The 120,560-nt window shown below is 43.6% G+C and overlaps 3 protein-coding genes across 9 annotated transcripts; 1 reads left to right on the forward strand and 2 right to left on the reverse strand.

The window, feature by feature from the left end:
* Positions 1 to 18,718: 18,718 nt before the first annotated feature.
* Positions 18,719 to 20,950, reverse strand: LOC106566893 (E3 ubiquitin/ISG15 ligase TRIM25). Its single transcript, XM_014135448.2, has one exon. It carries the CDS (start codon positions 20,848 to 20,850, stop codon positions 19,225 to 19,227), a length of 1,626 nt encoding a protein of 541 aa, XP_013990923.1. The 5' UTR covers positions 20,851 to 20,950; the 3' UTR covers positions 18,719 to 19,224.
* Positions 20,951 to 26,280: 5,330 nt separating this feature from the next.
* On the forward strand, positions 26,281 to 30,085 carry LOC106566894 (twist-related protein 2). Its single transcript, XM_014135449.2, has 2 exons — positions 26,281 to 27,310; positions 29,694 to 30,085. The coding sequence occupies exon 1, from the start codon at positions 26,613 to 26,615 to the stop codon at positions 27,192 to 27,194; it is 582 nt and encodes a 193-aa protein (XP_013990924.1). The 5' UTR covers positions 26,281 to 26,612; the 3' UTR covers positions 27,195 to 27,310; positions 29,694 to 30,085.
* Positions 30,086 to 30,614: 529 nt separating this feature from the next.
* LOC106566895 (histone deacetylase 7) lies at positions 30,615 to 97,514 on the reverse strand. 7 transcript variants are annotated; one of them, XM_014135453.2, is made up of 27 exons: positions 97,403 to 97,514; positions 97,156 to 97,256; positions 83,606 to 83,674; positions 56,691 to 56,872; positions 56,322 to 56,409; positions 53,467 to 53,587; positions 52,305 to 52,405; positions 51,641 to 51,763; positions 51,353 to 51,462; positions 49,518 to 49,619; positions 49,175 to 49,319; positions 48,632 to 48,831; positions 48,224 to 48,424; positions 46,713 to 46,923; positions 46,316 to 46,449; positions 45,927 to 46,047; positions 45,283 to 45,332; positions 44,176 to 44,283; positions 44,003 to 44,058; positions 43,397 to 43,484; positions 42,961 to 43,080; positions 42,630 to 42,727; positions 41,196 to 41,314; positions 39,046 to 39,179; positions 37,567 to 37,648; positions 35,690 to 35,828; positions 30,615 to 35,385 (listed from the first exon to the last, which is right to left on the reverse strand). In XM_014135453.2, exons 2-27 carry the CDS (start codon positions 97,172 to 97,174, stop codon positions 35,343 to 35,345), a joined length of 2,964 nt encoding a protein of 987 aa, XP_013990928.1. In that variant the 5' UTR covers positions 97,175 to 97,256; positions 97,403 to 97,514; the 3' UTR covers positions 30,615 to 35,342. The 7 variants fall into 7 exon arrangements, with proteins under 7 accessions (XP_013990928.1, XP_013990926.1, XP_013990927.1 ...); XM_014135451.2 differs by having other exon boundaries at positions 49,175 to 49,346; XM_014135452.2 differs by having other exon boundaries at positions 51,338 to 51,462.
* Between the last annotated feature and the right edge of the window lie 23,046 nt (positions 97,515 to 120,560).

The following is a 120,560-nucleotide window of genomic DNA, read 5'->3' on the forward strand; positions in this document are numbered from 1 at the left end:
GGGAGGAAAAGACAGGGATATTAACAGAACATCAAGCTGTGATTACCCAGGCATCCACATCTTCAACACGCTAGTAAGGTCAGAGATTGAGAGAGTGAGGGAAGGGAAGAGAGAGAGAGAGAGAGAGGCAGATGGAGAGACTGAGTGAGAGGATGGGGGGCGGGTGGTGAGCGAAAAAGGAAGCAAAGAAAAGGAAAAGAGAGCAGCTCTGTTGATCATTGAGAGGCAGAGCGGGTAAAGGAGGGGGTTATTGAGAGGCAGAGCCGGTAAAGGAGGGGGTTATTGAGAGGCAGAGCGGGTAAAGGAGGGGGTTATTGAGAGGCAGAGCGGGTAAAGGAGGGGGTTATTGAGAGGCAGAGCGGGTAAAGGAGGGGGTTATTGAGAGGCAGAGCCGGTAAAGGAGGGGGTTATTGAGAGGCAGAGCCGGTAAAGGAGGGGGTTATTGAGAGGCAGAGCGGGTAAAGGAGGGGGTTATTGAGAGGTAGAGCAGGTAAAGGAGGGGGTTATTGAGAGGCAGAGCCGGTAAAGGAGGGGGTTATTGAGAGGCAGAGCCGGTAAAGGAGGGGGTTATTGAGAGGCAGAGCGGGTAAAGGAGGGTGTTATTGAGAGGCAGAGCGGGTAAAGGAGGGGTTATTGAGAGGCAGAGCGGGTAAAGGAGGGGGGCTATTGAGAGGCAGAGCCGATTAAGGAGATGGTTATTGAGAGGCAGAGCCGGTAAAAGAGGGGGTTATTGAGAGGCAGAGCAGGTAAAGGAGGAATTATTGAGAGGCAGAGTGGGTAAAGGAGGGGGTTATTGAGAGACAGAGCGGGCAAAGGAGGGGGTTATTGAGAGGCAGAGTGGGTAAAGGAGGGGGTTATTGAGAGGCAGAGCGGGTAAAGGAGGGGGTTATTGAGAGGCAGAGCCGGTAAATGAGGGGGTTATTGAGAGGCAGAGCCGGTAAAGGTTGGGGGTTATTGAGAGGCAGAGTGGGTAAAGGAGGGTGTTATTGAGAGGCAGAGCAGGTAAAGGAGGGGATATTGAGAGGCAGAGTGGGTAAAGGAGGGGGTCATTGAGAGGCAGAGCGCGTAAAGGAGGGGGTTATTGATAGGCAGAGTGGGTAAAGGAGGGGGATATTGAGAGGTAGAGCGGGTAAAGGAGGGGGTCATTGAGAGGCAGAGTGGGTAATGGAGGAGGCATTGAGAGGCAGAGCAGGTAATGGAGGGGGTCATTGAGAGGCAGGGCCGATAAAGGAGGGGGTCAAGCGAGAAGCAGAGAGATGATTCGTCATCATTATAAAGGTCGCTTATTGGTCAATTTAAAAAACACAGAACTGGTGTGTAAAATAGGCTGCAGGATGGGAGGGGTGGTAATTTGATTTCATAAAGAGTGCTGCTGGTGTGAAAAAGCTAAAGTTTGGCTGAGAATGCCTCAGAGCTGCATGGAAGCTAGACAGTACAGAGAGCCAAGGAGAGGATGGTTTCCACTGTCTGAGATAGAGGCTGTGGGCTAGGGTCACAGAAGTCAACCAGGGGCCAAAGTTTATAGAGCTTTCAGTGTACTGTTCTTCAAACAGGGTTCCTAATCAAGCCAGCACGTGCTTAGAAACACAATGCATTTACCTAGCTTGTGTCATTGCTAAGTGCTTAACCTGCCCTTTCCTGTGTGTGACGGTCTGTGACACGATTTAAAGACCCCTCAAGTCTCCAGTCGGCAGTAGGTGTGTCTGTTTCATTATAGCTTCTCCTCTCCCCTCCAGACTCACAGCCAATCAGCCAGCCAGCCCAGCAGTAAAGATGACCGCAGCTCCAGTCTAAATTACAGGCATTACAATCACAGTAGAATCGCCTTCAGGACTGGGCGACAGCAGAGCTGAGGAACGCACTGCTCCACCAGAGGAGAGGGGCATTAGCTCTGAAACACTGCTGCTGTGTTACACTCTTACTGTCTGCAAGTCTTATTCACGCCTTAGTCATGTTGTCGAGTAAGATCTACTCCTAGCCTACATATCTAGCCATGCACATGTCACACTATATAATATATTATACAGTAATTAGTCACAATGTGATGGGTTTTAGTGCACAATCTCAATGGGTAGTTACAGCAAGTTGCTAAGGAACAGCATCTTCTCTATAGCTTACTCACAAACATACAATCTGACAGCCTTACACCTGGACACGCAGACACACCATCACTAATATTAATGAGTGAAACCCTGAACGAGCCAATGGACCAGCAGCACTGTGGTAGTGCTATAACGCTGGACTTACAGTGGGGGAAAAAAGTATTTGATCCCCTGCTGATTTTGTACGTTTGCCCACTGACAAAGAAAGGATCAGTCTATAATTTTAATGGTAGGTTTATTTGAACAGTGAGAGACAGAATAACAACAAAAATATCCAGAAAAACGAATGTCAAAAATGTTATGAAATTATTTGCATTTTAATGAGGGAAATAAGTATTTGACCCCCTCTCAATCAGAAAGATTTCTGGCTCCCAGGTGTCTTTTATACAGGTAATGAGCTGAGATTAGGAGCACACCCTTAATAAAGGGAGTGCTCCTAACCGCAGCTTGTTACCTGTAAAAAAGACACCTGTCCACAGAAGCAATCAATCAATCAGATTCCAAACTCTCCACCATGGCCAAGACCAAAGAGCTCTCCAAGGATGTCAGGGACAAGGTTGTAGGCTACAAGACCATCGCCAAGCAGCTTGATGAGAAGGTGACAACATTTGGTGCGATTATTCGCAAATGGAAGAAACACAAAAGAACTGTCAATATCCCTCGGCCTGGGGCTCCATGCAAGATCTCACCTCGTGGAGTTGCAATGATCATGAGAATGGTGAGGAATCAGCCCAGAACTACACGGGAGGATCTTGTCAATGATCTCAAGGCAGCTGGGACCATAGTCACCAAGAAAACAATTGGTAACACACTACGCCGGGAAGGACTGAAATCCTGCAGTGCCCGCAAGGTCCCCCTGCTCAAGAATACATATACATGCCCGTCTGAAGTTTGCCAATGAACATCTGAATGACTCAGAGGACAACTGGTGAAAGTGTTGTGGTCAGATGAGACCAAAATGGAGCTCTTTGACATCAACTCAACTCGCCGTGTTTGGAGGAGGAGGAATGCTGCCTATGACACCAAGAACACCATCTCCACCGTCAAACATGGAGGTGGAAACATTATGCTTTGGGGGTGTTTTTCTGCTAAGGGGACAGGACAACTTCACCGCATCAAAGGGACGATGGACAGGGCCATGTACCGTCAAATCTTGGATGAGAACCTCCTTCCCTCAGCCAGGGCATTGAAAATGGGTCGTGGATGGGTCTTCCAGCATGACAATGACCCAAAACACACGGCCAAGGCAACAAAGGAGTGGCTCAAGAAGAAGCACATTAAGGTCCTGGAGTGGCCTAGCCAGTCTCCAGACCTTAATCCCATAGAAAATCTGTGGAGGGAGCTGAAGGTTTGAGTTGCCAAACGTCAGCCTCGAAACCTTAATGACTTGGAGAAGATCTGCAAAGAGGAGTGGGACAAAATCCCTCCTGAGATGTGTGCAAACCTGGTGGCCAACTACAAGAAACGTCTGACCTCTGTGATTGCCAACAAAGGTTTTCCCACCAAGTACTAAGTCATGCTTTGCAGAGGGGTCAAATACTTATTTCCCTCATTAAAATGCAAATCATTTTATAAGATTTTTGACATGCGTTTTTATGGATTTTTTTGTTGTTATTCTGTCTCTCACTGTTCAAATAAACCTACTATTAAAATTATAGACTGATTATTTCTTTGTCAGTGGGCAAACGTACAAAATCAGCAGGGGATCAAATACTTTTTCCTCACTGTAATCCCCTTTTCTCCCTGACCACACACAGACCTTGTCATTTTTTTTCTTCATCCTCTTTAATTCGCCGCAGAGACAAAGGCAATCTGATGGGTTCTCTCCTTCACTGCAGAGCCTCCTCTGGGGATCTGGAGCCGGCAGATAATACTCAGCCAAGCATGAATTACAGAGATAAGTCTTGAAATGAGGCTTGCTGGGCGTTGGTTTTCTCATAAATAAGGCCGTCCACGCCTCGTTATCTGTTGGGCTGCAACTCAGTAAACAGGCCGGATGGGATGGATGCAGGGAAACAGGCCGGCCCAGGCACGCTGAGAGACAGACTGATTCTAGAACCATGTGGTGGTACTGAAACTGAAGACCAGACCTAATGAATGAGAGGAAAATGATGAGGAACACAAAGCAGAACTAGGCTTACACAGAACCTAAAGAACCAGACAGACAACCTGTTATCAATGGTGAGATGAGAGATATAGGCTAGCTTTACTCAAATCAATTATGCACAATGCAAATACAATACTATGTATATGAATCATGTGGCTATTGAACACAGACCGAGCTAGAATAGAGACACTTGTTGTTGTAACAGACTACTGAATCAGAGCATTGTGACAGCTGAATTCCTCATTGCCCTCATCTAGTTTACATGCAGTATCTCAGCATCACAGTGCAGTACAGTTATTATAACACATGAAAATAGCGCCACTCACTCTAACTCATAAACACACACAACCCCCTGCGCTGTCTTCCCGTGCTGAGTTTCCATCCGATAGCAGCAGTCTCAGCCCTGCTTGGGTTCCCTCCCTCTGCTCCTCTGTTTATTTACTCTGATGTATTTATTTAATACATAGCTCCCAGCTATGCAATAAATTAGCAGTTAATAATCAAACTGATTACCCAGAGTGGGAACTGTCTGGGGAGAAGGAGAATATGGGCCACTGGCTTTCCTCTCCTCTCATCTCTTCTACCATTAATAACTCTACAGCACTGATCCTTGGTGGAAAACCCCTCCAGTTCTTCTTATTCAAGGGGAGCCCAGCTGTCCTGGCAGCAAGGATGTGAAATAACAAGGAGCAAAGGAGAGGGGCACTCATACACACATATTTCAAACTCATATTAACACGCACACATACAAAATATAGGCCTAGACTCATATACTGTATGTAAACAAATCAAAAACACCCACAAATGATTTCAAATACCTTTCACATCCTCCAATAAGATGATGTCTCATTATGCATCTTTCAGACCACGGTTATCAGTCAAATCCATTATTACTGACTGAACAAAACACAGACAGTATGGCCAATAGCGTTGGGCGGTATCCATATGTTCATACTGTCATACCGTTTCTGTACCATACCTGGGTATACGGTATTACCGGAAATACACACAAGTGGCTCTATGTAACTGTTTTTACAAAAATTGACGCACAAAACAATTTAAGCAACAGGGATCTTGATGTCTCTGCTGTAACCAAGAAGCTTGATCTTGACATTTACCCACTTAGCTAGCAAGTTAGCAAACCAAATGTATAGCTGGAGCCCAGAGCTGGATATCAGTTATTTGACACATCTTTGATGTCTTAAAGTTATACTTAACTTATAGTTAGTTATAAGCAGTGGCGTAGCACACACCCCCGGAAGGCGGGGGTGCCCCCAACCCAAAACATTTTTCTCCCGAACCACCCCAGTATACAGTATTAACTGTATATCGCCAAGGCTACTGGCCACAGTCTGGTCACATGTTAAACTAAACAGACACACAGATACATAATCACACACAGTGATCTGTCTGTACTCTTTGTTTTAGATCACCTGATGCAGCTTTATCCAACTGACTAATTCTCTTTCACTCCACGAGTTCCTCCTGCACATCTCTGAGGGGAGAGCACTGAGCAGCGGATGGGTTGCTTGCCGTGGTGCGCCTGTTCAGAGTGTGAGGGATAAAATCTCTCTCTTCCCTCCACCTGCTGTTACGTCTGCAATTACTGGCATTCTGGTCTGCTTGTGAGAGGCAGCTAGCGGAGCCTTAATAGCTTTACATGCAGAAAGATGTCAGCTCTGAGATTACAATTACCGATAGAGCTGGGTTATCTGTGCAAGCCCTGTTTACTCTACTGTTCACTCTCTCCGCACAGCCCCGATTACTGCTGCTACTACTATCTCTCTGATAAACCAGAGAGAGAAAGAGAGAGATGGAGAGGGGGAGAGAGGGAGAGGGAGAGAGAGAGAGATGGAGAGGGGGAGAGAGAGGGAGAGAGAGCGGGAGAGAGAAAATTAGATAGAGAAAGAGTACAGTACCAGACAAGAGTGCAAAGGGTAGGTATTAATTGAATCACCCTACAACACAAAGCAAAAAAATACAAATATACTATCTAACTTTGAAGTTCTGTAGCATCCATACTGAGCAGTCCATCAGAAAGTAGTTTGTGAATGAACAGAATTGTAGTGATTGTGCTTCAGAGGGCTGCATGGGATAGCCCTCAATACAGAGCATCTGAAGACATGATAACGTGGCTCTGTCTGACATCTCAGAGAAGAACCCAGGGCTACCCAATATTTCACACGTGACTGGTCAGGACAACGAAAGGACAGCCAAAAGTGTCACCTGGGACTTTTTCCAGTGGACGTCCCCTCATTCTGGTCTGATCAATTTCATATTAACCCTCAAGCTGCACATTGTTAAACTATTGCATCACAGAAGACAGCTAACTCTTCACTGCTCTGCTCCTCTCAGCCGTTTGCTTCAATCATTAACAAGGGTTTTATATGAAAGCGAGCAAAAAAGCGTAAACACTAACAATATAGCTGGATTTGTATGCATCTGAGCCACAGTAATGAAGCATGCTGCCATATGCCTAAGTAGAGTGGATCTTTCTAGAAGGGCTGAGCACACAGCTGTTGCAATTTCGAGGAAACCCAATAAAGGGATGTAGTCTGAGTGTGTAAGACGCTAGTTTTAGAGACAATTGGCTCCACATTGAGGAAATGTGAGTAATGTAAACGGAAACGTAAGAATTTCCAATCAAACTAAACATCTGTTGGATCACACAGCAGCTTGCCACTTTAAATCCCCTATCCATCTTCACTAGAGGAGAGCTTACTATGATCACAGTAGTGCAGTGTACCACTCTACCATTCATATTCTAATGGAGGTAAATGGCTTAGGCTGCTGCGGACTGAAATCCTTATGAAAATGTGAGCGATTAGGGCCTATTAGATTATCTGGGGTGATATCATAACATTTGTCTCTAGCTTTCCTAGGAGAGGGAAATTACACACTTACAGTACAGTAGGGTAGGTAGAGGAGTAGCCTACTGTAGGTCTTCATGCAGCACAAAGATGGACCCAGAGCTGGGATACAGAAGACTTCTACTGCCATCCAGTGTTGAGATGAGGAAGTGTCTTAAGGACATCTTGGCTGGCTGGGATAAGGAGCACTGCCTGAAGTTAACCTTGTCATACATTGACAAAATCAGCAGGTTAACTAGATGCTAATGTCGTGGTAACAAAGTTCACAGCCACTAAAATGACATTAATCTGAAAACATAAAAGAAATGCATCTGATACACTGAACCTGAATCTAGCCAAAAATGATTTGCTGTAAGAGAGGGGTAAGATATAGAGCCATACAAATACAGAGTGTTTACATGTGTTTTCATGTTGTATTTACTGAGGCTTCACTGTGATTAATGGAGTGAGTCACAATGTGCAAACAGCCCTGAGAAACCATAGATGACATTTGGTGTGAAACAGTATCAGAGGTGAAGCTGGGCGGCTGCTAATGAAATGAGCTTTTTAATTGTACAGAGCAGGGAGGGGGTATGCTAATGTGACTTATCACCTATTTCTGCCGACATACTGCAAAAGGGCATTAATACATTTTAAAATACAAAATCCCTTCAGCCCTTTTTCTTCCCTCTTTCTCTCTGAAATTAATCTTCTGAAGAATTAACAAGGACTATTCATAGGGCACAGAGCAGCAAGGGCCTTGGCAGGAGGAGAGAGGGATGAGGAGATGAAGAGGAGGAGGAGGTGGCGTCCAGCGGTTTAGTTGGATGAAGACAAAAGGCTGGAGCAAGGGGATGAAATAAAAGGAGGGACCTGACGCGCCGCTTCACATCCTCTAGTGATTTGGCTTTAAGTGACCCCGGCTGTCGCACGGCGCCAACCCCGAGAAAGACAAGAGAAACGCTTTTATCACCTTCCCTCTGCTAATAACATTGCTATTCTCTTACCCCGTTTGACAAAGGTCACAGGAGGGGCTGGACAATGAGCGTAATAGTGCGCTAATGAATTGACTTGATGCAGAGAGAGACCTTTGGAGAAATACCAGGGTTTGTCAGAGATAGTGAATCACTGAGACACAGGAGGGAAGGTATTGGTTAGACCAGCTGGTCCATGGTCAAATACTGAATCATCACTAACACCAACAATAGTCAACCCAGGAAATTAGCCTAGTAGTCAAATGATGCTTCATTACTTCCTTATCCTAATCATTGATTTTATGTGTACAGGCCCTTTAATCAGTAGCAGTTAGGGATGCAGAGTGGTGTGGTTATGGGTTGCCAGAACTCCAGTTTATGCTGCTCACTGACTGGATCTCTATGGAGCTGAGGCCATTCACAGTGACACTCAAGCCCATGCAGGGCCTAGGAAAGCAGGGCAGGGCTCCAGTTAATCCTGGATGAATACCCAACCACAGCATAGTGTCAAACCATAAAACCGGAATCTGAAGCTTAGCTTCCATCCCCTCAGTGACGTCTAGGGCGAGCCTACATCAACATCTCTACGGTAAAGCAAACTAAAAAGACCATTGGTACCGTATTCAATTAGGACACTCCATGCAAATAATGGCCCCTTTCACATTTGAGAAGGGTGATGGAGGATGGTCTACTAATACAGCTGCAGATCAACCAAGGTTAAGGGTCGACATGGTTACAATCACTGACATTAGTGTCCTGACTAATCAGGAGGCAGGGAGGGGAAGGCCTTGAGGGAGATGGGGGGGGGACTGCAATTACCAGTTACCCCTCCTCTCACATCAGAGGCCCGGGCTCCGGCGGCTCATTGAGCATTCCCCACACGCTTCCTCTCCACAGAATTTCTATTAGTGTCCGGCGTGTGTCTGAGCGAAGATAAGAGCCTCCACAACACGTCTCTTTGCAGGCTTACTGAAAGGGGCTACGTGTAAAACACACGCTCCCCTCCTATCTAAAGCCCCAAGAAACTCTCTGGGTTCAATTTACCGCTCACACACAAGATAACGCAGCCCTGTGGGTGATGAGTGAGGGAGGGGAGGGGTTAGGGGAGAAATACAATCCATCAAGAATTGGCAGAGAGGTGTGTGTGTGGGGGGGGGGGGGTTATTATTATGATGAAAATTATTAGTCCAATCAAAAACTAGCAATTTGAGCTCTGGGTCGTTCCACGAAAAGAGTGCCTCTTACATCCTTTTGATATTTTAAGTAGAAATTGTGCACCAATATTGCATTTTAAAAGCCAGTTATATTAAATGAAGTGCCCTTAAGAGAGAATTCAATAAATCTGGCTTGCTAAAGTGCCAAAATGCACTCTGTGACATCAAGGAAGATCTAAAGCCACTTTATTATTTATGTGATTTGTGAATCAATAACGCCTGTCCCTCATTTTAAGGACAACCCTGCAGTGTTGAGGAAGCTACTCTGAAAATATAGTTTACCAAGCTAACAATTACTTCACACTGGAAAAAGTTAAGCTGCAAGATTCATAAAGGATAGTGCTTGTGTCACTGCTAAAATGATAACGCATATTGTAAACTTTTCTATTAGTAGTATTTCCCAAGGATCTCAAAAAAGCCCGGGTGGTTCCACTCCACAAGAAGAGCAGTAAAACAAATGTAGGAAACTACAGGCCTGTGTCAATCCTAAGCACCTTATCCAAAGTTGTTGAGATATTGGTTTTTAATCAACTTGAGGGATGCCTTCTTGAGCACAAACTTCTTTATGAACTACAATCTGGCTTTAGAGCAGCTCATTCCACTGATACTTGCCTTATCCACATTTTTGACCACAGTAAGCAGGGAAGTGAGAAGGGGAACTATACAGGTATGGTCATGTTAGACTTGCAGAACGCTTTTGACACTGTGGACCATGATATTCTCCTGATGAAACTGAAATGCACGGGTCTAAATGATGTAGCAGGGAATTGGTTTAGGTCTTATCTGACCAACAGAACACAAGTATGTAATGTTGGTGATGTTCTGTCAGAGGCAAAATAAATATCCCGTGGAGTACCGCAGGGATCCATTTTAGGGCCTCTCTTATTTCTTATATATGTTAATGATATGCCAGATACAGTAAAGTGCTAACTCTTGCTTTATGCTGAGGATTCAGCCATACTGGTATCAGGGAAGGATAAAGTTTACATAGAGGAGACCCTGAGTAAAGAATTGAATTTTGTTGGAGATTGGTTGTCTGACAACAAATTGTCACTACATTTGGGAAAAACTTAATTGATTTTGTTTGGAACAAAATGTAGATTGCTTAGTGCTGTCAAGATAACGGTAAACTGTGCAGGCAAGGAGATTGAATCTAAAATAAGTCTATCTTATCTTGGTGTGTCCCTAGATCAATCCGTTTCTGGAGACCTGATTGCTGCTAAAATTCTTTCTAAAATGGCAAACAAATAGAATTTTTGTAACACTAGATATTTTAACATTAAAGTTAAGAAACTGCTTGTCTCAACATTTATTCAGTGTCATTTTGATTATGCCTGCTCTGCTTAGTATAGTGGGCTATCAAAAAAGCTGAAAAAGAGAATGCAGGTCATGCAAAATAATGTTATCAGGTATGTACTGAATGTCCCCCCTAGGACCCACATAGGGGTACAGGAGTTCTGGGAGGTGGGCTTGTTGCCTTTGGAGTCCAGAGTGGACCAACTTAAACAATCATATGTTTCACATCTTAAATGATTCTGTCCCAGGTTACATGAAAAACCACATTGATATGGTCTATAACCAACACAGTCACAATACCAGAGCTAGTGCTGTCTTGTAAAATCCCAAGTAGGTAACAGTACTGCGAGGAGTACGTTTTTCCATATAGGCATTTGCCTATGGAATAGCCTTCCATTGGAGATCAAGCAAATAAAAATGTAAAATAGCTTTAAAAAGCAGGCAAAGTTTTTCATTTGGACAAGGTTGTCTAAGTAAGAGAAACCACTCCACTGCCCCTTGTGCCCCCTACTGCTGGTCAGGTGTATTTATTTGAAGGATCAGTATGATGTGCAATTACTAGGTTGTTTTAATGTGAAATGAATATGGTTGATATTTAAGGTTAGGGCAAAGTGCAGTGAATAGTGCCACTTTTTAGGATGTCAATAAAAATGAATGTATTTATGCTTGTTTGTAATTTTGTCTTGTCTTTTAATCATTATGTGTTATTGTTTTTACCATCGAGGACCACTTTGGAAATAAGAGTTTTAATTAATACTTTCAAGTGATATCCTCTGGGTCCACATTGTGCATTTTGTTGTATATGTCTGTTGCCCAAAATAAATTCAATAAAAAAAGCTATACAAATATAGTTTATTTAGCTAAAGTTACTTTGAAAAAGTAGTTCACTACATCCAAACTACTTTGTGAAAAATGTGCAGTAGTGGAAAAAGTACCCAATTGTCATACTTGAGTAAAAGTAAAGATCCCTTCATAGAAAATGAATCAAGTAAAAGTGAAAGTCACCCAGTAAAATACTACTTGAGTAAAAGTCAAAGTTTTTGGTTTAAAATATACTTTAGTATCAAAAGTAAATGTAATTGCTCAAATATACTTAAGTACAAAAGTAAAAATAAAAGTATAAATTAAAATTCTTAATATTAAGCAAACCAGACCGCACCATTTTCTTGTTTTTTTTATTTACTGTACGTATAACCAGGGGCACACTCCAACACTCAGACGTCATTTACAAATAAAGCATGTTTGTTTTGTGAGTCTGCCAGATCATAGGCAGTAGGGATGACCAGGGAAGTTCTCTTGATAAGTGCGTGAATTTGACAATTGTCCTGCTCAGTATTCAAAATGTAACGACTAATTTTGGGTGTCAGGGAAAATGAATGGAGTAAAAAGTACATAATTTTCTTTAGGAATGTAGTGAAGTAAAAGTTGTCAAAAATATAAATAGTAAAGTAAAACTACATAAGTAGAACTTTAAAGTATTTTTACCTAAGTACTTTACACCACTGAAAATGTGCATACGTAAATCTGAAATGTCATAGACCACAAATTGCTAGACAGATCACTTTATGGGTCAAATGGTAACAGCAGTGCTTGACTTGGGCAGGAGCTCACCAGAGCTGAGTACCGGCACCTCAAATGTTCTACTGCTTGAGCTCCTGTTCCTCTTTTAGAATACTATCTAAAAAATATTGTGGAGCTCCTACCCCTAAATACTGTATAAACAGTACTGGCACCCAAAAAGAGTACCGGCAACTATTTTAGTCCAAGTCAAACACTGGTTAACCGAATGTGTAATTTAGCCTATTAAACACAAAAAATATGTTTAAAGTGAAAATTAAGCGGGTCTGATGCTGAAAAATAACGAACATGATTGCCTACTTCAATTATATTTTATATTTTATAAAAAGTAGTGTGTAGTTCCAGTAGTTAGCTAGACCACTACATGGCAAGAAAGTAATTAACTACTGAAAACTCTACCTAGATTTGACTTTTGTTCAACTGCCATCATGGGGTGGATATCATCCTGATAACATGGTCTTTAACCCATTAGATATTAATAAAGCAAACTATAAATATAACGATTGTGTTGATCCAGATATACATTTCCTGAAATTTACCAGCAATAAGTATATTACTTGTGATGACTATAATGTTAAGCAATTTAACAACCTGTATAGTAGTTTAACTCATTTCAAGACAAGCTTATTTTCTACCTTCCACTTAAACGGTCGCAGTCTTCCTAAAAATCATGACCAACTTGTTCATTATCTGTCTTCTCTCAGTCATGAATTTTCCATTGTTGCCCTTTCAGAAACATGGTTGACTGAAGAGACAACCATGCTTTATGACATGTCTCCTTACAATACTGTTCACCACTGTAGAACATCCAGAGTGGGAGGAGGAGTATCCATTTTTGTTCATAAACATTTTTGATTATTTGTAATAGAGGACCTCACAGTTACACCTGATAACATTGATGTTGAATCTCTTTTCATAGAAATTCCATCCTGTAAAATTTTTGGGTGGTAAAAAAAGGGGTAATTGTATGCATCTATCGGCCACCCAATTCTGACATTGGTAGTTTCATTGATATCCTTGCATCAACCTTGGATTTAATGAATAATGAAGATAAAATGAGTTTTCTATTGTGTGATTACAACATCAATTTATTTAAAAGTGAGAACCACTCAATGACATCTGACTTTTTGAATACTTTATCCTCCAGCTATCTGTATCCCCTCATCTATAAGTAGACAAGAGTGACCAGTTCATCTGACACCCTTATTGATCATATTTCTACCAATTCTTTGAATAATGTGGCTAACACAGGTTTGCGTTATATTGACATTTCTGATCACTTTCCAATTTTCCAGTTCTCTTTGGCAGCTGGAAATGAACAGATGGGAATGATTAGTAGCATTAAACATAGAATATTTAACAAAAGTAATTGTGAGAGCTTGTTTATAATCAGGCCGATGCGGATTCTGCTTACCAGACTTTTCTCACATCTTTCAACTGTGTATTTCACCACTGCTTTCCCTTAGTTAAACCACAGCAGAAGGGTTCTGGAAATCTTGGTTTACAACCGGACTCAAAAAATCCTCAGTTTTAAAAAAAAGTTGTATAAAAAGTGTATCACAAATCCCTTTCCCTTGATTTCTGCAAAATACAAATTGTATAACAAGACATTTACTCACCTACTTTGGATATCTAAAAATGTATATTTTAACAACAAATTCCAAGGATCCTTAAATAATATAAAGTCAACTTGGAAAATCATCAATCAACTGTTGAATAAGAAAAAGGCATCTACAGCTATTCCATCTCAATATATTGTTGGAAATAAGACCTACTGTAAAGTGATCCTGATGTTATTTCATGTGAATTTAATAACTTTTTTGTGAGTGTGGGTTCCACTTTGTCAAAGAAAACTTAGAACACTGATGGAAATCCCTTTGATTACATTAAGGGACATTTCCCTTCTCTGCTTCAGTTTGATCCTCCTGATGTAATGGATGTGATGGAGGTAATCGGTAATTTAAAGATATCAGCAGCAGGTCATGATGAGAAAGGTGCCTCTTTGGTGAAATCAGTGTCTTCCTCGATTACTGAGCCTCTAACGTATATATATCTTCACCAAATCTATGCAAACTAGTATTGTTCCTAAAGATTAGAACATTTCCAAAGTTATCCCCCTCTATAAATCTGGGAATCCAAGATCTTTTACAAATTATTGCCCAATATCTGTACCATGTTTTTCTAAAATCCTAGAAAAGTTAGTGTATAAGAGAATGTTGAAACATTTAAATCAACACTGTATTCTTTATGAGCACCAATATGGTTTTCGTAAAAACTACTCCATAGATATGTCTCTTTTGGAACTTGTGGATAAAATCCTTAAAGCCCTTAACAACAATGAATACGCTCTTGGCATCTTTTTAGATTTATCCAAAGCTTTTGACACGGTTGATCATGGAATAGTACTTTCTAAATTGCATTATTACGGTTTTCATGATTATACATATAATTGGTTATTTAGTTATGTTTATGATAGAGAACAATGTGTTTATGCAAATGGCTATGCATCTACCAGGACGAAGATATCCTGTGGTGTGTCAGGGTTGTATGATTGGACCTGTGTTATTCCAAATCTATATCAATGACCTTGCTGCTGTGTCTCCTACCGTACTTCCCATTCTCTTTACTGATGATACCAATTAGATTTTATCACACAAGAATTTTGATTCACTAATTAATGAAGCCAACTCAGTTATGGCTAAATTCTCTGAATGGTTCCAGATAAACAAATTATCTTAAAATGTTAAAAAAATCTAACTTTATTGTATTCATTCATCCCACTAAGATCATATTCATTTTGTCTGCAGCAAAGTTATGAAATCTGTTGGTATCATCAGAAAGATTAGTGGTTTGGTTCATCAGGCTTGAGTCCTAACTCTATACTATAGCATAATTTACCCAAATCTCATTTACTGAAATATTCTCTGGGCCAGTACATAGGCCTCCTACCTACATAAATTACTCATCATACAAAATACATTTGAAAGGCTAGCCACCTCCTCTAATTACCTGGCTCCATCTGCACCTTTGTTTAAGAAACTCAATATCTTGTCTATTCACTACATTAATGTACGCCAATTATGCACTGTCATCTACAAATACTCATACCTCCCAGACAGTTTACCTAAACCCTTCAATGGATTGTTCATTCTGAACTCCATCTATATAACACAAGACTGCAATAACCTTCACCCTCCCCACTGCCGCACCTCACATAGTCAATTCTCAGATACAGAGGTACCATGCTCTGGAATTCTTATCTTCGCCTCATCATCCTTCAATAACTTCAAGCGAAGACTGGGGTTCAAATTGATGAACCAAACTACCCAATAATCTCCTCCATAATCAAACATGTTTTTTCTTGTTTACTGAGTATATATTATGTACAATTAATAAATTATAATTAATGTGCTTTTTTAAAATTGATTGAACAACCTTTTTTTTGTACTTATATTTGTGGTGTGGTTTTCATAAGCCCTTATGGGCTTCTAACCTCACCTGCACACTGTTTTTACCAGGTTTTTTAGCTGTACTGTTTTGTCTTTCACTTATATTCTTTGGCGCGAATAAATAAAAAATATAACCAATAAAACCAATCTACTGCAAAATGTAGTTAAATGACTTGTTGAAATACATGTAGTTCACTACTCCCCAACACCGCAACCCTGTTACATGAACTGAACTCTTGTTTAATATGGTGAAACTATTCCTTTTTATTTATTTATTTTTATTATTTTTTTACATTGAACATCTAATAGTCAAATCACAGTGCAAAAGCAGGTGAGCTGGTTCTAGTCTTTCTAGTATTTTAGTCAAAAGAATGCATTCCAGCCACAATCTAGTATTTCAAGATTGGAATATGGATCAACCTATAGTATGTACTGGAACAATATCCACTGTCACACCCCACAGCAATGCATTTGGGTGTAAACTGTGCTAGTCCAAACATTCCTCAAGGGGGCAGCAAATACAAATTTTTGTCACTAGAGGGTACTGTGTACAACGTTTTGGCCATGAGGTTGATCAGTAGGAAAGAAAGTCAAAGAAATGAAAGCTTATCAGCGATGCTGAGGTTTGATAAAGTTTTCCCTGGAAAAATACAGATAAGGATTCCTTAGTTTCAATGTTAGAGAATTTGTCCCATATGCATTACAGTGTTTTAAATGCCAAAGAATGGGACAGGTAGCTGCTCAGTGTAAAGGAAAGAAAATATGTGTCAAATGTGGAGGGGAACATGATTATTGTGAATGTGTAAGCAATGTGAAGGTTAAGTGCTGTAATTGTGGGGGAAAGCACAGTACCGCATTTGGTGGATGCCAGGTGCAGACAGAGGTTCAGAGAGAGAAGAGAAAGACAGAAAAATAAGTAGAGAGGTGGAGAGACAGAGAGATAGAGAAAGACGTAGAGAGAAAAAGGATCAGTCATGATGTATCATATGCAGAGACTGTAAAACAGATTGGTAGAACTACAGTGTGGACTGATGGAGCCTACATGGATGTTACTGTAGTAAGTGGATCTACTGTACTTTTGGGGGTCATACATGTGGGCTGTCAAAGGACACTTTGATCATGAATAAAGTTGACTTCATAGCTTTTATTGGTAAGGTTATCAATCCGATTGGAGTTGTGGAAAGCAGAAATGCCAGTTTGAAGTTTATTGTGGAGACGGCAAAATAGACATTGGAGGTAACAGATGTTACTGTTGAAATGGTTGTTGACATGGGGTGGCGTGTTTCAGCATGGTATAAACAAAGTTGAATGGTTTATGGGTGGTTGGGGAGTATTTTTAGGGGAGGGTGAGGTATAAGTTAATAGGGATTTATTTGTTTATTTTAATTTTTAATGGTAGTACAGAATTGGACAGATCATAATTGATTGTACATGCCAGCACAGTAGGTGCGGCGTGCACCTGAAACTTTTGTGTGCAGACCGCCATGATATCAAAGAAGAAGAAGAAGAACGGCTGGAAAAGCAGGTTGGTCGGGAAGAGAGAAGCAATGTCATAATCGCGTGTCATCAACTGCTCCATCATAAGGAAAAATGTCTGCTTTGCTTTTCGGGAAATCATTAGTGAGGATGTGGAAATTTAGTCAACCATAGAATAAAAACAATCATATTTTATTGTGGTAGGTTCTCTACATTGTAGCCGCATTAGCACAATCAATCAACTGTCCCTTTACTAAGAGATTATTTTTTGCTTGCATTAAGTCATGTATTAAAGTTAGTGTGAGAAATGTTTTTTAAAACCAGTTTGTCAAGGTCCATCTATTGTTCTTGAAGAGGCACCAGTCTGCTAAGCTATCTTTCCCCTCCTTGCCACTCCTTGTCATGTTAAAGAACCTTCCCATATGACACAGAGTACAAGGACTGGAATGTTATCTAAATAGACAGTAGCTAGGCGGCAGGTAGCCTAGTGGTTAGAGCGTTGGGCCAGTAGATCGAATCCCCGAGTAAAAATCTGTCATTCTGCCCCTGAACAAGGCAGTTAACCCACTGTTATAGGCCGTCATTGTAAATAAGAATTTGTTCTTAACTGACTTGCCTTGTTAAATGAAAAAAAATAGGCTACTATGGGAGCACAGCTTTTGAAACAACTGTCAAACTATTTAGACAATCCTATCAGCCAATCAGGGCTGTGTATGTAAATATCTTCAAATGTGTTTCCTAACACCCACATGATGAGACTGACCATTTCAAAAGCCAAAGGAGGCTCAGAGACACACATTATTTTCATTAAATAAGCACACACTGGGATTTATTTGACATACAGTGATGATTTGAAAAAATAATGGGGGCTTTAAAAAACAGGTACACAAATATAATCTGCTTAAATAGAAAGTGCATCAACAATAATTCAAACACAATACCACTACATCAATAAACATGTATTTAGTGATGGAGAATACCATTTGCATAGTTTTAGAGCTTTTGCCAAAAATGATCTTTGGTGTCTGGTTACAACAGAACATTGCCTTAAACTAAAATGAACTGTGGACCTGTCACGACTTCCGCCGAGGTCGGTTCCTCTCCTTGTTCGGGCGGCGTTCGGCGGTCGACGTCACCGGTCTTCTAGCCATCGCCGATCCACCTTTCATTTTCCATTTGTTTTGTCTTTATTTTCTACACACCTGGTTTTCATTCTCCAATTCCATGTTCATGTATTTAACCCTCTGTTTCCCCCATGTTTGTTGTGTGTGATTATTTCTATGTTCAGTTCGGTTCATGATGGCTGGTTTTTCCACGGGTGCTGTGTTCACTCGTGCGTTATGTTTACCGTTTATTGTTGGTCAAGTGTATTGTTACCTTGTGCCTTTATTTTGAGTAAAGTATGTTGCTCACTCATTCTGCTCTCCTGCGCCTGACTTCCTGCACCAGCTACACCCACCTTCTGACAGAACCTACATCCTGTTGCTCATTTTTATTTATACAGGTTAAATCTTTCGTAGCATTAGCTCCTGATAGTAGGTTGTTGGACCAATGCACAAGTTTGTGTGCATGTAGGATGCAAAGACATGGAATTTTGACAACAGACAAATGACTGCATATCAGATTTAGCAATACAAGCCTTGAATCAAAGACAAAAATTCAGCAAAGCACAATAGCAGTATAACTGTTTATTCTGTACATTATGATTCCAAAGTGGACTGATTTTCTAATAAAATTACAACGCACACATTTCTTGTCATGTTGTCAACAACTGTCAAATTTGAAAATAAAGTAGCTGATATTCACATGTACTATGGCACATTATTTTTGCACTATATCAGCTCTAAAAAAACTCAATAACATAACACCACATAGATCTGGCTATTTACTAAATTTACCCATGCAACAAATTCAATCAGAACATTCCTTTCATTGTGAATAACAAGATACATCTATACTGACGATGTCTAATGATGTACTGTGGAGCAACTAAAGGACTAGCATGGACAACATTTTTGAATATTCATAGATATATTCAAACAGAGATTTAGATTGACCTATTTTACCCATATATTTATCCGTAATAATCATAATAACAAATAAGGTATTTCTTTGGTTAGTCAGTAGCAAAGGCATTTCAAGCCCAGGTGGACATACTAAGGGGGAGGCTGAGGGAGGGTTACACTCCACTCTGTAGCGTGATCCAGGACTGTGCTCTGGTGGAGTGGATGCTGAACGCAGGGTACACAGGCTCTCTGAACACAGCTCTGAACGTGTGCAGATGTTCCCGACAGTCCTTGGTGCTGTGGAAGATCAGTGTTCCCCCCTCATAGTCCAGAGCCACCTCCACCCTCAGCGGCTGATTGGCCATCTCCGCCAGCGCCACGTTTGAGGAGGCATGGCATGCCGTCAGCTTCTTGTTCTTCCACTGCAAACGCCAGGAGACCTGGTTATGCCCCAGCCGGCTGTGGTCACCCCTCCTGGGCATGCTCTTGTAGCACAAGCCCACTGACCACATGCTCTGGTCGCCCATCTCCACCACCCAGATGTGCTCCCCGCTGGTGATGCTCTGGGAGCACAGGACCTGGGGCGCAGTACTGAACCTCTCTGGGTTATCAGCGTAGGCCTGCTTGGTACCGCTGTACTTGACTGTCCGCAGGTCGTTGGAGAGCAGCAGGCTGGTGTGGGCCGTGCTGAGGTTAAAGGTCAGCTCCAGAGGGTTTAACAGGACGTGGAGAGACTGGAGGAGCCGAGCCATCTCTGCCCTGAAGTCCTCCATCCTCAGGCTGGCCTGGAGCCGCTTGGGGTTCAGAGGGACCTTGCTGGGCACTCTGGCCACGGTGCCCGTCACGACCTCCCTGAGCTGGGGCTCAATTAGCAGGAACCTGTTGATGAACAGACACTTCTCTGTCTCTGTGAGGACCTCAGTGGTGCGCTGGTGGGCCTCCATCAGCTGCTGCTGCTGTTCTTCTAGAAGCCCGAGGCCATTCTGCCAGCTCTCCCTACGATGGCTTCTCTCCTTTTCCAGCAGCAGGCTCATCCTGTCCTTGTACCTGCTCACCAGGCCGGCCATGCTGTCCATCAAAGCCACAGACTTGGACAGCAGCTTGTCTCCCACAGCCTCAGAGGTGCTCTGGTCCTCAGCAGCCCTCTGTAGCAGGGTCTCGGTCAGCTGCAGCCTGGTGGCCACCGCCTTGCTCTGAATCTCCAGGACCCGCCTCATTTCCTCCTCGGCTGCCTCGAACGCCAGGACATCATGATTCTGGTGGGTGCCCTCAATGAAGCAGTTGGCGCAGAGAGAGGTCATGTCGCTGGCGCAGTAGTACTCCAGCAGGCGTCCGTGGATGGCACAACCTCTCTGGCCCAGCTGAGTCTGGGGCTCTACCAAGTCATGGCTCCTGAAGGACTCCCTCTCAGAGTGGTGCTGCAGGTGCCTGGCACACAGGGACGCCTCACACTTTAGGCAGGTCTTAATGGCCAGTGTCTCTATGTCCAGGCAGTGGTCACAGCGCACCTTCAGCGGCTCTCTCTTCAGGTGGTCCGCTGGCGCAACGGCCCTGTAGCCTTCTATGATGCCGCAGAGCTTGAAGTTCCTTTGCAGGGTCTCTGTACCGCCGTACTCTTCTCTGCACTCAGGGCATTGAGGCGAGCTCTTCTCTCCACCGCTGACATCTGTAGCCTTCTGAATGCAGGCCAAGCAGTAGTTATGGCCACAGGGCAGATACACGGGATCCGTGTAGAGCTGCAGGCAGATAGGGCAGCTGAGCTCATGTTCTAACAGCTCCTTTGGTTTAGACAGAGACATGGTCCTTCCTTATTCAGTTTAATTCTCCACACTGGACTCACAACACACTGAAGAGACAGAGGGAATGAGAGCAAGTCAAGGAAGTAACATTTGACATTTGCTGGCAAAGCAAAGTTGAAATGTGTGCTGAGCAACATTCCGAGAGGTGATTGTCCCCAAGATTTCTGCCATAGGGGCAGTCCTTGACAGTAAGCTGCCTGTACACATCGTTATTAAAATATGTTAACCAAAAGTCTTAAAAAAAATATAACTCAGTCACAATGATTGAAACCGCTCTGTCACATTGAGGAAACTGCAAGGTGAGATGGGGCAAGTCAGTATTGTACATACTGTGTAAACACGTGTCCCATCATACTGTGTTTACTGTAAACACCTCACTCTAAATGTCTCCCAGCTCTTGGAAAAATGGGTGTTTTGTTTTATGTTTGTACAGAAGTTACAAGGTTTAATTGAGGTCGATAAGAAGAGGTCTCTATTTTTTGTTTATTTATTTAGCACGCTAAAAATAAGCTAACAGAAAATTCAGTGCAGGGTTTAAGACTAAACAGGGGAAGGAAAAAAAGGTCAAAAAGCCCAGCAAGTTCAAGTTTGTTTATTTGTCATATACACATGACATACAGGGGCTTGTCAGTTGGCCCTCCTGGTGGCCCTCCTGGTGGTCATGAAAAATGACATACATCATTACAAAAAACATATGGCCTAGATAACAAACAACAAACAGACTGATGAAACAAATTAAACATTAGGCCTATCTTTTTTAGTATATTCATATCATGGAATTGTGCATGTTTCTGCACAAAATAACAAAAGTAAACAATAAACAGACTAGTTTTCATGCATTGAATCTTGAATGTTGACAGTATGTCAGGGAGAGAATAAAAAATACATTCCAGGCCACTATCCATCCACCCATCCACTACTTATCCACTGTTAGAGGGACTTTGGCGTCCTCTGCTGGATGTCTGGACCAAACTCCTGGTAATAAGCTGGGCTTTGAAGTGGCACCACAGGTACCAAACTCCTGGTAATAAGCCAGGCTTTGAAGTGGCACCACAGGTACCAAACTCCTGGTAATAAGCTGGGCTTTGAAGTGGCACCACAGGTACCAAACTCCTGGTAATAAGCCGGGCTTTGAAGTGGCACCACAGGTACCAAACTCCTGGTAATAACCTGGGATTTGAAGTGGCACCACAGGTACCAAACTCCTGGTAATAAGCCGGGCTTTGAAGTGGCACCACAGGTACCAAACTCCTGGTAATAAGCCGGGCTTTGAAGTGGCACCACAGGTACCAAACTCCTGGTAATAAGCCGGGCTTTGAAGTGGCACCACAGGTACCAAACTCCTGGTAATAAGCCGGGCTTTGAAGTGGCACCACAGGTACCAAACTCCTGGTAATAAGCCGGGCTTTGAAGTGGCACCACAGGTACCAAACTCCTGGTAATAAGCCGGGCTTTGAAGTGGCACCACAGGTACCAAACTCCTGGTAATAAGCCGGGCTTTGAAGTGGCACCACAGGTACCAAACTCCTGGTAATAAGCTGGGCTTTGAAGTGGCACCACTTTCTTTATTCATTTCATTGCACCCTTTTCTCCAAAATGAGAGAAAGAGAGAGAGAGAGAGAGAGAGAGAGAGAGAGAGAGAGAGAGAGAGAGAGAAATTTGTCGGAAATCCTTGGAAAGAATCAGTAATGCCTGCATATTTTTGGGGTTTATAAACTTTATCCCTAAAAGTGGATTCTAAAGCCCCCATCTTGGAACAGTAAAGTAACAGATGTTATTTCTAACATTAAAAGGGATTTTACAAAAGCCAACTTCAAGTTCCTCAAATGTGGAACATATCCCACAGCTATTCAAGCAACGTCAATTATAAAGAACACACCACTTTTATTCCTACTACCTGTACATACTGATACTGTACATACTGTTTTCTATACAGTAGTTTACTTAACACAGTACTACCTTTTAGGCCTATTTCTATCAAACATCTATCTACATTTCCTAAGGTATCACGAGAAAGCAGCCAAACTTTTAGATATGTTAAGGAGACAATGAGATTTCAGTAGTTCAGAAACACAGACAATATAGCTTATTTACTGCAACTGTCTGTTATCCAAGCCATGCCCATTCCTGCTCTAACCATAACATTAGTGGATACCCCTCTGACCCTGACCTGTGTCCAAATCTATATCACCTCTACCCCTGCTGCACCCGCTCAGCATACCCAAACTTTAGACGTGCAGCCCCCTTCCCCCTCAAAGCCTGCCCACAGGAAGTGTCTCTTTACTGGAGGAAATGGAGGCCAGATGTGGGGGTGTCCCACAGCTTTGGGCAGTGGGGTGAACAGTGCCTGTGTGACAGGAGGGAGGGCATAGTGTCCCTGTTGGAATTTGTGCAATTCATCACTTTGTTAGCTTCTATTGTTTGGGATTGGTTCGAGTGTTATTTAAAAGTATCTGGCATGTGGAAAACAAACAATAATTGAACGTGCAATAGAGTTTTGCTTCAAGGCTGCCAACGTTTCACACGCAAAATATTGCAAGAATAATTGAAATCTCCCTATGTTGAGTCATATCTTACTCACCACCTTCCACAATATATATTAAATAGGGAATCTGACTGCAAAATGAGTTCTCAGGAATTGAGATATCAAAGCAGTGTGTTTGCAGTCATCATTACATCTTAGTGGGTTACACTTTGGAGATCTCTGCTTTATGACAGCTCATTTCTTTTGTTGAATTAGATGTAGACTGAGGTCACAGCTAAAGTATTAGACATTCCTGTGGATGTCAGCCATGCTATGATATAGACATGTTCCCTCACACACAACAGTTTCACGGTGTCCTACTCTGATACGCTAGCTGTGAGCCGCTTCAGTCCATTTCTAAGTAGATTTAGCACAACTGGTGGGTTCAGAACTATTTCCAGTCAAGTTGTCTTTTCCAGCATTTTTGGTTTTGATGGTCACAGTTTTGATGTCTTTTCATTGTTTGGTGTGTTGACCACTGCAAAGAAAAGAGAGAGAGAGAGTAAAAAAGAGAAAATAGTGGCCGAAACATTATGTCACATCCCTGACGAGGAAATGAAATGTGCAACATCAATCAGGCAGAGTAGAGATCAAAGAGCGCCCCACACTCCATCTGGTTCTGTTTGGAGAGACTTTTCTCTCCCTGCCTCTCTCCTTCATTCGTTCCCTTTTTCCTTCTCTGAGCGTGGGTCCTTCTTGTTTTTCCTGTCAGGCATTCCTCCATGTTACAGAGACAATGACATAGTGACACGCGAGAGGACGATATCTGCCTGTTCTTAAACACCTCTCCTTTTATATCTGAACTGAAGATGATTCACTGTTGCTCTGATTGAATAAAGGTATCAGGTATAGTCATGCCCTGTCATCACATCTATATATCAAATGATGAAGTAATGTTTGTGTTACTGGGATGTTGGTGTATATATGCATGTCTGTCTATGCATGTGGTGCATGTGTGTGTGTGTGTGTGTGTCGTGTGTGCGTGTGTGTGTGTAAGGGCATATATGTGTGCGTGTGCATATGTGCGAGGGTGTGTATATAACCTCATCATGGGATAATATATTTTGCCGTCTCTCTCAGTGGAAATATTTAGGCTAAGTCCTCGTTTGAGCGTGCAGTTCAAACAGAAGAAGGCAGAGATTTCTTCCCTTTTCCAGACGTCGGCTATCTCCGGGGGGAGGGGGGGGGGGGGGGGGCTTCCATACAACACAGGCCATTGTGAGCATGCTTGGCCCCTCTCTAGAAATGTGCTGTGTATATGTGTGTTTATATCAACCCTGATATCAATTTTCCATTATTCCATTAGCTCTGAGATATTTATTTTTACGGTGAGGGTGTTCAATGGGATTGTAATTTATAAATAGTTTGATCATTCACAGGCGTCGTGATGACTCCGGAAAGGACACACAAGCTGATTTGTTTAAAGAGCTATATTTAAAATTGACCTTTACATTCCTGAATGTTATACACAACATAATGAATGCATTCTGCCTCCTAACAACGCACCCAATTGTCCAGATGCTGTGCATCTACACCCTTTGAAGGTAATGTTGTTTGTTATACTAGGCTTATACATTGACCAGTGTTGGGTATACATTCAGGAGGTCAATTTCCTGACGACACCAATGGAATTATTTAAAATCCACAGCCTTTACCGCCCATCTGGGCTGGACAGTGGAAGTCTGACATGTTAATGATATATTTATAGGTAAGACAGTAGTAAGTGACTTTTGTTTGTTTATTGTAAGTACCTTGACAAGAAGTCTCTTTCTGCAGAATTCCACATTTCTTCAGAGAACAACCCAAACCTCATACTAAATGCATTCAATTGATTTAATGTCCAAACATTGCATCTGTAGTGCGACACAATTCAATATTCCTGATGTATATTAAGTGCACTTTTAAGTTGGAGGGCGTTCATTGAACTGTTTTGGACTGATGCATGTTCGAATCTAATCTCTGAAAGTCAAACAATAGATTTTGTTCTTTGTTGTGGATGTCTGCCATATTTGAGAACCTACTGATGGTGGTAGAACTGAAGGCTGTGTTCTTGTTCTGGCACAGTGGATGAAACAAAGGTTCCCAGAGGCACGCCTTGGATTCAGAACCTCTCATTCTATCCTTTGCTTGAGCTAATTTTGCTATTAGACTTCACTGCTACTCTGGTATGCCAGTTTCCCCTTTAGCCTACTGCTCAGAACACTGCGCCAAGACTCCAGTAAAATAAAACCAATCTGAAAACACTGTCTCTGATGCTTGTTCTGATTTACGAAACGAATGAAACTGTGGAACTGAATCCAGTGAAACTGTGCATTTGTTGTATATTTCATCCAGGGTATGGGCAGATGATTTGGTTATGTAGGCTACAGATGAAAGATAACAATAACCTAGTACCATAGTATCTATCCACCTAAAACTACTGAAACTGCAGAGTCTTTAATTATTCGAAGAAAACTGGGCACACTGATGAGGAGTTATAGTATATCATGTAAGCAGAATATTGTCTTGATTTCAAACGGTAAAGGGAAGCACTTTTGAAGCCTCTCTCTTTTGACTTTCAAGTATTTCCTACGTTCCAAAATCCAAAAGAATTGATGATGGTGTTGAGTTGTGGAGACTTTAGAAGGGAAAACGGTGTGGGGGAGGGGAACGACTTGTTTTGAAAGAAATCTGGAACCTATAAACTTGGACAACTTCTACGAGGAAAAAAAACGCCAGAATATCCCCATCTGATTGGTCAACCCACGTGCCTTTGTCTCCGCCTCATCCCTTTACCCTTACCAATCACCAAACGCATTCTCTTCCTGTTATGCTTGGCCTGGCTGTGCCTTAGAACCCAGCTGAGCCAATCTGTGGAACAGATGGGTGGGAACTTACAAGTTCCATCCTCTTTCTTCTTTAAAAAGCCAGATGCAGGTTGGCTGCTGTCTTACATTGATCTAGGATACTAGATGCAACTGCTGTTCTGAATGTAGCGAGCAGATTGTAGTGTTAGATTGTTGTAATGTCTAGGTGTAGGCAACATATGGATTTCCAATACTGAGAATTTATTAATTTTCCATTCGCTTTCTCTACCTAGCAGCCCTGCAAGATCACTTCGGGTATTTCTATATACAGGCTTGCCAGAAAAGAAAGAAACTAAAGGGGGCATAGCACATTAGAGGGCCTTAAGGAGAGAACAGAGGAGTGGGATAGAAACAGTGTAGCTGTAGAAACAGGGTTAGGTAGATAGACTGCCATGAGAGAGGATCCGTCAAGCTGTGGTGAATACCCTGAGGGAGGGGTGGTGTCCAGTGAGGAGGAGCCAGACTGTGCTCCAATCAAATACCCTGTGGTGGTGGTAACACCAGGGGCCGGCGGGCGCAAGAGTGTCACCAGGAAAGACAACATTTTATCGCCAACAGAGGACAACAAGTCAACAACAGGAGGGCCTCCCAGTTTGATCCCATCAGGACCCAAGAGGCCTAAGAAGAGTCCCCAGCCCTCCCTGTCTCCTCTCCCCATCCCAGGCCAGCCCCTGGAGGACCCTCAGCACCAACGGGTGATCGCCAATGTACGGGAGCGCCAACGGACGCAGTCCCTGAACGACGCTTTTGCCTCGCTGCGTAAGATCATCCCCACGCTCCCCTCGGACAAGCTGAGCAAGATCCAGATCCTAAAGCTGGCCTCGCGTTACATTGACTTCCTCTACCAGGTCCTGCAGAGCGACGAGATGGATGCCAAGCTGGCCAGCTGTAACTACCTAGCCCACGAGAGACTCAGCTATGCATTCTCAGTGTGGAGGATGGAGGGGGCCTGGTCCATGTCTGCTACCCACTAGCCCTGTCACCTACCTCTCTAACATCCCCTCCCCCAGCCAATCTCCCATGACCTCTGACCCCTGCTCTCTGACCCTCATCCTCACATCATCTAACTCCTCTTATCATTCTACACCAGGTATGCACTCCGACTGCCGAGATACAAACCATACAGTACATACTCAATATTATCTTTCCAAAGCAAAATCTCACTGTTTTATACTGCATGCAAGGAAGTAATAATTGAACAGATCTGCTGAAGGTGATTCAGATATAAACATAGGGCAACACCTGGTGTTTTATTAGAGTATTGAATGCCATGCTGGACATTTGTCAGAATGAAACCCAGTAACTATTACCAAGTAAGTGAATCACAAGGGAGGATCATAGGACAGCGCATCTTAGGTTACCACAATTCTCTTTTTACATTCAAGGTATACAGTAACTATTCTACAAGATCAGTTTATATTGAACATGTATATAAAATAGTAGCTTGTTGTATCCCATGATTATCAGCTGGACTATGGACCTAATAGGAGGAAGTAGAGCTGTTATTTCATACATTTTGTAACAAATAACGTTGAACTCTGACAAATCGCTCCATACAGTAGGTATCTTCTTTTTATTATCTATACACATACAAATTGAATTTAGATCAGAAATCATGAACATAATCATATGCAACTTCTTCATAGACTTGATGTTGTTATTATCCCATAGTCTCATACATAACTCATTGTGTCCCATAGTCTCATACATAACTCATTGTGTCCCATAGTCTCATACATAACTCATTGTATCCCATAGTCTCATACATAACTCATTGTGTACCATAGTCTCATACATAACTCATTGTATCCCATAGTCTCATACATAACACATTGTATCCCATAGTCTCATACATAACTCATTGTATCCCATAGTCTCATACATAACTCATTGTATCCCATTGTCTCATACATAACTCATTGTATCCCATAGTCTCATACATTTCTTAGACACTGACCTATTCATAATAATCAACCTTAGAAGCCAAATGATTGTGGAAAAAGTAACACAAGTTTCACTTTCCAATAAAAGAACAATTCCATTTATTTATTTAGGTGCAAAAACTTTCCTTTGAAATACTTTCCTTTCATTTTGGCTTAAACTTGCTACGTTGCACAAAAATGAGATAGTTCTTGACAAGGCTGAACAAAAACAAACTGGTTGAGAGAAACCATGCAGCAGTTAGCTTTCAAAGGAGAAGTGATGGCTGCCTACTGCACTCCCACAAACCACGGAGTTTGATGAAAGTGGTGTCATTGATTGGTTCAGTTCCAGCGATCCATGTTAAAGACGGCTGTCAGACGCCTCATCAGTGGCTGTGCCTCCCTCCACCAGTAGCCACACATTTGGCCTTTGCCATGTGAAACCACTGCTTTACCCACTTCATTCCCAATGCAGGAAAACCCTCAGAACGTATCATTAAACTGTCCACAAGATGTACCACTACCATGCTTCTGAGGGAAGTATTTTTCATAGTACATTCAGCACAGTGTGTTCATACAACCTAGTCCACGTTGACAAGTTATTTTCTGTGACATTCACAAATAATACTGTCCTCTAGAAATTGTGTTTGAGGTGAATGAAAGCTACATACCCTTTAATCTCTTACTTAATACCATGTGAAATGAAAGTGGCCTGTATAGGCAGCTAGATGTGAGAAATGCATTCTCAGACAGTGTTTGTTGGGATGGCCTTTGTTATGGTTCAGTCTTCAAGCGGACTCTGAAGACATTCTTTGCTCCTTTCTCGTTAGGGTCCTGTAGTATTCTCCAGTTCGTCTGCTTAGCCTTTTCTGTTCATTTTTGTATTCATATACATGTGAATACAGTATGCACATGTTCTCCCTGCTATTCCGTATGGTTGCCTTGGTATGTGTGTGTGTATATGCCACATAAATACAATTTTTTTTAGGCATCGATGTTTATCCGTGTCTTTCAAGATGGCCGCTACAGCTCACCAGTTGTTGCACCGCTGTCAGATTGCTTCCTTATTAATTAAGGAGATCAAATACACATTGGTGTTTTAGCCTGCGTTGGTCTCATCGCTAAACTTATTGCCACACACTTTGGCTTTAGATTGACCAACTGTTCTAAGTTTATACTTATATTTGAGGTTACTTTTGTCTTTTATGTGCATGTTTATTGATATTATCCAGTTACATTTAATAGAAATACCACATTTTACTAGGACATGGTCAACAAAACACCCAGCCCTAACCTCCAAACAAAACAGGGGCAGGGAAAATGGACATAAACAGCTCAATACTAAAGGGAGTTTTTATTCCCATTACTTTTTCCCCTGGGAGTTGAACCAGTTTAACTGTTAGAGAGTGCAGAGGGATTTTGTTAGGCGTCATGGACTAATCATTTGTGCTTTCTTCAACACAAAAGGAAATGGCATATTTTTCATTACGTAACACTTACAGAATGTTTGAAGCACGTAGCACTTACAGAATCTTGTGTCTGTCTCCCCAGCACCGTACCAAGGCGTCTGAGAAGCCTCCACCTGTTGGTCTGCAATCCCTTTGTTTACTGATTTGGACCTACATCTCTGGACCAACTAAATCAAAGATATGAGCCTGCCCTCACTCTGGAGAGGTACTGTAGAGAGACTCAGCTTCCTCGAGCCCACACAGAATCTATGGGACAATGATTCAGAGCTACTAGCAGGTCTAGAAGAGGGACAACTATAGCTTTTTAGGACCTGGAAATTGCAACTTGTGACTTGGAAACAATTTGGTAAACAAATGTAAGTTGCAGATATTAATGGGAATATTCCTATTGTAGTGTAACTACATGTAGTACAGAACTGTTTGTAAACCAAAACACAATTCCTCATTAAAAGGGAATCAGTTGGTGTAAGATAATAGAATGAGTACTTGAGCATCTTTGAAGCACCTTTCTCAGCCCCATCTTATTGCCAATCTCACCTTAAAGCATACACCCTGTACTGCGACTACACCAAAATGGACAAGTCCACCATCAGCATCCAAAATGTATGACCAAACATTTGGAGATGGATGATGACACAATAACATTTCTAAACGCCAAATACATAGGAAATACAGCGATTATCCTTCTTTGAGTTTGTGTGTGAAAGAACCTGGGTTACCAGGTTATCTACGTGTTACCCTGTCAGCATAAATTAGTATAGCACAGACTTCCTTAATGAGGCCCAAGTGTCTGCTCAGGCAGACCAGGGTATAATTGCCCATAAAGCTGTTGTTCTTTTGGGGAAAATAAGGCCTCTAAAATATTTATTGGTTGTCTGGTTGGAAAGAAATCCTATGATATGCCCAACCACAGAAGCACATGTGGATACATGTATTAGTGGACCAGGAAAGTACACCGTATATCCAACATGTTGTCACACCTACAATTCTGTACACACAAAAATGACAATAAAAAAAATTTAATGAAGAGAAAAACAGTACAAAATAGACATTCTTTCTATACATACATAGGAAATATGTAGGAAAAAAATTAACACAAGGTAAATAAAAAGTATGAAAAAAAGACTCTGTTATTCTTAACTCCAGTTAGTGAAGGCTACCAATACTTGACTCAAGGCACATGCGTGATGTATTTTGGTATTGAGTATCTATTTACAGTGACTTTAAGAAATAGAGCATAAAAAGGACAATTTTAAAGGAAATCAAGAGGAGCGGCCCACTTGTCACTAAGACAATAAGAGTGTTGCCCATAGGCCCCTGGAAGTCTTTACAGGAAAGGTAATGTACAGTATTCAACACACTTTCTCTAACATTACTTCATAGACAACAGATACCCACCGGTGTACTACGAGACAAAGAACACAGGCACTGTTCTACGAGAATATGAATAATGGTGGTTACTTATATTTCGTTTTATACAAGTCTTTGAGGGGATCTTATGGGCAAACATTGCCCAGAGTCTTGAAAACAACCACCCCAAAACAAATAGTTAGTACAAACAATAATGAATATTGAAAACTGCCAATGGCCTCCTACACACATATACAGATTTTTATTTTTATTTGAACCAGTTTGCTACAGCACAAAAGTAGTCCTGCAGCAACAGGAAATGTGAATTATGTGAATTATAATTAATGGACAGTATTGTAGAGATTGATACATTTTTTTAAAGTGGACTTTTTATTTTATTTTACCCCAAATACACTACAAGGTTTACATTTCCTGCATTTCAGGAAAGTTCTCCGGCAACAGGGTGATCAAATTTCAATCCTACATCTGTAGCCATCCACAGTGGTTGGTAGAGTATAGTAAGAAAAGACTATAAGACTTGTTAGCATGGTTATCGTTATCTCTCTCTCTCAACGACAACTAGGGGAGAGGATGAAGCTAAGGTTAGAGAAGAATGTTTAGTTAAGACAAGATTGACGTGTATCACCAGCGTACATGCCACTGTATTGGCGCACCAGCAGAGAGAATGTTCCTGAAAAAATATGCCTTGTAAATGCTTTCTTTCTGCAGTGGTTAGTCAGAATTGGATGCTCTCTCTCACTCTCCTCTTCGATTTCCAACAGAGAAAACACAGTAATACACATTACTAGAGAGCTTATGATACATTTAGACATTTAGCCACATTCCATAGAAGTATGGGGTCATATACAAAATAATATTGTGAATCTGAAAACAAATGTCAATTTCTCAATTTGATGGTGGGCAGTTTTTTTTTCATCCACTGAAGAACCTCTAAAAATGAGTGCAATCTAGATGAAATGTTCATTAAGACAAACTACATAAGCCCAGAATGAATATAGAAAACGAACCATGGAATGTGCTACACATTTCAATTCACAACAAAAACGATCTACACTGGACGTCATGAACACACAAAAAAGGCCTCAGGACATGTTAACAAACTAGTTTCAGTTTGGATGTGTGCAGATACAGTATATCTGAAAATCTATAATCAGCATGATGTCAAGTACTGTATCATACATACAACTGGAGTACAAGAGACACTTCCTACACAAGGCCTAAGGGAGAAGTATGCACCATCATAGTAAAGCCACATCTCCATCAGTGGAGGCTCCTCAGAGGAGGAAGGGGAGGACCATCCTCAGTGAATTTCATAAAATTGAATGAATTAGATAAAACTATACTATTCACGTCACCAAATAATGAATTAAAACACAGTTTTGCAATGAAAGTCTACAGTAGCCTCAACAGCACTCTGTAGGGTAGCACCATGGTGTAGCACCATGGTCCATCCTCCTCTGGGTACATTGACTTGTCCTCCAACCTATCTGAGCTCTTGCAGCATGAATGACATGTTGTCCACCCAGTCAAAGGATCAGAGACAGAGAATGAATTTAGTACTGAACGCATAAGCTAGAGCTAGCTAGCACTGCAGTGCATAACATGTGGTGAGTAGTTGACTCAAAGAGAGAAAGACAATAGTTGAACAATTTTGAACAAAGTAATTTCTTCCAAAATATAGAAGCAAGAAAGAGTCATTTTCACTTTCACTTACTTAGATAGCCTATGCAGCTAGCTAGTTTAGCCTGCTTAAATACTCTTCTCGAACAGAGGGATGCTATGTTAGCTAGCTGGCTATGACTATCCAACAAAACACTGGAACTCTTCCAAGTCAAGGTAAGATTTTGGTTTTACAAATGTATTGCCTCCGGGGCCCGCTGGTGCAGGTGCTAAACTGCTTACTGGCTGTACACTGTAACGTTACTGCATGATCATAGCGGGTTTACTAACGCATTAGTTATATTAGCTATGTTGACTATGACGTTACTTTAGCTAATATGGTGACAACGATGTAGACTGTGTGTAGCGGTTATGATATGGTTTGGCATGGAAAGTTTATTTTTGCCTGGTCACATTCAGCTGATGTGTTGTGCATTGAAGTCCACAAGCGAAAGGTGAGAGGAGGAGAAAAAAAACATGTAAAAATGAGAGCGCATAGATGCGAGAAGGAATACAACGTGGCTGCTATGAAAGTGAACTGTATTTACGCGTGATTAGGGGTGTATTCATTCTGCCGATTCTGTTGTAAAACATTTCTTAAATGGAAGCAAACAGAACGAAATGGAGATAAACATACCTGAATTTGTCCAATAGAAACTTGTTTGCAACTGTTGGACTAATGATTACACCCTAGATCAGCGAGATGCAGACAAGAGTGTACAAGGTGATATTGAATGTGTCACGGTCTGTCACCTCAAATGTTTCTCTTGACCTGTGTGCATCTACGTTGTAAACTTTCATTCATAGGCTAGGTTGTAGCAACATGATGGGTTTAGGTAATATTTGAGTATCATGAAGTAGCCTAAACCTATCACTGTTACAGTGAACTGGGTGAATGGAATATGAATGACAGCCATCTAATATGCTGTAATAGAATAAGGCCAAGCTCATAAAAAAAAGAAATCGTCCTCCCTCATCTTAAATGGCACCGACCACCACTGACCTCCATAGTGCTAACAGTAATAGTATTTTGGTTGGTCCACGAAACAAACAGAGCAACACTATAAAGAAGGTTTTCACATAAAATAATACACTCAGTTTAACTGTATTCAACTCCGCTTGATATTACTGTCCTTGGATAATATCAAGGGAACTGAACTGTCAAATGAATGTACACAATAAATGTCTATCCACAGGTCAAAATTCTGGTCCTGCAAAAACAAACATTAACGTACAGTAACACCGTAACCACACTGGTCCATCTGCAGTAATACAGTCCCACTGCAGCCATATTGAAGACCGGTTTCTTTGGGAGATCTCCATGAAGTGCATTAGAGCCTTTGACTAGCATCATAAACAATACAATGGCATAGGAATGAACATAGAACTAGTATTTCCTTCCAAACAGTGGTAGGTCTTCAGCTCTTCGTAAGATTCATTGGTTTAATTGTTTCAGTTCATCCAGTTTGTATACTATATATCCTCGAGACAGGAGGTATAATTTTGGTCCTCATCATGTCAGTGGTGAGACATAAAGGGAAATAGCGTGCATGTCTACAATGCCTTTCTGAGTGTGTGTGTTTGTGTGTGTCCCTGCCAACAATATATAAAGACACTTGTCTATGAACAGCAGTGGAAAGTATTTGTAATACAATCTGGCCAAACAGGATTTTTTCGTAAATGCACTTTCTATAAATACTCATTGTGTATACATGCCGGTAGAAATGTAGAATGCATAAGTCTTCTTTTTAGAATGTGAGTGGATTTTAGAGGACAACAATATCTTCCAATCTTCAAAGTTGAACAGATCATTAAATAATCTCGAACTTTAGTTTCCCCGAGGTTTGGAATTTTCAACGGTTCACATTACGGAATGCACAGTGCAAAAACAAAAACAACAGATAAGACCACAGTCATCCAAATCTTCATTTTCTTCTTATTTTTTTGTATTTTTTTAGTGGTTAAACTATTAATGACATCATCGAGGACCGACTGAGCCATTCAACAGTTGCCAGGTGCTGGCCGGTCCCCTCCAGGCTCTCTCTCTCTCTCTCCCTCTGTCTGTCCAGGGCCTTCCTCAGACAGACTGGGGTCTGCTCTGCTCACTGACACAACAACAGACACCCACAGACCTGGTGCTAAGTAATCCCTCCTTCAAGGGCACATCTTCTTTTAGTCTCTATGGCCTGTATTATTCACAGACACTGGGGAAACAAGACAATGGCTGGGAAGTATTTCCTTACTGTAAGTGCCTCCACAAGTCCTTTATGTCTGTACTTGTTTTAAAGGCCAAAGAGTGGTCAATATGACGGCACAGGGCTGGTATGGACGTATCCTTCTGGATACACACAATATAAATGACTCTGTCTTGCTAGGGCTAGACCACGGACAGAGTAAAATAATCAGTTGTTTGAGAGAACATCTTTTATCTCACATATACACTGACAGGGCTTTGGTGTGGCTTAGCAGGCTACATTAGTTCCCCTGTGTTGAGTTCACTCTTCGCTGTGTTAAGTTGCGCTGCATACAGTCTGAGGAGAATGGACAGTGGTCTTTGAGGCACTGTGTGGCTTTAAGGTCTCATTGGTTAAGGCAGAGTTCCATAATCTACACTCCTCCCCTTCGTCGTGTGACAGCGCAGGATCTCCAAGGCTATTGGGACGTCCTGGAGGAGGTCTCTGAGGTCAAAAGTCAGCATCTTTTACATGGAATCGTCGTCGTGCTCCATAGGCTCGTCGGGGAGGCTGGGGGGCAAACACATAGAGAAGATGGTTAGGAAAAGCATCATGCATCATATTTGTACAGTACTGTACAGGGGAGCCTGCCCTTTACTGTGAGAGTGTTTAGAAGTGTTTGAGAGTGTTTAGGAGTGTTTGAGAGTGTTTGAGAGTGTTTGAGAGTGTTTAGGAGTGTTTAGGAGTGTTTAGGAGTGTTTAGGAGTGTTTGAGAGTGTTTGAGAGTGTTTGAGAGTGTTTGAGAGTGTTTAGGAGTGTTTAGGAGTGTTTGAGAGTGTTTAGGAGTGTTTGTGTACATGTGCCCCTGTCGTACCTCTTGCTGGTCAGGACCCCCACAGAGAGAGAGGCCAGAGCATTGACAGCATCAGTCTCCTCACAGTCTCTTCTCTGAGCACCCACGAAGGACAGGCCCACGGAGCTACTGAACGTCTTTAGGGACTGCCAATACTGACCTGAAAAACAGACAGAGAATCTTTTGGGCTATACAGTAGGAGAGAGTGGGGTAATTGAGCCAATTGCCATTGGAGTAAGTTGAGCAAATTACAGTGGGGTTTTTTTATTTCTTTTTTTACATATATTCCGATTATTTCCGTGTACAGTGCCTTGCAAAAGTATTCATCCCCCTTGGCGTTTCTCCTATTTTGTTGCATTACAACATGACATTTAAATGGATTTTTACTTGGATTTCATGTAATGGACATACACAAAATAGTCCAAATTGGTGAAGAGAAACGAAAAAAAATTACTTGTTTAAAAAAAAGTTAAATAAAAGAAAACAGGAAAAGTGGTGCGTGCATATGTATTCACCCCCTATGAAGCCCCTAAATAAGATATGGTGCAACCAATTACCTTCAGAAGTCACATAATTAGTTAAATAAAGTCAACCTGTGTGCAATCTAAGTGTCACATGATCTGTCACATGATCTCAGTATATATAGACCTGGTCTGAAAGGCCCCAGAGTCTGCAACACCACTAAGCAAGGGGCACCACCAAGGAAGCAGCACCATGAAGACCAAGGAGCTCTCCAAACAGGTCAGGAACAAAGTTGTGGAGAAGTACAGATCAGGGTTGGGTTATAAAAAAATATCCGAACTTTGAACATCCAACGGAGCACCATTAAATCCATTATTAAAAAATGGAAAGAATATGGCACCACAACAAACCTGCCAAGAGAGGGCTGCCCACCAAAACCCACGGACCAGGCAAGGAGGGCATTAATCAGAGAGGCAACAAAGAGACAAAAGATAACCCTGAAGGAGCTGCAAAGCTCCACAGCGGAGATTGGAGTATCTGTCCATAGGACCACTTTAAGCAGTACACTCCACAGAGCTGGACTTTACGGAAGCGTGGCCAGAAAAAATCCATTGCTTAAAGAAAAGAATAAGCAAACATATTTGGTGTTCGCCAAAAGGCATGTGGGAGACTCCCCAAACATATGGAAGAAGGTACTCTGGTCAGATGAGACTAAAATTGAGCTTTTTGGCCATCAAGGAAAACGCTATGTCTGGCGCAAACCCAAGATTTCGCATCACCCCGAGAACACCATCCCCACAGTGAAGCATGGTGGTTTTGCATTTTGCATTTTCTAAGTGGTATGCATGTTGTGTAAATCAAATGATTCAACCCCCCCAAAATCTATTTTAATTCCAGGTTAAAAGGCAACACAAAATAGGAAAAATGCCAAGGGGGGCGAATATTTTCGCAAGCAACTGTATACACAACATCCTGAAATATATGTAGATATCTTTGTTAAAAGAATACTATATTTCCCTTGACGGAGTGAAGCTGAATGTAAAACATGAATGTAAAACAAACACCCCACTCTGCCCTACATTATGTGTGTTTATTCTGTGTGTTTTTTTGCCTAAACCAGAGCCAGTAAGCACACACACTTGAATGAGCAGTGAGCACTTTGGCTGCAGTCAGAAGGTCTAATCGTCCAAATGGTATAAAAGCTAGTCCCTCATACTGTATGGGCCCATATGGTGAAAGATGAATATTATTAATAGCCTTGTAGCCTAATGTATTAAATCATTGTGTGTACTCAGGAAGTCTGCATTTCACAATAATTAGGATCAGACCAGAATAAAGGGATAGACAAAAATAGAATAGAGAGACAGAGGGAAAAGAGGGACAGTGCTGTACTGTATGAAAAAGAGACATAAGGAGTAGAATGACTGTTTACCCACCATGTATCTGTATGACTCTCTGTAGCGAGCAAACACTGTTAGCATTGGGCTTCTGCAGCAGCACCTCCTCTGACAAAGGCTCCTGTATGGACAACACAGTGGGAGAGGAAACCATCAGGCCACTAATCAACATCATCCTCCTTTCCAGCCCTCAACATCTTTCCTCTTATTTACAGTGCATTTGGAAAGTATTCAGACCCCTTGACTTTTTCCACATTATGTTATGTTACAGCCTAATTCGAAAATGTACTAAAGTGTTTTTCGTCCTCATAAATCTACACACAATACCCCATAATGACAAAGCAAAAAAATATAATTTTTTTTGCACAAAAATAAATAATGGAAACGTATATATTTACATAAGTATTCAGACTCTTTACTCAGTACTTTGTTGAAGCACCCTTGGCAGCGATTACAGCCTCAAGTCTTCTTGGGTATGACGCTACAAGCTTGGCACACCTGTATTTGGGGAGATTCTCCCATTCTTCTCTGCAGATCCTTTCAAGCTCTGTCAGGTTGGATGGGGAGCGTCGCTGCACAGCTATTTTCAGGTCTCTCCAGAGATATTTGATCGGGTTCACGTCTGGGCTCTGGCTGGCCCAGTCAAGGACATTCACAGACTTTGCCCGTCTGAGGTCCTGAGCGCTCTGGAGCAGGTTTTCATTAAGGATCTCTCTATGCTTTGCTCTGTTCATCTTTCCCTCGATCCTGACTAGTCTCCCAGTCCCTGCGCTGAAAAACATCACCACAGCATGATGCTGAAACCACCATGCTTCACCATAGGGATGGTGCCAGGTTTCCTCCAGACGTGACGCTTGGCATTCAGGCCAAAGAGTTCAATCTAGGTATCATCAGACCAGAAAATCTTGTTTCTCATGGTCAGAGTCCTTTAGGTGCCTTTTGGCAAACTTCAAGCGGGCTGTCATGTGCCAATTAATTGATTTTACCACAGGTGGACTCCAATCAAGTTGTAGAAACATCTCAAGGATGATCAATGGAAACAGGATGCACCTGAGCTCATTTTTGAGTCTCATTTTTACATTTGAATATTTTTTACATTTTAGTCATTTAGCAGACGCTCTTATCCAGAGCGACTTACAGTAGTGAATGCATACATTTCATAAAAAAATTTTTTGTACTGGCCCCCCGTGGGAATCGAACCCACAACCCTGGCGTTGCAAACACCGTGCTCTACCAAAGGGTCTGAATACTTATTTAAATAAGGTGTTTCTAATAATCTGTTTTCGCTTTGTCATTATGGGGTATTGTGTGTAGATAGATAAGGAAAAAGGCTGTAATGTAACAAAATGTGGAAAAAGTCAAGGGGTCTGATTACTTTCCGAATGCACTATATATGATTGAATATTCCTTATGAGGCTATAGACTTCACATTCCTTTGTGGTATACTTAACATGATTTATGAAGGGGTTTAAAAGTAGTTCATAAACTGCTTTAATGCACCTTAAACCAGTCTCTCACCTCAATGCCCAGGAGAGCGCTGACGCAGGCCTCGGAGGCGTCGCAGATGGCCGTGAGGTCGTGACCTCCCTCCAGGGCCATGATCACCCGGCCTCCAGCCAGACCCATCAGCTGCCGGGTCAGGAACCCAAAACCTGATGGACACATCAAAAACAACACAGTCGATATGGGATGTTGTGGACAATTAAGCACATAAACTTTGCATGTTAAACTAGCCTAAATCATGTTCAATGAGGCATGTGTGCCAACTCCTTTTCTAGACTGACAACATGGCCATATACAGTGCCTTCAGAATGTATTCACACCCCTTGACTTTTTTCACATTTTGTTGTGTTACAGCCTGAATTTAAAATTGATTAATTTGAGATTTTGTGTCACTGGCCTACACACAATACCCAATAATGTCAAAGTGGAATTTTTTACAAATTAATTTAAAATGAAAACCTGAAATGTCTTGAGTCAATAAGTATTCAACCCCTTTGTTATGGCAAGCCTAAATAAGTTCAGGGGTAGATATTTGCTTAACAAGCCACATAATAAATTGAATGGACTCACTGTGTGCAATAATAGTGTTTAACATGATTTTTGAATGACTGCCTCATCTCTGTACCCCACACATACAATTATCTGTAAGGTCCCTCAGAAGAGCGGTGAATTTCAAACACAGATTCAACCACAAATACCAGGGAGGTTTTCCAATGCCTCGCAAAGATGGGTAGATGGGTAAAAATACAATAAGCAGACATTGAATATCTCTTTGAGCATGGTGAAGTTATTAATTACACGTTGGATGGTGTATCAATACACCCATTTACAACAAAGATACAAATAAAAAAATAGAATCAAATCAAATGTATTTGCCTCATGCGCCAAAAACAACAGAAAATATTTACTAAATAAACTAAAGTAAAACATTTAAAAAGTAACACAATAAAATAACAATAACGAGGCATCCTTCCTAACTCAATTTCAAGAGGGGAAGGAAACCGCTCAGGGATTTCACCATGATGTCAATGGTGACTTTAAAACAATTACAGAGTTTAATGGCTGTGATAGAAGAAAACTGATGATCAACAACATTTCAGTTACTCTACAATACTAACCTAAATGACAGAGTGAAAATAAGGAAGCCTGTACAGAATACAAATATTCCAAAACATGCATCCTGTTTGCAATAAGGCACTAAAGTAAAACTGCACAAATTGTGGCAAAGAAATTAACATTATATCCTGAATACAAAGCGTTATGTTTGGGGAAAATACAACACAACACATCACTGAGTACCACTCTTCATATTTTCAAGAATGGTGGTGGCTGCATCATGTTATAGGTATGTTTGTCATCGGCAAGGTCTAGGGAGTTTTTCAGGATAAAAAGAAACGAAATAGAGCTAAGCACAGGCACAATCCTAAAGGAAAACCTGGTTCAATCTGTTTCCAACAGACACCGGGAGACAAATTCACCTTTCAGCAGGACAATAACCTAAAACACAAGGAGTTGCTTACCAAGAGGATATGTTATGTTCCTGAGTGGCCTAGTTAAATTTTAGACTAAAATCGCCTTGAAAATCTATGGCAAGACATGAAAAAACAACCAACTTGACAGAGCTTGAAGATAAAAACATTTTACTGTACAATCCAGGTGTACAAAGCTCTTAGAAACTTAACCAGAAAGACTCACAGCTGTAATCGCTGCCAAAGGTGATTCTAACATTGTATTGACTCAGGGGTGTGAATACTTATGCAAATTAGATATTTCTGTATTTCATTTTGAATTCATTTGCAAAAATGTCTAAAAACATGTTTTCACTTTGTCATTATGGGGTATGCTGTGTAGATAGGTGAGATAAAAAATCTATGTAATCCATTTTGAATTCAGGCTGTAACACAACTAAATGTGGAATAAGCCAAGGAGTATTAATACTTTCTGAAGGCACTGTACCAATCTTAATGACATTTACAGCACAGATTCATATAAATCAATAAAGACACACATTTACAACAGTGATGCAACCAGGTCAGCGTGTACCAGGTCAAGGCTTATAAATGTCTTACCTTCTATTTATCAAGAACTAACTAGCAAAGCTCTGAAACCACTGTACAAGCTAGCTCATGGTCTAACGTGTACTGTTTGAGGAAAGCCTTGCTTACATTTGGCGGTGACCTTGTACCCCCCTAGAGGTGCAGGGTGTCCCTCTGCTGCATCGAACCCTGAGGAGACCAGGACCACATCAGGGGAGAACTCCTGAGCTATGGGCATCACCACCGTCCTGCAGGGAGAAACAACAGCATTTCAACAACACCTCGACAATATTTACTCCACAAACAGCCCTGTCTGGCTGTTAATGACAGTGAAGAGAGCAGGGTTGAGGTCGAGCTGCAGGGGCCTCCTGTTGTTTTCTGGACTGGCGTCAGCCACTTCTCTCTGTTAGAGAGTCAACCAGCACAGCACAGAACAGAGCAGGACCACTAGCTAGCGAGGGAGCTAACGCAGGCATCTCTGCTGCCGCCCGAGTTCAAAGCCTCCATAAGCACGTCTGGTTCCCATTTGGAGCTTGTCACTCTCCTCACGTCACTGACAGCCTGCCATCTGGGATCCATTTGGGTTCATTATCCTGCGTTTGGATTCCTCCAGCCCAGACCCCCCCCACTCCCCACCACACTAACCAACCCTGCCTCCCCTGCAGACCAATAAAACCTCCCCTACTCCCCTGTGAGCCCAGCTATAGGCAGACTACAGGGAGAACAAGAGAAAGAGGGAGAGGGCTCATTAAAGATCAATCAAAGCAAGGGAAGGAGAGAGGTAGGGAGAAGAGGAGAAGAGGAATGAGACAGAGGAGACAAGGAGGTGGTGGGGGTGCATTCCTTACCCCTGGAGTTTAGAGAAACTGACTGAGAACGTTTCACCAACAAACTTGTTAGACATTTTAAATCTGTGTGGGACAGACATGTGTGGCAACAAAATGGTGGTGTCTTTTCAGATTCAAAAACAGAGGTTTTATTATTATTTCCAAGGGTGGTGTACTACTGTGTGGAAAAGAGAGGTGTAATAGGAATATTAAACCCTGGTTTCTTATTACGTTGAAGTTAAAAACGTATGTTGAAACTTTTCCAGGACTATGTTGTCATTCTCATTTTGTTACACTGGCTTAGAGGTGGGGCCCACCCACCACTGTCTGTGGTCGCCACAGTTTCCTACGGTTGCCACCAGACAGACGACCTAACCAAAATACAGAAACTTCATTAGAACCTGAACCACCCACCGGTGGCAATTAAGTGCTATGGAGGAAGTGGCAGTGAAATGTCTGTTTAATACAACAACCACCAAACCTGGAGACAATTTAATCTCACACATAAAACATAGAACATTGGGACCGTACACATGCACTTCAAATGACTCCGATTCAGAAATGCGTCAAGAGGTTTTGCACTTCAATCAAATTACAGTCAATACCGTATGAGGGGAGAAGGGGGTCTTTCTAGAAAGTGACAAGGTAAGACCTTTGTTTTTTCATAGTTACAGAAATGGGGACGGGTGGACATTGATGTTTAAACCAGAAAGGATCATGGTCAGAGCTGTCGTACCTAAAAGCAGCGATGTACTCAGCATCACTCATAGGGGGGTCCAGACCTCCAGTCCAGGCCACGTTGACGTTGAAGCCTTCTCCAGCACCAGATCCCACCTACAACACAGGCACACAGAGAGACCTACTGAGACGATGCATTCTCCATGGAGATGTGGTCAATAACATAGAGGTGCTAGAGGAACAACACGTGTAATAGAACGTCTCCTAAACACACTAAGACCCTTGAGCAGACATCTGTCCGCTGTTACTTTGGAACCTAGCTAGATGTCATGCCCATTGTCCTACTGGCAGAATGCCCGGTGTAGAGCTGACCCAACGATGTCACTTACCTCAGCTGGCCCCCCGCTGCCAGGGAAGAAGTTGCCGTCATCATAGCGATGCAGTGAGATATACAGCACACTGGGATCATTGTAAAACACTTCCTGGGTCCCATTACCATGGTGAACATCCTAGCAACAGGACAGAGATGGAAGAGAAGATTTGGTTACATTAAATCACATAACTGCTAGCTTATTTTATGTCATATCCTAGACCTGGCCAATAGTAACAAATAAAGCAATGTGAGACAGAACTCACATGTGTATACATACATGTTTACTTGTGTATACATACATGTTTTCATGTGTATACAGTATAGCATAAGGGTCATACTAAATACTGTAGTTATTGTCAAAACAGTAGTCGGTCAACTGAGACGAGGATACGACCAAGAAAAATAGTGTCGCTACTGTTATTGCTACAATCACTGCAACTGTAGTCCCTTACCCAGTCAACGATGAGGATCTTGTTGGCACTCAGTTTCTGTTGGAGCTGCTTGGCTGCGATGGCCACCGAGTTGAAATAGCAGAAACCCCTGGAGGAGGGAGGGAGGGAGGGAGGGAAGGGAGGGGGAGGGGGAGGGAGGTTAGGGAGGGAGGGAGGGGAGGGGAGGGAGGGAGGGAGGGAGGGAGGGAGGGAGGGAGGAGGGAGGGAGGGAGGTTAGGGAGGGAGGGAGGGAGGGGGAGGGAGGGAGGGAGGGAGGGAGGGAGGGAGGGAGGGAGGGAGGGAAAGAAAGGTAGAGAAACAGACATTAGCAATACAAGATGATAGTGGTTAGGATACGAAGAAAAATTGTGGAATTCCTAAAAGCCGACTCAGCACACCAATAGGAGATGCATAAATCTTCTCTCTGTTCTTTTCCTTCCCAGCTTCACTATCAGCCCATAAATATCTTTCATCAGACAGCGTGCTGACACTGCAACGCTCAGCAGAGGCCGCTGTGGTTAGCCTGGGCACGCACTACCACAAGGAGTATAGTACACATGAAAAACTACACACAAACAAAAACACACACACACACACATTCGATGTGAGAATATGAGACAGACTTACATTGGGTTGGATGGGTCAGCATGGTGGCCTGGGGGCCTCACCACTGCAAAGCCATTCTGGAGAGAAACAAAACAAAACATGATCATTCACTATTCTTTGTCAAGTTGCCTGAGGCAGTTGTAGAGATAGTCTGGAGTGTGATTTGATGGGGATTACAGATCTCTGTGTCTTACCTTGAGCTCTCCCTTGGCCACTCTGAAGGCCAGCTCTGTGACACTGCCTGCAGCCATGCGCGATGCCGTGGACGTATGAGACTCGTTCCAGATTGTGTCATTGTCCACCTGCCAATCAAAAACAACACAAGTGTGAGTGACAGGACAGCACGACGGCCAAGCGTGAAGGAACCAGTCATTAGTATGTGTTTAGAATCCGCTAACATGCTGTATGGATCAGGTGTAGTGTTTTTCTTCCATGGTTTCAATGGCACTAAGTATTAGTACAGGTACACCAGTTTGGAGGCACACAGACCTCACCTCAATCATTTATGGGACTAGAAAACAGCTGTCTGATATATTACCATACTTACAGTACACAGACACACCCGGTGCCATAGAGATTTGCTACTCAAGCAACAGAGAAATACAAGAGGGAAAACAGGACTTGTTTCCAGGGAGAGGAAAATGCATAAATGTTGAAAATGCATACGTGGTGAATATGCATACATGGTGCATACATGGTGCATACATGGAAGAGGAAAAAGCAGACATTTCCAGGGAGAGGAAAACGCATGCATGCACACGAGGGAATTCCCTCAGGGACTTAAACATGCTGCTGTCCACTCCATTCTACATATCCTTTCTTCCTTTCAGAATTTTTTCCCGTTTGTTCACAAACTTGTATTTCTAGCCGTCTGGCTCAGACAATGAAATTGGAGGCATTTCTTTTCCCCCGTCATGAGCATCATGTTTTTATTAGATTGAAATCTCATGGTCCGACAGAGATCGTCAGGCAATTTATTGTCTCAACCCACTCATATGCTTTCTTTTTTCATATCCCCTCCTCATCTTCTCATGGCTCTCTCTGTGAAACAACAACTCATCGCTAATCACTCTGAATGGACCATATCATATACGTGTTGTTAAGGACTTGGAGGGAAGAATTTCCAACTGAAATCAAGAGATGTGTGTGTTGTGAGCAAGAGAGAGAGAGCTGGGGGAAAATGTGTGTATGTGGATGTGTGCGTGTATGTGGATGTGTGCGTGCATGCATATGTGTGTGTGTGTGTGTGTGTGTGTGTGTGTGTGTGTGTGTGTGTGTGTGTCGTTGGGTCTCTCACTTACCCCCACTCCTCCACATGGGAGCATCACAAACATCCTTTGAGAGAGAATGCCTGTGGGAGAACAATGAGTGGTATTATTCATCACAAATAATCAGTGGTAACAGCTTATTTTCAGATCATTTTATTAGCATATGACATTACTGTTTGTCTGTGTACCATCAGTGAAATTACATCTTACACTTTTTCTCAATCGCATAGAAGCAATTTTTGGATCTATATTGAAATGTATCTATAGCAGAGTAGCAATGATCACATTCTGAAATACAGAACTTCTGATCGTTTTATTGCCGTCGTACCTGCCTTGCATATCTTAGAACCGCTTTCGCAAAACTTTAAATACAAATGTCATCAGTGAATACAACATTTGTATTCACAGAATATTAACACATTATTTTCATCAGAAGAGAAATGTGTGAAACTGTGTTCATTGTAATGAGTTAACTGCTAAACGTAAGGGATTCCAAAGTGCTATCAATACCGTACCGTTCGAATCATTAACCAGGCAAATCTCTATTCAGTAGAGACACCAGAGAGTAGCTTTACTTTACTATTGCCAAACTGTTGCCAGTTATGCAAGGGGTCCTGGCATAAGATTGGCATGACAGATTATATGAAAACATCATCAAATCGTTAATGAGGACGTACCAGCCAGCTTGCGGTTGTCCAGTTTGAGGCGGTTGAGTGGGTTGGTGCCGTACAGCAGGACATGACGCTCTGAATGGACCGACTGCAGCTCCTCCAGAGTGGCCTTTCGACCCCGGATAGTCTGTATGGGGGAACATGGACCAAACTTAGAGCAGACACTGGACCATTTAGTAAGATACAACTACCCCTAGCAATATTGAATATGGCTACGAATGAAAAGGTCATGTTTGTCCCTTGAGTCTACCCACAGGGCACAGACGTCAATTAAACGTCTATTCCACGTTGGTCCAACGTGATTTCATTGAAATGACGTGGAAATAACGTTGATTCAACCAGTGTGCCGAGTGGGTAGGTAAAGAAAAAGGAGGTAAAAACGGTGGTCTATGTACCTCACACTGGCCCCTGAGACCTCTCTCCTGGAGACGTGACCAGATACTCTGGATCCTCCCAGCATGCTCTGGGTGGCTGCTGTTGTCACCACATGTGCACTGGTGCTTCAGCATCTGAGAGTCATAAACCAGGCCTGCAACCAAACAGAGACACACATTAACGTTAGTATTTCCGGTGAATCAACAGCTGTAAGACAGATCTACCCACAACAAGAGAGATATGGAAACAAATGCAATATAAGCATATAAACTGCTTAATACCCATATCTTATCAGAGATTCCTTGACCAGGCCTCAGATTGGAGCAATTGAATTACAGCCACAGTAGGGATAATAACCTATACCTAAACAGGTTCCCTTGTGGCAGTGTGCCTGGGTGTGTGTGGTTCATTTCTTACCGGTGGTGAAGCGTGGTTTGCTATGTGGTTCTGGGGCGGGTACTGGCAGGGGCTTGTCTGGCAGCGTGAGGGAGGTGGAGGCTGGTGAGGACTGGGTACGGAAGAGGGGCCGGTGGGCACTGCCAAGCATCATGGGTACCGCCAGCGTCTCCATGTGGGCTGTCTGCCGACGCAACTGCTGCAGCTGTTTCTGTTTCTCCCATAACAACGACTAGAGAGAGAGAGAGGGAGAGAGAGAGAGAGAGAGAGAGAGAGACAGAGATAGAGAGCCAGAGAGAGAGAGAGAGAGAGAGAGAGAGACAGAGATAGAGAGCCAGAGAGAGAGAGAGAGAGCCAGAGAGAGAGAGAGAGAGAGAGAGAGAGCCAGAGAGAGAGAGAGAGCCAGAGAGAGAGAGAGAGAGAGAGAGAGAGAGAGAGAGCCAGAGAGAGAGAGAGAGCCAGAGAGAGAGAGCCAGAGCCAGAGAGAGAGAGCCAGAGAGAGAGAGCCAGAGAGAGAGAGAGCCAGAGAGAGAGAGAGAGCCAGAGAGAGAGAGAGAGCCAGAGAGAGAGAGCCAGAGCCAGAGAGAGAGAGAGAGAGAGAGAGAGAGAGAGAGAGAGCCAGAGCCAGAGAGAGAGAGAGAGAGAGAGAGAGAGAGAGAGAGAGAGAGAGAGAGCCAGAGAGAGAGAGAGAGAGCCAGAGAGAGAGAGCCAGAGCCAGAGAGAGAGAGAGAGAGAGAGAGAGACCCAGAGAGAGAGAGCCAGAGAGAGAGAGAGACAGAGCCAGAGAGAGAGAGAGAGAGAGAGAGAGAGCCAGAGAGAGAGAGCCAGAGAGAGAGAGAGAGCCAGAGAGAGAGAGAGCCAGAGAGAGAGAGCCAGAGAGAGAGAGAGAGACAGAGAGAGAGAGAGCCAGAGAGAGAGAGCCAGAGCCAGAGAGAGAGAGAGAGAGAGAGAGAGCCAGAGAGAGAGAGCCAGAGAGAGAGAGCCAGAGAGAGAGAGAGAGAGAAAGAGCGATAGAGAGCCAGAGAGAGAGAGAGAGCCAGAGAGAGAGAGAGAGCCAGAGAGAGAGAGAGAGCCAGAGAGAGAGAGAGAGCCAGAGAGAGAGAGAGAGAGAGAGCCAGAGAGAGAGAGCGAGAGAAAGAGCGATAGAGAGCCAGAGAGAGAGAGAGCCAGAGAGAGAGAGCCAGAGAGAGAGATAGAGAGAGCCAGAGAGAGAGAGAAAGAGACAGAGAGAGCACCAGAGAGAGAGAGCCAGAGAGAGACAGAGAGAGCCAGAGAGAGAGAGAGAGAGACAGAGAGAGCACCAGAGAGAGAGAGCCAGAGAGAGACAGAGAGAGCCAGAGAGAGAGAGAGAGAGATATGTTTAGAGCTGCTGTGATTTTCAACCCACAGGAATCTATACACGCAGAAAGTAAAGTAAAGTCAACCCTGCATGAAGCACGAACAAAAAAACTAAAACGTTGCTGCCCTCTGCTGGAAGTTGAAGGAAGGCATATTCTATTAGTGGTCCTCTATCATCTGTGTCTTTATCTTACCTGGTTGAGTATGAGTGTGTGTTGCAGATTGATCTGTTCTCCCTGGCTGTCCAAATCAGACACAGGCTCCGCTTCCCTCAGTGACTCCACCCGTACTCGGCCGTGATAGGTGTCGCTGGGCGTTGGCCCCACCTCCTCAGAGTCCATGTCTTCTGAGGGGATCTGCCTGAGCCGAGGCTTCTCACTGGATTTAGACATCAGCTGGAACACACACACAAAATTACTGATCAATTTAGATTCATCCACGTCCATTCAAATCAATTAATTATTTTCGAAAAAGACAGCTGCTGCCGGGGAAACCATTCTTGGATTGTACAAAAATCAATAATCCATTACAACATAATATGAGTGAGTATGAGAGTATGTCTGAGAAAATGTGTGATTTGTGAAGGTGTCTAAGTCACTCACCTTGCCCAGGTGTGTCTGCTGTTTAAGTCTCTCCAGTAGTTGGCTGTTGTGGTGCTGTTGCAGCAGGGGGTGTAGGGATCTGAGGCTTTGGGGCAGCGGCTCTGAGCGGGTTCGGCTCAGGGGCTTGTGAGGGCCCCCACCCGGGGCCAGACGATCCATCTGGGGGGCAAACTGTAGTGGCAAGGTGCCCAGGCCTGGAACTGAAACAGGAGGAGACAGGGAGAGTACGGCTGTAAATCTGACTATTTGTCAAGGCCACTAGGTGGCGGTACCACATTTCCTCTGGTGTCAGAATAAACCTTTTCTTAGCTCTTTCACAGGAGGCAAGAGAAAAGCGATAATGCCTACAGAATCTAGCTTAGCAATTGTGTATTGTGTAATACTTTTATAAGGAACACATTCCTGGCAAGAACTTCTCCTGTTCTATGTCAAATTACATGCAAAATGAATTTTAACTGCTGTATACAAAGGCAAATGTTTATTGGAAGTCAAACGTATTGCAAGCCAGCCAGCATTGTATGTGAATGCGATTGTGTGTCTCACCAGCGAGCATGGGGGTATGGACCAGTCTGGAGGGCTCCAGGATGAGGACAGGCTGGAGGTGGGGTGACAGCGACCCACTCTGCTCCTCCATCCCCAGGGGAAGGTAGACAGACTGGCCTCCCGCCACCATAGGCGCCCGGCCCACCTTCAGAGGGGACAAGTCTCCATCACTCTGCACACATACACACATATAAAGTGGCGATAAATGATCTTGTTGCTATCAAAGACGAGTCTTAGTGTTGTTGTTTTTTACCATGTCTCTGTCGCAATATAATAATAATAACAATACCTTGAATTCATAACATCTAACAGTCATTTTCATAAAGTTGTGTGATATGCTTACCCTGGCGTTGGCTGGCAGGCCCAGGGTGATGGTGGGTAGGGCAGAGGAACTCTGGACGGTGAAGTGGGCTAGAGACCCATCCTGGAGCAGTAGTCTCTGGGCCTGAGGACACACACAACATGAATTCAACTACATTGACTAGACTGTTTACTCTCAAAGCTGATAGGTACCTCAGCAGGCACAGGCCTTGTGTGGATTGTATATATATGTACACTATATATACTAAAGTATGTGGACAATCCTTTACATTTGGGGATTCGGCTAGTTCAGCCACACCCGTTGCTGACAGGTGTATAAAATCGAGCACACCGCCATGCAATCTCCATAAACAAACATTGGCAATAGAATGGCCTTACTGAAGGAAGAGCTCAGTGACTTTCAATGTAGCACCGTCATGTGAACCTTTCCAACAAGTCAGGTTGTCACTGTAAGTGCCATTATTGTAAAGTGGAAATGTCTAAGAGGCACAACGGCTCAGCTAGGAAGTGATAGGCCACACAAGCTCACAGAACGGGATCGCTGAGTGCTGAAGCACGTAGCGCGTAAAAATCATCTGTCCTCGGTTGCAACACTCACTACCGAGTTCCAAACTGCCTCTGGAAGTAACGTCAACACAATAACTGTTCATCAGGAGCTTCATGAACTGGGTTTCCATGGCCGAGCAGTCACACACAAGCCTAAGATCACCATGTGCAATGCCAAGCGTCGGCTGGAGTGGTGTAAAGCTCACCCCCATTGGACTCTGGAGCAGTGGAAATGAGTTCTCTGGGGTGATGAATCATGCTTCACCATCTGGCAGTCCGACGGATGAATCTGGGATTGGCGGATGCCAGGAGAACGCTACCTGCCCGAATGCATATTGCCAACTGTAAAGTTTGGTGGAGGAGAAATAATGGTGTGGGGCTGTTTTTCATGGTTCAGGCTAGGCCCCTTAGTTCTAGTGAAGGGAAATCTTTACTCTACAGCATACAATGACATTCTAGACGATTCTGTGCTTCCAGCTTTGTGGCAACAGTTTGGAGAAGGCGCTTTCCTGTTTCAGCATGTTAATGCCCCCGTGCACAAAGTGAGGTCCATACAGAAATGGTTCGTGTGGAAGAACTTGACTGGCCTGCACAGAGCCCCTTACCTTAACCCCATTGAACACCTTTGGGATGAACTGAAACGCTGACATCGAGCCAGGCCTAACCGCCCAACATCAGTGACCAACCTCACTATGCTCTTGTGGCTGAATGGAAGTATGTCCCCACAGCAATGTTCCAACATCTAGTGGAAAGCCTTATCAGAAGAGTAGAGGCTGTTATAGCAGCAACGTGGGGACCAACTCCATATTAATGCCCATGATTTTGGAATGAGATGTTCGACAAGCAGGTGTCCACATACTTTTGGTCATGTAGTGTATGTGTTTAAGTGATTTTTTGTAAGTACATAAATAAATAGTGAGTGTGCGTGTCTGCATGTTTGTGTAGTGTTTGAGTCTTTCAAAATGCATGTGGGACAGCCTTTTTATTCTGCTGATTAGCCAAGACAAGACGACGAGGTGGAGAGAGTTTAATTTGATGATCAGATCTGGTGCTGCGCTCGGCTACAGGGCTATAGCCAGATGTCCTTCTCCAATATCACTGCTTTAAACATTTCATTACCCAGACAGGAACAACTGAGAGAAACACACCAAATGAACTGTCTAGAAACTAGGGCTTTACGGCTCCCATTTCCACACAAACCCACCAGAGAGGACAAAGAAACCTCTGTCTTTATCTCATGCATTTGTAATGTATAAGTGTATGCGTGTGGAGGGGTAAGGGAGGGTGGGTAAATACCAATCGGATAATAACCTCATGGGACAGCCCGTCAACAGAGGGCAGGACTCCATTCTCATTGGGTAGACTGTCATTGGGGGAGCTGCAGCCAGACACTGGGGTGCTACTGCTGCTGGGAGATGAGTCTGCAGAGAGAGAGAGGATGGGGAGAGAGAGAGAGAGAGAGAGAGAGAGAGAGAGAGAGAGAGAGAGAGAGAGAGAGAGAGAGAGAGAGACCATAACAACATTTGTATTTTCTATTAGCCCTGGCACCACAGAGCCTAGTGGGCAGCAGTGTTCTGTTCAGGGAAGTGAGGGACTTACCCAGAGTGTCGGGCACCCGGTGTTTGATGGGGGACGGGGCACTCTCCTTGCGGGTCAGAGGACTCTTGCGAGTGTTCAGGTGTTTCTTCAACTTGTGTTTCACCTTCAGGTTGGGCTCTGAGGCTGATCAGCGACAGAGATAGTATCATCAGTATAAATTCACAGTCTAAGAAAACTATCCAAACCAAAATAAAGTTTGTAGCCGAGTACAATGTTGAATCCAGGCAAGTGAAATCAGGATCAGCACCTTGATAAGAAACAACTTCCTCTCCAGTCATACATTTCCAGCAGGTGTATATTCTGCTGAAGTACATAATGTACTAGGACACGTTTGGATTTACTGTTCGCCTCTTTAAAACAGATTCTACAGGCACTGTGAAGCCAAGATCCGATTTTAAACAGGTATAATGGAGAAGATGACAGGGATGAAGTAGTGTGCTGCCACATGGCTAATTACAGTAACAGTTTGTCAAAACGGTGTTATAAGCAGTACTCTGTCAGTCACCTCTCTTTGCTGGGAACCGCGCCACAGCTGACAGCTCTACCCCTCTGAAACAAGGATCTTATGTAATGGGCTAATTGTAGAGGGTATCCTCATAGCTTCAGGCACAGAGGCACAAGGTCTGTCTGTCTATCTGTGTCTTTGTGCGTTTGTGTGTCTCACCTGCCCTGCGTAGAGGGGTGTCATCTGAGCCCTCTCTGGAACCCTGTGGGGGGGGGGACACCAAAGGCTGGGGCGTCCCACTTGGGTCTGGAGCCAGCTCCCTACAGAAACCAAACACACAGACACACAACACAGTCAGAGTTGGAAAATCAAATCTATACAGATATGAAGGTGAAATGACTGAGCACAGCACACATACTGAAACCTGATGTAATGCAACAAAAGGTGTAAAGAGTTCTCACCTGCAGCCCACATGCTACTGAAGGTGTAAAGAGTTCTCACCTGCAGCCCACATGCTACTGAAGGTGTAAAGAGTTCTCACCTGCAGCCCACATGCTACTGAAGGTTTAAAGAGTTCTCACCTGTAGCCCACATGCTACTGAAGGTGTAAAGAGTTCTCACCTGCAGCCCACATGCTACTGAAGGTGTAAAGAGTTCTCACCTGCAGCCCACATGCTACTGAAGGTTTAAAGAGTTCTCACCTGTAGCCCACATGCTACTGAAGGTGTAAAGAGTTCTCACCTTCAGCCCACATGCTACTGAAGGTGTAAAGAGTTCTCACCTGCAGCCCACATGCTACTGAAGGTTTAAAGAGTTCTCACCTGTAGCCCACATGCTACTGAAGGTTTAAAGAGTTCTCACCTGTAGCCCACATGCTACTGAAGGTTTAAAGAGTTCTCACCTGTAGCCCACATGCTACTGAAGGTGTAAATAGTTCTCACCTGCAGCCCACATGCTACTGAAGGTGTAAAGAGTTCTCACCTGTAGCCCACATGCTACTGAAGGTGTAAAGAGTTCTCACCTGTAGCCCACATGCTACTGAAGGTGTAAAGAGTTCTCACCTGCAGCCCACATCCTACTGAAGGTGTAAAGAGTTCTCACCTGTAGCCCACATGCTACTGAAGGTGTAAATAGTTCTCACCTGCAGCCCACATCCTACTGAAGTTGTAAAGAGTTCTCACCTGTAGCCCACATGCTACTGAAGGTGTAAATAGTTCTCACCTGCAGCCCACATGCTACTGAAGGTGTAAAGAGTTCTCACCTGCAGCCCACATGCTACTGAAGGTTTAAAGAGTTCTCACCTGTAGCCCACATCCTACTGAAGGTGTAAAGAGTTCTCACCTGTAGCCCACATCCTACTGAAGGTGTAAAGAGTTCTCACCTGTAGCCCACAGGTGGACCACTGAGAGGGTTGGAGCTGGTTCTTCCCAGGGCTTGTTGTTTCTGTTTCTTCAGAATCACCTCCTGGAGCTTCTGCTTCACCAGGGAACTGGCCACAGCACCTGTCAATCAACATAGATATAGAGACCATCAGACCAATCCCTACAACTACTCAGTAGTGTTCCTCCTATCAACTGTATCATTGTAACTGAAGTGAAAGAAAGACTCCTTATATGCCCAGATCATGACATTGCAGCCAGATCATCAAGATGAGATGGCAACATTTGGGAAAATCCCTTTCTATTTCAGTCTCCCTCTGTGCTCCCATGCTAGGAAGCTGTGACCATGCCGTCCCAGTGTGTGTGTGTGTGTGTGTGTGTGTGTGTGTGTGTGTGTGTGTGTGTGTGTGTGTGTGTGTGTGTGTGTGTGTGTGTGTGTGAGGGGACTAGGGAGGGCGTGGGGGACAGGGGGAGGTGACAGGAGGTGTCACTATTGATACGGTCAATATTGACACCTGTGCTGTTTGCACAGCTCGGCTATTTTCTAACCACTGTTTTAGAGGAACTTCTTTCTCTCTCTCCAAAATGAGCGGCTCAGCTCTGTCTGTTCTGCTCTAAAAGTCCATACCGGCCCAGAAACTCCCTCCTACAGTAGCATGATAGTATTCAGTAGTTTCCAGTGTTCATGACTGACAGTGAAACCCCATATTGTCTTGAATGGTAGTAGGGTGAGGATCTATATATAATCTGGTGGTGTGTGTGTGTGTGTGTGTGTTTGTGTGTGTGTGTGTGTGTGTGTGTGTGTGTGTGTGTGTGTGTGTGTGTGTGTGTGTGTGTGTGTGTGTGTGTGTGTGTGTGTGTGTGTGTGTGTGTGTGTGTGTGTGTGAAAGGCAACAGGAACAGTGGGCTCTGTGTGAGGAGGAAGCAACACGGGATGTCTACTACCACGGCCCTCCCAGCATGCCTCAGCCCACAACACACAGAGATGAGCTGCTCTGAGCCACAATGGTCCATTGACAGCCACTCACAGAGAACCGGGTTTGGGACCCACAGGGCAGGGGTCAAAACAACAGCACTCTACAGCTCATCCTTCCTCTCTTCTCTTCTCCTCTCTTCTCTTGTCCTCTCCCCTTCTCTCCAGGGCCCTACCAGATACTGTCTGACTGGAGGAATGCTCAGAGACCTCACAGATGTATTTGTGGACATGCAAAGACAGAGCACTAAATTACTGTTTTCCTCTGCTTGTTGTAAGAGACAAGATATTTGGTGTTATTTGTGTCTAGGTGCTATTTATGATGACTCAGTCTGTTGGGAACAGACAAAAAGAAATGCCTCTCAAATCGGTGTCCATGTCGGTTTTTGCCCAAGGCATTCTTTGGCGAGAATATTTACATTTGTATGTGCATTTATCTGTGTGTGTGTGTGTGTGTGTGTGTGTGTGTGTGTGTGTGTGTGTGTGTGTGTGTGTGTGTGTGTGTGTGTGTGTGTGTGTGTAGGATGTTTGTCTTGCGAAAGTGACATTGATGGACCTGTTTCACTTTACACAACATTGTGCAGAACACCAACCAATGAGGATAACGAGAGGGGAGAGTGGGGTATGTTGAGCAATTTTTGGAAAATCATCAGCACTACATCAAAGGGAAATATAGTATTCATTACAACAAAGAACATCCCATCATGCTTAGGGTCATGTATGAAAACGCTGGGCAGGCCATTATTTTGGCTACCATGTCTATGTCCCCAGAGGATGACATCCACAGGGCACGAGTGGTAACTGAATGATTTGATGAGCATGAAAATGATGTAAACCATATGCTATGGCCGTCTCAGTCACCAGATCTCAACCCAATTGAAGTGTGGCATTCCTCCAATAGAGTTCCAGACACTTGTAGAAGTTATGTCAAGGTGCATTGAAGCTGTTCTGGCTCGTGGTGCCCAACATCCTATTAAGACACTATGTTGGTGTTCCCTTTATTTTGGCAGTTACCTGTATGTCACAGTTTAATTCATGGAATGGGAGTGGTATATTGCATATCTTAAATGTACATTCAGATATAGATCTCTCTGCTCAATATTACCCTTCCATTTCTTGACCAGTTGTCTGGGACAGAGATGTTGTTTCGATGTGCCAATTCGTAGGCAAGTTCTCTACACTTGAGGCTACTAAAGCTTATGAAACTGGTCTACAATATTCTTGATATGTTTAGCAAGCTCAGACTCCAAGTCATCAGATAAGAGCTTGTGTGCCTCTGCTACTCTATCCTAGCCTCTCTCCTGCACAGGTACATGTTCGTTTTGTTGTTGTAAACGTACCTCTTCAGTCATTCAGTCTATTTCTTCATCCCAAATGGACTTCTTCACCTCTTTCACTAACTTGCCTGCTCTCTCAAGAACTTCAAGGGGGGCTAGCCCTCTGTTTGTTTCACGTTGATCTTGAGTTCAAATGCAAAAATACTATGCATATTATGAATAAAACTGAGAAAATGTCATCATCATTTGTATGGGGTACGCTGGCCATTGGCTCAACTTACCCAGAGGCAAACAGTTTTAGATACAAGCATCATGAAACCTTTGACACAATACATTTATTTGACTTGGTAAAAATATAAATAAATGTACCTAACTTGCTTACCACTTTTTCCATGCTTCACAGACTCCATGAAACCATGACCTATTCCAAACTATTTGGTCACATGATTCATTGTGTGTATGGTTTCCTAGAAACAAGGGGTGGCTCAACTAACCATTGGCTCAACTTGACCCACTGGCTCAACTTAACCCACTCTCTCCTACTACAGTGTACAAGCATACAGGCATACCTACGCACGCATGCACGCACAAACACAGTAAAACTCACTCTGTTGGCTCTTGTCCTTGTGCCACAGCTGCTGCAGCTCTTGTTGTTTCTCCTGCTCCTGCTCACGTCTCCGTTGTTCCATGTTGAACTGAAACCCGACGAGACACTCAGTAAAGTATGTGTGGAAACAGGAAAAAGTGCCCCTCTGATCTGGGAATGTGTGACATATGGGTGACGGAAAGACTTGGGCTAATGAGTGTAAATGGGGCATGAAAGTCATTATTAATACGAGCTAAAATGTATAAGAAAAACATTACACATTAAACATTACAGACATGTAATGCAATTTATGGGTTCCTTTCACATCAGTGTGTGTCGGTGTTTGGCAACAATGTGTGCTGAGAGCAGGCCTAACGATGCAGTACGTACCCGTATGTGCTGGTGCAGCTGGTGCTGTGAGAAAGCAGTGCAGGGCTGGTGGGAGAAGGGGCTGTGGAGCAGAGGAGGGTGCAAGGGAGTCAGCAGGGCCGTGTCCGAGCCCGGCCGCATCACACGCTCCGTCACACGCAGGTCCATTGGGACTGACCCCAGGGGCGCCGACACTGAGGGCTCTAGGGGAGGGAGGGGAGAGAGTTGAGTTTCTCAGAAAGTCAATTTCTTACTTCCAACCTCTTGACTTCAGTGTTTAATTACTGTACGGCAGTAACACTTGACTCCCAGAAACTAACCGTATAGGAGAGAGAGGTACTGTTACAGTGGGCGAAAAAGTATTTGATCCCCTGCTGATTTTGTACGTTTGCCCACTGACAAAGAAATGATCAGTCTATAATTTTAATGGTAAGTTTATTTGAACAGTGAGAGACAGAATAGCAACAAAAAGATCCAGAAAAACGCATGTCAAAAATGTTATAAAATGATTTGCATTTTAATGAGGGAAATAAGTATTTGACCCCTCTGCAAAACATGACTTAGTACTTGGTGGCAAAACCCTTGTTGGCAATCACAGAGGTCAGACGTTTCTTGTAGTTGGCCACCAGGTTTGCACACATCTCAGGAGGGATTTTGTCCCACTCCTCTTTGCAGATCTTCTCCAAGTCATTAAGGTTTCGAGGCTGACGTTTCGCAACTCGAACCTTCAGTTCCCTTCACAGATTTTCTATGGGATTAAGGTCTGGAGACTGGCCAGGCCACTCCAGGACCTTAATGTGCTTCTTCTTGAGCCACTCCTTTGTTGCCTTGGCCATGTGTTTTCGGTCATTGTCATGCTGGAATACCCATCCACGACCCATTTTCAATGCCCTGGCTGAGGGAAGGAGGTTCTCAACCAAGATTTGACGGCACATGGCCCCTCCATCGTCCCTTTGATGCGGTGAAGTTGACCTGTCCCTTAGCAGAGAAACACCCCCAAAGCATAATGTTTCCACCTCCATGTTTGACGGTGGAGATGGTGTTCTTGGGGTCATAGGCAGCATTCCTCCTCCTCCAAACACGGCTAGTTGAGTTGATGCCAAAGAGCTCCATTTTGGTCTCATCTGACCACAACACTTTCACCCAGTTGTCCTCTGAATAATTCAGATGTTTATTGGCAAACTTCAGACGGGCATGTATATGTGCTTTCTTGAGCAGGGGGACCTTGCGGGCGCTGCAGGATTTCAGTCCTTCACGGCGTAGTGTGTTACCAATTGTTTTCTTGGTGACTATGGTCCCAGCTGCCTTGAGATCATTGACAAGATCCTCCCGTGTAGTTCTGGGCTGATTCCTCACCATTCTCATGATCATTGCAACTCCACAAGGTGAGATCTTGCATGGAGCCCCAGGCCGAGGGAGATTGACAATTCTTTTGTGTTTCTTCCATTTGCGAATAATCGCACCAACTGTTGTCACCTTCTCACCAAGCTGCTTGGCAATGGTCTTGTAGCCCATTCCAGCCTTGTGTAGGTCTACAATCTTGTCCCTGACATCCTTGGAGAGGTCTTTGGTCTTGGCCATGGTGGAGAGTTTAGAATCTGATTGATTGATTGCTTCTGTGGACAGGTGTCTTTTATACAGGTAACAAACTGAGATTAGGAGCACTCCCTTTAAGAGTGCGCTTCTAATCTCAGCTCGTTACCTGTATAAAAGACACCTGAGAGCCAGAAATCTTTCTGATTGAGAGGGGGTCAAATACTTATTTCCCTCATTAAAATGCAAATCAATTTATAACATTTTTGACATGCGTTTTTCTGGATTCATTTGTTGTTATTCTGTCTCTCATTGTTCAAATAAACCTACCATTAAAATGACAGACTGATCATTTCTTTGCAAACGTACACAATCAGCAGGGGATCAAATACTTTTTTCCCCTCACTGTAAGTAAAGAGAAGAAAGAGAGATGTGACAGAGAGGGAGATAAATAGACCAAAGGCACAGCCCACTCAGTGTATAGATGTGGGCTAGATGAACGTGAGCAGCCATCCCACGCTGGACACGACACATACAATAGGAATGTCTGCCGTACATATACAACACTATCTCACAGCCTTTCCCCCTCCCCTCCACTGGCTCTCCTCACTCTAGATTCTTCACTGACATAAATGTCTGATTTGCATGATAATCCAGGACATTTGCATTGCATGGGTGAGTCAGGGGGAAAGATTGCCTTGCCGCGCTCGACAACAGGATCCAGGACGGGGTTGGGAAAGAGCTGCGGGTTTTACTGCACAGTACTGACACACACGCATTCACACTCTCACACACGGATACGGACACAGAGACTCAAAACAATTATTGACATAATTGCCAAGTCTTTGGTTGAGTTTATAACTACACACACAAAGTCTCAGTTGTCTGAGGCTTCGTAAAGTGAAATGATGTACTGCACATTTCATGAAGTTTGACTTGGCCTGCTTTCAAATCCCAAGCAGCACCAGTGAGAATGTTTTTGTCTTGTGTCAGGACCTGCAGGCAGTAGAAGTGTATCTCACAGCTGGGTTGAGGAGGGTGTGGAGTGACTGAGGGTGAGATAGATCTATTCTACAGCCTACAACACTGCTGTGGTGTGTAGTGTGCAGTGCCTGTGCATGTGTGTGAGGAGAAAAGCCTCCTTCACACACACTGATATAGCCAGCTGTGTACTCTCACATCCTGAATGGGAACAACAGACGATGTGATTCATGCTTTAGTTTGGACGCCCATGGAAATCCAAGGGCTGTTTGCAGGCCTTCACAGTGCACAGCCAGCTGGGGACAGCGTCAACATATACTGTATCATTACACAAACACTTCATTGTTCACCCGACCAGCATTATTACTGTTTAACTAAATCAATCACTCCCTACTGCTAATGAGAGAGAACCAACAAAAGTGTGTTTATCTAGGAATGAAAGATGAGCTTTTCACAATCATATTGTAGGAATGAAAACGGGCTGATGAGGCCGGTGTGTGTGTGTGTGTGTGCATGCAGCAGTGTGTTTTTCTGTGTAAAAATGAATGAAGGCATTGCAAACGCGGTGGGGGGAAGCCTTCTGGTGGACATTTTTGTCTTTTAAAGTCCAGTTGGTGTTTGTGTATAAATGCAGCCGTAACAACCGGGTCATAACATGTACTGACACAGCCCTCTGCTTAAGGCCTCCATATTAGGAGGCTGGAGAGGAGGAAGGCGAAAAGCTTGACAGAGGCTGCATGAATGCCATCAATGTTTGGAATTATTAAAATCCTTCTTGACGAGGAGTCAACAGGCTCTCCGAGTGCATCCCAAATGTCACCCTACTCCCTATATAGTGCACTACTTTTGTGCATAACATAGGGACTAGTGTTCTATTTAGGAGACGCAGACCAGAGTCTGACAAATAAGGAGGAACAAGTGGATTATTCCAGGAACGTAACATCAGCGACTCATAAAAGGAAACAAAGGGGACCACTCATCAGCAGAAAACACAAGCGCCTTTTCTGTTTGCATCTCTCTCCCCCCGCCAGCTATATTTAGAGACAACATTTACCTATACAAGCCTTTTGTTTTTCACCAGACTCTCCCTCACCTTTAGTTTCCACATTAATGGAACCCACTGGGAAAGGGGATGCGTATGTGAAAAAGAGTGTTTGCCTGTGTGTGTGTGTGTGTGTGTGTGTGTGTGTGTGTTGTGTGTTTGCCTGTCTGTGCTGTGAGAAAGATACCCTGTTTGTCTGACCCTCTCACAGGTAAACTATGCATCTGAGAATGTCTGAAATATGAAACTGGCTGATGGACAAACTCATAAAAATGTCAAGCATATGTGAGCAGGACTGCACATAGAAATGCACTGTCTGCCTAACGGTCTGTTTTTTTGTCTGTCTGAGGAAGACTCAGTGGAAGAACAATATGAGTGTAGCATCTTAACCATTACAGTACAACAGACAGAGGCAGTGTCCTGAATGGCACCCTAATCCCACTTTTGACTAGAGCCCTAAGGGCCTGGCTCAAAAGTAGTGCACTATATCATCACATTACAGCCTAAGTCATGGTCTCTGTGATCTGATAGGCTGTGATGTGATGATGAAGTCATGGTCTCTGTGCTCTGATAGGCTGTGATGTGATGATGAAGTCATGGTCTCTGTGCTCTGATAGGCTGTGATGTGATGATGAAGTCATGGTCTCTGTGCTGTGATTGGCTGTGATGTGATGATGAAGTCATGGTCTCTGTGCTCTGATGTGCTGTGATGTGATGATGAAGTCATGGTCTCTGTGCTGTGATTGGCTGTGATGTGATGATGAAGTCATGGTCTCTGTGCTCTGATGTGCTGTGATGTGATGATGAAGTCATGGTCTCTGTGCTGTGATTGGCTGTGATGTGATGATGAAGTCATGGTCTCTGTGCTCTGATGTGCTGTGATGTGATGATGAAGTCATGGTCTCTGTGCTGTGATTGGCTGTGATGTGATGATGAAGTCATGGTCTCTGTGCTCTGATGTGCTGTGATGTGATGATGAAGTCATGGTCTCTGTGCTGTGATTGGCTGTGATGTGATGATGAAGTCATGGTCTCTGTGCTCTGATGTGCTGTGATGTGATGATGATGATGAGATGTGGTAATTGAAGCCTGGTTCCATGCTGGCCTGAGGGATAATGAGTCCAACTGAACAATAAACAGACAGAAGACAATGAGTCTCTCCTCCTCCTCCTCTCGCCTTCCCCAGAATATTGTTCTCCGCTCTGGACCGGTTATACCAGTATGGCCAGTGTGTACGGGAACCTCTCTCCCTCTGGTCCCTCCTCCAGATTAGGCAGAACACAGAATGACTGATTGAGTAAGTATGAAACCAAGCCTTTCTGTAACTAGACACACTTTACCTCTTATAACCTCTACCACTCCACTCATCAGTTGACATGATCATTCTGCATGGATACGGTATGTACCATAACTGTAGTATGAAGTAGGAGTAAGTACACACATCCCCCCCCAAAAAAACATGTCAACTGCTGACATTTGTATCCTCTGAATAGGGTCAGAAAAAGGGGAAAAAAGCGTGGGGAACAGACAGTGGTGACACTATCAACACTATAGTCTGTGTTGATGGAGGCTGAGCTGGAGCTGAGTGACGTCCTCTGTGGTCAGGTCTGCTAGGAGAGAAAGGAAACTGGAACAATGGGAGCCAAAATGTCAGAGTAAATCTCAGGCCCAGCTCCACAGAGAGAGAGGGGCAGACCGGCTGGGCCTCTAAATTAGGCGTCTCAAAATAAAAAGGCCAACAAAACAGGAAGTATTGACCAAGTGACATCTGCTCCAATTGGGTCAGACGCCTCCCCCTCCCTCCCTGCCTCCCTGCCTCCCTCCCTCCCCTACCTCCTTTTGTTTATGCTGACTGGACTGGAGGCTCTAATTGGCATGTCCACATCTATTTTGGGGTGGGAGGAATGGGTTTTTTTCAGGCTCTGCTGCTAATTTCTATGGTGACTTTTATTTGTCCTCCTCATCAGAGGTCCTGTCCATCGGCCCAGAGGATATGTAGCACAAACCACATCCTCCAGGGAAAATGTATTGAATATGTATGCGCATAATGTGTATAAAGTTTTTAAAAAAGGAACCTTTCTGAAAATATAAATGTATTTGTTAATGCAAAGGTGTGTGTGTGTGTGTGTGTCTGAGTGTACAAACAGTCCTTTAGGGCCTGTAGATAAGCCTTGTCACTCTGCATACACTAAAAGATTGATGACAGTCCACAGAATGGTGCCAGTGGTGACACCCAGGAATACAACAATTGTATGCAACTAGGGTTGCAAAGGGTCGGAAAGTTTCCGGTAAATGTCCCAGGAATTTGGGGAATTTTGCTTAAATTCATAAAAAAAGTTAGCTGAACCAATTAACCTTTTTTGTGGGATACACATATGGCAATTCTAGGTCTTGTGGCATATTTTGGTTAAACTATCCCCAATTCAATGGAATTGCAACCCTTTGCATGCACAGTGCATTCTTCCATCATATGTACAGCTGATTCTCAAGATCTTGCATACTATTGAGCCCACACCACTACACTGTCTGAGCCAAGGACTACATGCTTTCTGATTAGTTTTGATTACAATACTGGGTGGGGTGAATATATTTTATATGACATGCATGATTTTTTGTTAACTAGTAAAAAGTAGCCAACAGCAAAGTGTGTTTAAATAATTTCTAACTTGTTAACAATTTCTGCTAGTTAGTTTTTGCTACCATGTGGGTTTCAGCTTGCATCACATGCTAACTGAGGAGTGTTAATTCACCTGCTTCCATACATGTTTCATTTTAAAACATTTGTCTTACAAAGGAGTTGTTTAATCTAACTGCTTAACTATTTATCTGTATTTATTTATTTAAATACTGTGCCAAATCATATGTGAAGAATGCAACAAAGATGCAGAATCATCAGGCCAAGTGCATAAAGTTCCCTCAGCGCTCACAACAAGCAACCTCTGACAAAAGTCCCTCTACTTCTATTTGAGGTGAAAATGAGGAATCAGACACCTTATAGATAGCAACAGCTCATGGAATCAGATGTTTTTTTGACTCAATGGAGGAACGTAGTCAGAGAAATGCTGATGAATGTCTTGCTCGAGCTGTGTATGCAACTGGTTCACCTCTGATGCTCACATGCAATGTGTATTGGAAGAGATTTCTGAATGTTCTTCACCCAGCATACACCCCTCCAACCAGACATGCTTTATCTACTCATTTGCTGGATGCAGAGTTCAACAGAGTTCAAGTGAAGGTCAAGCAAATCATAGAGAAAGCAGACTGTATTGTTATCATCTCTGATGGGTGGTCAAATGTTTGTGGGCAAGGAATAATTAACTACATCATATCCACCCCTCAACGACTATTCTACAAGAGCACAGACACAAGGGACAACAGACACACCAGTCTCTACATTGCAGATGAGCTGAAGGCAGTCATCAATGACCTTGGACCACAGAAGGTATTTGCACTGGTGACAGACAATGCTGCGAACATGAAGGCTGCTTGGTCTAAAGTGGAGGGGTCCTACCCTCACATCACACCCATTGGCTGTGCTGCTCATGCATTGAATCTGCTCCTCAAGGACATCATGGCACTGAAAACAATGGATACACTCTACAAGAGAGCCAAGGGAATGGTTAGGTATGTGAAGGGTCATCAAGTTACAGTAGCAATCTACCTCACCAAGCAAAGTGAGAAGAATAAGAGCACCACATTGAAGCTGCCCAGCAACACCCGTTGGGGTGGTGTTGTCATCATGTTTGACAGCCTCCTGGAGGGGAAGGAGTCTCTCCAAGAAATGGCCATATCACAGTCTGCCGATATGGACAGCCCCATCAAGAGGATCCTCCTGGATGATGTATTTTGGGAGAGAGTGGTAAGCAGCCTGAAACTCCTGAAACCTATAGCAGTAGCCATTGCATGGATTGAGGGAGACAATGTCATCCTGTCTGATATTCAGGCTCTGCTTGCAGATGTAAGAGAAGAAATCCATACTGCCCTGCCCACTTCACTGTTGCTCCAAGCAGAGAAAAAGTTCTGAAATACATCAAAAAGCGTGAAGACTTCTGCCTGAAGCCCATACACACCGCAGCATACATGTTGGACCACAGGGTATGCTGGCAAGAGCATCGTGTCTGGTGCAGAGATCAACAAGGCCTATGGTGTCATCACTACCGTGTCTCGCCACCTTGGCCTGGATGAGGGCAAGGTTCTTGGCAGTCTGGGGCAGTACACTTCTAAGCAAGGGCTTTGGGATGGAGATGCAATATGGGAGTTGTGCCAACATATCTCATCAGCCACCTGGTGGAAGGGACTTGATGGATCTGAGGCTCTTTCCCCTGTTGCCTCCATCATCCTCCAAATCCCACCAACATCAGCTGCCTCAGAGCGCGACTGGTCCTTGTTTGGGAACACAGACACCTAAGCACGCAACAGGCTGACCAATACAAGGGTTGAAAAATTGGTGGCCATCTGGGCAAATGTTAGGCTTTTTGAGCCTGACAACGAGCCATCCTCAACAAGGTTGGAAAGTGACAGTGAAGATGAGGCCTCAGAGTCTGATGTTCAAAAGGTGGACATTGAGGAGGTCCAGGGAGAAGACATGGAAGCCTGAGAGGAAGACAACCAAAGCTTTAGTTTCTAGACTATCATTTTACAGATGTATGTTGAAAATGTTTTTGGGAGATGCGATGGATCATTGGGGATCATTCTATTCAATTTCTTTTCTTTTGTTGTTCAGTGAAATCATCCCATGTGAAGAGTCAACTCATTTAATTAAAGTTACATTTGTAACTAAATCGTTTTTTTTTATTTCCATTGGAAGGATTTAATCATTTGCAATTATGTCTACTTATAATCAGGTAAAATGTGTATGTTTCTGTCTCCATATGATATGGTAAATATATCCAATGCAGAAAACATCTACATTTAAATGGTATTAATATTAATTTGCATATATTTCTGTTAATTCCCATATATTCCTTTAATTCCCACGGAAAGTTTCCACCTCTGAATATTCTCCAAAATGTGCAACCCTATCTACAACACACTATCACCACTGTATCCTCTGGTCTACATTCAGTCTGCATCAATTCTCCAACCGTCTCTTTTTCCAAAATATATCTTTTTTTTTAATAAAGAATTTATTCCATGAAGGCACTACGCAGCACTACAAAAGCACTACACTTGGTCAAGCTTAAAACACAAGTCAAGTTACTGAGTGGAAAGGTTCACCTACATTATGAGCAATTTGCTAGTCATGCAGGTTCAGTTCCTTTACACTCCGTGACCGTGTCTGAATACTTGCATTATAAATAGAAGGCATTTTGAATATGCGAAAAGAAAGTTTTATAGTACATGAAAATGTCAAAACTTGAGTATGCTTTAAATGCCTACTCATTTTGGCTTTTCATCTAGTAGAATTCCCTTCACACTACTGAGGAAGATAATTGTTTTTCAGACTCACGTGTTTGACAACAGCTGATAATCAGATATGGTGACGGGCTGTAGAAAAATTAACCAATGGCGGGAATAAACGCAATTACGCATTTGATGATGCATTCTCAGTAGCCTAGTATGTTGATATTTGGTGCTTACTGCATTCGGTTTTACTAAACACTCTGTTTTAAATAGTATGTAGTACGATTAGTACAAAGTATGTATGCAGTTTCAGTAAGTAGTAGACAAGACAGATTTCAGACACAACCACAGTCTCTGCAAGACTGCCAGGAGCTTAAAGTATTCCCTTTGAACTTCCTGAGACATAATTAAACAGAGAAGAAATGAGAGGAGAGGAAAGGGGAAAGAGGTCAGAGCAGGGGGATTGTTATGACAACCTGACACCCCTGAGAAAGTCACCGGGGAGCCCACCCCTGAGAAAGTCACCGGGGAGCCCCCCCTCTGAGCCTCCACTGAGGCATCTCAAACCCTCCCTCCTAAAAGGCGACATGCCACAGTGTTATTATGATCCCACCCTCTATATGTGTGTGTGTTCCACTCCTGAGGAGGAGTCTTTCACCATCTCTCAATACAAGTGCAACTCAACACCTCCTTCCCTCTTCCCTGTTCCTGCAGGCCCTCCTGTCGCTGTGTGAGTGTGTGTGTGTGTGTTTAGTGCACGAGGTCAATCCTGCTGCGCAGCATGGCTTGCCATTCCTGTCTGCAGTATAGGATTGCCTGCAGTTAGCTGTGCTCTATGTACTTCTAGGCGCTGCCCGTTTCCAACACGTGGATATATAACGGAGTTGTTCCTGCCATATACAAAGGTCACCTCTATTCTACCTCTATTCTATGAAATGCAGTTGTTGATAACATAAGACTGTCTACCAGGCCTCATTAGTCAGGCCTATCCACCTCATTTTCGAACGCTTTTAAAACACGGAAGCCAAACGTGGAAACTATGGATACAACTTCCTCCATGCTGGCGCATTATCATAAGTCCTATGCGCGCCACCGAACATCCCTGTATTAGCATATTTCTGTTAACTGATACATCATCACAAAATACACCATCTTACTGTCCTGCTAATGTGTCTGGACCTTGTAGGCTAAACATCCGAGAAAAAACCCAGAACTGATTCAAATGGTAGCCCAATCAGGAAGGCTAGATGCAGTTATTTAGAAATGAATATGCATTCAAAATGCAAGGCTTTTGAACGGTTATTCAAATGTCATAGGCTATTCACCGCAGTTTACAGTCTAGACTAGTGTTTTGTACACACTTGAAAACAATAATAACATTCTTCATTACATTGTGTTGTTATTGTAGTCTAGGTAAGATACATTCTTGTCCCTAAAAAACTGAAACAATAGGGTAGCTTTTGGAGCTGCGTACCCGCGGGGACTGGGACTAGGAGGGAGCACAGCCTCAGGACCGCACATAGTGTAGGCTAACTATGATCTGACAGCCTAAACTTTTTTTTCTTTCACGGTGTAAATTGACTGGATATTTTCACTGCAATATTAAGCCTAACATTGAGCTTATGGATTATGGGCTAACATGCATACGCTTCTAACTTAGGCTATAGGCTACATCTCGAGCCTGTGTGTCTTAATTGTTCTTTTGTGCATTTACGCACCTGGCCTCTCCGCTGCCACAGCTACTCCTTTTAAATCTTGTCGAGTGGCATGAAAAGCCAGACTACAAAAGCTTGTTTAACACTTATTTTGACGTATTTGATTTAGCCTACTAATAGCCTATTGGACGAGAGATGAATGCTTGCTTGCTGAATGTAAAATAGGCTACAGCATTAACAGGCAGGGGGAGTTGCAAAGGAGAAGCCCATATGTTCCTATATTAGGCCTATCTTAACACGGGGCTACATCCTGACAAAACAGACATACACCATATGAGTGGCCTGATAATGCACCTTTCTGGACCCTCTGAACTGTCCAGAATAGACCCAAACTGATCCAAATGGGTGCATGATCAGGTCAAGTCTATTGGCCTATGTAGTTATTACGGCATGAAACAAAACAGGACTTATGAGCAGTTATTCCAATTAGCCTACATCACTGAAGTTTACAGTCTGTGGAGAATAATTGTGTATTCACTTGAAAACAGTAATACATTCCTCATTGTGTTGTTGTAGCACATGAATAATAATTTTGTCAACAAACCTTGGCCTAGGCCTATCCTGTTGCCTAGTCACTTTACCCCTACCTAATACCTATATGTACTGTACATATCTACCTCAATTTCCTCATACCCCTGCACATCGACTCAGTACTAGTACCCAATGTATATAGCCAAGCGATCACTGCTTGTGTTCCTCTTTTTTAAATATGATCATTTGTTTATTGTATTCTTCCTTGTTGAGAGTGGCTCGTAAGAAAGCATTTCACGGTTAGTCTACACCTGTTTTACGAAACATGTGACAATTAAAATTAGATTTGAGATCTGCCATTTCATAATCTGGTTACTTATTTTTCTTGCATTTTGACAGGCAAATATATTGCCTATAGCCCAAATATTTAGCTACTGAATGGACTAATATCTAGCTAATATTTAGCTTCTTACTTCAGCTACACATCACAAGTGTTGCCAACTAATTTCCAGGGGAAGTTGCTCGAGGCAGGTAGATTTGTTGCTAAAAGCTTCTAAATGACGTTGTGATGTTATTGCGTGATGACATCATTACATAATAACGTAAACCTGCGTCATTACGTAGAATACGCATTTGTTAGTTTAGATTTCTTTCTATATTATCATTTATTTTTATTTGTAAAAGTAATATAAACACAACACATTTTATATGATCACATTTTTATTTTTAAACACAACACATTACATTATTGAACAATTACACATTATTGAACAATTACATTTGATTTATTTTCTTTTTAACTAGGAAACCTACACATTCTGAACAATTATAGTTTTAAGCAGTGTTTTGGTAGTTAACATGCTACCTAACTGATCAACAATTACAGGTACTGGCTAATAACAAGGTATATATGCTATCTTATTGAACAAGCAACTTAACCCAAATAATGATATATGCGCTAGGCATCTCTCTCCAGGTTGTTGTGCTGCTTGGCTGGCTAGCTGCTCAATGGTTTCCTTCAGATGTTGCCACTGTTCTCGCACACACTGCAGTACACACTGCCACCATCAGCTGTGTGTCTCCGCCAGTCCCAGAAAGTCCACTCCTTGCATACCTACTGTAAATATGATGAATCATAGATTGACAAGGAAATCCTCTTCATATTCACTGTCCAACTGCATTGTCACGGAGCTGGAACCAAGAGGATGGAGTGGCCTTGAAGCTGTATGCTGCTGTGGTGCCAAACTGCTGCACAACTTCACTTGGTAGTTTATGCTGGTAACAGGTATCACCAGCCAGCTTCAGTCCGTACCACACCAGGAGTATGGAGTTGAGAGTGTGCAGTGACATTCTATTTCTTAACTTTGACTTGACCACACTCATTTGACTGAACAGCCGTTCAACCTCCGCATTTGAGTGTGGCAAGGTGAGGGCAGCGAGTGCAGCTTTGCACAGTTCTTCAAATGGATTTGACCCGGACGAGTCCGTGTAGTTATTGACTTCACTCCAAAACTCGACTGTATTTTCAGAGTCCCACCTAAACAGATGGAAGACGTCACTCACAATGCATTTTTGCAGCCAGGCCCGTGTGTTGTGACTGAGTGTGTGACAGAGAAATCGTTTTTGTGTCATTTAGAGGGAAAATGCATTTTAGCGTTTGAGTCACTTCAAAAGTTGCTAAAAGTTCCAAATACATTTTTAAAAGTAGCTAAATTTGTTGCTAGGTGTTGTTTGAAAAAAAAGTTGCCAGGGTACTCTGAAAAGTTGCTGAAAAGTTGCTAAATCTAGCAACAAAATTGCTAAGTTGGCATCACTGCACATCACTTTCCCCTCTCTTCCAGCTGTTCCCGTGCGCAACAGGCTATAGGCTACGCAAGCCACTCCGCAATAGGTCATTCCTCTTCTCAATAAAATCCCAGGAAAAGATATAGACTACAAAAGCTATAGGACATTTATTTTGATCATGTTTTATTCTAGGCCTAATAACCTATTCGGGGAAATAAGCAGGCTTGCTCTTGCTAATTGCTGAATGTAAAACAGGCCTACAGCATAGGAAATGCATGTCGGGGAAAGTTAAGGAGAGAAAGTGCATTGGTGTGATCACTTTTGGCCCGTTATGATAACATTGTTGCACTGATGCATTGCAAATAGTTGCACAGGACAGACAGAAGTGACCACTGTAAAAAAGAAGACCCAAAGAAATTGACAACCATTAGAAAAATGGAAATCACTTGCAAACCACTTGAGCAATGAGGCAATGGCATTCTGTAGGCCTAAAAGATGGGCAGAGTAAACAGTGTTTGTTGTCGAATTGCTACATTTAAAAACGAGTTCCTATATTCTTTTTCATTATGCCTACATGCACATTGAAGTATTATTTGCAGTTGTCACTATGACAATGAACACACCTTGAAAGCACTGAACGGTCTGAACCACTATCTGTGCGTTAGAGACCTCATGAATGGTCTTGTGTTACCTAATAGCAGCATGTCCGATGCGTTGATCAGTTGATTAACAGGTGTAGGACTGTAGAACGATAAACTACTACCTTTCCTCCAGTGTGGATGCTCACCAACGTTTTATAGTTATGTAGCCTATTGTTTATCATCATCGTTATAGTTATAAGACCTGGGCCTTAACACTGACACAACCCAACTAACTTCAATTAAATAAATAGAAAATTAGACTTATACACTTACAGTATACATGTTTACTTGACTTTTATACTCTATAAATGTACTCTTTCAAATAATTTACACTGGCAAGTTTGCCACCAGCGTGCTGTAGTAGGAAAGTAAAGCGGAAGTCAAATCCATCACTTCCGTTGTTTGGCTGTGCCCATAGCAACGTTCGACAATGAGGTGGATAGGTCAGTCAGGGTAGTCAAATAAAGTCAAATAAAATAATATTTGTCACATGCTTCGTAAACAACAGGTTTAGACTAATAGTGAAATGCTTTCTTATGGGCCTTTCCCAACATTGCAGAGAGAAAGAAAATAGAGAAATAATCAAAAAAGTTAAAAGTTCTAATAAATACACAATGAGTAAAGATGAACTTGGCTATATACACAGGGTACAAGGTAATGGAGGTAGATATGTACATATAACTAGGATTAAAGTGACAGATAGTAAACAGTAGCAGCAGCGTATGTGATGAGTCAAAAAATAAGTGCAAAAAGGGTCAATGCAGATCATTAAATAGTTAACCAATAGCTACACGGACTAACTATTTAACAGTCTTATGGCTTGGAGGTAGAAGCTGTTCAGGGTCCTGTTGGTTCCAGACTAGTCACTAGTCTCCTCCATTTCCTGTCAGTCCTCTCCTCCATTCTCTTCCCCTCTCCTCCATGTCCTGTCAGTCCTCTCCTCCATTCTCTTCCCCTCTCCTCCATTCTCTTCCCCTCTCCTCCATTCTCTTCCCCTCTCCTCCATTCTCTTCCCCTCTCCTCCATGTCCTGTCAGTCCTCTCCTCCATTCTCTTCCCCTCTCCTCCATTCTCTTCCCCTCTCCTCCATTCTCTTCCCCTCTCCTCCATTCTCTTCCCCTCTCCTCCATTCTCTTCCCCTCTCCTCCATTCTCTTCCCCTCTCCTCCATGTCCTGTCAGTCCTCTCCTCCATTCTCTTCCCCTCTCCTCCATTCTCTTCCCCTCTCCTCCATTCTCTTCCCCTCTCCTCCATTCTCTTCCCCTCTCCTCCATTCTCTTCCCCTCTCCTCCATTCTCTTCCCCTCTCCTCCATTCTCTTCCCCTCTCCTCCATTCTCTTCCCCTCTCCTCCATTCTCTTCCCCTCTCCTCCATGTCCTGTCAGTCCTCTCCTCCATTCTCTTCCCCTCTCCTCCATTCTCTTCCCCTCTCCTCCATTCTCTTCCCCTCTCCTCCATTCTCTTCCCCTCTCTCTCTCTTCGCCTCTCCTCCCCTCCCATCTCTATGAGCTGTAGCAGCAGTAGGACAGACAGACAGAGACAGACAAACAGGTAAGATAAGACAACGGTTGACAGAGAGCAGAACAGCAGAGCAGAGTAGCAGTATGTAGACTTCCTCTGCATGAATGTTAATCATGGCCCAGCGTATCTATCAACCTCTCACTAATACAAGCTTGTAGAACATACCTCCAAAACAATGTGAGCACATAGGGAGCTTGGAAAATCATTTTTGAGTAGAATGTTGCTAATATAAAGATAGGAGTTGTGTTTTCATGGAATTCGAATCCAACAAACACTGGGGTCAAAATGAAAAGTTGACTTTTGTGATATGGTTTGAGCCAGAATCAAGAGAAACAACTCCAGATTGATAAAGCACCAGAGATAAGTACTGTATGTACTGTGAAATAAAATGTTCCCATAGAAAAACAATATAAACAAGCCCAAAATAACCAGCTGTGGAATAACAGCGACATTGTATGTGGCCCTTTCTGTGAACGGTTTATCTCAGGCTGGCATGTGTGCGCACATGTTTGTGTGTGTGTGTGGCGTGTGACTGGTATAGTGTGATGTGATCCTATCCGGCCAGCTCATTTGTTTGTGTGGGAGGACAGATGTGCCAGAGAGCTATCTATGGACTACCAATGGAAGGTGTGCTTCCAGCCCTCATCGTTATGGAAATGACCTAAAACCTACCTCTCTGTGTGTGTGTGTGTGTGTGTGTGTGTGTGTGCCTGCATGTGTGTGCCTCAGTGTGTATGCGCGTGTGTTGCCTAATTGAAGCCGACCATAATGACGTGCCAGAGGACTTGATGAGATCTTCCTCCTTCCATGGTGCTGGTTCAATATCATGTGCTTCCTTATCTCCTTCACTAGTCTTCAATTCCTCAGTCAGTCAGACCTGCTTTCCCAGGGCCTAGTCCTCTCAAGTGGAAGTAACTACTTATAGCACTCCAAATACAGCGTCACATCATCAAGCCTAGACTTACTGAAAAAGGTCCAAGGTTCATGTATAATAACTTATACAGTTGATGAATTAGTATAGGAGAGTAGATAGACTGCTCTCTCTGTCTGAGTGGAATCTGATTGAAGCAGCTCAGAGAGAGAGAGAGAGAGAGAGAGAGAGAGAGAGAGAGAGAGAGAGAGATCAGCATGGAAAAGTTGTGCCCACAGGGCAGCTTGTATAACATGCTCACAGTGAAGTGAAGTGGACCTGTCCACAGTGGCTGACTGCTCCAAGGAAATACAGGGACCCGTTTAAATACTGAATAAAAACAGAGACTATCTCTGTAACTCCTCAGCTAAGCCAAGTACATCTTGTTATTTGTAGACGGTGTATTCAAATCAAATGTTATTTGTCATGTTTCATAAACAGGTGTAGACTATCAGTGAAATGCTTTCTCACGGCCCAACAATGCAGAGAATTTTGAATGAAATTCTTTTGAAATAATATACAAATATTAACAAGGAATAGATACACAATGAGTAAAGATAACTTGGCATTTGTGTGTGTGACTACCTCTTTCTTTGTGGGCCAGTGGATTGACAGTGGAGCAGAGGTTTATGTATTATGCATTCTGTCCAGGCTAAAGTTTCCACTGTCCTTACCTGAGTTTCCAAAACACCTCAGGTTTCCTTTTGTGGGGTCAGGGGGTGCTGAGATAAAACAACACAATGTGAGATTTATTACCAAGGCCTCACTGTGACGTCTCTCCATATGGTATATGTTACTACGGAGCATAAGAAAGATTCCATTACCGTAACATGGGTGATTGGAATACTACTGGAATGAATTGGGTCAGATTGGTTAGCATAAAAAAAAGTGAGCAAAAGCTCTAAGAACAGGGTCCTTCTCAAATCTCCTTCTACGATCTTAAAGTGGCCCAACTAAGTGTCTGAGTCCCTTTGCAGTTCTCCAGTTCCTCTGTTCACTCAATTTCTCTCTCTCTCTCTCTCTGTCTGTCTGTCTGTCTCTCTGTTTTGTGGAAGGAGCAGCGCAAATACGAGCCCCAGAGAGCAGGGAGAATGCAGAGAGCTTTAATCAACACCAGGAGAGCTCTCAGACATTTTAATTAGTCACACACACACACACACACACACACACACACACACACACACACACACACACACACACACACACACACACACACACACACACACACACACACACACACACACACACACACACACACACACACACACACACACACACACACACACAGCTCTCCCCACCAGCTGGCCTCCTGAGATCATTTTTTAAAGTAGTCTATTGTTTGGTTTCCTGCTCAGGCAAGGAAGCCCTAGTGATTAGAACTCAGGTTCCAGCCACGGACAGGGAGACAGGGACAGAGAGACAGGGACAGAGACATGGTTAGGGACAGAGACATGGGCAGAGACAGGGACAGAGACATGGTTAGGGACAGAGACATGGGCAGAGACAGGGACAGAGACATGGGCAGGGACAGGGACAGAGAGACAGGAACAGAGAGACAGAGACATGGGCAGAGACAGGGACAGAGAGACAGGAACAGAGAGACAGAGACATGGGCAGAGACATGGACAGGGACAGAGAGACAGGGACATGGGCAGGGACAGAAAGATGGACAGAGACACGGACAGAGACAGGCCCAAAACAACAAGCCAACCACGCTTCAAAAACTATCTGAAAGATAAGAAAACACACAGCAGTGCTTCTTCTGTATGTGAGCTATAATTAGTCAGAAGTGCTACCCCCCTCTTTACTCATCTTTGAACAGACCACATCCTCTTTTAACTCCTTCTTCTCTCGCTCTTACTGGCCGTATTCAGTCTCAGCTCTCACAGACAGACATAGCCTAGCTCTGCTTTGCCCTGGGCCATCCCATAACACCACTAGAGATCAGGGGGCTGGTGTAACCATAGTAACCACGGCAGGCAAAAGGAAGCACAGTTTATAAAAACACAACAATGAGAGAGAAAGAGACACTTCCTGTTTGCAGAGTTTAGCTTCTTCCGTGCCAGTCACTTCTGATGAGATGGTATTTATGAACCGTAAAGCTATAACCAAAGCCAAGCTCACAGTGGCCAAATTAACACAAATACACACGCCAGATCAAATATAGAACATATGCTAAATATACACTTTACTACTGTTCTGAGATGAACAGTAGTAAACAGAATGTACACCAGATGTCTCTACTAATAAACCATGAGTGCAGAGCTATAGCTCTACAACTATTCAGACAGGCTCAGTCAAATTCATGTGCTGCTAGCTCAGTAATGTCAAGACCAAGCTATTCAAGACCAAGTTATATTTTCATCCTCATATTCAATTTGAGCTGAAAGACTAGGACCCAGCAGGAGTCTCCTCTCCCCTCTCCTCTCTCTCCTCTGCTCTCTCTCCTCCCCCCTCTCCCCTCTCTCCCCCTCCCCTCTCTCTCCTCCCCCCCCCTCCCCTCTCCCCTCTCTCTCCTCCCCCCTCCCCCCCCTCTCCAGCCCATAGCCCAAGCCAGTAAATGGCTGCAGGGGAGCTGCTAGCCATTCAACTGAGTTGATTAATGTCTAACTCTCACTCCATAGGCCCTGAGGACATCAAACTAACCAACAGCAACAGAGAGAGGAGAGATGGAAAGATTAGTAAGGGATTGATAGTAATAACCAGGTCATTGACACCTAGAAAACTGAATGGGGCAAGTATTTTGTTGTTACCAATGCAGTCATTTTGATCTCAATATCAAATAATATCTGGGTAAGAATTACGTTTTTAACTAACATGGTCAAAAATAAACCAAAATAGCTTCTTAGCAAAGAGACATTTCTCAAGCAAGAATTTTGCTCAGACTGTCTGGGAGTGGCCTGAGTTGGAAGGGGAAAACAGAAAACTAGCTGTTATTGGCAGAGAGGTTTGGAACTCCTTCTTATTGGTCTATTAACTAATTGACCACCTGGTGATGTCATCAGGCAGGCCAAAACTCCATCCCACCAAAGCAGGCTGACATTTCAGGCTGTCTTTTCAATAGTGCTGAGCGATTAACCAAAATGTCTGTTATTTTTCAGTTTTTAAACAACTAACTGACTGACGTTGGTTCAATTATTTGAATTAAATGTTTTTGGTGTGCTAAATGCACAGCTTCTTCGGAGATAAATCAGATCCAGCCTGAAGTGTGCAATGTAGTAAGGAGTTGTAGTTTCCAACAGACCGATATTATAAATAGTTTATAGCGCATAAAAAGTGATAATTAACTACAATGACCATAATCCATTGCGCATCTACTTGTAAGGTCTGTGTTTCTTTTACACCTGCTACGGAAGAGACAAAGAATGCGCGATCGGGCTCGTGTGGTGGAGGAGATCTTCGTGGGCTATACTCAGCCTTGTCTCAGGGTAGTAAATTGGGGGTCTGTTGATATCGTTCGAGTGGTGTGGGGGCTGTGCTTTGGCAAAGTGGGTGGGGTTATAACCTATCTGGTTGGCCCTGTCCGGGGGTATCATCGGACGGGGCCACAGTGTCCCTCGACCCACCCCTGTCTCAGTCTCCAGTATCTATACTGTAATAGTCTATGTGCCGGGGGGCTAGGTCAGTCTGTTATATCTGGTGTAATTCTCCTGTCTTATCTGGTGTCCTGTGTGAATTTAAGTATGCTCTCTCTAATTCTGTCTCTCTCCCCCCTCCCGGAGGACCTGAGCCCTAGGATCATGCCTCAGGACTACCTAGCCTGATGACTCCTGGATGTCCCCAGTCCACCTGGTCATGCTGCTGCTCCAGTTTCAACTGTTCTGTCTGCGGCTAGGGAACCCTAACCTGTTCACCAGACATGCTACCTTGTACCGGACCTGCTGTTTTCGACCTTCTCTCTCTACCGCACCTGCTGTCTCGACCTCTGAATGCTCGGCTATGAAAAGCCAACTGACATTTACTCCTGAGGTACTGACCTGTTGCACCCTCTACAACCACTGATTATAATTTGACCCTGCTGGTCATCTATGAACGTTTGAACATCTTGAAGAACAATCTGGCCTCAAATGGCCATGTACTCTTATAATCTCCACCCGGTACAGAAAGAAGAGGATTGGCCACCCCTCAGAGCCTGGTTCCTCTCTAAGTTTCTTCCTAAGTTCCTGTCTTTCTTGGGAGTTTTTCCTAGCCAACGTGCTTCTACATCTGCATTGCTTGCTGTTTGGGGGTTTTAGGCCGGGTTTCTGTAAAGCACTTTGTGACATCTGCTGATGTAAAAAGGGCTTTATAAATACAGTTGATTGATTGATATACAGTGCATTCGGAAAGTATTCAGACCCCTTCCCTTTTTTCACATTATATTACGTTACAGCCTTATTCTAAAATAGATTTTTTTTTAAGTACTTAATGTACACACACTACCCCATAATGACAAAGCGAAAACAGGTTTTTACAAATTTTTGCAAATGTTTTTAAGAAAATACCTTATTTACATATGTATTCAGAGCCTTTGCTATGAGACTATAAATTGAGCTCAGGTGCATCCTGTTTACATTGATCATCTTTGAGATGTTTCTACAACTTGATTGGAGTCTACCTGTAGTAAATTCAATTGATTGGACATGATTTGGAAAGACACACACCTGTCTATATAAGGTCCCACAGTTGACAGTGAACGTCAGAGCAAAAACCAAGCCATGAGGTCGAAGGAATTGCCCGTAGAGCTCCGAGACAGGATTGTGTCTCTCCGATCTAGGGAAGGGTACCAACAAATGTCTGCAGCATTGAAGGTCCAAGAACACAGTGGCCTCCATCATTCTTAAATGGAAGAAGTTTGGAACCACCAAGACTCTTCAGAGCTGGTCGCCCAGCCAAACTGAGCAATTGGGGGAGAAGGGCTTTGGTCGGGGAGGTGACCAAGAACCCGATGGTCACTCTGACAGAGCTCCAGAGTTCCGCTGTGGAGATGGGAGAACCTTCCAGAAGCACAACAATCTGCAGAACTCCACCAATCAGGCCTTTATGGTAGAGTGGCCACACAGAAGCCACTCCTCAGTAAAAGGCACCTAAAGGACTCTGACCATGAAAAAACAAGATTCTCTGGTCTGATGAAACCAAGATATAACTATTTTGCCTGAATGCAAAGCGTCACGACTGGAGGAATCCTGGCACCATCACTACAGTGAAGTTGGGTGGTGGCAGCATCATGCTGTGGGGTTGTTTTTCAGCGGCAGGGACTGGGAGACTAGTCAGGATCGTGGGAGAGATGAACGGAGCAAAGTTCAGAGAGATCCTTGATGAAAATGTCCTTGAGTGGGCCAGTCAGAGCCCGGACTTGAACCCGATCGAACATCTCTGGAGAGACCTGAAAATAGCTGTGCAGCGACGCTCCCCATCCAACCTGACAGAGCTTGAGAGGATCTGCAGAGAAGAATGGGAGAAGCTCCCCAAATACAGTTGTGCCAAGCTTGTAGCGTCATACCCAAGAAGACTTGAGGCTGTAATCACTGCCAAAGGGGCTTCAACAAAGTACTGAGTAGAGGGTTTGAATAATTATTTAAATGCAATATTTCCATTTTTATTTTTTATAAATGTGCAAAAATGTCTAAAAAACTGTTTTTGCTTTGTCATTATGTGCTATTGTGTGTGGATTGGGAAGGGGTCTGAATATGGGAAAAGGGAAGGGGTCTGAATAATTTCCGAATGCACTGTAGAGAGCAGCTGTTGTATCGCGAGGTATCTCTACCTGAAAATACAGGATGTAAGTAATTGATAGTTAGTATTCAGCAGTCATAAAAGTATGCCTTACTTACTTTGAAGAACTACAAAATAGTGATTTTGTCAGACAGCATAGGCAGCAGGTCTATAGTGATGAGATGACTTGAAATTAAATAATACATTCATCAAATAAAACAAATGTAATATATACAACAACTTAAATATTTTATTAAAGTAAAGTAATGTGAATAAATGACAGTTAATAAGTGATAATCATTAATGGACAGTCACTACCATCACAGGACTTTTATTCATTGTTTTATTCTGTTGTTACAGCATTCAAACCAAATAATCAAAACCAAAATCGAAAAACCGTGATTCTTTTTTAGTAATTGAACCTGAAACTGAACCGACATCAAAACGCACTAATCTCTCAGCACTACTTTTCAAACAGCTCTTACACTAAAAAGGCATTGTCATAATGTTCACATTACAGTAATATTCCAACCTCAGTGTTGAAAACATAGGCAAATCATGTTTTTGCCTGCACTGGGCCTTTAAACAATGATAGTGTTTTTCTCTTAACCGTTGCTAAATCAACCTTGTGCAACCCAGGATCTCCAATTATAGTGCCTGTCGACCGCAATCCCATATACCCTGATCTGTCAGTACTTCTACATCCCCTTCTCTCTCTGTCTTTCTCTCAGTTAGATCTCTCTCGCTCTCTCTTCTTCTCTCTCTCCCTCTGTTTTACTCAACCCCTCTTTTTCCCCTTCTTTTTGAGGGTCTGAAGGAATCCACAGCTGTCAGCGCCTTTCAGACCCTCTGCTTCAGAAGCAGCTGCCCTGCAAACAGTAATGAGTCATTAGGACGCCAAGAAATGGTCGCCTAAAGTCGTCAGGACATTGTGTCATGGTCCACTGGAGGTTTTTTCTAGTTCCCGGTTGGTCCCGAGGACATTTTTAGGACTTTCTTGGGATGTTGTGCCTTGGTCCCCCTGGAGGTTTTGTCTAGTTCCCCATTTGTCCCAGGCACATCCCCAAGGACATTTTTAGGATGTTGTGCCATGGTCCTCTGGAGATTTTGTCTAGTTCCCGGTTTGTCCCAAGGACATTTTTAGGACATTCTTGGGATGTTGTGTCATGGTCCTCTGTTGGTTTTTGTCTAGTTCCCTGTTTGTCCCGGGGACGTCACCTGATGAGCTGAAATAAACAGTTCCCCCCTCTACCTAGGGCATGAGGTCCACAAGGCCCTGATTGGTGAACCACCGGTATACTGACAGCACTTTGTCTTTTGGCAATGCTAGGGACATCCACACACAGACAGTGCTAGGGACATCCACACACAGACATGCCTGGAGCACACGTTCTGGTAATCCGTCTGGCCCCGCAGCCTTGTGAATGTTGACCTGTTTAAAGATCTTACTCACGTCGGCTACGGAGAGCGTGATCACACAGTCGTCCGGAACAGCTGATGCTCTCATGCATGCCTCCATGTTGCTTGCCTCGAAGCGAGCATAGAAGTGATTTAGCTCGTCTCGTAGGCTCGTGTCACTGGGCAACTCGCAGCTGTGCTTCCCTTTGTAGTCTGTAATAGTTTGCAAGCCCTGACACATAAGACGAGCGTCAGAGCCGGTGTAGTACGATTCAGTCTTAGCCCTGTATTGATGCTTGGCCTGTTTGATGGTTCGTCGGAGGGCATAGCAGGATTTCTTATAAGCTTCCGGGTTAGAGTCCCGCACTTTGAAAGCGGCAGCTCTACCCTTTAGCTCAGTGCGAATGTTACCTGTAATCCAAGGCTTCTGGTTGGGGTATGTACGTACAGTCACTGTGGGGACGACGTCCTCAATGCACTTATTGATAAAGCCAGTGACTGATGTTGTGTACTCCTCAATGCCATCGGAAGAATCCCGGAACATGTTCCAGTCTGTGATAGCAAAACAGTCCTGTAGTTTAGCATCTGCTTCACCTGACCACTTTTTTATAGACTGAGTCACTGGTGCTTCATGCTTTAATTTTTGCTTGTAAGCAGGAATCAGGAGGATAGAATTGTGGGACCTAAAGGGAACGTCGCTGAATGTCCTCAGGACGTCCCCTGTTTGCTGGGTGGTGAGGCTATTCGGTTAGTCACTCCCTTAAAGCCAGTGTGTGTGTGTGTGTGTGTGTGTGTGTGTGTGTGTGTGTGTGTGTGTGTGTGTGTGTGTGTGTGTGTGTGTGTGTGTTTCCACCCCTCCATCCACCTCCAACACCAAACACATTCCCCACAGCCCCAGTGAGATAAGACACTCAACACAGCAACTCTCTCAAAGAGACTCTTCATGGCCCCCTCATCACCCAGGCCCAACATACGTCAACACACCCACATCAACAACCCTCACAACAACACACACCTGTCTCAGCCATGCCACCACCGTATCACCACACCATCTCTTAGCAAGAAACTAAAACAAACATTGTTACGGACAGCCAGTCGAGTCGCGTCAAGTGTTGCTGTGCTTTAGGCTACATGGTGTGAGATGAAAGGTTGCACTTGTCTTGCACGCATCAATTACTGCGGTTTCATTCTATGTCATGTTATTTAAGAAGAGGATGCACCCAGTAAAGGACTACATAGCGCTCTCTCAACAAGCCTGTTGCACTGAACCATGGAGGAGCAACCTGTACTATATAACCATGACTACAAAGTTAAACACAATTTCCTGTATTACCCTGAGAGCAGAACAGACAGGTAAACGAAAGTTCCGCCTTTTGACCCAGAGGTCAGCAGTATGGGGACGTTGTGTAGTGAACCCTGGTCTGGCTCCTGGGTGGGGAGAGAGGGACGAGAGGAGAGAAGAAAGGCCCCTGGATTGCTAACCCTAAGGTACTATGAAAACAGAACATTCATGGCCAGGCCAGCTTGGCAGAGACAGAAAGGAAAGAGGAGAGTTGCTGCTACATTTACTGCTCTCTGAGAGAAGAGGAGAGGCTACAGTATAATTCAGTGGTTAAGGTAAACGGCATATGAGTGCACACAAAAATGCAGATAATGACATCTTTCTGACATCCGTACATCTCTCTTGTCGCTCGCCAAGTTTAAGTCCCTTTGTCCCTCTGCAGTTATCATGTTTTCTTTCTATCCCTCTCCCTATCGCAAACTCTCTGAGACTTTTAAACTTTAACAACTGTTCTGGGAAAACCATGAATATGCAGAGTCACACTTTTCTGACTGAATGAACAACAACAGAAGAGGACATTAAAATTCTTGGTAACACACACACGCATGTACACACACACACACACGCACGCACACACACTGAATACATAACTGCAAAACCCACAGTCGTTATCGGAGACCAGAAACGTGTCCATCTCCAAATCCAGTAAGCAAACCTCAGAGCTATAAGTAGATTTATTTTCTTGGTTCCTGGCATTTAGAGTTAACACAGGTAGACCATGAGACCATTAGTAGAGCATCAGGCCATTAACACACTAGATCTGGGAGTTTGCTTAAGGTGACTTGGTAACTTTTTAACATGTCCAACTGGCCTGAGAGGTAAATGCTATATGTATATGCTGCCGTTACTAAACCAATTCCTGGACAGCATGACTAGGGACATCATTTACAGGCCCGCCTCAGGGATCCAGACTCACATTTCACATTCAACAATGTTTGGTTCCACAGATAACAAGGTCTGTCACCACAAGGAATATGAAACTCTACCTGTATCAAATGATTTCATGGATCTAAAGGACAGTAAACAATCAATCTATCCAACTTCAGTCGAGTTGTATATAGGACTAATACAGGACTAAAAGTCTCTGCCTCCCTGACTAAAAGTTAAATTGAACCCTCTGCTTTTTCTCTCAAGACAGCAACAGGAGGGAAGGAGGGAGTCAGCTGACCTGGGTTTCAGCCAGAAACAGGAAACGTGATCTTTACTGCAGCTCCTTGCAAAACAATCTTGCTATTGTTATCTCTGTTTTCCTCCTTCCTTGGTATGTTAAGGGAAATGGAAGACTAGATTTTTTGAGGGTTTGTGAGTTCTCATCCTCTTCACTCTCCGTATCACAACCCTTCACTATGTGGTTTCACAAGTAACAAATACCTCGTCCAGACAAACACCAACCCACAGACACATACTCGGTTCCAGACTCTGAATAGGCTGGCATGATCCAAATGGCTAGAAAATATCTTCAACTGATATTGAGCTTCTCGCCATGGAATGATACACTACCGTCTGGGCACATAACACATCACAAACACAGTATCTTTCCTCTGGCATGTGGCAGCAGAATCACAACAGGAGGATCTGAGGAACAAACACAGCTCAGCGCTGTGACGGACCACAGCCTAGTTTTAATTACCTCATTGGTTTATCTTCAATTAAGGGGGCTTGTTGTGTGTCTCATCAGAGCAACAGCAGCAGCTAGCGGAGAATGAGACGCACAGCCCTCTGATAAATAGCGACAGATTAGAGGGACACAGAAGAGAAGGGTCGTGTCAGTTGGCCTGGACGGACACACATGAAACTGGACACTGCAGCCTCGGCCATGACCTCACTCTGTTTTTCTAAGGAAATCGGACTCGTTTGGAAGGATGGAACATAAGCCTGGCACAGCAAGAGCTAGCAGTCAGAGCTAATACATACACTCAGACTGTAGCCGCCAGCGCAAACTATTCCACACGCGTAATAAGCATGTCAGCCTTTACAATGAACACTGATTGATAGTTCAAACAGGATTCATCCCCATCCGATTCAAAACAACAACAAACACAGTACATGTTTTACTTATTCATATGTACTGTGTTTGTCATTCTGGGAGTACTTTGTAGTGTGAGAACATAAGAACATAGGATCCCCTACCCTACTGTAGTGTTGTGGTGTGATGCTCTGAAAGTTAATATATCTAGAGAATCACGTGTTTAAAGTGAAAAGACTTTACTTCCTCTGGCAAATCATGAAATATGACATGCTCGTCATCATTAGCAGCGCTCAACCCAGAACGATGTTTTCTCCAAGATATTTCCATATTTGTCAGTGCATAGATTGTTACAGACATACAGAATAGGCTAGATCTGAACGTTTCAACTACATAACTGTTCTGACCTGTTCAAAGAACCTTGAATAGTGGGTGGGTTGGTGATATGCAAACAGATGTAGCCCATCTAAAATTGTCTCATTCTATATATATATATATGTGTATGCCAGGCCTATTCTGAAGACCGTGAGGTGATATGCAGCAATGAGTTGTTACATTGTTATTTCACGGCTCAAGTGACACATTTAGGGGGGCCTACCTGCCACTGTTGAAAAAACGCTGTCCCGTTGGTCTTTGTCTAGGGTAGGTCCCGACGCCGTGATTGCATCTGCAGACCGGGAGAGAAAGTTTATTATTCACAATCATCAGAGCAATGAATTATCAATGTTATCTTCGTGATAGATAACTTCAAACACATGTATGAAGAGTGTAGGCAGTCTAAAACAAAAGGACCTTACACAGCTTTCAGAAAAAGTGAGAACACACTTTGTTTCCGACAAAAGTATCGCTTCACGATCACGAACTTTATTGTAACAATTCAACAACGGAATTCATTTTGTCACTCGGAGAAACCCTGTTGCCCTGGCCTGAACGTCTGCTCGGAGGGGATGCCATGGGAACGAGAAGGGAGACAAATAATACGCCTACATTTACAAGACGGCCCCGTGAGGAGAGGTTGATTGTAGCCCCAATTAAATTGACTCGTTTCAAAACGTTGCCAACCTATTTCTAGAATAACAGACCTGACTGCTGTGCACAGAAACATAACCAATATGATACATTCCCAGGTATATAGGCTACTCTACTGCTGCAATATAACACCCAACAATTATCTGACATCTCGCAAAGTTATGGACATGAAAGAAAAGGTGTTACCTTGTAAGAATAAGTCACAAAATAACTCCACATTCTAAACAGGCTACTCCTCCAACAACAACAAAAAAGCCAATGATATGATTCGTCCTGTGAAGCCTAGGCTGTTTGTGAAAGGACTTACAGGGAACGGGACCAGGGTCAAAGGATGAGAATCGTCAGTAGTACAAGAGAGTGAGAAAGAAAGAGTTTGTCGCAAGCAACTTCGTAAGTCCAGCCCCTGAAGAAGACGAAAATAGAAATCTAGGCGGGTAGCACCAAAAATAGCGTTGACATCACACTACTTCTCTCTGCCATTGTTTCAGCATAGGAGCTTCCTATTGGTACACTCTGTAGCCAATCCGAACACTAGACTTTTTACCGTCTGAAACTTTGTTCACAGTTTTTGTCAGATGGCTTCTACAGCTCCACCTGCTGACATGGCAACCACTGTTTACTGCAAGAGAATAACTATGTTACAAGAGTCCTCTGCTCGTACTTTTTGGACAAGGCTATTATAAACATGTAATAACTTGTGTAATAATAAATATTCTCTGTTCCAATATGTTTCTCGATGTAGTATTTTCATGTAAACATCAATCAAGTAAACCTACCAGTATGATATAGAGTTTACAAGTGCTCTAGTAGTTATTGTCTCAAAATGTTAAACAAATGTATGGTTAGAGCAGAGAAATATGGAACTCTGAGGAAAGATGAAAGTTCAAATGTAATTTCTCAGCTTTATCTGGGCATCTTCAATTTCACAGACAAATTCTATGAAATGTCTTTATGAATGCGTACAGTAGCTCCTAGGAAATGGTGTGATCTAAATAGGGCTTCCTGTCTGTCTGTTGGACAAGGTAACCCATGCACATAACTTTATCTGTCACTTCCCACTAACTCTTCCTGTGACCCTGATGCTTTGTTTAACAGTAACAATATAAATAGTGATGTTTGGATTAAAACATCCGAATGACACAGTTGTCTACAGATGTAGGAATTTGATCACCCTGTTGCAGGAGAACTTTCTTGCAATGCAGGACATTTTTTACTTGTAGTGTATTTGAGGTTTAAAAAGGCTTCTGAAGTTTGTCATTTCCACGTTGAAATTTCAGACTTGATTTTCCCTTACGAAAACTGTAATGAACCCCTACAAAAATGTCTATTAATTATAATCCACATAATAATGCACATTTCCTGCTGTAGCAAACTAACTCAAAAACCGATCCTACATGTGTACATCTTTTGCAGAAAAGCAAATAACACAATATGAGGGTTTGAGGTGGGAGTCGAGCATCACCTGCGTGTGCTGTGTGTGTTTTGAGGACAGGAAATGACAGAAAGTGATCTATGATAAAGACTTTAGTACATCGTTCAAAGGCTGTTTTCCCCGGCTTGAGCACTGCTTTTATTTCCACTCAACCTCTGTGATGCAGTTTTCAAGCTCAACAGTAAAACAAACTGTTCATGCACACCAAGAACGAAACCTAATGCAGGCTGTGCTGTGGGTTATACTCGCCTTCACATGCGTATGCACAGGGGGAGCCCAGCACCCTTACCAGAAATCCTCCCAAAGTGTGGGTGTTTATGAGTGTGTGCATGTGTGTGTGGTTTGTCTTGTCAATTACACAATCCCCCAGTCTGAATCATGTCCGGTATGAGCTGAAAATAACAAGACCACAGTGTGTGTGACAGTGAAACGGCACAGCAGGCTAGCAGCCCACAGGGAGGCACACACACATGATCACAAACACAGGCAGAAGTTTAGGCGCACTGGCAAGGCGCTGGCCTATGTGAGCCACACTGCACTGTAACACCCAAATGGAAAAGACAGGCAGCAGTGACCAATCTGTTGCTCTGGTTTAGACTGATGTTGAACTGTTTTATTTTACCCATATTATGCTGTGTCAGAGGCTTGATGCATACAAACACTCTTTTAGAGTGACTGTAAGACACTAAGAATTTCTAAGAATGTAATTCAATCAAATGTATCCAAAATGTTTAAACAGAGGCTGGACATACAGAGGGCCCAGTTAAAACATGCTGCAATGTATTTTTAAAGAATATTTACTGCGTTCAGATGTCAGTTAATGTGAGGGGAAGAGACCTCTATGTTCGTTCTATATGTACAGGATGTGGTCAGCTGTGTACTACATGTATGTACAGTTGAAGTCAGAAGTTTACATACACTTACGTTAGAGTCATTAAAACTTGTTTTTCAACCACATTTCAACCACATTTCTTGTTAACAAACTATATTTTGGCAAGTCGGTTCGGACATCTACTTTGTGCATGACACAAGTAATTTTTCCAACAATTGTTAACAGACAGATTATTTAACTTATAATTTACTGTATCACAATTCCAGTGGGTCAGAAGTTTACTCTGAACAGGCAGTCAGACGAGCACGCTTGCATGCACACACACACACACGCACGCGCGCGCGAAAACACACAGTAAATAGTGTCCCTCAATGAAATAAGCTGTAGAAGGTCAAATGTAGATTCAACTAGCTAACTTTATGAGCTCGATTAGATTTTCTTTGTTAGTCCTACTTCTCAGAATGGTAGCAACAGAGCAGTCAACTGTCTTTTTGCTGAAATGCACTTTCTGATAATTACATGCCTGATGTGTTAATTAAAGTCAGTCAATCGTGTGGGTCGAAAGAGCTTTGGAATAAAAACCATGCAATAACTGAACAAAAGCAACTGAAAAGAACACAATGGCACTGGAATCTGACATACAGTACAGAGAGCATGTTCTAAAGTCAAAGAGAGAACAGTACAGTACAGAGAACATGTCTAAAGTCAAAGAGGGAACAGTACAGAGAACATGTTCTAAAGTCAGAGAGAACAGTACAGTACAGAGAGCATGTCTAAAGTCAAAGAGGGAACAGTACAGAGAACATGTTCTAAAGTCAGAGAGAACAGTACAGTACAGAGAGCATGTCTAAAGTCAAAGAGGGAACAGTACAGAGAACATGTTCTAAAGTCAGAGAGAACAGTACAGTACAGAGAGCATGTCTAAAGTCAAAGAGAGAACAGTACAGTACAGAGCAGAGGACAGATGGCCATGTCAAGTTTAATAACCAAAATCCCCTCCATCTACAAGTGTACGTAGTACACAGTATTGGGGAGTAATGAACTACATGTAGTTCAACTGGTCATTTATGTCACGTCCTGACCAGTATAAGGGTTATTTGTTATTGTAGTTTGGTCAGGACGTGGCAGAGGGTATTTTGTTTATGTGGTTCGGGGTGGTGTTTTATGTAGTAGGGTGTTTGATTTATTATTTCCGGGTTTATGTTCTAGGTTTGTATTTCTATGTGGTCTCTAGTCTTTTGTATTTCTTTGTCTAGTTTATTGGGGTTGGACTCTCAATTGGAGGCAGGTGTTTTCTAGTTGCCTCTGACTGAGAGTCCTATATATGGGTATGTGTTTGGTTAAGTGTTTGTGGGAGATTGTTTCTTGTTTTGCCTGTGTGAGCCTGACAAGACTGTTTTGTTGGTTGTGCATTCTTCGTTTTGGTGTTCTCTTGATTTAAAATAAATAACAAGATGAGCATCCACATACCTGCTGCGTTTTGGTCCTCTATTCCCGACGACAGCCGTTACAATTTAACTACATTTTGCAGTAGCTTGGTGGTAGTTGAACTAAAATCAAATCTAGGTAGAGTTTTCAGTAGTTAATTACTTTCTTGCCATGTAGTGGTGTAGCTAACTACTGGAACTACACACTACTTTTTTGGCAAAAACTAAATAAAATATGGGTGAAGTAGGCAAGAATGTTCTTTATTTTTTGGCATCAGACCTGCCTAATTCTCACTTGAAACATTGTTTTTGTGTTTATTAGGATAAATTACACATTTTGTTAACATATGACCAGAAAGTGATCTGTCTGGCAATTTGTAATCTATGACATTTCAAATGTACATACGATCATTGGATGGAGTGAACTACTTTTTCAAAGTAACTTTATTTTAGTAAACTATATTTTTGGGTAGCTTTAGTATAGCTTTACTTCTTCCAGTGTGAAGGATTTGATAGCTTGGTAAACTAGATTTTCAGTGTAGCTTCCCCAGCACTGGTCATACAGCTTCTAAGCACATAGACTGTAGTATACCGTCATACACTAGTGTTCCATCAGGCACACACAACACAAACAAAGTGTGTCTTTGTCATTGTCCCTGTTATTGAAACCCCTTGGCCCCAGAATGCCAGCCAGCCAGCCAATCCAGTCATATGAAACAACTGTCTCTCTCTGCCTGCCCTGACCTCAATGCATCTACTCTACGCACTTGTCTACAACACACACTCACACACACACTCACAAATAGGGACTTTTTATTTTTCCCAATGTCTAGTATAATGTCTGATCAAGATGACAAGAGGAAGGGCTAACCAGGAGACCAGAAGTTGCCTACAGCGGTGGTGGTTGTTGAGTATAAAATATCAGGCAGACCACAGCGCATGTACCACCCTGCCAGCCTACTCCATCACCACCCAACAAATTATCAAGATACAATTTCTGAAATATCCACACTAATTCAGCATCTATGGTTTAAGAAATAGTACACATTTTATATTCTTGCTGTATCAAAATATAGACATGGTTGCCAATAGGTTTCTTACTGAATAAAGCTTTTTAGAAATTCAATTTGCGCATTTTAATCTATATTTATAAACCGCATATTTGTGTGAAATATGTTTTCCTGCCATGAATCACTTCCATTTTGTGATTAAAAGAGAACCAGAGAATAAGTCATCCTAAAACAGAAAGTTGGTAATTACGAGCGTTTTAATTCAATATAGATATAACTAGATTACAGTTATAGGGCCAGCTGTTGAAAACCTTTCCACTGAATCAAACCTCATGAGGCTGTTTAGATCAAGGCGCTCTTGGGCTTTATGTTAGCTACATGTGTGGACAGTATGCAGTTCTAAAAATCCAGTACTGTGCATTTACTTGTGTGTATATAAATGAGATAATTTTAAATCTGTGGAGACTCATATTTCACCAATTATGAAACACAATATACAACGGTCTAACTGACCAGTACCAGCAGTGTAGTGAATATAAGTAGAATGCCTCCTGGTAAATATCCTGACACTGAAACACCAGGCTGTGGGAGAGTGAACCAGTTACATATATGTGAACTGATAGGCTTATACTTTATTACTGCAGTGTGAGAGAAGAAAGAAGAAGGAGTGAAGGAGGGAGAATGGAGGAGTGAGCAATGTGTCTGATGTGAGGATGTCTGGTCGCAGCTTGCCAACAGGGTCCTTCCCTTTAAGAAGCCAAAAGGAATGTGAAAAATGCTGGATAAGGAGGTATGGAAGCAGCAGTCATAGTTATAACACTCACAGTATGGCGAAGAGAGAGAGAGAGCTGCAGTCATGTAGATATAACACTCACAGTAAGGCAGAGAGAGAGCAGCAGTCATACAGATATAACACTCACAGTATGGTAGAGAGAGAGCAGCAGTCATATAGTTACAGTATAACACTCACAGTATGGCAGAGAGAGAGAGAGAGAGCGCAGTCATATAGATATAACACTCAAAGTATGGCAGAGAGAGAGCTGCAGTCATATAGTTATAACACTCACAGTATGGCAGAGAGAGAGAGCAGCAGTCATATAGTTATAACACTCACAGTATGGCAGAGAGAGAGCAGCAGTCATACAGTTACAACACTCACAATATGGCAGAGAGAGAGAGAGAGAGAGAGAGAGAGAGCTGCAGTCATATAGTTACAGTATAACACTAACATTATGGCAGAGAGAGAGAGAGCTGCAGTCATATAGATATAACACTCACAGTATGGCAGAGAGAGAGAGCAGCAGTCATATAGTTATAACACTCACAGTATGGCAGAGAGAGAGCAGCAGTCATACAGTTACAACACTCACAATATGGCAGAGAGAGAGAGAGAGAGAGAGAGAGAGAGAGAGAGAGAGAGAGAGAGAGAGAGCTGCATTCATATAGTTATAACACTCACCTTATTGCAGAGAGAGAGCAGCAGTCATATAGTTACAGTATAACACTCACAGTATGGCAGAGAGAGAGAGAGCAGTCATATAGTTATAACACTCACAGTATGGCAGAGAGAGCAGCAGTTATATAGTTATAACACTCCCAGTATGGCAGAGAGAGAGAGAGAGAGAGAGAGAGAGAGAGCAGCAGTCATATAGATATAACACTCACAGTATGGCAGAGAGAGAGAGAGAGCTGAAGTCATATAGTTACAGTATAACACTCACAGTATGGCAGAGAGAGAGAGAGCTACAGTCATAGTTATAACACTCACAGTATGGCAGAGAGAGAGCAGCAGTCATATAGATATAACACTCGCAGTATGGTAGAGAGAGAGAGCTGCATTCATGTAGTTACAGTATAACACTCACAGTATGGCAGAGAGAGAGAGAGCAGTCATATAGTTATAACACTCACAGTATGGCAGAGAGAGCAGCAGTCATATAGTTATAACACTCCCAGTATGGCAGAGAGAGAGAGAGAGAGAGAGAGAGAGAGAGAGAGAGAGAGAGAGAGAGAGAGAGGGAGCAGCAGTCATATAGATATAACACTCACAGTATGGCAGAGAGAGAGAGCAGCAGTCATATAGTTACAGTATAACACCCACAGTATGGCAGAGAGAGAGAGAGCTACAGTCATAGTTATAACACTCACAGTATGGTACAGAGAGAGCAGCAGTCATACAGTTACAGTATAATACTCACAGTATGGCAGAGAGAGAGAGAGAGAGCAGCAGTCATATAGTTATAACACTCACAGTATGGCAGAGAGAGAGAGCATAAAGAAAGACATATGGAGTATCGACTTGAGTACAGGACAGTTTGTTGGAGAGTGAATACTACAATGGGATCAGTGGATGTTTAGACGTTTAATAGTGGAGGCGTGTGTGTATTTGTACACACATGCAAGTGTGTGTGTGTGTGTGTGTGTGTGTGTGTGTGTGTGTGTGTGTGTGTGTGTGTGTGTGTTTGAAAGAGGTTGACAGAAATGGGATTACAGTATGCAGTGCTGTATATAAGCAAGGAGCAGCAGTAAAGGATGGCATGGACAGGGTTTACAGTACAGGAGCATTTTGGTCATTTAGCAGACGCTCTTATCCAGAGCGATTAGGGTTGAGTGCCTTGCTCAAGGGCACACTGACAGATTCTTCACCCAGTCGGCACAGGGATTCGAACCAACAACATTTACTGGCCCAATGCTCTTAACCACTAGGCTACCTGCGACCCAGCATAATGTCTGTTGGCCCTCGCTTATCAGTCGTACACCCCCTGAACTGCACGTACAGAATCCAATTCACACACAGTCATACTAAAAAATACGCACATATACACAGGGACACGCATAGCACATTTTCCATGGGTTTTTAGTGTCCTTTCGTTCACTAACGTGGTGGGTGGTTGTGTGAGCGAGCGTCTGAAACATACAGCTGGCTGTGTCAGAGGCCTAACTGGAAAGTGTTGGTTAGAGCTCTCTATCCTGTACATCATCAGTGTCTCTGTTCAGTACACCGCCAGGTTCAAACAGTCACTTTCCAAAACAAAGGAAAACAGCTCACACTAGGTTCTCTCTAGAACAGTCATCAACCTCTACTGTGTTCATATATATATATATATATATATATATATATATATATATATATATATATATATATATATATATATATTCCACTATTAAACACACACTCCTCCACTATATATATATATATATATATATATATATATATATATATATTTATCTATGTTTTATTTTTATGGAGATTGAAAATCTATTCAATCCAACATTAGGTGGTAGGTAGGTGGTATGTCTGATGAGTTTCACATGAGCACATACCTCATATAAAGTAATACTACAGGAAAGAACTATGGTATACCTTTTGTTTGCTATTTTTAATATTGATTAATACAGATACCAAATGTGGCAATTTTCAGTCATAGCTCAATGGAAACTAAATCTCCTTCTCAAATGAAACTTGAAACTGATTTCATGCATTTTTTGTAGATGGTGCAAGAGAGCAAGACAGCCCAGGGGGAATCCCAGAGGGCACCTCAATATCGGTATCGGCGATCAGAATGAGATCTCACATCTCAACTCCCACTATTCTCACTAACAACAAGACAAACGAGGTGGGCGTAGGACATGGAGAGAAGCCCAAAATAGCCTGTCACATTCTCTATATCTCTTTCTGTCTTTCCATCTCTATCTTACGCACACACTGTATCAGTTACTTATCTGCCTATCTGGTCCTTGAATGTGAGAAATTCTATGTTCCAAGATGTATATAAAATGTTACACAAGTACTAAGTTAAGGCCTGGGCATAGTACTATTACAGAAACCACTGTAGTTGTTGATGATCTTGTCAATGCTTTAGACACTAAACTGAAATGTGCTGCTAGGTTTGTGGACCTGTCAAAAGCTTTTGATACTGTTGATCATGCTATTTTATGAAATAAGTTGTCCTTGATAGGTCTGAGCTCGGACATGTCACGACTTCCGCCGAAGTCGGTCCCTCTCCTTGTTCGGGCGGCGTTCGGCGGTCGACGTCACCGGCTTTCTAGCCACCGCCAATCCACTTTTCATTTTCCATTTGTTCTGTCTTTGTCTTATCACACCTGGCTTCACTCACCAATCACTTGTTTATTATTTAACCCTCTGTTCCCCGTGTTGTATTTGTGAGTGATTGCTATTTTGTTACGTGGATCATTGTCAGGCGTTGCAGACCGTGTTTTGGCACTTGTATGTGTTATGTGCTATCGTTTGGTAACCGGTATTAAAGTGCGCCTGTTTATATTACTCCGCTCTCCTGGACTTGACTTCGCCTCCCATATACACGCATTACAGGACGCCTGTTCATGGTTTCATGATTATCTTAGTGACAGAACTCAGGCCATCATGATCGATGATCATGATCCTAGTAAGTGTGAATTTCTTGAGGTACATAAAGGTGTACCACAGGGGTCGATTTTGAGACCTATTCTCTTCACTACTTATATAAACACCATTGGTCAATCCTATTTATTTATTTATTTATTTATTTTACTTAATCTATATACAGATGATACTATTATGTATGCTATTGCCCTGACTGTTGATCTGGATGTGTCAAAACCAGTCAGATTATATAGCTATTTTAGAATCCCTTGCTGATTTAAAACAATTACATGTTGTTTTCAAACTCTCGTAAGAATGTTTCAGATGAACTACATGTTCACTCATTAGGTGGTTCTCCAATCGAACGTGTTCCCGCATATTAATGCTTAGGAATTTGGATTGATAAGGATTTGATGTTTAAACAACATATAGAGGAGCTGGTTAAGAAGCTAAGACTTAAAGTTGTCTTTTTCTACAGAAACAGATTGTGCCTTTCTCTAAGCAGTAGGATGCAGATTTGGATGCCACCAACCATAGTGCCCTTCGTTTTGTTACAGGTGACAGTTTTGATCCTCATCACTGCATCAAAAGGTTGGCTGGACTTTGCTAAAGACCCATATATCTCTACATTACTCCCTTTTTGTTTACTAGGCCCTCCCTACTTCATAAACTTCAGTCTTATCTAACTTTGCTGTTGAAGTATAGACTCCTGAGTTGCGTAACCCGTTCACGGGATTGGATAACTCGAGGTTCCTTGGGTCTCCACCAAGCTAGGTAGATCTGCTTTTAGTTTTAATGCACCGTATTCCTGGAACAAAATTCTAAATACATTTCATCTTGATGTTCTGGTGCCGTTTGTGCAATTTAGAGTATTGATTGGGGACTTATTTGTGGAGGAATGTAACTGTTTTTCTGGGGGATTTGTGATGCTTTCAATGACTGTGTTTTTGTATTTTAATGTGTATATGTTTGACTATAACGTGTATATTTATGTTGTATATACAGCGCACATTTGTAAAAGAAACCTAGGTCTCCATATGTTTTCCCTGTTAAAATAAAGGTTGACTAAAACATTTTCTGGTTGTAACAATCAACATTGTTTAAATCATTTTATGACATGTAATCAGGCCTGAAGTTTGAAAGCAAAGCGGCAGCATCTGTAGTTACATTGTATCACCAGAGGAGGGCGGTCAGTAAGGTAGTAAACCACTTGTGCATTTCTCTGCATCTCTCCTCTGAACAGTTGGTGGCAACTTAATTGGGGAGGACGTGCTCGTGGTAATGGCTGGAGCGGAATGGTATCATATATATCAAACACATGGTTTCCATGTGTTCCATGGCATTCTATTCGCTCCTTTCCAGCCATTATTATGAGACGTCCTCCCCTCAGCAGCCTCCACTGCCTCTGAACCATCTGTTGCCCCTTAGCATCATCTTCTCCACGACCCCTCTAACTCCGCCTCATTAATCTCAACCCTGGTCTCTCAGCCACTTCATCTGGAGCACCTCTTCACTTAAAGACTTCATCTGGACTCAACAGGGGTAAGAACATCTCTGAATACCAAACACAACAAAATAATGACTTGGCTATGATTTCCATATTGATTCAATAGACACAGTCAGGCCTACCGTTGTCTATTGTCCAACATTAGATACACCAAACAAGTTTTCCATAGATACACAACCCTTGGAGGGCAACATGTGGAAGATCTGTCACTCCGTTTGTTTTGAGATGCGAGTGAAATGTTACACCAGACCAGTACCCACCCTGTCCCTGTCCCTGTCCCCGCCCCTGCCCCCACCTTCACTGTGGGCTCTGACTCCACTAGCCCTCCATGCCTGGGAATAAAGGGGAGAGAACCATGGCTCTTCCTGACAGGATATCCTGCCCTGAAGTCCTGCTCCTAGGCTCCTTGTGACCTCTTAACCCTTCCTGACCTCCAGCCACAGCCACAGCATAACAGCCACTGTGCACCCTCCAACACCTCCCTCCCCACCGCCCCGGGCCACTCACAGTAAATGGAAGCCATTAGGTGATGAATGAGCGTCGTTGGTGTTGATTTAAGCTCAACGGCGCCCCTGGTGTCCCATATGGACGGAGTGGGTATACCACAACACTGGAGGTAATTAGCCAATCATCCCGTGGCCTCTCCCACACCCAAGGTCAGTAACTGAGTCCTTTCTCACCCATCTGTTCAGTCAGGCTCAATGGGCTAGGAAAAATACTGCTCTGCCTCCAGTCTGAATGTGGTGATACTCAGTGAGGCTTCAAATCACACAGCCACTCTGATCGAAATTATTTTGTGTGTACGCGGTGCTGTTTGGCGTGTGTGTGGCAGTTTTTTCGTGTGTATGTGTGTGTGTAGAGAGAGAGAGCTGTTCACACACTGAGAGTGGAAGGAGGTTCCCAGTGGACTCAGGACAGGGGCAGGGTTGTCCAGAGACTGGAGTGGAAATCAACACTTCCAGTCAGGACAGGAAGGGCTACTGCTGCTGCCCCTTATCACTGACTACACAGGCTGCCCTGCCAGCAGTGAGGAAGAGGGCTGGGGAGAGAGAACTGTATGGAGTGACAGACAGTGACAGTCAGATAGAAAAAGAGGGAGGGATACATTGACAGAAAGTGAGAGGGTCTTTGATAAAGAGGCAAATGAAAGAGTGGAATGTAAAGGGTGTAGCGAGATAGAAGATAGGCTACTGTAGATGAGGACTGAGGCAAGTGGAATGCATTATAGTATCTGCTATCTGTCTGTGACAAACAGCGAAGATTAGATTGAGAGCATCCTTGTAGTTGTAAGTTTGCCCTGTAAAGTGGACATTTCTGAAGTATATAAAAGTAAGGAAAGCATCAGTATGTTGTTATAACAGGCTAAATGATTGATGGAGTCTGCATGCATAACAATCACACGGTGGTTAAATATGGCAGACCAATTCTGATCTTTTTTTCACTAATTGGAATTTTGTCCGAAAAGATCTGATGTGGAAAGATCTGATGTAATTGGTAAAACTATTAATTATTGGAAAAAATGTCAGAATTGGGCTGCCTGTGTAAACACAAATCTCTGGTGACCTAGCTACGATGATAACATGCACGACACTGTCAGAGACTATGCACAGACTCCCCCAGCCTACACTCAGAGTCAAGTTAACATTGCTACAACCCTACCAGTTGTGTATGCAGAGGGAAACAGGGTTTGGGAGCAGGGTGGGGAAGCTTTCAGCACTCAGCACTTGGGATTGTCCCAGATGGACACAAGCCGCTCCCTCCCTTTCAAAACAGCCCATGACAGAGGCCAGACCTCTCCTCTCCTGTCCTCTCCGGTTCCTAAGCACATGTAAACTATGGGGATTTAGTGACAACAACAGAATTAGCCAAACATATTCCCTCTGCCTTTAGCAAAGTCCTCTCTGACAATTGTTCTGTCCTCTGGAGGTCAACACATCACAAATGCGGGCTAACTCACTTCCAGTGTGGGTGGGTCTGTTTCCAATTTTCTCACCCCTCCGCCCAAAAAGTAAAACTTTGTTCCAAAAACAACAAAACAAGCAAGAAAAAAAGCCACACTTAAATGTTCCACACTATAAAAGACACAGGGCAAACTAAAGCAGCTCCATCTTGCTGCTCCGCAAATGGTTATCACTGTTTTCGTTCCTTCATTTGAGAGAGCGTGGGAGCACGCTCGGAGAGGAGGAGAAAACCTGTGCAGAAAACAACAGGAGGAAGCTGGAAACATGAGCAGGGGGCTGCAGAATGAGCCGGGGGAGAAGAGAAAAGAGGGAGAGGAACCGGGGAAAGGGCGAGAAAAAGAGTGAGAGAGCACTTTTACTGGGTACGATGTTACTCTCTGAAGCACTGACTTTGAAACAAAACTTACATTGAACATAAACTTAATCCACCAGTGATTTTTAAGCCAGCTCACACACAAAAGAGGATTGAGACATGGTTGCAGTTCCACATAGACACATTCTCCTTCCATACTATAACAAACATAAAAACACACTTAATGAAAGCGTAACTGCTGTGAAGTTAGAGTAGCGCTGAAGCTGGGTCTTACCAGCTCGTAGGGTGAACATCCAGTCAGGGTAGCGTCAGGGTGTCTCTACGCCATATCCAGTCCAGAGCAGGCAGGCACAGTGTCAGCTCCCTCTATCCAGGCTAGCAGGGAAAAAGTGAGGGGCCGCAACAAAAGGCATAGAGGGAGGGAGAAACAGATTAACCACTCTGAGCTGACTGGTGGACTCTAACACACACAGTCACATGTACGCATAACCTGTTCACAGTTGGTCCCCCCTATCACTGACCTTTGGGTAACTTATGTCAGAGTTGCCGCAGAAGCTGAAGCGGCGAGTGGAGGAAAAGAAAGAGAGGATTAGAATGTGTGTGCAGTGGTGTGTGTGTGTGTGTGTGAGAGAGTGAGAGTGTGAGAGAGAGAGGAGCTGGGGAGAGGGGGGTTAAGGTAGGAGGGACAGGCACAGCTTGGAGGCCGGAGGAAGACTACTAAAGACAATGGCAGGAAACACTATCAGGAGGGGAAAAAAACATTGCAAAAATAATTTTAAAGAGCAAAAACAATGACATCCACATGGAAAACAAATGATGCACTGTGCCTCGATTGCAAACAATGATATACAAAACAACAATGATAAAGATAAGAGATTTTTAGCCCTGCTGTTTGAGTCCTACTGTAGGCCAATATCAAAGTCCTAGTTTCACTGCAAGCTTTCCTCAGGGCCGGTCCTTGCTGTTCTGCCGCCATAGACAAACCAAAAACTGCCACCCCCAGCAAAAACTAGAATAGTTCCAGTCAGTAAAATGACGTTGAAAATATATCTAAAATACATATTTTTCAGACATTGCATTTAGGTTCTGAATGAGAGGTGAAAAGGTATTTTCCGTATGTTTAAAATACGTTGAAAAGGCATATTTACAGACATTGCATGTATTTTTCGGCTGTTGAGATCAGGCTCATTTTTGGTTCTGAATGAAAGTTGAAATAAGCCATTTATAGACGTCGATGTTTGTGCCATATCAAGGCTGGTCCAGACCGAACAAAATCTGAACCAAACATAGACATCTATGATTGGTTCATATTTGGTCCAGACAGGACCAAAAATCTATGTTCATGGAAGTTGAAATCAATGCCGGGCTGGACCGCACCAAATTTTAACCAAACATAGACGTCTATAATCGGTTCATATTTGGAACTGCACCAAAAAAAGACGTCCAAAAGGCATCGGTGTCGGTCCGTGCTTACTGAGGTGTAGCCTACAGTGTTTCCTGAAATACAATTTTATGAATGCCCATCTATGTGGTAAGCCTACCGTTTGTAAAACACCAAAAAACTAAGTCCAGACAGGACCAAAAAAAGATGTCCAAAAGACTTTGGTTCGTGCTTACTGGGGTGTAGCCTACAATGTCTGCAATGGAATGTTATGAATGCCCACCCATATGGTAGGCCCACCGTTTGTAAAACAGGCCGTTGCATTGTCTTTATATGTCCTGATACCTGTGACTAGTCAATTTAGCTATTTATGCTCTGAATATCAGCTACCCAACTTTATCAGGAGTTATCGTGAGCCTATTTGCAATTTGTTTACACAGCGGGAAATATATAATGTTTTTGCTATGATCAGCTTGTCAAAAATGTACGGATACAAACTTGAAACCACTGATCATGACAATGGGGTGAAACTCCTGGACAACAGTTGTGATTGTCCATTCCATATTGTCCAACAATATCTCTCCAACAGCAGCCTGAAGAGGCAAAGTGGTCACGGCTTATCACATGGCAGCATCAACACTTACCTAAAAAGCCAATATGCCACTGGTTGAGAGAAAATGTAATTGTTTTTGGGCAGAATTAAGTGAAGTTTTATGTGTTGTTGTTGGAGGTTCTTGGACAGTTTATCTCAGAAAATGCTGCCCTTGTCAATCTGCCGCCATAGGCAGCCGCCTAATCCTGCCTAATGAGCGGGCCGGCCGTGACTTTCCCACACACACACACACACACACACACACACACACACACACACACACACACACACACACACACACACCTGTAATCATACCTTGTGATAAGAAAAGCGTCCCCAGTACTCCCTGTTTAGCCTCAGCTGCTGGGCCACAACAGACAGTATTCTGTCCCCAGTCTGATTGCACACACAAGGGGATGGATTTCACCATGCTAATTCAATTTCCTCTCTAGGGGAAAAGGTGAACCAGGAGGACATGGATGAACCGGCCCCTTGTGAAGCTGCCTGCCTCACACTGTGGAGAGCTGATAGTAGATGGATGATTGGCTAATTGTTTGTAAACTGATGACTTGGTCAGATTGACTAATTTGCCTGCGGTCTTGTGGGTCAAACTAGAGAGTAGTTACATCAATAACAATAGTCTGAGCCCTTCACATTCATAACAGGAATATGAGTTGAGAAATTGGCTGCAGGTTAATTCTGAAGGCTTTTCATTATGTATGAATAAATAATAAAACAATGCTGTGTGTCACTGTTGGCAGAGCAGCGTGGCATGCATACACAGTGAATGTTTTGTCATTAAATGACTAAACATATGGGCGAGGTCCCACCAGAAGGGTGAGTATGTAACACACACACACACACCTCCAGATGTGGGTGTGTGATGTATGCAGTGATTGTTCTGTGTCCTCTCCCCTCCTCTGTTTTGGTTACCAAGCCCTCTGCTAAGCCTAAAATCCAACGCTGCTATCCAACTGTCAGGAGAGGAGGCGCTAAGTGCCTATAACTAGCCTCCCTGTAGCCCTGCTAACAATGTACAGAGCTTTGAAAGAGATGTGGAATGAATGTACATTTCATGCATGTTCTTCTTACACAGTGAGTATCTCTGTTTTTGTGACATGTTTACTACCATAAAATGAAACCATGCAGCCGTGTGGTGGATGGAGTTATGTACAGTATTTGCAAAATTCCTAAATCCATCTCTGAATCTGAGTGTTGGGATGTAATTAGAAAATAGAATTTTCTGAATCCAGATTTTATGACACATCTATCTGTTCTTGCCGTTAGAGTACATGGTGTGGAATGTACAGTACATTCAGAAAGTAGTCATACCCTTTGACTTAATCCACATTTAGTTGTGTTACAGCCTGAATTTAAAATAGATTAAATATTGTTTTTTTCTCATCCATCTACACTCAATACCCCATAATGAGTGTAGCCCAATTTTTTTTTAGCAAATTGATTGAAAATGAAATACAGCAATATCTAATTTACATAAGTATTCACATCCCTGAGTCAATACTTTGTAGAAGCACCTTTGGCGGCGATTACAGCTTTGAGTCATCTTAGGTATATCTGTATCAGTTTTGCACATCTTGATTTGGGGATTTTCTCAAGCTCTTTTAAGTTAGATGGGGAGCAGAGATGAACAGCAATCTTCAAGTCTTTCCACAGATTATTAATGCGATTTGGCTGGGCCACTCAAGGACCTTCACATTCTTGTTTAGAAGCCATTCCAGCGTTGCTTTGGCTGTATGCTTGGGGTTATTATCCTGTTGGAACGTAAATCTTCACCCCAGTCTGAGGTTATTTGTACTCTGAAGTAGGTTCTCATCAAGGATTCGCCTGCATTTGGCTCCATTCATTGTTCCCTCTATTCTTACCAGTCTCTCAGTCCCTGCTGCTGAAAACCATCCCCATAGCGTGATGCTGCAACCACCACGCTCCACGGTAAGGATGGTGTTAGATGGGTGATGGGCTGTGCCTGGTTTTCTCCAGGCATAGCGCTTTGCATTCAGGCCAAAGAGTAAAATCTTTGTCTCCTCAAACCACAGAATCTTTTGCCTTATGCTTCCAAGTGGCACAGCGGTCTAAGGCACTGCATCTCAGTGCTAGAGGCTTCACTACAGACCCTGGTTTGATTCCAGGCTGTATCACAACCGGCTGTGATTGGGAGTCCCATAAGGCGTTGCACAATTGGCCCAGCGTCATCCGGGTTAGAGTTTGGCCGGGGTAGGCCGTCATTGTAAATAACAATTTGTTTTTAACTGACTTTCCTAGTTAAAAAAAGGTTAAATAAAAATAAATAAAATGAAAATGCTTTCAGAGTCTTTCACATGGCTTTTTACAAACTCCAGGTGTGCTGTCGTGTGTCTTTTTCTCAGGAGTGTCTTCCATCTGGCCACTCTCCCATAAAGCCTAGATTGGTAAAGTGTAGTACAGGTTATTGTCCTTCTGGCAGATTCTCCCATCTCAGCCAAAGAACTCTGTAGTCCCTAACCAAGGTCTTTCATGCCCAGTTTCTCAGTTTGATTGGACGGCCAGCAATATGCAGAGTCTGGGTAGTTCCATATTTTTTTCAATTTCCCAATGATGGAGACCACTGTGCTCTTGGAAACTTTCAACACTCTAAAAAATGTTTTATACTCTTACCCAGATATATGCCTCATCACAATTGTATCTCAGAGATCTACAGACAGTTCCATGGACTTATAGTTTCTGCTCTGACGTGCACTATTGACTGTGGGACCTGTTACAGGACCTTATATAGACAGGTGTTCAAACAATTTAATTGGCCACAGGTGGACTCCAATCAAGTTGTACTGACATATGAAGGATGATCAAAGGAAATTGGGTGTGAATAGTTGTGTAAATGAGATATTTTCAAAAACAAAAAAATCGAAAAACTTTTTCACTTTGTCATTATAGAGTATTGTATGTAGATGGGTGATATCAACTGAATCCATTTTGAATTCAGGCTGTAACACAACTAAATGTGGAATAAACCAAGGAGTAGTAATACTTTCTAGCTGGATGCTGAGCATGCCACAGGTCATAGTTATATAAGTGTAGTAGGGAAAGCCACTAGAGGATCAGGGCCGGACGCATTTCGGGTGCTGGAGCACCTACCTCCGTCTTCCTTTATTTAGCAAGACAGATTTTTTTCAAGGGAAAAACTATGTCCGATTTCATGACTTAGTGGCCGTGCCAGCTCGTGACTAGTCTGCAGAGCTACCTCCAGGGTAACATTCATGACAATAAATGCCAACCTGATGTTTGCTAGCTCATCTCATGCTATTCTTCACATTTTGCCATGAGGATGAGAGAAAATGTAGTCGTTATAAAGCTGTTCATATGCTGTTTGGTGTGCCCCCGACCCCCGGGGCACGTGCCCGTTTGGTGTGCCCCCGACCCCCGGGGCACGTGCCCGTTTGGTAATGCGGCCCTGACAGGATGGATACAGATCAGTCAGACTGGGAAGTCTGTGCAGTGGAACCCATGGGAATGGAATGATGCTTAACTGGAACTACTGTTGGATTGTTGCTGCATATGTTATTGTCTATTAAAACTCCATCTGTGTGACAGTGGCTAGTGGGGAAGAAGCACACTGATGTCTTATTTTGCATTCCCTTCGCTGTATCCTGCATTGAGCTCTGTTGTGATCTGCTCGTAAAATGCATAATTAAAAAAATTCAACATGCGATGATTCCCCTTTGGGAAGGAGGAATTCATTCTCTGGGCTGGAACCAACTCAACCGCCCTTTCTCCTGCTTCAATAAGGCTTCCATCATGTTTAATATTGGCCTGTACACAACCCTAACAACCAGTCAAATAAATCTACCCCATTGTTAACAATACTTAATTGTTTTTGGATCGCTCTGCATTCAGCCTCAGACTCCTATTTAGTTTTAGTATAATATTTTGCTTCCTCTTCCACATACTGACAAAGAATCCTTAACATTTAGATAAAAAGACTGGGTAAAGAAAAACATTGAAAGCGGTTTATAGTAATACTGTATAGAGTAGGGAAGGAGGACACAGAATGACAGAAGTAACAGTCCGGTGGGAGTAATAAACAGAGAGAGAGACAGGAGAGAGAGAGAGAGAGAGGAGGCAGAGAAGTACACGGAGACAGGAGAGAGAGAGAGAGAGAGAGAGAGAGAGAGAGGAGGCAGAGAAGTACACGGAGACAGAGAGGAGGCAGAGAAGTACACGGAGACAGGAGAGAGAGAGGAGGCAGAGAAGTACACGGAGACAGGAGAGAGAGAGGAGACAGAGAAGTACCCGGAGACAGGAGGCAGAGAAGTACCCGGAGACAGGAGAGAGAGAGAGAGGAGGCAGAGAAGTACCCGGAGACAGGAGAGGAGGCAGAGAAGTACACGGAGACAAGAGAGAGAGAGAGAGGAGGCAGAGAAGTACACGGAGACAGGAGAGAGAGAGAGAGAGAGAGAGAGAGAGAGAGAGAAGGCAGAGAAGTACACGGAGACAGGAGAGAGAGAGGAGGCAGAGAAGTACACGGAGACAGGAGAGAGAGAGGAGGCAGAGAAGTACCCGGAGACAGGAGAGAGAGGAGGCAGAGAAGTACCCGGAGACAGAAAGAGAGAGAGAGAGGAGGCAGAGAAGTACCCGGAGACAGAAGAGAGAGAGAGAGAGGAGGCAGAGAAGTACCCGGAGACAGGAGAGAGAGAGAGAGAGAGAGAGAGAGAGAGAGAGAGAGAGAGAGAGAGAGAAGGCAGAGAAGTACACGGAGACAGAGGAGAGAGCAAGAGAGAGGAGGCAGAGAAGTACACAGAGACAGAGAGCGAGAGAGAGGAGGCAGAGAAGTACACGGACACAGAGGAGAGAGCGAGAGAGAGGAGGCAGAGAAGTACACGACACAGAGGAGAGAGCGAGAGAGAGGAGGCAGAGAAGTACACGACACAGAGGAGAGAGCGAGAGAGAGGAGGCAGAGAAGTACACGGACACAGAGGAGAGAGCGAGAGAGAGGAGGCAGAGAAGTACACGGACACAGAGGAGAGAGCGAGAGAGAGGAGGCAGAGAAGTACACGGAGACAGAGGAGAGAGCGAGAGAGAGGAGGCAGAGAAGTACACAGAGACAGAGGAGAGAGCGAGAGAGAGGAGGCAGAGAAGTACACGGAGACAGAGGAGAGAGCGAGAGAAAGGAGGCAGAGAAGTACACGGAGACAGAGGAGAGAGAGAGAGGAGGCAGAGAAGTACACGGAGACAGAGGAGAGAGAGAGAGGAGGCAGAGAAGTACACGGAGACAGAGGAGAGAGAGAGAGGAGGCAGAGAAGTACACGGAGACAGAGGAGAGAGCGAGAGAAAGGAGGCAGAGAAGTACACGGGGACAGAGGAGAGAGAGGGAGGCAGAGAAGTACACAGAGACAGAGGAGAGAGCGAGAGAGAGGAGGCAGAGAAGTACACGGAGACATAGGAGAGAGCGAGAGAGAGAGGAGGCAGAGAAGTACACGGAGACATAGGAGAGAGCGAGAGAGAGGAGGCAGATAAGTACACGGAGACAGGAGAGAGAGAGAGAGAGGAGGCAGAGAAGTACCCGGAGACAGGAGAGAGAGAGAGAGCGAGAGAGAGGAGGAAGAGAAGTACACGGAGACAGAGGAGAGAGCGAGAGAAAGGAGGCAGAGAAGTACACGGAGACAGAGGAGAGAGAGGAGGCAGAGAAGTACATGGAGACAGAGGAGAGAGAGGAGGCAGAGAAGTACATGGAGACAGAGGAGAGAGAGGAGGCAGAGAAGTACACGGAGACAGAGGAGAGAGAGGAGGCAGAGAAGTACACGGAGACAGAGGAGAGAGAGAGGAGGCAGAGAAGTACACGGAGACAGAGGAGAGAGAGAGAGGAGGCAGAGAAGTACACGGAGACAGAGGAGAGAGAGAGAGGAGGCAGAGAAGTACACGGAGACAGAGGAGAGAGCGAGAGAAAGGAGGCAGAGAAGTACACGGGGACAGAGGAGAGAGAGGAGGCAGAGAAGTACACAGAGACAGAGGAGAGAGCGAGAGAGAGGAGGCAGAGAAGTACACGGAGACATAGGAGAGAGCGAGAGAGAGAGGAGGCAGAGAAGTACACGGAGACATAGGAGAGAGCGAGAGAGAGGAGGCAGATAAGTACACGGAGACAGGAGAGAGAGAGAGGAGGCTGAGAAGTACACGGAGACAGAGGAGAGAGCGAGAGAGAGGAGGCAGAGAAGTACACGGAGACAGGAGAGAGAGAGAGGAGGCAGAGAAGTACACGGAGACAGGAGAGAGAGGGGAGGCAGAGAAGTACACGGAGACAGAGGAGAGAGCGAGAGAAAGGAGGCAGAGAAGTACACGGGGACAGAGGAGAGAGAGGAGGCAGAGAAGTACACGGAGACAGGAGAGAGAGAGGAGGCAGAGAGAGGAGGCAGAGAAGTACACGGAGACAAGAGAGAGAGAGGAGGCAGAGAGAGGAGGCAGAGAAGTACACAGAGACAGGAGAGAGCGAGAGAGAGGAGGCAGAGAAGTACACGGAGACAGAGGAGAGAGCGAGAGAGAGGAGGCAGAGAAGTACACGGATACAGAGGAGAGAGCGAGAGAAAGGAGGCAGAGAAGTACACGGAGATATAGGAGAGAGAGAGAGAGAGAGAGAGAGGAGGCAGAGAAGTACATGGAGATGAGAGAGAGAGAAGAGAGAGAGAGAGAGACACAGAGAAGGCAGAGAAGTACACGGAGACAGGAGAGAGAGAAGGAGGCAGAGAGGTACACGGGAGACAGAAGAGGCAGAGAAGTACACGGAGACAGAGGAGAGAGCAAGAGAGAGGAGTCAGAGAAGTACACGGAGACAGAGGAGAGAGCGAGAGAGAGGAGGCAGAGAAGTACACAAAGACAGAGGAGAGAGAAGGCAGAGAAGTACAGGGAGACAGAGGAGAGAGAGAGAGAGGAAGCAGAGAAGTACACAGAGACAGAGGAGAGGAGGCAGAGAAGTACACGGAGACAGAGGAGAGAGAGAGGAGACAGAGAAGTACACGGAGACAGAGGAGAGAGAGAGAGGAGGCAGAGAAGTACACGGAGACAGGGGAGAGAGAGAGAGGAGGCAGGGAAGTACACAGAGACAGGGGAGAGAGAGAGAGGAGGCAGAGAAGTACACGGAGACAGGAGAGAGAGGGGAGGCAGAGAAGTACACGGAGACAGGAGAGAGAGGGGAGGCAGAGAAGTACACGGAGACAGGAGAGAGAGGGGAGGCAGAGAAGTACACGGAGACAGGAGAGAGGAGGCAGAGAAGTACACGGAGACAGGAGAGAGGAGGCAGAGAAGTCCACAGAGACAAGAGAGAGAGGAGGCAGAGAAGTACACAGAGACAGAGGAGAGAGCGAGAGAGAGGAGGCAGAGAAGTACACGGAGACAGAGGAGAGAGCGAGAGAGAGGAGGCAGAGAAGTACACAGAGACAGAGGAGAGAGCGAGAGAGAGGAGGCAGAGAAGTACACGGAGACAGAGGAGAGAGCGAGAGAGAGGAGGCAGAGAAGTACACGGAGACAGAGAAGAGAGCGAGAGAAAGGAGGCAGAGAAGTACACGGAGACAGGAGAGAGAGAGGAGGCAGAGAAGTACACGGAGACAGGAGAGAGAGAGGAGGCAGAGAGTACACGGAGACAGAGGAGAGGAGGCAGAGAAGTACACGGAGACAGAGGAGAGAGAGAGAGGAGGCCGAGAAGTACACGGAGACAGGAGAGAGAGAGAGGAGGCAGAGAGTACACGGAGACAGAGGAGAGAGCGAGAGAGAGGAGGCAGAGAAGTACACAGAGAGAGGAGAGAGAGAGAGGAGGCAGAGAAGTACACGGAGACAGAGGAGAGAGCGAGAGAGAGGAGGCAGAGAAGTACACGGAGACAGGAGAGAGAGAGGAGGCAGAGAAGTACACGGAGACAAGAGAGAGAGAGGAGGCAGAGAAGTAAACAGAGACGAGAGAGAGAGGAGGCAGAGAAGTACACAGAGACAGGAGAGAGCGAGAGAGGGAGGAAGAGAAGTACACAGAGACATAGGAGAGAGAGAGAGAGAGAGAGAGAGAGAGAGAGAGAGAGAGAGAGAGAGAGAGAGAGAGAGAGGAGGCAGAGAAGTACACGGAGACAGAGGGGAGAGTGAGAGAGAGGAGGCAAAGAAGTACACAGAGACAGAGGAGGCAGAGAAGTACACGGAGACAGAGGAGAGAGCGAGAGAGAGGAGACAGAGAAGTACACGGAGACAGGAGAGAGAGAGAGGAGGCAGAGAAGTACACGGAGACAGAGGAGAGAGCGAGAGAGAGGAGGCAGAGAAGTACACAGAGACAGAGGAGAGAGCGAGAGAGGAGGCAGAGAAGTACACAGATACAGAGGAGAGAGCGAGAGAGAGGAGGCAGAGAAGTACACGGAGACAGAGGAGAGAGCGAGAGAGAGGAGGCAGAGAAGTACACGGATACATAGGAGAGAGCGAGAGAGAGGAGGCAGAGAAGTACACGGAGACATAGGAGAGAGCGAGAGAGAGGAGGCAGAGAAGTACACGGAGACATAGGAGAGAGAGAGAGGAGGCAGAGAAGTACACAGAGACAGGAGAGAGAGGGGAGGCAGAGAAGTACACGGACACAGGAGAGAGAGAGGAGGCAGAGAAGTACACGGAGACAGGAGAGAGAGAGGAGGCAGAGAAGTACACGGAGACAGGAGAGAGAGAGGAGGCAGATAAGTACACGGAGACAGGAGAGAGAGGGGAGGCAGAGAAGTACACGGAGACAGGAGAGAGAGGGGAGGCAGAGAAGTACACGGAGACAGGAGAGAGAGAGGAGGCAGAGAAGTACACAGAGACGAGAGAGAGAGGAGGCAGAGAAGTACACAGACGAGAGAGAGAGGAGGCAGAGAAGTACACGGAGACAGAGGAGAGAGCGAGAGAAAGGAGGCAGACAAGTACACAGAGACATAGGAGAGAGAGAGAGAGAGAGAGGAGGCAGAGAAGTACACGGAGACAGGAGAGAGAGAGAGAGAGAGAGAGAGAGAGAGAGAGAGAGAGAGAGGAGGCAGAGAAGTACACGGAGACAGGAGAGAGAGAGGAGGCAGAGAAGTACACGGAGACAGAGGAGAGAGCGAGAGGAGGCAGAGAAGTACACAGAGACAGAGGCGAGAGCGAGAGAGAGGAGGCAGAGAAGTACACGGAGACATAGGAGACAGAGGAGAGAGAGGAGGCAGAGAAGTACACGGAGACAGAGAGGAGGCAGGGATAGAGCAGAAGAGAGAGGGAGAGACAGAGTCCGGTATATAAGGGAGAAGAGAGAGGGGGGAGAAAGCGAGTCAGGGATAGAGCAGTGGAGTGAGATTCTGTGAGAGAAGGGCTGAGAGCCCCAGCTGGGTCCTGGTGTCTGTGTGGTCTGGTCTGGTCCGGCTTTGTATGTGGTGCTGTTGGGAAACAGGCCTAACTCACCACAGCACGCAGACCCACAGTAATGCTATGTAGCTTTCAGCTTCACATGCAACCAGAACAGAGCAAGAATGCAAGCTCTCCTCTCCATGTCCAATTCACCTCCCTCTCTCCATTCACCCCTGCCTTTTGCCCAGGCTGCAGATGCTTGCCTGGGCCTGGGTTCAAATCTCTCTCTTTGAGGCTATATCCAATGATTGTAGCAGACAGAGCTCTTAGCTCAAGGACATAGTGGTGGGTTTAACAGCATGCTTGGACGGTTCTGCACCTTGTATTAGAGACCCCAATAGATGAGCCACACAAGAGGATGTTTAACATCTCCACAGGACTGTTTCTTGGGTTAAAATCTGGTACATAATGTTCCCTCTGATGTCATAAACTGGATCACATGGTCAAACCATGGTTGACCACAGGTCTGATCGACCTGGTCTGGTCCTGAGAGTTTAGAAAGTCGAGTTGAGAGGTCATGGTGGACAACGCTGAATAGTGCTGGTCGTGATGTAAGAGCAAACATTACCCTCTGAACTTAGTAATGTAACAATGCTGCTGTTCACTCAGAGAGGCTACTCTGTTACATCAAATGGAACATCTGCCTGCTGTTGGAAAAAAGAACAATTGGATACACATTTTATTCTATTATGGCTTTGTTTCACGGAGCAGGAGGAATTTGCTGTGAAATACTTTTCCTCCACTTTTTATTTTGGCACATCCGGAACTGGAACTCAAGCAGAAGAAAAAGAAAAAAACATGAATAAAACATAAAGCTGTGTTGAGAAGGCGGTCTTAAAGGGCCGGTGCTCCTTTCCTCCTGTAGAGCCACCAGGCATTTGGGCTGGAGCAGCCAGGCGACCGCAGAGGGCCCCCAATCCCATCTGCTTTTGTAGGTCACCATTACATCAGCAGGTTTATGGAAAACACTTAAGAAACACTTCATCTTGACCTACTTTTAGATTGTGAATGTGCGCAATTCTCTGGTTTCTCAACATTCGTCACTGTATCAATGACAAATAGGTTGTCTTATGAGGGAGGTTACCTTGTTTTCCAGTAATAAATAAGAGACCAATTGCGGACGAGCAGACTAGAATATCCACTTGATGAAGGTCAAAATTATTATGTAAGAAGCTATGAATATATTTGTATGGCGCATATAATGTATGTGAAGAGGTTGGGACTAGGGGCTGTGGGCTGTGGGGGAGTGAGCTCTCAGACAGACCAGGAGGAGGAGTGTTTGGGTCTGGCATTATGTGATGAATGACTCCATGTTGACTGGTCGGTCCCAGGGGTTAAGTACTGACTCTGGCCTCTCAGGGAGTAGTGTGCCACAAAGGTCATGTTTTTCTCTCCCCTACAGGGTAGAGCTCAACTAGAGCATATGGTTGTCTACACATATACTCTCTCTAGCGCGTGTACACACACACACACACACAGTACAAATCAAATTTTATTGGGACGCATACACATTGAGCAGATATTGCTGGTTGTAGCGAATTGCTTGTGTTCCTAGCTCCAACAGTGCAGTAATATCTAGCAATTCACAACAATACACACAAACCTGAAAGTAAAAGAAAGGAATTAGGAAAGTATAAATATTAGGACGAGCAACGTCAGAGTCGGGAGCATATATGTGTGATGGGAAGTATAGACATTATGTACAGTATGGGGATAGAATATGTAGTCTATCTAGAATACATAGGATAGAATAGTATACACACACACACACACACACACACACTACATACATACAGCAATAGTTGAATAGGATATAGAATACAGTATGTACATATGAAATGAGTAAAACAGTATGTAAACATTATTAAAGTGACCGGTGTTCAATGTCTATGTACATAGGGCAGCATTCTCTAAGGTGCAGGGTTGAGTAACCGGGTGGTTGCCGGCTAGTGACAGTGACTAAGTTCAGGGCAGGGTACTGGGTGGAGGCTGGCTAGTGATGGCTATATAGCAGTCTGATGGCGTTGAGATAGTAGCCGTCTCTCGGTCGCAGCTTTGGTGCACCTGACCGCTCCTTCTGGATGATAGCGGGGTGAACAGGCCGTGGCTAGGGTGGTTGATGTCAATGATATTTTTGGCCTTCCTGTGATATCGGGTGCTGTAGGGGTACTGGAGGGCAGGCAGTGCGTTGGGGTGGGGGCACCACCCTCTGGAGAGCAGAAAAACACCATTCTCTTCTCTGGTCCTACTGTCCTCCTAACGTTGATGTATCAACACGCTATTAATTCACCTGGATTGTGATCATCTGCTTAGGTCTGTGCACATTAGCTTTCATTATTTTACCCCAGTAGACATTGCTGTAGGCTACTTCTGGTCAGGAAGAAATTCCCTTTTCCCTGTGACTGAAATTCCCATGGAGAGAGGGAATGTGGGAGAAACGGGGGATTATAGAGGAAGGAACATGGCAGCCAGGAACCAGAGGATGGGTTTTACAGAGGCCAAAAGGGGCCAGTAAGGCCAGTTGTCTCAGGGAATGTGGTGGCTGATTGGGAAGGGTTCTCCCCATCGTCCGGTCGAGCCATGACTAAATATAGAGGAGGAAAAAGGAGGGTTTTAGGAAGGCATCAGAATAGGCTTTGGTTTGGAGACAAATGTGCTTTAGACACAGTAAGACATTTGTGAGTGTACGTGGGTTTGTGGGAGGTTTGCTGTTCCAGTCAGCTGTGGCCTGTCTGTCAGAGACAGCCATTTCAGGGCCTCAGCCAAGTAAACATTGATTTTTCAAAATAATGATCAAAACATCAAGCAAACATGGTGATTTAAGAGATTTGGCAGATTAGCACAGTTGGTAAATGCCATATGAACACACACAAAAGATAATGTACAGTACCACCTACAAAGTAAGCATATCTAACAACCTCCGTCCAATCCTCCAAAATTATATTAAATTCCGTCTCGCTCGCGCTCTCTCGTCTCACTCTCTCGTGCGCACACACACACAAAGATGAAGTGTCCTAGAGTAGAGCTGGATGTCTGTAGTATGCAGCAGCATGAATAAGAGCAGCTGCACAGCTCAGGGAGGAGGGAGGGACACACCCAGAGCAGGGAGACAGGGACCAAGGATTTGTCCAGACAGTCAGTCTGGAGGTAATTCATTAGGTAAGCAGCAGCAGGCTCCCAGAGGGCCTGGCCGGGTGGTACAGACATATGCTGAGTGGGGTGAGGAACAACTCATCACAGAGTGGGAAAAGGGTGTGGAGGGGTCAGAGCTGAGGAATGAGTGGTGGTAGAGGTGATGGTGTTGGAGAGGTGAGTTACAGTGTTACACTGGGGGAAACTTGGAGTGGGGGTGTGGGTGCATCCATGAGTCATCCCTGACAATATTGTGCTTCTGTCCCTTGAGTGGCAAAGGTAGCACATTACACCTGTAGAATGAGGCCTTACACACTGGGAAGATCTCCATTGCATACTCCTTGCGTCCTCTCGCATCATCTCCTTCTCAAAACCCATTGGAGGAGAAGTTCAGAGGAGAGGGACCTCTGGCTTTCTCATCCAATGGGTTTTGAGAAGGAGATGAGGAGAGAGGATGCGAGTAGTATGCAATTGAGATCTTCCATCTTCCCTCATTTAACCTAATACCTTTCTCTTCCCACCATTGTGCATGTACACAATTTCTAAGAGCAGTTGCATGTGTGCAGCATTATGACAACTCTATAACAAAGAAACAGAGGGTAGGAGCATCATAACGTAACAACCTTCAGATTGAGCGGTGGATGCATATCTAAGGATCTTTGTGGTGTGTGGTCAGGTGAGCGGAGGCGGACGGCAGGGGGGGCTTAGAGTTCTGGTAGAATGCACCTGCACACAGCCGGAAGCCAACCCGTTGTCAACACAGACCCCCATCCTCTTCTCATCACTCTAGTGCATGCTGTAACTCTCATCTCTTCACTCCCACTATCTTCTAGATCTGTGCCTCTCTAGCATTCTGTATTTCTTCCTTCTCTCACACCTCTTCTCTCATTCTGAGAAAATCCATTATAGTGGGTTCTTTGGAACCTGCAACTGCATAGAGACACTACTGATGAAGCAATCTAATCTACCCTGTCACACGCAAAGAGATGGCCATTTTAAGAACAAAAATACACAGTACATGTGCATACACACCGCTCCCTTTTGAGGAAACTTTCTGCAGAGGGAATGCTTTCCGAGGGGGAGTCGTCAAAACAGGAAACGTTTTATGTTGCTGAAACATTCCATTTTTAACTCTCACAGGCGAACTAAAATAAATAACACACTTAGGCTGGTTGAGGGAGGTGGCCGGCGCCCGGAGAGACCAACCCTGGGGCAGTGTGGAGGCCCCAGCGCCTCGTGAAGTCATTTCCTCTAAGACACGCAGCACAGCCCTGACTCTGTGGCAGCCTGCTGCCTGGTTCTGGTCATGACTGCAGTACTCCATACTGTAGCCCCCCCCTTCCTTTTAATGTTCTCCAATTGACCTAATGGAAAGACATGTAGTGCCCTACCAAGCAAAAAGGCAGTAACTGCTCATAGCGTGGAACTGAGAAAAATGGCTTTTATTTACCTTGGTTTCACAGTAACTTTATGCAGTTACTGCTAACATGACCCCAATTTTCTCTAAAACACAATACAATGGAGGCAGGATACTTGTCCACATGATTAAACATGTATTTAAATGTAGCAAAAATGACAAACTCATTTTTCAATCAAATGAGCCTTTAATGCCTGTTTGCTTGGTAGGGCAGTATATGCCTACAACTGGAGAAAATAAGGACATGCAGAACAAAAACACACACATACAAACCCTTTCTGTATGAAATGGAGTGGCAAATGTGGCAATTATTTATTCCTGTAGCTAATCATCTGGGCCATTCCCAGCGCTGGCGACACACAGGCACATCTCTGTTTGTGCATGCTGTAGGATTCCCTGTTTTCTATTAGTCACAGTTACACTATCTGGCCGGCCCCTGCAGAGGACCGACCAACCACACCCTGACAGACAACGGACTGCTGCCGAAAACTACGGTCTTTGAGGAAGATGAAAAGTAATTGAGGGAACTACTGTCACTATCAGATACAAGCCTTTACATGTTACACTGAGCCAATACAAACCTTTTATCCACAGCCAGGTCTTCATCCCATCCAGGAGCAGCAGAGACTTCAACAGAACATCCAGTCACTGGTCCAGCGGTGACAGCCATCTCTCCCCACTCCCTCAGGCTGCTGCAGTGAAATGATGATAGGCTGTGGAGGCTGGGCCAGGTCTGCAATCTGGACCTAGACAGAGAGTGGACAGGGTGACCGAGAGACTGACAGACACTGACTACAGACATTGTAATTAGGAATACCTTGTAGTAGAATGGGCCTCTGATTCCTATAGAATTCACCTTTGTTAACTCAGGTGCACATGGTACAGTAGGCCAGTCCCAGACTTTCAGTTATCCAGGCCAGGGAAAATTGGTATTTGTTGTGCCGCTGTGTCCCTAGCGGCATTGGCCATGGAAGACTGAATTAATGAAAGAATGAATGAAAAGACTCTTCCCGGCTGTACGGTGGTAGAGGATTTATTTTATGAGAGGCAGCAGGAGCTAAAATGAATCATTTTCATGCAGTAGTAACATGTGGATCTATGTAGCAGATTGTGTTTAACATAGTTCAAACCAAAAGTCAGAGCAGAGGAGGATTTTCCAACGCCAGAATTCTCCTCCACCCACACACACTTCCTACAGTTACAGCCATCAACATGTCTTCAGCTGGAGGTAAGGAGAGCAGTGCAAGTGTGGAACTGAGAAAAAGAGCCACAACTTCCATATTGAAGTTATATACAGTATGTGACAGTTACACGGTATATCAAATGGGCAATTACAATGCGTCAGTTCCTATTTTCTTAAGAGAGGGGGAAATTGTTGTGTGCTTTTTTTATGTGGAGTGAGAGGAGAATGATTGATTCCCCATCATGCAATATGAATAACCCCTGGGATACACACTTCAATCGCAATTCCAGTCCCAAAAACAGATTTCCTATTTTTACCACCATTACACTCCCTAGAGGGAAAGCACCAGCCCTGAGCTTTTGGTTTTCCACAGATATGTTGTCCCTCCAGAAATTAACATAAACACACAGAAAACCACAAGGATACATTTGGCAGCTTGTGTGGAAAAGCTTTTCTTCTGTCTCTGTGATTGTGCTTCCTAAACAAATTGGTAGTTGAGGGGCAGTCACGGGAAACGATGGAAAGAAAAGGAAAAAAGTTAGTGGATGATGAAGTAAATTACTTCCTGGCATCGAGTGTCAGCAGAGAAAACAATGAGATAGTTGGAATTTAGCTTGTAAACATGCGAAGGATGAATACTGCAAAAGCATAGATCACCCAGAAGGAAATCTATAATATAATGAAATCAAAAACTCAAATGCCAAGTAACAAGTTCGCCCATATGAAGATCATAAAAAGTGTGATGCAAACGATAGAAACAGAAGTCATATTAATATACACATGCAAGAAACATAGGGTTGTCAGACTTAATTAACTAGAGTTAACTTGTTGGAATTTTTGTGCACACTTTTTTTATCGTGATTAATCGCATTGTCTGAAGGCATTCAAATGCATAATCCATACAGCTAAAAACAACAAAGCAATGTACAACCAAGTTGACATTGAAGTTAGTGTGCTTTCTCAATTTACCAAATTGTGCTAACCATTACTTCAGACAAAATTACGTCAATATTCTTGTAACGTTTTATGTATGAAAAAAATCTTCAAATGCAGTTTAATTTGAGCAAATTCAGAATTTGTGATTAAATCACAGCAAATCCTGCAATTAACACCTTTTTTTTAATCAAATGACAGCCCTAAAAAAAAAAAACCCACAAAATCTATATGCTGGCTGTGACCATCAGAAAGAGTCAGAGGAGGGTTTGCTCTCACTTGCCCATCTGCTGTGTGTCAAATTATGTTTGCTCAGTTTTGGCTAACGGATACAGTATCACCTGTCGCTCCATATCTAACTGAGAATGCCACTGGGTAATCTGGGAAACATCTCTGAAATAACAAACTATGGTATCACAAACACAGACGAGGGTGTCTTTTGGGCGTTCATTTTCAGACATATTCCACCACAGTGCAAGCCAGTGATATAGCAGCTATATTGTAGCTTGTGTTTAGGGTGGGGTCGGTATACAGTACAGTCAGTCTGCCTCTTGGCAGTAACAATGGCCGCTTCGCTTCTCCAGCTGAAGCAACAGTTGTCTGCTGCTCTTCCCGGATCTCCACGGTAATGTGAGCCACGCTGTTATCGGATCCAGGGTGCTTTTTCTCTCCGGGACGCAAAAATGTGTAGGGGAGGAGGCGGCAAAGGAGGAGAGATAGAAGGGGGCAGAGGGTTTGGTCATGGTCCCGTGTGGGGATATTTAATAACAAACATTAAAAATACCACAGAAATCCTTTACCACATTCCCACGGTCTGACTGTAGCCAGGCCCTGACAGCAGGGTTATAAATACCAGCCACTGGACCCGCTCCAGAGTGGGCACGAATATGTTGTCAGACAGTCACAAACATACATAAACCAGCACACTTAAACACTATATACAGACTGATCAGTTCCACAATACAAACACATTAATACACAAACACTGTAAAGAGCAAGCAATAACATGATCACAACATAAAACAATAACATATGGGGAAATCCATTTGAATTTAATCACTGTTTGACAGCAACAAAACATTCCATGTTTGCCCATGGAAGAAGTGGTCAGAAAGGGTCTTTTTAGACCTAAATGCCAAAACATTCAGGTGATGAAGGTGCTCAAAGTTGACTCATTTTGCATACTCCACCATAAGACATCCATGTCTTTATTATTTGGAAAAGATCAACGGTTGAGTTTGAGATAATTTAAAAGCTTAGTGTTTTTTCAGATTTTTTTCATATTCGCATATGTTGTAGCTTAAACCCAATTTCACATCTGAGGTTTAATGTTGTCTCTCTCATTGGTCGAGACACAACATGCTATTTCAATCATAGAAATATAATTCATAGAATGGACCTATTTCTTGAGACCACTGCAATTTAGCTCGTACACCATTGAAAATTACATTGATTGACATTTTTACTTCTAATTACTACCATAAAGATGACCACCGGTCCACACATCGTTGAATGTCAACTTAAATCGTCATGTCTATTCTATTATCTATATTTCTATGATTTCAATAGGTTTACTAGGGAGGATTGATAGTGTCAATTAAAACTGATATTCCTATTCAAGTCAACATTCTCAGATGTGTGGACCTCCAACCAACTTTGTGGAACCATTTCAAATGTTATTCCCACTTTAGTACATTTATCCGCCAAAACATGACACCCACCCTGTATTCAATGTCTCAACCGATGGCGGGCAGAGCACAAAAACCTTAGACGATGTAAAAAAAATAAAAATTGATAAGTGACTTGAAAAGGTAAACTTTTTTTGTACACACACAATATATATATAAATAAAAGAAATAAAATAATTTGACAACCCCGTTTGTTAGCTTTTAAATGCTATCAATCTCAACTCTTTATCTTTTCCAGTGACGAAGACATGGATGTCTCATGGTACGGTGGGGTAATGCAGAATGGCTCAACTTTGAACACCTTTATGTTTTGTACAGTACCAGTCAAACGTTTGGATACACCTACTCATTCAAGGGTTTTTCTTTATTTTTACCATTTTCTAAATTGTAAAAATATGGAATCATGAAATAACCAAAGTCTTAAACAAATCATTTTAGATTCTAAGTAGCCACCCTTAGCCTTGATACCAGCTTTGCACACTCATGGCATTCTCTCAACCAGCTTTATCAGGTAGTCACCTGGAATGCATTTCAATTAACAGGTGTGCCTTCTTTCCTTCTTAATGCATTTGAGCCAACCAGTTGTGTTGTGACAAGGTAGGGGTGGTATACATAATATAGCCCTATTTGGTAAGACCAAGTACATATTATGGCAAGAACAGCTCAAATAAGCAAAGAGAAACCACATTCCATTATTACTTTAAGATATGAAGGTCAGTAAATATGAAACATTTCAAGAACTTTGAATGTTTCTTCAAGTCCAGTCGGAAAATCCATCAAGCGCTATGATGATACTGGCTCTCATGAGGACCACCACAGGAAAGGAAGACCCAGAGTTAACTCTGCTACGGAGGATAAGTTCATTAGAGTTACCAGCCTCAGAAATTGCAGTCCAAATAAATGCTTCACAGAGCTAAAGTAAAAACACATCTCAACATCAAACTGTTCAGAGGAGACTGCATGAATCAAGCCTTCATGGTCGAATTGCTGCAAAGAAACCACTACTAAAAGGACAGCAAAAATAAGAAGAGACTTGCTTGGGCCAAGAAACACAAGCAATGGACATTAGACCAGTGGAAATCTGTCCTTTGGTCTGATGAGTCCACATGAAAGATTTTTGATTTCAAACGCTGTGTCTTTGTGAGACGCAGAGTAGGTGATCTCTGCATGTGTGGTTCCCACCGTGAAGCATGGAGGAGGTGGTGTGATGGCGTGGGGGTGCTTTGCTGGTGACATTGTCAGTGATTTATTTAGAATTCAAGGAACACAACAAGCATGGCTACCACAGCATACTGCAGCGATACGCCATCCCATCTGGTTCGCGCTTAGTGGGACTATCATTTGTTTTTCAACAGGACAATGACTCAAAACACACCTCCAGGCTGTGTAAGGGCTATTTGACCAATAAGGAGAGTGATGGAGTTCTGTATCAGATGGCCTGGTCTCCACAATCACCCAACCTCAACCTAATTGAGATGGTTTGGGATGAGATGAACCGCAGAGTGAAGGAAAAGCAGCCAACAAGTGCTCAGCATATGTGGGAACTCCGTCAAGACTGTTGGAAAAGCATCCCAGGTGAAGCTGATTGAGAGAATGCCTAGAGTGTACAAAGCTGCCATCAAGGGAAAGAGTGGATACTTTGAAGAATCTGAAATCTATCATATATTTTGATTTGTTTAACACTTTTTTGGTTACTACATGATTCCTTCCATATGTGCCATTTCATAGTTTTGATGTCTTCACTAATATTCTACAATGTAGAAAATAGTAAAAATAAAGAAAATCCCTTGAATGAGTAGGTGTCCAAACTTGACTGTTACTGTACGTTTTGGCCTTTAGGTCCAAAAAGTCACTTTTTGATCACTTTTACAATGGGCAAATAAGTATTGGTTTCATTCAAGTCAAAAGGGGTGCTGTCAAAAAGTGATTGAATTTAAATGGATCTACCCATATGTGATGGATCCCACACACACAATAGTAAAGCAAGGAATGTTGAGCACAGTCGATAGTGTGAGTGATAGCATTTCACTCTAAAGGAACGATTTCTCGGAGACTCTTCCACCAAGCAGCGTCCTGCCATCCCAAGCTACAGAGGGGAAAGGCGGACAGGGGGCTGCTGTGCTGTGGGATAGGAAATCAAAGTTCCATTGCTTTCCACTGCTGAGTCTGTCTCCTTAGCTCCTGCTGCTTGGCCACCTATCATACTTCCTGGAGCTACAGCTTAATAAACCCTCCATGGAACGCTCTTCTGGGTCGAGGGTCACTAGCACATATGCAGAGGTAAATCATTCATAAGACATTGATAGTTATCAGACCTTTAAAAAGAGCTAGATTCTATCCCTTTCCCTGGTCCAAGGAACACTTTGTTTGGGTAGAGGCCGGCACTTAGCTGATAACTATCAGTTACCTATGAATTACTTACCTACGTCAATCAGAGTGCTAGTTTCTCTCCCCCTTCAGCGGGTTGCAAAGTACATTCATGCTGTCGCCAGCGGCTCCATGACCCCGTCAACACTGGGATTAGAGACTCCTGCAAGGGATTCCATTTGCCCTCCCTTAATGTTTCCCTCGTGCGTCAGCACTGTTACCACAGGCCTTTCTCCGTTAACCTCCTCATTCTCTCATAACAGTCTAGCCCAAACTGCCACGGCCTCCCCAAACCCCCCAGCACCCCTCTCCCTAACCTCTCCACAGCTCAGGGCCAAGGAGAACCTCCCTCCCTCATCTCTGCTCAGACCTGCCAAGTTCTCTGAAAAACTAAAACTAGCCCATCTGGGCAACACCAAGAGGAGCCACAGCCTTTAACCCCTTTAGACCCCATTCTCCTCAGAAGTACACATGACCAAAAGTATGTGGACACGTGCTCGTCGAACATCTCATTCCAATATCATGGGCATTAATATGGAGTTGCTGCTACAACAGCCTCCACTCTTCTGGGAAGGCTTTCCACTAGATGTTGCAACATTACTGCGGGGACTTGGTTCCATTTAGCCACAAGAGCCACATTAGTGAGGTCGGGTACTGAAGTTGGGCGATTAGGCCTGGCTCGCTGTCGGCGCTCTTATTCATCCCAAAAGCGTTCGATGAGTTTGAGGTCAGGGCTCTGTGCAGGCCAGTCAAGTTCTTCCACACCGATCGACAAACCATTTCTGTATGGACTTCGTTTTGTGCACGGGGGCATTGTCATGCTGAAACTGTTGCCACAAAGTTGGAAGCGCAGAATCGTCTAGAGAATGTCATTCTATGCTGTGGAGTTAAGATCTCCCTTCACTGGAACTAAGGGGCCTAGCCCGAACCATGAAAAACAGCCCCAGACTATTATTCCACCATCAAACTTTACAGTTGGCAATATGCATTGGGGCAGGTAGCGTTCTCCTGGCCTCCGCCAAACCCAGATTCATCCGTCGGACCGCCAGATGGTAAAGCCAGAGCCAGTTTGGAACTCGGTAGTGAGTATTGCAACTGAAGACAAACGATTTGTACGCGCTGCCGCCTCAGCGGTCCCGTTCTGTGACCTTGTGTGGCCTACCACTTCACGGCTGAGCAGTTGTTGCGCCTAGATGTTTCCACTTCACAATAATAGCACTTACAGTTGACTGGGGTAAGCTCTAGCAGGTCAGAAATTTGAAGAACAGAGATTGCATGGCTTTGTGCTCAGTTTTATCCACCTGTCAGCAACGAGTGTGGCTCAAATAGCTGAATCCACTAATTTGAAGGGATGTCCACATACTTTTGTATATAGTGTATTTTGGCTCACTGCAAAATTATTTTCACATTGTAGCCTAGCCCAGTGAAGGTATGCTGGACATATTTATGCTGTTATACTTAGCGTTATTCCAAGAAGGAACATGACTAATAACCTCAGAAGGGGGCTGAATCAATAACTTGACTATGAGACTTTTGCTAAATCACATTCCTGCATGTTGCTTAAGAAACATTGAGGCAATCATGAAGCACACTGAGATAATTAGCAATCAACACATTGTGCATTATAGC

The sequence above is a fragment of the Salmo salar genome, chromosome ssa13 (assembly GCF_905237065.1).
Source record: "Salmo salar chromosome ssa13, Ssal_v3.1, whole genome shotgun sequence".
Classification (NCBI taxonomy): domain Eukaryota; kingdom Metazoa; phylum Chordata; class Actinopteri; order Salmoniformes; family Salmonidae; genus Salmo; species Salmo salar.

Bases quoted from the DNA above. Each gene is read 5' to 3' on its own strand.
- LOC106566893 (XM_014135448.2), bottom strand. From the start codon at position 20,850: ATGTCTCTGTCTAAACCAAAGGAGCTGTTAGAACATGAGCTCAGCTGC.
- LOC106566894 (XM_014135449.2), top strand. From the start codon at position 26,613: ATGAGAGAGGATCCGTCAAGCTGTGGTGAATACCCTGAGGGAGGGGTG.
- LOC106566895 (XM_014135450.2), bottom strand. The intron at 56,873-83,605 runs GTAGGCCCCCCT...TCCCTCCCCTAG, and splicing joins CGTTTTTTCAACAGTGGCAG to AGCCCTCAGTGTCGGCGCCC. The intron at 46,924-48,223 runs GTAAGATAAAGA...CTCTCTCTCTAG, and splicing joins ACACACTCATACTCAACCAG to TCGTTGTTATGGGAGAAACA.